The 144,179-nt window shown below is 38.5% G+C and overlaps 5 protein-coding genes, 11 pseudogenes and 3 gene segments (V, D, J or C); 8 read left to right on the forward strand and 11 right to left on the reverse strand.

Moving 5' to 3' along the window:
- Window positions 1-9,289: 9,289 nt before the first annotated feature.
- Window positions 9,290-11,075, reverse strand: LOC146686251 (Ig kappa-b4 chain C region pseudogene; annotated as a pseudogene).
- On the reverse strand, window positions 11,008-13,562 carry LOC146686252 (Ig kappa chain C region, B allele pseudogene; annotated as a pseudogene). The gene is made up of 3 exons (XR_014916663.1): window positions 13,505-13,562; window positions 12,982-13,086; window positions 11,008-11,572 (listed from the first exon to the last, which is right to left on the reverse strand). The product of XR_014916663.1 is annotated as an Ig kappa chain C region, B allele pseudogene (transcript).
- A 5,299-nt stretch (window positions 13,563-18,861) lies between these two features.
- Window positions 18,862-20,156, reverse strand: LOC146686253 (immunoglobulin lambda constant 2-like; the record flags this gene model as incomplete). The annotated part of the segment is given in 2 exon segments: window positions 18,862-19,385; window positions 20,036-20,156. Coding segments are annotated over 2 exon segments (441 nt in total), but the record flags the coding sequence as incomplete, so codon positions are not given.
- Window positions 20,157-23,277: 3,121 nt separating this feature from the next.
- LOC146686254 (Ig lambda-1 chain C region-like) lies at window positions 23,278-26,840 on the reverse strand. The segment is given in 2 exon segments: window positions 23,278-24,009; window positions 26,785-26,840. A coding segment is annotated over 1 exon segment (312 nt).
- A 5,818-nt stretch (window positions 26,841-32,658) lies between these two features.
- Window positions 32,659-33,989, reverse strand: LOC146686255 (Ig lambda-3 chain C region pseudogene; annotated as a pseudogene). Its single transcript, XR_014916664.1, has 2 exons — window positions 33,869-33,989; window positions 32,659-33,166 (listed from the first exon to the last, which is right to left on the reverse strand). The product of XR_014916664.1 is annotated as an Ig lambda-3 chain C region pseudogene (transcript).
- Window positions 33,990-34,546: 557 nt separating this feature from the next.
- LOC146686256 (Ig kappa chain V region BS-5 pseudogene) lies at window positions 34,547-35,028 on the forward strand (annotated as a pseudogene).
- A 6,229-nt stretch (window positions 35,029-41,257) lies between these two features.
- Window positions 41,258-43,007, reverse strand: LOC146686257 (Ig kappa chain C region, B allele pseudogene; annotated as a pseudogene). The gene is made up of 2 exons (XR_014916942.1): window positions 42,948-43,007; window positions 41,258-41,777 (listed from the first exon to the last, which is right to left on the reverse strand). The product of XR_014916942.1 is annotated as an Ig kappa chain C region, B allele pseudogene (transcript).
- A 1,473-nt stretch (window positions 43,008-44,480) lies between these two features.
- On the reverse strand, window positions 44,481-47,945 carry LOC146686258 (Ig kappa chain C region, B allele-like). The segment is given in 2 exon segments: window positions 44,481-45,015; window positions 47,910-47,945. A coding segment is annotated over 1 exon segment (312 nt).
- Window positions 47,946-59,269: 11,324 nt separating this feature from the next.
- LOC146686259 (immunoglobulin lambda constant 2 pseudogene) lies at window positions 59,270-60,616 on the reverse strand (annotated as a pseudogene). Its single transcript, XR_014916665.1, has 2 exons — window positions 60,493-60,616; window positions 59,270-59,852 (listed from the first exon to the last, which is right to left on the reverse strand). The product of XR_014916665.1 is annotated as an immunoglobulin lambda constant 2 pseudogene (transcript).
- Window positions 60,617-61,205: 589 nt separating this feature from the next.
- On the forward strand, window positions 61,206-61,684 carry LOC146686260 (immunoglobulin kappa variable 4-1 pseudogene; annotated as a pseudogene).
- Window positions 61,685-68,019: 6,335 nt separating this feature from the next.
- Window positions 68,020-69,787, reverse strand: LOC146686261 (immunoglobulin lambda constant 2 pseudogene; annotated as a pseudogene). The gene is made up of 2 exons (XR_014916666.1): window positions 69,667-69,787; window positions 68,020-69,025 (listed from the first exon to the last, which is right to left on the reverse strand). The product of XR_014916666.1 is annotated as an immunoglobulin lambda constant 2 pseudogene (transcript).
- Window positions 69,788-70,379: 592 nt separating this feature from the next.
- Window positions 70,380-70,906, forward strand: LOC146686262 (immunoglobulin kappa variable 1-12 pseudogene; annotated as a pseudogene).
- A 4,555-nt stretch (window positions 70,907-75,461) lies between these two features.
- LOC146686263 (immunoglobulin lambda constant 2 pseudogene) lies at window positions 75,462-76,744 on the reverse strand (annotated as a pseudogene). Its single transcript, XR_014916667.1, has 2 exons — window positions 76,612-76,744; window positions 75,462-75,974 (listed from the first exon to the last, which is right to left on the reverse strand). The product of XR_014916667.1 is annotated as an immunoglobulin lambda constant 2 pseudogene (transcript).
- A 3,144-nt stretch (window positions 76,745-79,888) lies between these two features.
- tspan37 (tetraspanin 37) lies at window positions 79,889-85,126 on the forward strand. Its single transcript, XM_085442474.1, has 7 exons — window positions 79,889-80,203; window positions 81,283-81,474; window positions 81,563-81,637; window positions 81,764-81,862; window positions 82,342-82,494; window positions 82,597-82,680; window positions 83,753-85,126. The coding sequence occupies exons 1-7, from the start codon at window positions 80,141-80,143 to the stop codon at window positions 83,828-83,830; spliced, it is 744 nt and encodes a 247-aa protein (XP_085298600.1). The 5' UTR covers window positions 79,889-80,140; the 3' UTR covers window positions 83,831-85,126.
- A 960-nt stretch (window positions 85,127-86,086) lies between these two features.
- Window positions 86,087-94,844, forward strand: elavl1a (ELAV like RNA binding protein 1a). Of its 6 annotated transcripts, none has more exons than XM_085442468.1 (7): window positions 86,087-86,223; window positions 88,141-88,200; window positions 89,707-89,899; window positions 90,353-90,456; window positions 91,040-91,202; window positions 91,359-91,584; window positions 91,740-94,844. In XM_085442468.1, the coding sequence occupies exons 2-7, from the start codon at window positions 88,165-88,167 to the stop codon at window positions 92,062-92,064; spliced, it is 1,047 nt and encodes a 348-aa protein (XP_085298594.1). In that variant the 5' UTR covers window positions 86,087-86,223; window positions 88,141-88,164; the 3' UTR covers window positions 92,065-94,844. The 6 variants fall into 6 exon arrangements, with proteins under 6 accessions (XP_085298594.1, XP_085298595.1, XP_085298596.1 ...); XM_085442469.1 differs by having other exon boundaries at window positions 91,040-91,193; XM_085442470.1 differs by having other exon boundaries at window positions 89,719-89,899.
- Window positions 94,845-97,170: 2,326 nt separating this feature from the next.
- slc1a8b (solute carrier family 1 member 8b) lies at window positions 97,171-106,536 on the reverse strand. 2 transcript variants are annotated; one of them, XM_085442466.1, is made up of 11 exons: window positions 106,372-106,536; window positions 105,007-105,086; window positions 104,462-104,677; window positions 101,600-101,642; window positions 101,264-101,477; window positions 100,242-100,341; window positions 99,098-99,331; window positions 98,751-98,945; window positions 98,501-98,635; window positions 98,277-98,406; window positions 97,171-97,413 (listed from the first exon to the last, which is right to left on the reverse strand). In XM_085442466.1, the coding sequence occupies exons 1-11, from the start codon at window positions 106,534-106,536 to the stop codon at window positions 97,267-97,269; spliced, it is 1,659 nt and encodes a 552-aa protein (XP_085298592.1). In that variant the 3' UTR covers window positions 97,171-97,266. The 2 variants fall into 2 exon arrangements, with proteins under 2 accessions (XP_085298592.1, XP_085298591.1); XM_085442465.1 differs by having other exon boundaries at window positions 101,264-101,525; window positions 101,582-101,642.
- A 2,971-nt stretch (window positions 106,537-109,507) lies between these two features.
- LOC146686267 (immunoglobulin lambda constant 6 pseudogene) lies at window positions 109,508-109,948 on the forward strand (annotated as a pseudogene).
- Window positions 109,949-123,174: 13,226 nt separating this feature from the next.
- LOC146686268 (receptor expression-enhancing protein 5) lies at window positions 123,175-131,392 on the forward strand. Of its 2 annotated transcripts, none has more exons than XM_085440604.1 (6): window positions 123,175-123,388; window positions 123,485-123,617; window positions 127,623-127,716; window positions 129,720-129,858; window positions 130,352-130,542; window positions 130,746-131,392. In XM_085440604.1, exons 2-6 carry the CDS (start codon window positions 123,503-123,505, stop codon window positions 130,750-130,752), a joined length of 546 nt encoding a protein of 181 aa, XP_085296730.1. In that variant the 5' UTR covers window positions 123,175-123,388; window positions 123,485-123,502; the 3' UTR covers window positions 130,753-131,392. The 2 variants fall into 2 exon arrangements, with proteins under 2 accessions (XP_085296730.1, XP_085296729.1); XM_085440603.1 differs by having other exon boundaries at window positions 130,352-130,520.
- A 2,450-nt stretch (window positions 131,393-133,842) lies between these two features.
- The window catches only part of diras1b (DIRAS family, GTP-binding RAS-like 1b), a 15,292-nt gene continuing 4,955 nt past the window's right edge, over window positions 133,843-144,179 (forward strand). Inside the window, exons 1-3 of the mRNA XM_085440602.1 lie at window positions 133,843-134,022; window positions 142,807-143,147; window positions 143,423-144,179. The exon at window positions 143,423-144,179 is cut by the window's right edge and continues 4,955 nt beyond it. Coding sequence (XP_085296728.1) covers window positions 142,839-143,147; window positions 143,423-143,710 — 597 coding nt within the window. The 5' untranslated portion in view covers window positions 133,843-134,022; window positions 142,807-142,838 and the 3' untranslated portion in view covers window positions 143,711-144,179. The remainder of the gene's footprint in view (window positions 134,023-142,806; window positions 143,148-143,422) is intronic.

The raw sequence follows: 144,179 nt of genomic DNA on the forward strand, positions 1-144,179 counted from the left end.
CCTGAACCTCCAGCTGACAAGTCTTGGGGCTGGACGGGCTCCTCGGGCCCCCCAGCGAAAACAGTCTCAGAACCAGTGGGCACTGGAGCCCCTGGCACACACAGGACAGAACCAGCAGGTGTGGGGACCTCTGGCAGGGACAGAACAGAACCAGCAGGCGCGGGGACCTCTGGCAGGGACAGAACAGAACCAGCAGGCGCAGTGGCCCCTGGCAAACACATAGCAGGCTGCAGCTGCCCAGAGCATTGACTCTGCTCAGGCAGTGACAGCCGGGTGCAGTCCTCAGCTGGGTTCCTAGCCTCCAGGGGTCCAGAGTGGGCTGAGGGCTGAAACTCAGCCTCTGGGGAGGCCCTGGAGTGTGTCACAGTCTCTGAACTGGCCAGCTTTTTAGGAATGATTACATTATCATTAGGTTTGTCTCTCTGCTTAGAACAAACAGATGAAACAGTTCCTTTCAGATTGATTTGACTGAGCTTGTTGTACCGGAGTAGCAAGTGACACAGGATGCAGGGCTAGTGGCTGCTGAACAGGAGGCTGAACTGAGGGTGACTGAAACAATGGTTGGGATGATGACGGTGGTGGAACTGGAGACTGAGCTGGAGGCCGGGCGGCTACCTGAGCTTGAGGCCGGGCGGCTACCTGAGCTTGAGGCCGGGCGGCTACCTGAGCTTGAGGTTGCAGTTCAAAAGAATAAACAGTCCTGGTATTATCAGAGCTGGTGTTAATTGTCTCTGGGATATATGCCACAGTTTTAGCAGACCCTGGGTTAGCTGACATGGGTTTAACAGGTTCAGAAGAAACAGAAGAACAACAGCCCTTTGCTTTCACTGAAGTCTTAAAAATGCCAACCTGGGAGAGATCAGTTACCACGAAGGTAGGTAAGCTTTGCGAATCAGCTCCCACTGACACACCCCGAACAACCCCAGAAGAAAAAGTCTCAAAGTTCAAATCGGAGCTGTTATCCTTTTTACTCACCACAGTCGGCCGCTCTGATATCCCAGGGTCCGACTGTGGCGAGGGGCGTCGACGGCTTGAGTGCCGTTTCCCATTTGAAGGCTGGACCGACGGGCCGGGCAGAACACTCTCCGTCGGGTCAGGGAGGGAAGCATGAGTTGCAGGGTGGGTGGTAGCAAGGGGGAGAAGATGAAGCTCGTTCAGAACAAAATTCTGTGTGAGCGGGTGAAGTGAGCTGAGCAACCAGGGGAGACCAGAAACTAAGCGCTGTAGCCGAACAGCTATGCCTTGGCGGAATTCTCTCGCCTCATGCTCCAGCCATAAGTTAATGAATTTGTCTACCGAGTAAATAATGTCCTCCCGGAGCTCCTCGGGCGGGTTGACTGCTGCTGGGTCCATAGTGGCCGGTTCGTACTGTCACGGCTGCCGAGGCGAGCCGTGTGGAGTTGGAAGAAGGACCCAAGATGCAGGCAGTGGATGAAATGCTAGTGAGGTTTATTAACAAAGGTGTAGTGGCAAACAAGCAGTGGGGCATGACAAATAACTGAAGACACCTAAACTGGGAGAACTAAAAATAACAGACCTGGGAGCATACGACAAAGGGATGAGACGCAGACAAGGAACAGGACACCGTAGGACACAGGGTAACGCAGACTGACACGAAGTAACACAGACAAACCAGCAACAGGCAGGAGAACTCACAGGGCTTAAATACACACACCAGTAATCAGGGGATGAGAGACAGGAGGGCAACACGGCTGGGAGGAATCAGAGCTGACGGGACAGGGGAAACGTAACTGAACACACTCACATCAGACAGAGACCTTCACAATAAAACAGGAAACTAACAGACAGAGAACCAGACAGGACATTGAACTTGACAGGCGGACTCATAAGTAGACACAATAACACCATGGACAGACAGAAGGAACACAGAGAAGTGGGAGCAGGCAGGCAAAGAACAGAAACCTAACAAATGGCAAAATCACAACAGAATACATACTCGGAATGAACAAAAGCATAAGGAAACACAAAACACTGAGTCCTCAGACTCAGGACCATGACAGAAAGCGAATAACACTGATTATCTCTTCTTCTTATCTTACCTCACAATTTGTTGTGTATGTGGCTGTATAGCCACAGACCAGTCAGGGTGCCCACCACTATAAGCGCCAACAATGGGCATCCGAATGTGGTCTGAGAAATCACATGTTCTTTTAAATAACATGTGTGTGCATTGCTTAACTGGAGAACACCAGGCACCAGGATGCACTATAGGAGGAAGTGTGATCTGTTTGGGAAACCTTGGGTCCTGGCATCCATGTGGATTCTACTTTGGCACTTACCACCTACCTGAGCATTGTTGCAGGCTTTTCGTAGAAATGATATTCCCTATTCGCTGTGGCCTCTTTCAGCAGGATAATGTGTTCTCCTGCAAAGCAAAAGTGGTTCAGAAATGGTTTGAGGAGCACAACAATGAGTTTGCAGTGTTGACTTTGTCTCCAAATTCTCCAGATTTCAATCCCATCAAAACATGTGTGAGATGCGCTGGACAAACAAGTCTGATCCATGGATGTCCCACCTTACAACTTACAGGAATTGAATGATACAGCAGGACACTTTCAGAGCTCGAATGGAGTCCATGTCTCAACTGTTCAGGGCTGTTTCACCAGCAAAAAATGGGACCAACCAATATCAGGCAAGTTTTTTTCCTGATTGATGTAGTCCTGCTGAAGACAATTCCAGGTCTATATTAAAGGGCAGGAAGAATAAGTCTGAGTTACAGCAGGATGATTATGTTAGTTTAAACGAATCAACACCCCCAAGAATCCTTGAGGGGGGCGGTGTGGCAGCAATTTTCCACACCAGCTTATTAACCAACCACAGACCAAGACAGAGTTTTAATTCAATTCAATTCAATTCAATTCAGTTCAATTTTATTTATATAGCACCAAATCACAACAAAAGTCGCCTCAAGGCGCTTCATAGATACAGAGAAAAACCCAACAATCATATGACCCCCTATGAGCAAGCACTTTGGCGACAGTGGGAAGGAAAAACTCCCTTTTAACAGGAAGAAACCTCCGGCAGAACCAGGCTCAGGGAGGGGCGGGGCCATCTGCTGCGACCGGTTGGGGTGAGAGAAGGAAAACAGGATAAAAGACATGCTGTGGAAGAGAGACAGAGATTAATAACAGATATGATTCAATGCAGAGAGGTCTATTAATACATAGTGAGTGAGAAAGGTGACTGGAAAGGAAAAACTCAATGCATCATGGGAATCCCCCAGCAGCCTACGTCTATTGCAGCATAACTAAGGGAGGATTCAAGGTCACCTGGTCCAGCCCTAACTATATGCTTTAGCAAAAAGGAAAGTTTTAAGCCTAATCTTAAAAGTAGAGATAGTGTCTGTCTCCCGAATCCAAACTGGAAGCTGGTTCCACAGAAGAGGGGCCTGATGATTTCAAAGCCTGATGCTTAAACATGTTCACCCGGGCTGGAAAACCCCCCAAAAACAGTCTTATTTGTTCACATCTATCATCCACCTGGGCCTTACACAGAGTTTCTGTCTGATTTCTCAGACTTTTTATCTGATTTAGTGCTCAGCTCAGATAAAATAATTATTGTCGGTGATTTTAACATCCATGTAGAAGCTAAAAATGACAGCCTCAACAAGACATTTAATCTGTCATTAGACTCAATTGGCTTCTCTCAAAATGTAAAAGAACCCACCCACCACTTTAATCACACTCTAGATCTAGTTTTAACATATGGCATAGAAACTGAACATTTAACAGTGTTTCCTGAAAACCTTATCTTTTCTAATCCTTTTCTAAGTACAATATTTGATTACACAGCAGTGGAGAGTAGACTTTATCCCAGTAGATGTCTTTCTGAAAGTGCTGTAACTAAATTTAAGGATATAATTCACTCACTGTTATCATCTTCAATGCCCTGTACCAACACTGAGCAGAGCAGCTATCTGAACACTGCTCCAACAGAGGTCGATCATCTTGTTAATAATTTTGCCTCCTCACTAAGTATGACACTGGTTACTGTAGCTCATGAGAAAAAGAGATCCTCAAATTAAAAGTACTTGACTCTATGGTATAACTCTCAAACACACACCTTAAAGCAGATAACTTGTAAACTGGAGACGAAATGGCGTATAACAAAGAAGATCATCATCATCAGGCTGACAAAAAGTCAGAGCGCTGTTGACTCAACCGTTCCTTTAACGTTAACTAGTAATGACTTCAAGAACTTCTTCACAAATAAAATTTGAACCATTAGAGAAAAAAATACTCATAATCGTCTCACAGATGTAACATTATCTACAGCTACTTTCAGTACCATTAATATTCATATAGAGTCTTTTTCTGCAGTTGGTCTTTCTGAGTTAACTTCAGTAACTGCTTCCTCAAACCATCAACGTGTCTTTTAGACCCCATTCCTACAAGACTGCGCAAAGAAGTCCTGCCATTAATTAATGCTTCAATCTTAAACATGATCAACCTGTCTCTAGTAATCGGCTATGTACCACAGGCCTTCAAGCTGGCAGTAGTTAAACACTTACTTAAAAAGCCTTCTCTTGACCCAGCCGTCTTTGCTAATTAGTCTTAGCTTTCTTTCATCTCAAAAATCCTTGAAAGAGTAGTTGTCAAACAGCTAACAGATCATCTGCAGAGGAATGACTTATTTGAAGAGTTTCAGTCATGTTTCAGAGCTCATCACAGCACAGAAACAGAATCTGCTTATAGCCTCCAGTGTTAGAGAGTAATGGAATACATGTACCGGCATCACATATTTAATACAAAATCTGAGTAAATGTATTTTGTTACAGTTACCATTTAAATAGGTGTCCCTCACGCCAACCGGTTGCGGCAGATGGCTATGGCGGGTTTTTTTGTGCCTCTGTTCTGAGCGCACATAAAGAAAACTTGCAAGTGCAAATGTTGCATTTTGAGGAGAAAATGATTTTGAGCGAAGAAAAGTTTAATTTGAGCGAACAAAATTCATTGTTGTGTGCAAGAAATGTATTTCAGTGTTTGCTATTATCCATATACACACATAATAACAGCCCCTCTCTTGCTCAGATCTCTGCTGTGTCCTCACAGACATCTGCAGACCTAAAAGCTAAACAACCTGAAACATGGAAACATAGCTGGAGAGACTCTGGGGAAGAGGAACAGGATGACCAACAGGCATGATACACAGAATGATACGCAGACACTCCCACGAAGAACAGAGGTAACCACGCACTAAATATACACACAAGGTAACAAGAAAATGGCAGACAGGAGGGAGACACAGCTGAACCTAATTAGACAAGACAACAGTGAAGCAAAACCCAAAACACTGAACACTGGACGTGCGTGTTTTAACCCTTGTATGGTGTTCGGGTCTGTGAGACCCGTGTTCAGTTTTTTTCAAAAGAAAAATTAAACAATTAATTATTTTTTCACGTGTAAATGTGTTGTGTCTTTCCACTCACTCCACTTGATTATAACTGATTTATTTATAACATTTTATATAAAAGAAAAACGAGAAGCACATTAATTCATAAATGTGATCTAACAAAGGTAAAGGGAAAAAATTAACCATGTTTGCTGTTCATATGTCTTGTAATTGGGATGAAGTAAACATCTGTTGAGTAATTTAACATAAAATTGTTTGATAGTGTTAATTTGGAAAGCCAAAACTCTAGCGGGTCCACCAGACCCATGAACACTGGCTGAGTAACAAAAATACGAACACCACACAAGGGTTAAAAGAGGTAAAAGAGGAAATACAAGACAGAAAGTCACAATTCCCAGAATAAAACTTAAAACAAAAACAGAAAACATTGGGTCGCAGTGTAACTGCTGAAGCTCTACTCTGAGCAGTGGTCAGGGTCAAGTGATGTTTCCAGTAACTCAGGTTATAATGTTTGGCTTTCTGAGTCAGGATGAGAGTTGTTTTATTTGTTTGTTTTTAATTCTGTTTGTGCTGTTCATGTTTCGCTGATTTAACCTGATACATTTTCTGTTTTTTCCTCAAGATTCACATCATTTTAGTCCTCATGTCATGGTCTGGAGTCTGCGACTCCATGTTTATGTTTAGTTTATTAGTGTTCTGTGGTTTTGGTTGCCTTGGGTGTTTGTACTCCTCTGTTTCATGGTTCATGTTCCTATGTTCTGTGTCCCCCAGTCTGTGTTACGTTGGTGGGTTATGTCATTGCGTGTATGTGTTTCCTGTTTTATTGTGAAGGTCTGCGTCTTATGTGAGTGTTTTCAGTTTGCCTCCCTAGTCTCGTCACGTAATCACTCCCAGCTGTGTTCCCCACCTGTGTGTAATCTCCCTGTGTTCTCTGAGTGTATTTAAGTTGTGTCTTCTGTCATGGTAGTTGCTGGTTCGTCTGTGTTGTTTCCCCTCGGTCTCCCTGCGTCTCTCCGTATGTATTTCCCCGGACCTCCCTGCATCCTCGTTTCTGGTTTGTCTTGTTAGTTTACCCAGTTTAGGTTTCCAGTTTCATGTTTTGCCACCATTGCTGTTTGTACTTACCCACCCCTGTAAATAAACACTCACCTGCAGCAGAGCTGCCGCCTTTTTGGTCCTTTCTACAATTCCACACGGCTTGCCCCGGCAAACCGTGACACCTCATTTCAAAGTTTTTTGCCAAAAGTTTTCTAACTCTGAAGAAAAGCCAAATGGCTGCTCTCTGGGACTCTAAGTGTTTTAAGCCAAGCCTGTCAGGCACTGTGACCATTAGTGCCACAGGGAGTTGCTGGACTTAGTTAGTACCTTTAGAAACCTGGACAGCCTCCCAAACTCAGGAACTCCATCTTGACTCCAAGGCAGTAGATCTGGTTCTCAGTACACTTTATCCATCAGTGATCTTCAGGCAGTAGATGCTGGAGATTATTACTGTCTGGGTTATCATGATAGTGAAGTGTTTACACAATGATTCATGGCTGTATAAAAAATTCCTTCACTTTAGCTGAAGGCTGCAGGTGTAGAGTTTTCAACTGCAATCAGAATAACTAGAATAACCACTTAAACACAACACAAGTGTACCCCCCCACCCATAACCTACAGACTTCATTTCAGCCACAGTGAAAGTTTTAAAAAGCTAAACGGGATAATAAGTGAACAATCAGCAATTTCCCATCAGCTCAAAAGTATTTTTCATTAAGGCCATTTCAACTTCAGTTTAATAAATAACCACTGATGAACACTGATCCTGCTGTTTGTTAGAAAAATTCCAAACATCCCTGATCTTTTGGTACTGCAAAAATTGAAAAATATCTAAACAGTGTGAAGCTCTATAAGTATTTCTATTGATTCTGATCCTGTAATGAACTACTGAGATGATGGTCACTGATAACAGTGTTGACAGATTATATCACTTTGCATCTAGCAATCCCCCCAACCCGCCACTCCCCCCAGCTCTCTCTTTCTCTCTCTCTCTCTCTCTCTCTCTCTCTCTCTCTCTCTCTCTCTCTCTCACACACACACACACACACACACACAAACAGGTATTTGTTTGTAGGTTCTGTTTTGAATGCTTGCTGCGCTTCACTGATCCTAAACCAGTTTAAGAAGAACCAGCGGGAAACATCTGTGCAGAGTCTCTGACAGTGAGATTTTTCATAATGATGATGATGTTACTGACTTCACTGCTGATCACAATCATGCTCAGACTTCAAGGTGATGAGTGATGTGGTTCTGTTATATTCTCTGTTATGTTGTACTTTACATCACACTGTCATTTTAACAAAGTAACATATTTTAATTTCCAGGATCAGATGCCAGTTCATCTGTGACTCAGTCTCCTGTGTTTAAAGCTGCTGCTTTGGGGGAGACGGTCTCTCTGAGCTGTACAGCCAGTAAAGGAGTTTACAATGATCTCAGCTGGTATCTACAGAAACCTGGACAGCCTCCCAAACTGCTGTTTTACAAAATCAGCAGCCGTGAATCTGGTACTCCGAGTCATTTCAGCAGCAGTGGATCTGAGCCTGAGTTCACTTTGACAATCAATGGAGTTCAGGCTGCAGATGCAGGAGATTACTACTGTATGGGACTGTATGACGGCCCAGTGTTCACACAGTGATACAGAGTCGTACAAAAACCTCCCTCAGTTACTATTTGCAGTGTTGCAGCTGTGAGCTTCTGATACAGACTCTGACATGCATCACTGGTTCACTGAGTTAACTTTCAGAGGTGGAAACTAAAATATGTATTCATTCCTGATCACATTATTAAGAGTATTTTAAATTAAGTAACACTGTTTAGAATTTGCAACATATTATCCTTATTTCACTAAATTTTGTATTAATTCTAATTTGCTGTGGATAATAAGGTGATATGAAAATCCTTTGTTTATACAGTACATTTTAAATCACAAAGTTATAGGGTGCTTCACATTTTAAATAAAATCAACTTATAAGAAATAAGTTTTCATATCACAGCATACATAAATACATATTTAAAACTAATTGGTGACAACAAAGGTCAAAATTAAACCGCCACATGATCGGGATAACGAAAACGAGCAAAAATTGCAGAAAAATGTATTTGGTTAATTTTATTAATTTGATTAGTAAAATTTTAATATTAATTCTACAGTTTGCCAGAAGGCCACAAAGGGAAGCAAGAGAAGATCTGGTGTTCTTTGATGATACTTTGAGTCAGATTTTTGCAGTATTAATTCCTTGAGAAAACAAGACTGGATGGGCTTGGAGGCTCAAAATTCAAGTCTTAATCAAAAAACTTGCACAGAAAATTTATCTAGTCATCAAAACCAAATATTGAACCCAGACCCTGTACACAGTTTTTAACTTAATCATCTACTTTGATTTGAACTTAACAATGATTGCATTCCATACATGAACATGTTGTTTGTATTTGTTTTTTCAGTTTCCTACCAGAGGGTTGGAATCAGGTGTTAAAGTTGGATTTGGGAGGTGGAAAGTTCAGCTGTAGCAGGGCAGCAGCGACTTTACATTTTGCAACATATAAGACCATATTACATTCATGATGGAAATTTTCCAACTCTTCACCAGTATAAAGCTGGATTTTAGCAATCGCCGACTTTGCAGACAGATAAGCTTTTAAAAGCTTCTCCCCAAGAACAAAATAAAAGTGATTTTTCTTAAGCTGTGATTTTATTTTGTGATATTTGCTTTTTTTACACCATGGTTTTAAAAGAACAACATGGACATATTAACTGACAAACTTATCATGCACATCAATAGAAAGTCAAACGTTTGCAGAAATATCGCAACAGCAGAAACATGTAGCTTCATCAAACTATAAAACACATCATATGCAGACAGGAAGTGTTGCTGAAGCTCTACTCTGAGCAGTGGTCAGGGTCCAGGGTTTGAGTGACGGGGCTCTGTCCACTCAGACTGGCCTCACAGCTCACTGAGCCCGCCTTCTTCCACTGGTCTGCAGAGAGGCTCAGGGTGCTGCTCCAGCTGTAGTGGCCGTCTGTCCCCAGGACCTCCAGGCTGCTTGACACACCTGAGGATGTGCTGGTGCCCCCCACCTTCCAGCCCAAATTCCAGTTTGAGGTGAAGCCCGTGGTGGCCAAACACACCACAGTGGCACTACTGTGTTTGTCTTCCTCTTTGGAGGGAGGGAGGACTGTGAGGGTGGGCCTCACCACACCCGCTGGAGGAGAAAAGGTTGAAGACAAGCAAAAAAAGAGATACAAATGTACAAACATCTGAATAAATATATATTTAGTGATTACTGATCAAACCTTTATTATTTCATAGTGTGTTACAGTTAATGACTTGACCTTGTGATCATTTTCTTATGTGTTGTTTAAATTAGAGACTGCACTTGTGACAGAACAATAAATATATTTTATTTCGGTTATGTAAGTAATGTAAGTACAAAACAAACTTGAGGTAGGCCTAAACTTATTTTCAGAATAATTAAATCTGAGACTTTGTTTCATTGTAAGATTATAACAGTGATGGCAATATAATTGTTTGTTGTTCAGCAGAACAGTGTCCAGTATGTTGGCTGTTATACTTTGTTGCATTTGAAAATAAAAGTTGGGCTGATTTTAACATCATTACAAAAAGTGTTGTTAATTATTTTTAATCATATTCAGGTTACCACAAATAGTTTTTTTCATTTAGTTGAAATTGAAATGTTTGTCAGTAGGTAAACAATTAGTATTGTACAGTCAGAAATATCAAGTTATTCTTAATACTGTAGACTTGCAATGAATAAGTTGTCCTAACATCTTAAATGTTAGGACAACCCCCCCCCCCCCCCCCCCCCCCCCCCGCCGCCGCCGTGAAATGACCTAACATGACAACGGCCAGAGTTCAGAGATGATCCTAGTGTTCTGGCTGCCAGGCTTCTTTCCACATTGCAATGTGTTTATTGAACCATTTCAAAACGCTCACTGGATCTGTTGCAGGTTATTGTTAAAATTTCCATAACAATATTTACCTCATAACATCACTGTACATAATGAGGTAATATAAAAGATACAATTATTTTGTAGAGTATTAATCACATTGTTATAATGAGAAATAAAACATTTGGAATAATTGGGTAGAAGTTGCTGATTTACATATTTGATTATGAGCACACTAACTAAGATACATTCTACACTCACATTTTGAGCTTTTATTTTCTAGATCTCTTCATGGTTTTAATTTCAAGTAAAACATTTATTTACTGAATCAAACTCAAGTTATTTATTTTTCTGCAAGAGTAAAATTTGGAGATATTGTCATCCTGCTAAAAGATATAAATACATGACCACAAGCTTCTTTCAGCTTTTCCATTAATTTCAAATGATGAACACATATTTGATTTGTCCCAGATGTTCAGGCCAGATGCAGCCCTGCCATTTTCATCTCCTCCCAGACTTGATTTTTCATGTGTTAGGCAAACAGGTTAATTTATAGTACACAACACTGAAATTATAGAACAATTATATTTAAAAATAAGACAGAATGCTTAGTAATATGGATCACTGCAAGCTTTATTGGAAAAAGAATGAATCATTAATATGGCAGTTATTAGACACAAGCACATCCAGCTGCTACACATGTCACTGTGTAAGTTACTGTTATCAAACAACTTCATCTGCAAACTTTCAAACTCATATTGATCAGAGCAATTCAATTCAAATCAATTCAATTTTATTTATATAGCGCCAAATCACAACAAAAGTCGCCTCAAGGCGCTTCATAGATACAGAGAAAAACCCAACAATCAGAGCAGCAGGGATGTATCTCCTGCTCCCCCACACTAAGCTCCTGTACTGGACTTCAGCAGCCCCTCTAGCCCTCACACCGGTTCTTGTGGAAGGACTTGGCCTGCCGGTGGTCATGATGGTTCACCCTGCAGGAGAACACCTCTGCGTTCATCCAGTTGTCTTGGCTCAGCATCAGGGTGCTGCTGCTACTGTAGCGACTACTCTTCTCTTCTTCTAAGCTGTTCAGGACCCCCTCTGTCACCTCTGTGCCATCTACTTCCCATCTCACTTCAGCTCCCTGAGGAGAGTAGCCGGTCAGCAGGCAGGCCAGAGTGACTGGGCCTCCAGAGAGCTTCTCAGAGGAGGGTTGGAGCAGAGAGACTGAGGGTCTGACCATGGGGCCAGCTGGAGGAAAGATCACAGACACACAACAATAGATTAACCTCTACTGTAGGACAGATAGCTGACACAAGACAGTTATGATCCATGACAGAGATTAACAGGCCTGTGGGTTAACTGTATGATGATATTGTGATAAAACAAGGTAGAGAACTAAGAAACTGGAGGATGTAACATTTTAAGAAAGTATAAATAATTAGTGACTGTGCTGCTGCATTTGTTTTCATGATGAGTGTACAGGAAAAGTTTGTCATCTGTTTGTTTCACTTCCTTTTCATCACATCAGACTAACGAACTGTAAACTCAACCGTTAAAGTGCATCTGTATGAAAACTAATTCATTTAGTCTACAGCATAAAATGTTATATCCAACATGGTGCCAAACATTTCAGTGCCATCATCATAAGTCATCAGATCATATTTTCAGCGACAGACAGCTGAGCATTACACAGTTATGATACATGACAGAGATTAACAGCATTGTGGATTAACTGTGTGCATGACACTGTGATCAGACTGAGGAAAGGAGGTTAATAAAAATGTGTTTTCACACTCAATTAAAATCTTTGTTAAAGTTACAATGATAGTAAATGTCTTGTTGTTACAGTTATATTCTTGATGGAAAACAAACAGAGCTGGATTTTGTCATCTGTTTGTTTCACTTCCTTTTTACTACATTAGACTGATAAGCTATTAACTCAGAGATGAAACTGTTAATCTGTAATCAAATAAAAGATATTTAAGGCAACAATATTTTTGATCCTGCTGACTGTTTGTATAAATAACTAAAAATCATTTTGCTATATTTTTAATCTCAGATTTTGTGAAAAATCATTTATTAACTAAAAAAAATATTTAAATTTTCAGTACTATATAAACATTTAGTCATGATACTGTATTATAGATTCACACTTTCTGATACCAAGTTTTCAATAACAGCTACTATGACTAAACACGATCGGGCGATCGTGGCTCGAGAGTTGGGAGCTCGCCTTGTAATCGGAAGGTTGCCGGTTCGAGCCCCGGCTTAGACAGTCTCGGTCGTTGTGTCCTTGGGCAAGACACTTCACCCGTTGCCTACTGGTGGTGGTCAGAGGGCCTGGTGGCGTCAGTGTCCGGCAGCCTCGCCTCTGTCAGTGCGCCCCAGGGTGGCTGTGGCTACAATGTAGCTGCCATCACCAGTGTGTGAATGTGTGCGTGAATGGGTGGATGACTGGATATGTAAAGCACTTTGGGGTCCTTAGGGACTAGTAAAGCGCTATATAAATACAGACCATTTACCATTTACCATATATACATCAAGTAAAACACCCAGAATAAAATTGAATACACAATGTTTAAATACACTCTGATGACATATTTCAAATAGTAATAGTGTAGTATTATGTAGTAATATGAGGGGATTTAGATACTTACAGTGAATGATGAGTTTGGTTCCTCCACCAAAAGTCCACCACAGTGATACAAACTCATTAAGTGGCCGTACAAAAACCTCCCACACTCTGATCAAGCCTCTAAACGCTGGAAATTAACTTTTTTCTTTATTAAAACGTGTGAATTAACTTCAAAATTTACAAAATTAAAAAGCATTTACTATCAAAGACATTTAACTTTTTCTTAAACAATTTATGATCATTTTTTATAATTTTTCTTCTGCTGGTTGATCCAAAAAAGTTAAATATATAGTTGCCAACAACTGTGGCAGATGTTAAAAAAACCGCTCTCATCTTTTCTGATCTATTTGTCGGTATTCTGTCAGAATCATAATTATTTCATAACAATTCATTTTGATATCAAAAGTATTTCTTCTCACATTGTTTTGTTGTGTGTTGAGAGCAGAGAAATGATTTCCATAGAGAGGAGGCTTTGCATCATCAGCTGATCCTCCAGAGAACTGAGAAGGTTTATAGTGCTGTGATTTCAACACTGCAGGACTCACATCTGTCAGTCAACACAGCAGAAAGCACAACCACCATGACTCTCATCACCATCCTCATCTGGACGCTGACCTGCTGCTGTTTTACAGGTTCATTCACTCAGCAACATTTCCAACATGATGTGCTGCTTTTTCTCTCATTGATTTCTGCTGATAAATGAATGATTTGTTTCTGTCTGCAGGATGCAGCGGTCAGGTGACTGTGACTCAACCTCCAGTAGTGACATCTGCTCCTGGAAACACTGTCACTCTGACCTGTAGGACCAGCCAAGCTGTTTACAGATGGGGTGATGGTCAGTGTATGTTCTGGTATCAACAGAAATCTGGACAGACTCCAAAGCTCCTAATAAAATATGTAAAAACGCTTCAGTCAGGAACACCAACTCGATTTAGTGGCAGTGGAAGCAGCTCTGACTTCTCTATGACCATCAGTGGAGTTCAGGCTGAAGATGCAGCAGTTTATTATTGTAAGAGTCAACATTACATAAACAGTGCTTGGGTGTTCACACAGTGATTTGTAGTCGTACAAAAACCTCCCTCAGTCAGACTGCAGAGACACTGAGCTGTTACAGCAGGAACTGACTGCAGCTGCTGAAGAGGAAGAAACTCTGAAAAAGACCAGTGAACACAGAGCTGACAGTAACCTCACCAAGCACTAAATCTCACACAGATAGATTTGTTTGGGGGTGTTTTTAGAAAAAGGAATAAAAAAAATCCACAAAGTTACTTTGTCATTGCATTTCCAACTGTATTTATATGAAGAGTTGTCAAATTATACAAACAGATCAGATGTTTCTTTATATTTATATTCCCATTAAGCTTCTTGATGATTATAAAACAAAATGATCCGAGTTTTTAAATACTGTATGATCCCACATCTATAATGATTTAAAAACAAACAAACAAAACAAAACAGAAAGAAGAGCAATTTCTTCAGCAGTCACACTATTGATTCTCCACAAAACGTTGGTTGAAACAATATGATTTCTACTGATTTATATCAAAGACCAAAAACATTATTAGCAATAATAATCACATGAATAAAAAAAACTGGTGGCTTCATTTACAGTGCATAAGGAAAGTATCTACAGTACTTTAATTGTTCTGTAATGTGTCACATTACAGCCTTATTCCAAAGCTGAATTAAGTCTTCGATGTTAAAATTCTACACAAAACACTCCATTATAACAAAATGACAAAATGTATACTTGCAATTCTTACTAATTTATTCTAAAAAAAGAAACGGCCTTTACCATGACACTCAAAATTTAGGTCAGGTGCATCACGTTTCAAAAGATAATCTGGTAGATGTTTCTACAACTTGGAGTGTGTGGAGGCAGATTTCTTTTCTCATGTATTAATCACATATTTAATCATATCACATTAGTTATAGTAATATCACTTTCTGACTTTACTGTAGTAAGAACACTCCTGTCACCAGTTTGCATGCATGTGGAATGTTAACACAGTGAGACCATTGTAATGGGAAATGTTAAACAGATAGTGGGACTCCTCCTTATCAGGGATGTAAATCTTTAGGTGACGGCCAAGCAGAAAACCAGGTCATAATTCTCTCTGTGAGGGAGGGGGTATAGCCCCCCCATGAGAGGGGCCAACATGAGTTTGTGGAATATTCTTTTCTGTGTCTCTGTATGTAAGATGTAAGGGCGGTGGCTACAATTCAGAGATGATCCTAGTGTTTCACTGGGATGCTCTCTCCAAATTGCAATGTGTTTATTAAACCCACTTCACATCAAGCTCACTGGGTGTGTTGCAGGTTGTTGTTAAATTTTCCATAACAAGTGTATCTGTGGTAAATTTAGTTGATTGGACATGATTTGGGTGTTGCAGCATAGGCTGTGAATACTTGTTATATATTTTTTTCAGTTTTAAACAAAAGCTTTTTTTCCTCCACATTGTCATTAAATACATAACGTAAACTGAACACACTAAGATAACAACAGACCTTCAAAGTAAAACAGGAAACACATGACAGTCACGCAAAAACAAAACACTGACAACACCGAAACGTAACACATCATAGCTAAAACAACTAAATTTGGAACCACCAGGACTCTTCGTACAGCAGGCTTCCTGACCAAGAACCTGATAGAGCTTTGTCAGAGGCTATGGAGAGAGAACCACCTTCTACGGCACTCCACCAATCAGGCAAGTACAGCAGAGCGGTCAGATGACTGGTGTGAAGGTTCATCTTCCAACAGGACAATGACCCTAAGAACACAGCCAAGATAACAGGAGCCAGAGCCATACTTGAACCTGACTGAATATGTCTGAAGGGATCTGAAAATGGTTGTGCACTGACAGTAGTGATCCAAATTGACTGAACTTGAGGGGAAGAATTTGAGAAACTTTAAAAAAATACTACATCATTACAGAAAAAAAGTAGTGAGCAAAGGCTGTGAATATTTATACATGTCATATTTGCCTTTTTTATTTCATTTTTTAATGCAATTTAATGCAGCCTTTTCTCTCTTCATCATTATGGGGTATTGCTTAGGATTTTAAGGTGAAAATGACAAAAATATGGAACTGAAGCACTGAATACTTTCCAGATGCACTCTGACTCTCCAAGTTGTTGTTGGCAACAGTATAGTAGTGTTGTACCCTGCACACTGGCTCATGTAGAGAGACGCGACTTCCTGTGTTCATTTTGGATGCCCCTGCAACTACCCTCACAGCATAGCTTTTTAATAAGTTTTATTAAAAGGGATTCACTCAAAGAAAGAGTTAGACCACTGTTTCAACCAAACCAAAAACAACCACAACCTAAAATATCCTGGGAAAAGAAAACAAGATACTTAACCAAGTTACAGGTTTACTTCTGCTGCCAGCACAGACCAGATACTCAGTAGGCGCTCAACACCCAAAGCTGGCCCACTCGCTGAGTCAGCAGTGCTTCACTGGCTTCTATAGTTCTGGGTAGCTGATTGCTGAATGAATACAGTAATGCACTGGTTCCTCAGGAGAAATGGGTGGCAGCTGAGCTCCTGGAAGAGACTGGGCACACCCACACAACACACAAACTGCTAGAGCTGTAACAAGGAGAAATGGGTAAAAAGCTGGACAGCCTTTCACTCGAGAGTAATAAAGTCCAACCACACGAAGATTTAAAGTACAGCGATATTAACAGGCTCACCAACAGCTTCATCCACCAGGCTGTGAGACTGCTGAACTCTCTTCCCTCCCGGCTCCCAGCCAGCAGAATCACCAGATTGGCAGAAGTATAGTAGACAGATTGGACTCTACCCCCCCCACACTCTCCAACAAGGAAACACTCTCTGAACCAAGAACTGAAACATTCCTGACTTGCATTGCAATTGCACACACCTGCTGCTATATATATATTTTTAGTATTCTTTTAGCACTATTTATATTATTATATTACTATTTATTATCTTATTGTTAGGGCTGTTTTTGTTTTTGTTGTGCATCTGCACCTTATTGTTGTCAATGCCTACGCATTTTTTTGGGACAGTGTGAAACGTAATTTCAATTCCTTTGTATGGCAAGTACATTTGAAGAAATTGACAAATAAAAGTATTCTATTCTATTCTATTCTATTCTATTCTATTAAGATAAAACCCATTATTCCAGCATTCTGTCTGAATTTATGTGTGACAAAGAGGAGAAAAAACATTTTTTCACATCAGGATTTTGGACAGTATTTTTTACCATGTTGCTGCTTATTTTACCATTAGGAAGAAGACAAAAGACAAAAGTGAAACTGTATCAAGGAGAAAAAACACAAAAATAATATGTCAGCTCAATCACATGAACATTCATAATACCTACCCTTTCTACTTTACAAGAACAGATGTGTGTTTGCCTCCTTAAATGTGTTTTGCATGATTTTTATGCCTCATTGCTTCTCAGAGTTTAAGTTCTTCTGTCACTGAGTGTCTGAACTGTTCATTCACTCACACTGAAAAGTACAGCAAAATGATGTTTTCTATATCTCAGATTGTGATGTTGGATTTTCTTTTTTTTTTTACTGGAGGAAAGAGGGGGAGAAAGAAAGAGGGAAAGAGAAACAGCTGAGAAGAGGGACGGGGGAGAAGGGCAAAAAACAAAAACCAACAGAATGGGCAGGGGAAAAAAAAAAAAAAAGGAAAAAAAAAATGCATATATCAATCACCTGGATCACCTGTTGAGAAAGAAAAAAGAAAACAAGCAGAAGAGAACAAGAGTAATAGAATAAACAACATCACAATGATATATGGGAATATGACAGTAAATACTAAATATTAAACATTATTGTGCAGCACATAAGATCAACAGAACACAGTGTGCTTTGAGGTAGGAGCCAAAAAGGGTGTAGTTTGTGGGTGTGATCACCCGTGTGTACACCTGTGAGCATGGACGCGCTTGTTTTTTGTTTTTTTTTAAAAGGTTCCTTCATGTAATGATCTGCTAGAGGGTGTGTGGGGGGGGGGGGGGGGGGGGGGGCACAGCCCCGTCCTCCAGGGCATGAAGCAGGTATGGAGGAGATCAAAACTCCAGACATCCAGAGGCCCCCAGAACACAAGAGACCAAGGAAGACTAACAGAGGGGCAGCCGCGCCACTGTCCCAGAAAGAGCTGAGGAGTGTCCCAGATGAGGGCTCACTCAGCAGCCGCGGAGCAGAAGCCAGGGGGAGTTGCAGTGACGCGCCCGTGAGCTCCGCCGGCAGCCAGCCGTGCCTGAGTGACCGAGCCCCAGGCCGAGAGGCCGGGGGCACCCCACCTCCGAAGTGGCCCGAGCGAGCCCCAGGCTCCAGGCCCCGATAAGCGGCCGCCAAGGAGTGAGCCGGTGTGTACCTGGACGCTCATCCCCAGACACAAAGAACCACCAACGCACCGATGTCTGAGGGAGTCCGCCACTGGCAGGGGAAGTGGTGGTGGGGGGAGATAGACCTCCAAACCTTGGAGGGCCATGTTGGATTTTCTGACTCAGGGCGTGAGACTTCAAATGTGAAAATTATATTGTTAGAACAATAAAATTGTCATGTTTTAACCTCATATAGCTCTATATTTCTTTTGCCAAAGCCGTTCTAGATGATGAAGAATTTTGTTTAAGACTGAGTTTAGTGTTTTCCCATGTGATCAGTCTGAACCTGCTCATTGTGTGCCACCACCTGTTTGTAGAACAACCAAGCTAGTTAACGAAGAGACTTAGCTTCCCTTTAAAAAAACACCTGCAGAAACAGCTGCTCCAGTTGGAGCCTCCTGGAGGCTGGGCTTTTTGTGAGTTTTTTCCAAAGACTGTGGTGCTTCTCCCTGTTTAAAAGACTGGTACGAGTTTGATAAAGCATTTATATTTGATAAAGTATTGTGAAAAGGACCAAAGAAAAGTGATTTTTCTTAAGCTGTGATTTTATTTTGTGATTTAGACTATTTTTACAGCACGTTTTTAAAGAACAACATGGATAATAATAGCTGCTCAAATTAGCATGCACATCAATAGAGAGTCAAATGTTTGCAGAGATATTGCAAGAACAGAAACATGTAGCTTCATCAAACTATAAAACACATCATATGCAGACAGGAAGTGTTGCTGAAGCTCTACTATGAGCAGTGGTCAGGGTCCAGGGTTTGAGTGACGGGACTCTGTCCACTCAGACTGGCCTCACAGCTCACTGAGCCCGCCTTCTTCCACTGGTCTGCGGAGAGGCTCAGGGTGCTGCTCCAGCTGTAGCGGCCGTCTGTCCCCAAGACCTCCAGGCTGGTTGAAACCCCTGAGGATGTGCTGGTGCTCCCCACCTTCCAGCCCACATTCCAGTTTGAGGGGAAACCCCCGGTGGCCAAACACACCACAGTGGCACTACTCTGTTTGTCTTCCTCTTTGGAGGGAGGGAGGACTGTGAGGGTGGGCCTCACCACACCCGCTGGAGGAGAAAAGGTTGAAGATAACCGAAAAATGAGATACAAAGGTGTAAACATGGGAATAAATATATTGTCAGTGATTATTTTTTTATGAGGTGTTACAGTTAATAACTTGACCCTGTGATCATTTTCTTGTTTAAAACTTTTTGTTCTTTTTTGACCGCAAAGCTCAAGCACTCATGAGAATACAGTTAAAACTTCACATCTGTTTCTTTCACTTCCTTTAAACTTAATTTAAAATTGATCAACCATGAACAAAAAAGATCTAAAGTATTTTTTTTTGCTAACAGAAGTTCACAAAACACCAGTCAATATTTGTTTTTATTTTAAAATTCATAAGTAAAAATACATTTTAAATCAAAGTGAGCTAAAACAAAGTGAGCTGAAACACATTTTAATATTGTAACCAGATAATATATAACGAAGCAAAAATTACCAAAAAGAACATTAAAAAATCTTTTTAAAAAAAATTCACTTCTTTCACAGACTGAATGAATGAATTTTGATTGAAGAGAAGTTTCTTCCAAAATTGTGACATCAATTTAATAATAATCACTGAATTTGAACACAATTCTGTTTAGTAGATTTATTTATTTTTAAAAAAGCTTAATAAATACCACATTTTTCAAAATTAGAAATTTCTGGTACTTACAGCCAACGATGAGTTTGGTTCCTCCACCAAAAGTCCACCACAGTGATACAAACTGATTAAGTGGCCGTACAAAAACCTCCTGCACTCTGAACAAACCTCTAACCACTGAAAATGAACCTTTTTGTCATGTAAAACATCACAGTACAACTGATTAAATACAGATGATTTAACTAAAGTGATTTAAAATTATTTAATGAATTTAAGTCATGATTATCTTAATTGTATTTTTAGTATTAAGAACTGAAAGATAAAACTTAACTTTCACATTACACATATGTATTTAAAAAACACACAGAAAACTGTTTTAACACAGCAACCAGAAAGGCTTCAAAAAATAATGTATTATGAGACTATGACAATATACTTAACAAATATACAGGTATACTGTATTTGTTAATAGCAGAATGAAAAAGTAAGCATACAAACCAGAGTGCCATTTTAATCCAGGTGTACAAAGTATGTAATAATGTTTCCAAATATATGGTATATATGTTCCTCTGTTCTATAAAATCGTTAATGTATTAGTTCAAACAATTTTTCTTTTGATTTTGTGTCACAAAGTTTCCTTCAGTATGTTGAGAGCAGAGAAATCATTTCCATAGAGAGGAGGCTTTGCATCATCAGCTGATCCTCCAGAGAACTGAGAAGGTTTATAGTCCTGTGACTTCAACACTGCAGGACTCACATCTGTCAGTCAACACAGCAGAAAGCACAACCACCATGACTCTCATCACCATCCTCATCTGGACGCTGACCTGCTGCTGTTTTACAGGTTCATTCACTCAGCAACATTTCAAACATGATGTGCTGCTTTTTCTCTCATTGATTTCTGCTGATAAATGAATGATTTGTTTTTGTCTGCAGGATGCAGCGGTCAGGTGACTGTGACTCAACCTCCAGTAGTGACATTTACTCCTGGATCCACTGTCACTCTGACCTGTAGGACCAACCCAGCAACATATTCCAACTGTGGTGATAGTCGTCAGTGTATGGCCTGGTATCAGCAGAAATCTGGACAGACACCAAAACTTCTAATAAAGCAAGTGAGCATAAGTCATTCAGGAACACCAACTCGATTTAGTGGCAGTGGAAGCAGTTCTGACTTCTCTATGACCATCAGTGGAGTTCAGGCTGAAGATGCAGCAGTTTATTATTGTCAGAGTTACCACTACATAAACAGTGCTAATGTGTTCACACAGTGATTTGTAGTCGTACAAAAACCTCCCTCAGTCAGACTGCAGAGACACTGAGCTGTTACAGCAGGAACTGAGTACAGCTGCTGAAGCTGAAGCGACACAGAACGCAAGGCTGAGGAGCGCAAAAAAAACAAAAACAAACCCCCCCAATAATATCATTAATCACTTCATACAGATTCATACGGAGTGTAAAGAACCTAAAGACATCAAATTATTTTATCTTCACATATAATCACCACAAATAAAACATTATGTAATATATAATATAATATAACATTTATTATATCAAATATCACCACGTACAATGGAGTGACATACATTTTTTCTTTTGCATTTCACACTATATTGTTGGATAGATTCGTTTCAAAATAGTTTTCAAAATAACAATCTTTTGGTGTACTGTGTATTTTTGTCAAAAAAATCAAATAAAGAAACAATAACAAATGTATTTCTTAAAAGAACACAAAAATCATTTTACTCATAATCTACTCAAATCTCATAACTTTCAAAGATTAATGCTCATGTTCTATCAGCTCAGAGATTTTAACACTAAGATGCCAAAAATTTAACAGAGTTTCAATGATACTGTTATATGATGATTTTATCACATTTGACCTCTGATCTCACTTTTACGTTTCACATCTGCCTTTCTATCCAACTTAACACCAAAAAGCATTATATCTTTACAAAAAGCTTTGTAAAGAGAAACAGAATGAAATTCAAATATACTCTGGTATGATCTTATTATAATAAGCTCGAGTTATTTATGTCCAATTAAGCCTTTTCCTTTTTTGTTTTCTTTAGGTCACGAGCAGTTGTCCAAGCATTTCACTGCATATCGTACTGTGTATGACTGTGTACGTGACAAATAAAATTTGAATTTGAATTTGAATTTGAATTTGATTTGATTTGATCAACATCAATGACACGACAGTGAACTGGTAAAACTGAGGAACTTAAATAAACAGACTGAATGATGATGATAATTGGACACAGGTGAGTACACGGCTGAACATAATGAAACAGGAAATGGAACATGTGGAAAAAACAGTGAACAAGAACCAAAAACGATGGGTCAATGATCCAGGAATCCTGGCAATACCTTTACGAAAAAAAGCTTTGTCAAGAGAAACAGAAGGAAATTCAAATATACTCTAGTATAAAAGAATTATAATAACCTGAAGTTATTTGAGTCCAATTATATACAAACAATTAACTTTGTATGCTTTGAATTTAAACAGTAATAAAAATAATCATCATAAATACTATACCCTTAATTGTAAATAGTCCCAAGTAAGTGAGCTGCCTTCTGCCTCTTGCCTTCTTCTTCTTATTTTTTGTGTTTGACACAAATTTTCCATCCTGATTAGGGTTAGGGTCTGTCTGTGAAGGTTCTCAGTCATCCAGGTCATCGTAGTCTTAGGAGCTTGGAAAAGGAGCTTGACAGTCAGTTCAGGCTGATGATGCAGGAGAATAATGTAGTATGGGAGTGCATGAAGACCCAGTGTTTACGCACAGATAATATATGTTATATAATAAAAAACTACTTTTACTAAGAACTGTAATCAAAATTAAAGATGTACATAGCCAGGGAACATTAAACAAGCAGAAAATGTTTGAAATATTAGAAAATGCTAAACTATAAAACTAAGTTTTCAGCAGAGTTTTAAAAAACACTCACAGAATCAGCCAAGCTCATTCAACTTTTAGGTGCTACAATCTGAAAAGTGTCAAAACAGAAACAGATCAGATGATGGTACAAAGTGGGTCCTATAACAAGGTCATAGCAGTACAAACAGGACACCATGGAACTGCAAGGCTTTACATAGGAGTAGAAGAATAATTGACGGACATCTCCAACATTAATTGAGTATTACATGTGATGCAGTTCTTTTATTTTGAAGTCAGTTAAAACAAAACAAAAAAAATCAACCAATCTTATTGTTAGAAATGAATCTCTTTAGAAGGAAATTGTGCTTTAAAATTAAACTTTTTATGCAAACTTTCATTAGAATTGAGTAAATTTGCCTGCTTACATATTTGATTCTGATTTCATAATGCCTCAGTGGTTTTTGTAAATATATTAAAACACGTGGGGTTATGTTCTCTAGTCCTTTGTGTCATTTTGTTGTAAACAGAATAATGAAATGTCTGAATACTGTCTTCCTTCTCACCATTGAAGAAAGACAAAAAAGTTTTATAATATTCTGGATAACTGCAAGCTTTATTGACACAAACATGAATCATTAATATGACAAGTACAATCACAACCAGCTGCTGAGCTGCACATGTCGCTCTTTAGCTTGTTGTTCTTGTCAACACTTTACATCAGTGTCGTTCTCTCACACACAAAGCTGTATTTCCTTCTACAAACAAAAACACATATAGATTACAGAGGCAGGTGTCTTTCTCCTGCTCCCCACACACCCGGCTCCTGTCCTGGGCTTCGGTAACTCCTCTAGCCTTCACACCAGCTCCTGCTCAGGGACTGGGACTGTGTGTGGCCATGATGGATGACCTTGCAGGAGTAAAGCTCTCCCTTCAACCAGCTTTTCTGGCTCAAGGTCAGGGTGCTGCTGCTGCTGTAGCGATCACTCTTCTTCTCCTCTGAGCTGGTCAGGACCCCTTCTGTCACCTCTCTGCCGTCCACCTCCCATCTCACCTCGGCTCCCTCTGGAGAGTAGCCGGTCAACAGGCAGGCCAGTGTGGTCGTGCACCCAGAGAGATCCTCAGGGGAGGGTTGAAGCAGAGAGACTGAGGGTCTGACCATGGGGCCAGCTGGAAGGGAGAGCAGGAACACACAAGGAGCAGATTAACTTCTGCTGTAGGACAGAGAGCTGAACATTACACAGTTATGATACATGACAGAGATTAACAGCATCGTGGAAGAAATGGAAAAATAACAATTACAAATAATGACAAAGTTGGAATTTTACATTTAAAGTTGGAATTTTCCCCTAGGTTACACATCTTTTTTTTCTAAACCTGCCATAAAAGTAATTATATTGTACAGCATCTAGTTCCTACATTTATTTTCTTAACTGAAAAAATGAACCGTCTGTACAGACTGCCATCTGTTTGTTTCACTTCAGTTTTACTACCTCAAAGTACTGAACCATAAACTCGCGATGGAACCGTTAAATTGCATCTAAATAAAACTCTTTTATTTTTAAGCCAAGAATGTAAAACCTTTTTATCCAGTTAACTAAATAAAATCAAAGCTTCCTCGTGCTATTTTCAGCCTCAGATTTTGTGAAAAAATATTTATTCACAGATAAATACAAAAAAAACTTAATTAAAATAGATTTATTCAAAATATAATTTTAATTTTCAGTACTATATAAACATTCAGTTATGATACTGTATTATATATTCACACTTTCTGATACCAAGTTTTCAATAACAGCTACTATGACTAAACCCAACCATGTACACATCATGTAAAACACCCAGAATATAATTTAACACACAATGTTTAAATACATTCTGATGACATATTCAAAATAGTAATAGTATAATCAGAGGCGGAGCCAGACATTTGAAACTCCCGGGGCTTATCCCTAAAGGGTAGTATGTATGTGGGATTTTTTTTTTTTGGGGGGGGGGGGTGTAGAAATGACTTAAAGATTAATAGGCTCTGTTTTGACTTTTGTTCAAAAAATAATGACTTCATATAGGGAAAAATATATATCACATGTGCAGGACACCTTAAGCTAGTTTTTTAATTAAGCAGCAAGGCAGAACAAAGTCGGGGCTGTATCAAGACACGAGGACTAAACCCCAATTCAACCAGACCCAGAACTGATCCGGAATTAAAACAGGACTACAAGAGTTCAAAATCAGGACTACTTAGGACTTAACCAAGACAAAACCAGAATCAGAACTAGATGATAGTAGCACTAAAAATCATCATAGACCTGCACTACACTTATTTTTTAATTCTACCAAAGTCCACTATTTAGATTGAGAAAAGTTTATATAATTAATTAACCTTGTTGTGCAAACAAGCCTGCATAACTTAATAAATGTAGAATTTGAAAAATAGCAAACCTAAAAAGAAACACTAGGTACTAGATACATGAGGACCTATGATACAGTGATACTTTTGGTAAGCAACCATTTGACTAACATGTGTGTCTCACCTGCTCTTGTTCCATCGCTGTTCTGTCCTCATTCTCCATCTCCCTCTCTGTTCCTCTCTCTCCCTCTTTGTGCTGACAATCATCAAATATACAGTGGAAACCAGATATTTACACACTCTTCAGATCAAAACACAAACACTTTTTTAATTGTAAACTCAAATCAGACTAAATGTTTATTTTTTTAGATTGATAAATATAAAAAACATATTTGTTAACTTTAAGAGTAAAGAGAGAAACTATCTGTATTTCTTAATTGCAAATGGCACCAAATTGTATTCAAAATTGATCCACATTTATGGAGCTCCACAGTTCTTTTCCTGGTGTTTTGGTTGATATCTCTTGATTTTCCCATTTCAAAGAAACAGGCTCAGTGTTTTGCCTTATATGCATCCACAGCTGTGCCACCAATTTACTCACATGGACTCTACTAACCTATCAGAAGCTTCTTCAGCTCAGAATGGAATCGTCTGGAGTTTCTTATTAATTAACAATAAACTTAGTGTATATGTACTCCTAAATTTAATGAAAGTGATAAAAAAATAGACAGCTCTGTCTCTCTTTATTCTGACATTTAACTAATTCAAAATATATTTCAATATTTATCTAAAACAAAAGTTTACTCTAAATTGATGTTGTACAGTAAAAATGTTTTATGTTTTCTCCCTAAAGTGTAAATATCTGGTTACAAATGTGAATATCCTGCTGTGTACTGAAATCCCTCTTGTTTTGCATAGAAATATACTGAACAACATACAAAGCATAATATATAAAATAACATTTACCTGAGTTTTTTCTTTGAAAGAACCCTCTAATGTCCATTCTTATATTTCAGTACATAACTGAAACCGATTTAGTCGGGGAGGGTAAGAACTGAAAATATGAAATAAACACACGTAAGCTAAGACTCTCTAAAAAAAAACAGCATTTGTTCGGCTTTTCATTTCGTCATTTGTTGATTCACTTGAAGAGCAAGTAACGTAATATTGGTCAAGTGATCAGTTTGATATCAATCTTTCGTGATGCACCGTCATATTTACATTATTTGTACAGTACGAATGATTTTCTTTGGTACCTGGTCAAACTTAAGCTCTCCTTAGTATGGCTGGCTCCGTTTCTCCAACAGCGCACTCACAGGCAGCAGCTGCCCCGCCCCCTCGCTCAGTCGCTTAGTGCCTGAGCTCGGATCATACCAACATCAGGGGGGATTCACGCACAGTCGTAAATTCCCACAGTGTGCACTATGTGCTTCGAATATTGTGTGTACTTTTTGTTTTATACAGTTGTCAGCCAGGCATCTAACTATGAAAAAATTACACCCCAAAAGACCCCGGTGCTTAAGCCCAGTAAGCCACCCCCACGCTCTGCCCCTGAGTATAATATTTTGTGTTAATGAGAAGATTTAGATACTTACAGTGAATGATGAGTTTGGTTCCTCCACCAAAAGTGTACCACAGTGATACAAACTCATTAAGCAGCCGTACAAAAACCTCCCACACTCTGATCAAGCCTCTAAACGCTGGAAATTAACTACTTTCCCCAGTGAACTTCACAGTTTAGAAAATATTTATCATAAAAGTGTTTGTGTTCAATTGACTTTCTTTAAAAAAAAAATAATTAAGGATTGTTTTAATATTTTTCTTGATTAAAAAAGTAAAATCTACGCTTTCCAACCAACCTGCCATTTTAATCCAGATGTTAAAAAGAATCGCTTTTCTGAAGTATCTTCCAGTGTTTTGTTAGGATCATAATCATGTCATAATAATTTATTGTTGCTTCTCACATTGCTTTGTTGCGTGTTGAGAGCAGAGAAATCATTTCCATAGAGAGGAGGCTTTGCATCATCAGCTGATCCTCCAGAGAACTGAGAAGGTTTATAGTTCTGTGACTTCAACACTGCAGGACTCACATCTGTCAGTCAACACAGCAGAAAGCACAACCACCATGACTCTCATCACCATCCTCATCTGGACGCTGACCTGCTGCTGTTTTACAGGTTCATTCACTCAGCAACATTTCAAACATGATGTGCTGCTTTTTCTCTCATTGATTTCTGCTGATAAATGAATGCTTTGTTTTTGTCTGCAGGATGCAGCGGTCAGGTGACTGTGACTCAACCTCCAGTACTGACATCTACTCCTGGATCCACTGTCACTCTGACCTGTAGGACCAACAGTGCTGTTGGAACCTGTAATAGTAAACCTTGTATGTTTTGGTATCAACAGAAATCTGGACAGACTACTAAGCTCCTAATAAAGCACGGCAGCATAATTCATTCAGGAACACCATCTCGATTTAGTGGCAGTGGAAGCAGCTCTGACTTCTCTATGACCATCACTGGAGTTCAGGCTGAAGATGCAGCAGTTTACTACTGTAAGAGTGTGCATAACGGGCCAGTGTTCACACAGTAATTTGTAGTTGTACAAAAACCTCCCTCAGTCACACTACAGAGACACTGAGCTGTTACAGCAGGAACTGACTGCAGCTGCTGAAGAGGAAGAAACTCTGACACAGACCACTGAACACAGAGCTGACAGTAACCTCAACAAGCACTAAATACAGATCCACATTTATACATTTATACAGAGCTGACAGTAACCCCACAGAGAATTACCAATCAATCAATTTATTTATAAGCACATTTAAAAACAACACAGGTTGACCAAAGTGCTGTACATAGTAAAAAAGGAAAAGGTAAAACAAACACATGCAAAGAACAAAACAAAAGCTCAGTCACAATTAAAAGCTAGTGAATAAAAATGTGTTTTTAGATGGGTTTTAAAGATGTCAAGAGTTAGAGAGATCCTAATTCGAAGAGGCAGACTGTTCCAAAGTTTAGGCGCAGTAATCGCAAAGGCCCGGTCTCCTCTGTGTTTTAGTCTGCTTCTAAAAATTGTCATGGTATGCGCCGGCAGACCATGGTAATTTTGGGAAAATAAGACCCAGGACCCAAATAAGACCCAAATGCAGGAGTGTGCGATAAATCTAGTGTGTTTATTTACAGTGAAGTAAATAGTACACAACAATACATCTCTATGCATTTCCAACTCCCATGCCGTGTCTTCTTCCCAGTGCTCGTGCTCCACACACACACACACACACACACACACACACACACACACACACACACACACACACACACACACACACACACACACACACACACACACACCACTACACAGGGAAACAAGGGACAGCAGTACAATAGACACACACCCCATCAAACATAAACAAGTCCATACAGTTGAGACAGTCCCTCGACCCAGGTCCTTCACAGGAACAGTCAGAAGTAACTTATCGGCAGACCTAAGAGTGCTGTTTGAAGTATTTCGGTTAAAAGATCAGAGAAGTATGATGGAGCTAATCCATTTAGAGACTTAAAAACAAGTAATAAAATCTTAAAATCAATTCTATAACATACTGGAAGCCAGTGTAAACGAGCCAAGACTGGGGAAATATGGTTGTGTTTATAAGTGCCTGTCAAGAATCTGGCACCAGTATTCTGAACAAGCTGAAGATGAGAGAGCAGAGCCTGGCTGATACCAAAATAAACACTAATACAGTAGTCAAGCCTGGATGAAATTAATCCATGACTCACTTTCTCAAAGTCAGCAGATAACAAAAGGTTTTTAATTTTAACAAGGGCCCCTGAGCTGGAAGAAGCTGGCTTTTACAACAGAATTTATTTGTTTCTCAAATGAAAAACTGGACATTTGAGTATTAATCCACATTAGTATAAACAGCTCTTACAGGTTACTCCAGCCTTCTAAAAGAAACAGACCCCCTGGGCTTTCTTTTTCAAACCACTACACTGAACCCAGTTATTCCAAGCACACTGATCAAGAGGTAGTAATGGGCTTATTCCCTCACCCCATCTAAGCTTTGTATTGCTTCCTGGGTAACACTCTTACAATCAGAGATTTAGTTAGACTGTGAGCCGATTCAGACACCCTGTACTGGGGTGCTGGTAGTGTTGTTCTTTCACACACAAAGTTTTTCTTCCCTTCTAAAAACTTTGAAATTCATATTGATCTGAGTGTGCTCATCTCACACTGAGGTCCTCACCTGGACTTTAGCATTCGCTGTACCCTGCACACTGTCTCCTGCAGAGGGACTGTCTGTGGTCATGATGGATGATTCTGCAGAGTCCACTTCTCCTTTCAACCAGCTCTACCAGCTTAGCCTCAGTGTGTTACTGCTGCTCTTCTCCTTCGAACTGGTCAGAATCGTCTCTGTCACATTTGTAAGATTTAAAGATTTAAAATTCATGAATATTTAAATTATTGTTTATGTTGCTGTAAGTCATTAAAAAACACTTAAGGATTTTAACTGATATATTCTCTGTTTTTCTTCCCTCAAGACTGAAATAATTTTATTTATCATTTCAGACTCCTTTGACAATAACTTTTTTTTTTTAAAACTCAAACCAATAAAGCAAAGTCTGTCAGTCTTGAAGGGACTCTCACCATCAGCTCTGCAGGGAGTTCAGATATTGATAATGATCTCAGTTGGTACCTTCAGGAACCTGGACACCCTCCAAAGCTCCAACCACAAAACTTTGTACATACTTGGCATTAAATTGCTTGTCAGGAACTCCATCTTGATTCAGTGGCAGTGGATCTATTTCTCAGTATGCTTCAACCATCAGTGATATTCAGGCTGAAAGAGCTGTTTAAAACCCCTTTTATAAATCCAAATAAGAATTTATCAGAAAAGATCAATGATCGTTTGGAATTGAGAGAATAATGATAAAATAAAATTTAAAAAAATTCTATAGAGAGATGAGGGATGATTTCACTTTCGCTTGTTATGCGTCACTGATCCTAGACCAGTTTAAAAAGAACCAGCAGGAAACGTCTGTACAGAGTCTCTGACAGTTATTCATGACAATGATGATAATGTTACTGACTCAACTGCTGATCACACTTATGCTCAGACTTCAAGGTGAGAAGTGATGTGGTTCTATTATTTTCTCTGTTACACTGTAATTTACATCACACTGTCATTTTAATAAAGCATATTTTAATTTCCAGGATCAGATGCCAGTCCATCTGTGACTCAGTCTCCTGTATTTAAGGCTGCTGCTTTGGGGCAGACGGTCTCTCTGAGTTGATGATGATCTCAGCTGGTATCTACAGAACCCTGGACAGCCTCCCAAACTGCTTTTTAACAAAATCAGCAGATGCGAATCTGGTACTCCAAGTCATTTCAGCAGCAGTGGATCTGAGCCTGAGTTCACTCTGACAATTGTTATGACCCGGCTCAAAAGCCGCAACATGAAAAAGGAGACGAATACCGGAGTGTGAGTGAGAAGAGGTTTTATCTTAAAATGGCATAGCAGGCTGGCTGAAATGGCTGGTGACACCAAGGCAAAGACCAGTGAGCATTCTGGAAAGCCTGCCTCAAGTATGCTCTTATTCACACCTGACTAGGTGTGGCCAATTAGCAACAACTGAACACACTAAGGAGATTACGGGCTGCAGAGGGGCGTAACACCTCCTGCCTCAGAAGGGTTCCTCTAGGACCCCTAAAGTTATTAAAAGCCCCTCTGGACCTTGATCCCTCAAACATAAGCTTTTCTTCTTTTTAATGGATTTACACAGAAAACTTAATGATTTTTCCAATAACTCTGTCATGTTGGGTTTTCTGAGATGCTGCAGATTATTACTCTCTGTGTTGGCATGATGGTGGAGTGTTCACACAGTAATTTAGACTAATGAGAATAACTGGTCCACTAAAGACAGTCAGAGTCATCAAGCAGAAACACAATGAATGAAAGAAATTAAATCAAATTAATGGATTTTAGATGCAGCATTAACTTGAGTTTAAATAATCTATTATTGTGTTTAAGTATATGATTATGGTTAATGTAGCCCAGTTGATATAATTTACATATTATTGAATTTAATTAAATGTTTTACTTTACATATTTTTAAGATTACCAGCAAAAACAGTCTAATGTAGAGTGTGATGATGTGAGTATTTTATTATTTAGATTTTTTCAGTGTTGATATATAAACTATAAAAATCTACAGACCACATACAATATAACTATGTAACTTATGTAAGTTTTTGTTCATGAATAAATTTAACAAACCCGCTAAAAGATGTTTTCCAAATATGCAATTGTTTTTCTAAAGTTGCAAAACTTGCACTTTATACAACAGAATGGAAGGGAAATGAAAAGTGACCTCACAGTTGTCAAGTATACTTGAAAAGTATACTTGACAACTGTGAGGTCAGAAAACTGATGCACTGATGAACATGAATAAGGCTCATAAGTATACTTATGAGCCTTATTCATGTTCATCAGTTTTCTTTTGTTAGCTGAATAAAAACCTTGTTTGTCTGCAAAGAGTTTTTAAATTACATCAATGTAACACATTGGTGAAGTGAAAGCAGTGATCTGTTTATTTATTTTGGTGTTAGGTTTCAGTAGACATCATCTATTTATATAAATATATTTAAATTATTTAAATTATTTTCATATTAATAAAAAAAAAGTTCTGATACTTGAGAGTAAATGTCTTGTTGATGCAGTTATATTCTTGATAGATTTGGGTACTTATAATGACTGAAGAGTTTGGTTCCTCCACAAAAAGTCCAGCACAGTGATCCAAAGTCATTAAGTGGCACAAACACCTCTGAACAAGCATCTAACCACTTTTTTTTTTCTAGTAAAGCAAACATTTTAAAACCTCTGTGTTGAAAAAACTGTTCACCACCAAATCATTTTCATTTCTTTTGAGATTGTTTCTGTAATATTTCTTAATTGGTTAAATTATAAAAATGGCTTTAAATCGCAATAAAAATGCATAATCATGGGTTAAAAATGAACACAAGAGAAATAAGAATGTCTCTTGAAATAACCCTGCTGTCTTACTCCTTTCAGCTTTGTGAAAGTCCAGGATCGTGGACTCTGTGGTCAAGCGCTGACAGTTGCTCTGTCTAAAGCAACAGTGGACTGTGCAAAGCAGCAAAATATAACACATCTGTCAGAAAGGTTGACATTTGAACAGCAGAGAAGTCAAGAATGAGTAGGTTTTTTGATTTCTTTTCAGGCATGACTGAGAAAAACAGTGACCAAATTGTTCAGAAATTGAAAGTTTGTGAGTGCTGAAGGATGCTTTCTCAGTGTGTGAGTGACAAGTTGTAACTCAGCTGCTCAGTAAATCACTGTTATAGTGTTGCCCTCTGGAACTCACATAGAGCATTCTGTGCATGGTTGGAAAATATAAAGTTGTAAATTCTCATAGATAAAGAATAAAAGGATAAAACAGTGATTTTTCACAAACTGGGGTTTTATTTTGTGGTGCAGACTTGCTTTTTATAGCATGGTTTGAAAACACAATATGAATAAACAGATGACATCTGCATGCACAATAGACAATAGAGAGTCATGAAAATTAGAACAAACGAAACCTGTAGCTTCTTCAAACACATCATATGCAAACAGGAAGTGTTGCTGAAGTTCTACTCTAAGCAGTGGTCAGGGTCCAGGGTTTGAGTGACAGGGCACTGTCCACTCAGACTGGCCTCACAGCTCACTGAGCCCGCCTTCCTCCACTGGTCTGCAGAGAGGCTCAGGGTGCTGCTCCAGCTGTAGCGGCCGTCTGTCCCCAAGATCTCCAGGCTGGTTGAAACCCCCGAAGATGTGCTGGTGCCCCCCACCTTCCAGCCCAGCTTCCAGTTTGAGGGGAAACCCCCGGTGGCCAAACACACCACAGTGGCACTACTCTGTTTGTCTTCCTCTTTGGATGGAGGGAGGACAGTGAGCGTGGGCCTCACCACACCCACTGGAGGAGAGAGTGGGGAGAAGAGCAACCAAAGACATGAGAATGAAAGCAGGAAAGAAATACCTACATGGTTTTTAATCATTGTTGATTGCTCAATATTATTATTTCTGTAATGTTTTACAGTCAATAACTCATCTATGTGATAATTTTTAATGTTACACTCACAGAGTTGAAACACTCATGTACAGTTTAAACTTTGTCATCTGCTTCTTTCACTTCCTTTAAACTACAAGTACAATCAATCATCCATGAAGTCAAAGCTGGTCTGTGTTTACTGACACTTTTTATTTTGGGGGGATTCCATAAATTAATGTCTGAAAAAAGTTATTTTCAAAATAGAAACAATAAAGAAATAGATGAACATATTTGACAATTACAGCTTGAAAATAACCAAACCTGAAATATTTTAACTGGAAAATACTAAAAAGATATTAATTAACTTTTCAGAGAACCCTAAAATGAAAAGGGAGCAAAATATTTTTTGTTTTTTGTGTTTTTTTAACATAAATTCTGATATTTGTAAATCTGAATGAGTTCTGATCTTTGGGAAGTTATTTCGCAGACTGTGAGATCAACTTTGTTTCACAAATGATGAAAATGATCAACAACAATTACCAAACTTGATCAAATATCTTTTAAAAATTTTATAAAATGTTTTGTAAATCCTAGTAGTTGTGAAAAGTAAATATTTCTGGTACTTACAGTCAACGATGAGTTTGGTTCCTCCACCAAAAGTCCTCCACAGTGATACAAACTCATTAAGTGGCCGTACAAAAACCTCCTGTACTCTGATCAAGCATCTAACAACTGAAAATGAACCTTTTTTTCATGTAAAACATCACAGTACACCTGATTAAATGCAGAAGACGATTTGACTAAAGTGACTTAAAAGTATTTAATGAATTTAAGTCATGATTATCATAATTGTATTTTTAGTATTAAGAACTGAAAGATAAAACACATGTGCACAAAACTGTTTAAAACAGCAAAGAGAAACACTTCAAGAAATATGAATTCCAAAACTATGACAAAATAATAAAGACAGTTTTACAGTTATATTGTATTCGTTAATACCAACATCAGAAGTAAGTATACAAACCAGACTCCCATTTTAATCCAGGTGTTAAAAATGCGTAAATATGTTTCCAATATATTTTCTCTATTCCATAAAATCATTAATGGTATTAATTCAATCAATTTTCTTCTGATTCTGTGCCCACATTGCCTTCAGTGTGTTGAGAGCAGAGAAATGATTTCCATAGAGAGGAGGCTTTGCATCATCAGCTGATCCTCCAGAGAACTGAGAAGGTTTATAGTCCTGTGACTTCAACACTGCAGGACTCACATCTGTCAGTCAACACAGCAGAAAGCACAACCACCATGACTCTCATCACCATCCTCATCTGGACGCTGACCTGCTGCTGTTTTACAGGTTCATTCACTCAGCAACATTTCAAACATGATGTGCTGCTTTTTCTCTCATTGATTTCTGCTGATAAATGAATGATTTGTTTTTGTCTGCAGGATGCAGCGGTCAGGTGACTGTGACTCAACCTCCAGTAGTGACATTTACTCCTGGATCCACTGTCACTCTGACCTGTAGGACCAACCCAGCAACATATTCCAACTGTGGTGATAGTCGTCAGTGTATGGCCTGGTATCAGCAGAAATCTGGACAGACACCAAAACTTCTAATAAAGCAAGTGAGCATAAGTCATTCAGGAACACCAACTCGATTTAGTGGCAGTGGAAGCAGTTCTGACTTCTCTATGACCATCAGTGGAGTTCAGGCTGAAGATGCAGCAGTTTACTACTGTCAGAGTTACCACTACATAAACAGTGCTGATGTGTTCACACAGTGATTTGTAGTCGTACAAAAACCTCCCTCAGTCAGACTGCAGAGACACTGAGCTGTTGAAGCAGGGACTGACTGCAGCTGCTGAAAAAGGAGAGACTGCTGACACAGACCACTGAACACGCAGCTGATAGTAACCTAACCAACACTCCCAAAGTCGATTCTGTATGTATCCGTATGCGTTGGTTTACAGTACACATCAGCTTCTAAATGTCTCCCATTACTTATGGAAATCTTACACTCTAAGAAGGCCAACCTGTCATTTTTGATATCCTCCCTTGTAAACTTGATGTATTGGTCCAACGAGTTAATGTGATCCGTGAATTCTGGTGCGTCCTGCGATTTGATTTTCACCCAGGTGTCATCCTGTGATATAAGGTCCGATCAATAGCATTGCCTTGTTCTAACTGCTTCAGACAATCTATCACCCTCTTCCTGTAACCACATCCTGGGTCTCGTTTCAGGGACTCATTGGTATTTTGTCCTTTTTCTGGAACAAAATACAGCATTGTTATACATTGTGTTTGAAAATGTAATTTGTCTCAGTTGACAATATTAACTCAGTGACCACTTTTTCATTTTGACTCTACAAAAGGGGGAGGGGGGGGGGGGGGGTTACAACCTTATCTCCTCTTACGGTGTCACCTAAAGATTGCTTTAGATGAGAACTAAAGGTTTCACCACCAGTTAAATTAGCCAGAGCCCAGACTTGAACCTGATTGAATATCTCTGAAGGGATCTGAAAATAGTCTATAGCACACAGGAGTATTAGGTTATTATGTACATGTTGTTAAGTTGTCTTCTGGCAACCAATGACTTGAAACAAATGAGCATGCTTTGTTTGCACTGTGCAACAGCACGACAAAACATTACCTGTCCTTTATTAACTGCACAAGAAGTGGTGGTCATTAGCCGCTAGCTATTTGGGTAAAGCTGTCATGGGACTTTAGCTCTTTCCACTGTTTTAGGGAACTAAATATTTCTTTTTAAAGTAAGTTACAGGACTTTGACCTTCCTGGAGGGCTTTTATTTTGTTAAAATCTATCTAATATGCATATCCACATAATTGTGGATTATTATAATTATGATATTCACAAAAAACACACTGTATTGTAAAGAAAATACATTAAGAAACAAATTAGATTAGATTTTTATTTCAAATATGGCAAAAACTGCAACAAAAGGAGCCATGTGAGGCTGCTAAAGGCAACAGCTGGATGAAAAAGAGTACAGGCAACAATAACACATGTACCAGTTGTTACATTGCAGAGGTATTCAAATATAAACACAATAATAAACACAATTGCAATGATTTGGTTCTACATTTTTCTATCATTAAATTATTATGGATTAGGTGCAAAAGCTGTTAATTGCAGATACTTAAATAATAGATTAAGCAACAGCAAATTGTGCCTTGTTTTCAGATGGAGAGCAAGTGGAGAGTGATAGATCAGATGAAGATGAGGTGGAAGGAGGAAGAGAGGCAAAGAGTGATTCACAGGCAGAGCCTAGTTTATTTCCCACTCTTTTTTCAATCCGTTGCCATGTGGTTCCAAGCGCTGTCACCAATCTTTACATTTTATTATCATCTCATAACACTTGTTTTATCAGCTACCATCTCTCCTATGGACTTTTTTATGTCTGCAGTCTCAAATCAACACAGCCCTTCCCACCAGCACTATCAGCAGCAGGAGCAGCAGCAACCCATCAACAGCAACATTGTACCCCATCAAGTAAAACATAGGCTATGTTTGCTTTGCATTGTCCCCACCTGATGACAGTGATATAGTATGATGCAATTCCATGTTAGATGCTTGATAAATGTGTGTTTTCTCAGCCTGGTCCCTTTTAACTTTAAGCACCCGCCCCTTTAAATATCTCTGCACATACTCCTTATAAAGGTTGGGGAAACCTGCAGTCAGCCTACATAGAAGTAGTCACTGGTATGGGTGACGAAACGTTGCTCCCACTGTAAATGCTACGCCCAGATGAACAGAATGAACTTTTGGGATTTCCTTAACTGGATGATTGAGCATACATGAAGACATCTATGACTCCAAGTTTACAGCAGTGTTGTACCCTGCACACTGGCTCTTGTAGATAGACTGGGACTGCCTAAGGTCATGAGAGATGACCCTGTAACTACTCTCCCAGCATAGCCTCCGGGTGCTGCTGCTTTAGTAGTACCGTATGTCTTCTTCTCTTAAGACTTAAGTGATCAAGAGGAACCCCTCTATCACATCAACTGGCCCACAACCCCTGCTAGTGTTTAGAGCAGAGAAACAGAGTAAACTGAGAAAATCAAAGTTTTCTTTAAAAAGATACTAACTCAAAGAAAGGGCTAGACCACTGTTTGAACTGAAAACCAAAAAACAACCACAACCTGCAATTTGCTGCCAGCAAATACCAGATACTCACTGGGAGCTCAACACATCTCTCCATTAATACAGGCAGACTACACCACTAACACTCATCACCCAAGGCTAGCCCATTCACTGAGTCAGTGGCACTTCACTGCCTTTATACTTCTGGTGGCTGATTGCTAAATGAATGCAGTTGCGCACAGGCTCCTCAGGAGAAATGGGTAGCAGCTGAGCTCCTGGAAGAGACTGGGCACACCCACACAACCTTTCACTAGAGTAATAAAATCCAACCACACAAAGAGTTAAAGTGCAGTGGTATTAAGATATTGGCTATTTTGCTGTAAAGTGGAAGTGGAAGAAAAAAAATTAAGATATAAAAAGAGAAGTCCTTTTTAAAATAAGTCCATGATATTTTGATAAATATGAGTGTCAACCTAGCATGTGAAGAAAAAATTCAGGCAATGGGTCAAATGCCACTAAGTACAGTCTAAGTTTAACTCGGGAATTTATATTCCTTTGTGAAACCCATTATTCCAGCATTCAATCTAAATCTATATGTGACAAAGAGGAGAATTTTTTTTCTCAAGGCTTTGGACAGTATGCTTTGCCATGTTGCTGCTTGTTTTGCCATTAGGAAGAAAACGAAAGTGAAATTCTGCCATGAAGAAAAAACACTTTTCCAAAAGAATATATCAGCTCAATCACGTAATTATCAATAATATCTACTTTTCTGAATTACAAGAACAGATGTGTGGTTGCCGCCTAAATGTGTTTTGCATGATTTTTATGCCTCACTGCTTCTCAGAGTTTAAGTTCTTCTGTCACTGTTCTGAACTGTTCATTCACTCACACTGAAAACTGCATTAAGTCGATGTTTTCAATAACTCTGATTGTGATGTTGGGTTTCTGACTCATTTTTTTATTCTGTTATGCTGTCAGAGTTTTTCTGATTTAAAATGACGTATTTTGGGATGTTTTTTTCTTAAGATTGAAATCAATTTAATTTTCATTTGCCAGTCATTTGCCAGCAATGTTCTTACTCAAACTGATAAACTAAATCTGTCAGTCTTGGAGGGACTGTGACCATCACTGCACAAGGAGTTCAAATATTAGTGCTATTCTAAGCTGATACCTTCAGAAACCTGGACAGCCTCCCAAACTTCTAATATACTAGACGATACATTTCTACTCAGGAACTCTGTTTCAGTTTAGAGGCTGTAGATCTGGTTCTCAATAGACTTTATCCATCAGCGATGCTGGAGACTATTACTGTCTGATAGTGGAGAGTTCACACTGTGATTTACAGTTCAGTCTGGCTGAAGGCTGCAGGTGCAGAGCTTTCAACTGACATGAGAATATAGGTATTTGTTTGCAGGTTGTGTTTTGAATGCTTGCTGCGCTTCACTGATCCTAAAAATGTTTAAGAAGAACCAGTGAGGCACGTCTGTGCAGAGTGAGATTTATCATAATGATGATGATGTTACTGACTTCACTGCTCATCACAATTGTGCTCAGACTTCAAGGTGATGAGTGATGTGGTTCTGTTATATTCTCTGTTATGTTGTACTTTACATCACACTGTCATTTTAACAAAGTAACATATTTTAATTTCCAGGATCAGATGCCAGTTCATCTGTGACTCAGTCTCCTGTGTTTAAAGCTGCTGCTTTGGGGGAGACGGTCTCTCTGAGCTGTACAGCCAGTAAAGGAGTTGACAATGATCTCAGCTGGTATCTACAGAAACCTGGACAGCCTCCCAAACTGCTGTTTTACAAAATCAGCAGCCGTGAATCTGATACTCCGAGTCATTTCAGCAGCAGTGGATCTGAGCCTGAGTTCACTCTCACAATCAATGGAGTTCAGGCTGCAGATGCAGGAGATTACTACTGTATGGGAGTGTATTCTGCAGCATTCACACAGTGATTCAGAGTCGTACAAAAACCTCCCTCAGTTACTATTTGCAGTGTTGCAGCTGTGAGCTTCTGATACAGACTCTGACATGCATCACTGGTTCACTGAGTCCACTTTCAGAGGTGGAAACTAAAATATTTACGCATTCCTGATCACATTATTGAGAAGATTTTAAATGAAGTAACACTGTTTAGAATCTGTAACATATAATGCTTGTCTCACAACATTTCATGAAAAGGCTTTAAATTTGATTAATAAAATGTTAATGTTAATTCTACAGTTCGCCAAAAAGCCACAAAGGGAGGCAAGAGAACATGTGGTGTTCTTTGATAATACTTTGAGTCAGATTTTTGCAGTATTAATTACTTGAGAAAACAAGACTGGATGGACTTGGAGGTTCAAAGTTCAAGTCTTAGTCAAAACCAAATATTGAACCCAGACCCTGTACACAGTTTTTAACTTAAATAAAAATCACATACTTTGATTTGAATCAAACAATGATTGCATTTCATGCATGAAAATGTTGTTTTATCAGTTTCCTACCACAGGGTTGTAATCTGGTGTTAAAGTTGTATTTGGGAGGTGGGAAGTTCAGCTGTAGTGGGGCAGCAGAGACTCAGCTACATTTTGCAATTTATAAGACCATGTTACATTCATAATGGCAGTTTTCCAACTCCTCACCAGTATAAAGCTGGGTATAATGAAGATGACTCTGCCCAGAGGAGGAGGACACCATAGCACTGTGGAAAAAAAAATATAAACAGAGTTCAGGCTCCAGATGGCGGAGATTACTACTGTATGGGAGTGTATTCTGACCCAGCATGCACACACCGATATCAAGTCATGGAAGCTAAAGCATATCTTTTCTTCTTTTCAGTTATTAAGAATACTTAAAATGAAGTGGTTCTATTTAGGGTCTGTATCATTTGATATTGTGATGGCAGATTTCTTTTCTCCTGTATTAATCAAAAATATTTTAGATCATATCACTTTAGTATAGCAAGATCACTCCTGTCACCAGTATGCATGCATATGGAATGTTTTCATATGTGGGCCCCAGGTTTTATTGCACCTTCACAGAGGGTCCATCGTAGACTTGAAGATCTCCAGACGTCCTGGTCTTAAGGAGGTGACGGCTAAGTAGAAAACAAGGTCATAATTCTCCATGTGAGGGAGGGGGTTTAAGGATGGGGCTGATGGTATAGCCCCCCTGTGAGATGAGCTAACATGTAAGAGTTTGTGGAATGTCTTTGTCTGTCTCTGTGTATAAAGGTGCAAGGACGACGGCCAGAATTCAGAGATGATCCTAGTGCTCTGGCTGCGATGCTTCTCTCCACATTGCAATGTGTTTATTGAACCATTTCAAAATGCTCACTGGGTGTGTTGCAGGTTATTGTTAAAATTTCCATAACAATATTTACCTCATAACATCACTGTACATAATGAGGTAATATAAAAGATACAATTATTTTGTAGAGTATATTGAATTAATCACATTGTTATAATGAGAAATAAAACATTTGGAATAATTGGATAGAAGTTGCTGATTTACATATTTGATTATGAGCACACTAAGATACATTCTACACTCACATTTTGAGCTTTTATTTTCTAGATCTCTTCATGGTTTTAATTTCAAGTAAAACATTTATTTACTGAATCAAACTCAAGTTATTTATTTTTCCGCAAGAGTAAAATTTGGAGATACTGTCACCCTGCTAAAAGATATAAATACATGACCACAAGCTTCTTTCAGCTTTTCCATTAATTTCAAAAGATGAACACATATTTGATTTGTCCCAGATGTTCAGGCCAGATGCAGCCCTGCCATTTTCATCTCCTCCCAGACTTGATTTTTCATGTGTTAGGCAAACAGGTTAATTTATAGTACACAACACTGACATTATAGAACAATTATATTTAAAAATAAGACAGAATGCTTAATAATATGGATCACTGCAAGCTTTATTGGCAAAAGTATGAATCATTAATATGGCAGTTATTAGACACAAGCACATCCAGCTGCTACACATGTCACTGTGTAAGTTACTGTTATCAAATAATTTCATCTGCAAACTTTCAAACTCATATTGATCAGAGCAGCAGGGATGTATCTCCTGCTCCCCCACACTAAGCTCCTGTCCTGGACTTCAGCAGCCACTCTAGCCCTCACACCGGTTCTTGCGGAAGGACTTAGACTGCCAGTAGTCATGATGGTTCACCCTGCAGGAGAACACCTCTGCGTTCATCCAGTTCTCTTGGCTCAGCATCAGGGTGCTGCTGCTGCTGTAGTGACTACTCTTCTCTTCTTCTAAGCTGTTCAGGACCCCCTCTGTCACCTCTGTGCCATCTACTTCCCATCTCACTTCAGCTCCCTCTGGAGAGTAGCCGGTCAGCAGGCAGGCCAGTGTGACTGGGCCTCCAGAGAGCTTCTCAGAGGAGGGTTGAAGCAGAGAGACTGAGGGTCTGACCATGGGGCCAGCTGGAGGAAAGATCACAGACACACAACGATAGATTAACCTCTACTGTAGGACAGATAGCTGACACAAGACAGTTATGATCCATGACAGAGATTAACAGGCCTGTGGATTAACTGTATGATGATATTGTGATATAATAGAGGAGAGAAACTTAGAAATTGGAGGATAAAAGGTTTTTAAAAAGTATAAATAATTAGTGAATGTGTTGCTGTATTTGTTATCATGATGATAAAATTGAAATGTGTACAGGAAACGTTAAAGTTTGTCATCTGTTTGTTTCACTTCCTTTTCATCACATCAGACTAACGAACTGTAAACTCAACCGTTAAAGTGCATCTGTATGAAAACTAATTCATTTAGTCAACAGCATAAAATGTTATATCCAACATGGTGCCAAACATTTCAGTGGAAGTCATCATATCATATTTTCACTAACAGCTTTACACAGTTATGATACATGACAGAGATTAACAGCACTGTGGATTAACTGTGCGCATGATACTGTGATCAGAGGAGAGGAGGTAATAAATAGGAGAACCTAACACTTTAATTAAATTGTGTTTTCACACTCAATTAAAATCTTTGTAAACGTTACAATAATTTAGAATAAATGTCTTGTTGTTACAGTTATATTCTTGATGGAAAACAAACAGAGCTGGACTTTGTCATCTGTTTGTTTCACTTCCTTTTTACTACATCAGACCAATAAACTATAAACTCAGCGATGAAATCATTAATCTGCAAATAATCAAATGATCTTTAAGACATGAACGATATTATGCTGCTGTTTGTATAAATAAATAAAATCAAAGATTCCTTTTGCTATATTTTCAGTCTCAGATTTTGTGAAAGAAATATTTATTCACAGATAAATACAAAAAAACCTTTACTTAAAGCAGATTAACTCAATACATTTCAATTTTCAGTACTATATAAACACGATATATAAACATGATATACTGTATACTGATATGATAATACTGTATTATATATTTAAACTCTTCTGATACCAAGTTTTCAGTATCAGCCACTATGACCAAACCCAATCACATCATGTAAAACACCCAGAATAAAATTTTGTTTAAAACATTCTGATGACATATTACACTTATAATATAAGTAATATGTAATAGTATAATATTTTGTAGTAATGAGGAGATTTAGATACTTACAGTGAATGATGAGTTTGGTTCCTCCACCAAAAGTCCACCACAGTGATACAAACTCATTAAGTGGCCGTACAAAAACCTCCCACACTCTGATCAAACATCTAACCCTTGAAAATCTGCTCTTTTTCCCCAGTAAACTTCAAAGTTTACAAGCAAAAGCATTTGCCATCAAATACATGTAACTATATATATATTTAAAAAAAAATTATGATCATTTTCATCATTTTTCCTCTGCTGGTTGATCCAAGAAAGTAAAATATATACTTACCAACAAATGTAGCATTTTAAACCAGATGTTAAAAAAACTGCTCTCATCTTTCCTGAACTATTTGTCTGTATTCTGTTAGAATCATAATTATGTCATAATAATTCATTTAGATACCAAAAGTATTCCTTCTCGCATTGTTTTGTTGTATGTTGAGAGCAGAGAAATCGTTTCCACAGAGAGGAGGCTTTGCATCATCAGCTGATCCTCCCATGAGAAAACAGAAAAAAAAGCTAGTTGCTTTCATGGGAAAAAAATTGTTTTGTTTTTTTTTCCCAAAAAAAGCTGAATGAGAAAAGGATCAACTTACACGTTATATGTACCTGTTCTGTTTCACAAAAACAGATGTGTGTTTGCCTATATTTCAAATCACTTCCATGTCTCTCTCATATAATGTCTCTGGTGCAATGCAGGACCGAACCTAGCGGTGACCAATGTTCCCTCTAATTTTTCATGTGTCTGAGCGAACACACAAACTCCCTGAGCGATCCCGTGGACCACTGTGAGCAACAGCAGATGTGTGCACTGTGGTCAAGCCTGTCAGGCACTGTGACCATCAGCACCACAGGGAGTTGCTGGACTTAGTACCTTTAGAAACCTGGACAGCCTCCCAAACTCAGGAACTCCATCTTGACTCCAAGGCAGTAGATCTGGTTCTCAGTACACTTTATCCATCAGTGATCTTCAGGCAGTAGATGCTGGAGATTATTACTGTCTGGGTTACAATGGTAGTGAAGTGTTTACACAATGATTCATGGCTGCATAAAAAATTTCTTCACTTTGGCTGAAGGCTGCAGGTGTAGAGTTTTCAACTGCAATCAGAATAACTAGAATAACCACTTAAACACAACACAAGTGTACAAGTGATTTACATATTTGATTATGAGCACACTAACTAAGATACATTCTACACTCACATTTTGAGCTTTTATTTTCTAGATCTCTTCATGGTTTTAATTTCAAGTGAAACATTTATTTACTGAATCAAACTCAAGTTATTTATTTTTCCGCAAGAGTAAAATTTGGAGATACTGTCACCCTGCTAAAAGATATAAATACATGACCACAAGCTTCTTTCAGCTTTTCCATTAATTTCAAATGATGAACACATATTTGATTTGTCCCAGATGTTCAGGCCAGATGCAGCCCTGCCATTTTCATCTCCTCCCAGACTTGATTTTTCATGTGTTAGGCAAACAGGTTAATTTATAGTACACAACACTGAAATTATAGAACAATTATATTTAAAAATAAGACAGAATGCTTAATAATATGGATCACTGCAAGCTTTATTGGCAAAAGTATGAATCATTAATATGGCAGTTATTAGGCACACTCACATCCAGCTGCTACACATGTCACTGTGTAAGTTACTGTTATCAAATAACTTCATCTGCAAACTTTCAAACTCATATTGATCAGAGCAGCAGGGATGTATCTCCTGCTCCCCCACACTAAGCTCCTGTCCTGGACTTCAGCAGCCCCTCTAGCCCTCACACCGGTTCTTGCGGAAGGACTTGGACTGCCAGTAGTCATGATGGTTCACCCTGCAGGAGAACACCTCTGCGTTCATCCAGTTCTCTTGGCTCAGCATCAGGGTGCTGCTGCTGCTGTAGCGACTACTCTTCTCTTCTTCTAAGCTGTTCAGGACCCCCTCTGTCACCTCTGTGCCATCTACTTCCCATCTCACTTCAGCTCCCTCTGGAGAGTAGCCGGTCAGCAGGCAGGCCAGTGTGACTGGGCCTCCAGAGAGCTTCTCAGAGGAGGGTTGAAGCAGAGAGACTGAGGGTCTGACCATGGGGCCAGCTGGAGGAAAGATCACAGACACACAACGATAGATTAACCTCTACTGCAGGACAGATAGCTGACACGAGACAGTTATGATCCATGACAGAGATTAACAGGCCTGTGGATTAACTGTATGATGATATTGTGATATAACAGAGGAGAGAAACTTAGAAATTGGAGGATAAAAGGTTTTAAAAAAGTATAAATAATTAGTGGATGTACCGCTGTATTTGTTTTCATGATGATAAAATTGAAATTTGTACAGGAAACGTTAAAGTTTGTCATCTGTTTGTTTCACTTCCTTTTCATCACATCAGACTAACGAACTGTAAACTCAACCGTTAAAGTGCATCTGTATGAAAACTAATTCATTTAGTCAACCGCATAAAATGTTATATCCAACATGGTGCCAAACATTTCAGTGGAAGTCATCATATCATATTTTCACTAACAGCTTTACACAGTTATGATACATGACAGAGATTAACAGCACTGTGGATTAACTGTGCGCATGATACTGTGATCAGAGGAGAGGAGGTAATAAATAGGAGAACCTAACACTTTAATTAAATTGTGTTTTCACACTCAATTAAAATCTTTGTAAACGTTACAATAATTTAGAGTAAATGTCTTGTTGTTACAGTTATATTCTTGATGGAAAACAAACAGAGCTGGTCTTTGTCATCTGTTTGTTTCACTTCCTTTTTACTATATCAGACCAATAAACTATAAACTCAGCGATGAAATCATTAATCTGCAAATAATCAAATGATCTTTAAGACATGAACGATATTATGCTGCTAACTGTTTATATAAATAAATAAAATCAAAGATTCCTTTTGCTATATTTTCAGTCTCAGATTTTGTGAAAGAAATATTTATTCACAGATAAATACAAAAAAACCTTTACTTAAAGCAGATTAACTCAATACATTTCAATTTTCAGTACTATATAAACACGATATATAAACATGATATACTGTATACTGATATGATAATACTGTATTATATATTTAAACTCTTCTGATACCAAGTTTTCAGTATCAGCCACTATGACCAAACCCAATCACATCATGTAAAACACCCAGAATAAAATTTTGTTTAAAACATTCTGATGACATATTACACTTATAATATAAGTAATATGTAATAGTATAATATTTTGTAGTAATGAGGAGATTTAGATACTTACAGTGAATGATGAGTTTGGTTCCTCCACCAAAAGTGTACCACAGTGATACAAACTCATTAAGTGGCTGTACAAAAACCTCCCACACTCTGATCAAACATCTAACCCTTGAAAATCTGCTCTTTTCCCCCAGTAAACTTCAAATTTTACAAGGCAAAAGCATTTGCCATCAAATACATGTAACTATATATATATTTTAAAAAAAATTATGATCATTTTCATCATTTTTCCTCTGCTGGTTGATCCAAGAAAGTAAAATATATACTTACCAACAAATGTGGCATTTTAAACCAGATGTTAAAAAAACTGCTCTCATCTTTCCTAAACTATTTGTCTGTATTCTGTTAGAATCATAATTATGTCATAATAATTCATTTAGATACCAAACGTATTCCTTCTCGAATTGTTTTGTTGTATGTTGAGAGCAGAGAAATCATTTCCACAGAGAGGAGGTTTTGCATCATCAGCTGATCCTCCCACGAGAAAACAGAAAAAAAAGCTAGTTGCTTTCATGGAAAAAAAATTGTTTTGTTTTTTTTCCCCAAAAAAAGCTGAATGAGAAAACAAACAGAAAACAGAACTTTTTTTTTTTTTCATAAAGCTCTGACTTGTATTATGAGTCTGTGGTCTGGGAGAGAGTCCTGTAACTCTCTGTCTGCAAAATACAGTATATAATGACCAATGCTGGGCAATTAATTATATAGTTACTACTTCAAAAAAGTAACAGAGTTTTGCAAACAACAAGATTTTTGCAGCTTTTTACCTACAAATGCAGCCAAGACGTTTTTTTAAATAAACATTTCAAACTATTTACAGAACAATCAGCTGTTCTGCATCAAATTTGATGCCACACAAATTGTTTGTGCCACTCCAAAAAATAATTTCTGTCCACTATGAGATAAAGGAGAACAACAGCCTGATACCTGCAGGCCTGACAACAGGAGGTGTATCCCTCCTGTAATACCTGTAACATTCAGCAGTCACCTCATTGTTCTAACACACAACAAAACTATTGACTGCACTACACACTAACTACACAAGATTTGCGCTAAATGTCGCAAATCTCTCACATCTCAAAACACCGCCGTCACTCCTAAAACTTCCCTCTTCCTAAACAGCTAAATGCCATTTTGCCATATCATTTTTTGATTGGGCGACATGGTACATTTTTCCACCAAGAGGAAAGGCTGGGGTTTTTTTGGTCTTGTTTTTGCTCACAGGCGGAGAGTACTTTTGAGGCTTTCCTTATAAAAGGCCGTTTTTACCGTTTCTTCCTGCAGTAAATATAAACAACGATAGTATTCAGGAAGAAAACCAAACATTGCATATATTTAATTTAAAATTCCTTGTGCTATATTTTCAGTCTCAGATTTTGTGAAAAAAATATTTATTCACAGATAATAACATCTGTCGCCTTGAGGCAACTTTTGTTGTGATTTGGCGCTATATAAATAAAATTGAATTGAATTGAATTAGATAAATACAAAAACATTAAATAAAATTGATCAAATCAAAGCATTATCTACATTTTCAGTACTATATAAACATTCAGTCATGATACTGTATTATACATTTAAACTCTACCGATACCAAGTTTTCAAACCCAATCAAATACACACATTATTTAAAACACCCAGAATAAAATCTTGTTTATATTCTCAGGACATATTTCAAATAGTAATAGTATAATATTTTGTAGTAATGAGGAGATTTAGATACTTACAGTGAATGATGAGTTTGGTTCCTCCACCAAAAGTCCACCACAGTGATACAAACTCATTAAGTGGCCGTACAAAAACCTCCCACACTCTGATCAAGCCTCTAACCACTGAAAATGATCTTTTTTCTCCCCGGTAAACTTCACAGTTTAGAAAATATTTGGCATAAAAGTGTTTGTGTTCAAATTGCTTTTTAAAAAAATAATTTATGATCATTTTCATAATTTTTATTGATCTAAAAAGTAAAATATACACTTACCAACCAATCTGCCATTTTAATCTAGATGTTGAAAGTTTTGATGTATTTTCCAGTATTTTGTTAGGATCAAAATCATCTCATAATAATTCATTTAGATATCAAAAAGTATTGCTTCTCACATTGCTTTGTTGTTTGTTGAGAGCAGAGAAAACATTTCCATAGAGAGGAGGCTTTGCATCATCAGCTGATCCTCCAGAGAACTGAGAAGGTTTATAGTCCTGTGACTTCAACACTGCAGGACTCACATCTGTCAGTCAACACAGCAGAAAGCACAACCACCATGACTCTCATCACCATCCTCATCTGGACGCTGGCCTGTGTCAGAAGTCAGGATTATTTAGAAGTCAGCCAAAACCTAATATAACTCAATGTTTTTGCTATTTCAGTGACCACTGATATATCTGAGGGAACATTTCAGTTATTAGTATTTGTATGTACAAGACTAGTGTTGGGCAAGTTACTTTGAAAAAGTTATTAATTTTGGTACTAATTACTTCTTCAAAAAAGTAACTGAGTTAGTAACTGAGTTACAAGATTCTAAAAGTAATTAATTACTAGGAAAAGTAACTATTGTGTTACTTATAAAAAAAATGTTTAACCCTCTGGGTTCCAGGGTATAACTGGCCGTTTTTGACTACTTTTAATTTTACCTCCACATTTCACCTCTAAAAACTATTTACTTTGCCTTGTTTAGTATCATTCTTTTCAGCACAACCTCACGTGTCTGAATTTACAGTTATGTTTTCATTGACGTACTGTATTAGCACAACTAATCTAAAATCAGACAAAAAACATAAACTCTGAGTAGAAAAGTTGTATTTTTTACTGTAACAACCACAAACACACTAAATGTCACAAATCTCTCACATCTCAAAACTCGCTCACGCTGTCTCTTTTTTTCTGCTCTCTTTCTTTCTCTCTCTCTCTATCTCACCACCACTCCTAAAATTTCCCCCTCTTCCTAAACAAGCAAATGTCATGTTGCCATATCATTTTTTGATTGCTCGACATTGTACATTTTTCCACCAACATGAAAGTGGTGTTTTTTGTTTTGTTTTTTTTGTTTTTTGGTCATAAGCAGAGAGTGCTTGCTAGCGCTGCCCTTGGAGATTAAACGTGACGAAAGTATTTAGGAAAAAACACCGCGAATATATTGTTATCGTGACGCTGGTTTTACAGGGCACTGATATATAGTACCTTGTTGCTTTGTCATCTTGAAGTGGTCATGTGATTGGTTTAGATCTGAGCCTTCAGGCTGATGATGCAGGAGATTACTGCTGTATGGAGTGTATGACAACCCTTTATCATGCGCATATTGATAGAGAGCCATACAAAAACCTCCCTTAGTTACTGTCAGTGCTGCAGCTGTGACATGGATGCCTGGTTCACTGAGTCTTCTTGAATCTTTTCTCTCCCCCTTTCCTTTTGCTATTTCTCCAGTTTCTTCTCTCATCTTTTGCCAATCTTTTGCTTTACCCTGTGTCTGGTCTAATATCCACAAGACAATGATATGATTAAACAATACAAAGTAAATAAGTAAAACAAAAACATTAACAAAATGAGCCTACGGCGAGTCTATGGTGGCCCACTTGGGGCAGCAAATATGATTAGCACAACAAAGCATTCAGACCATAATTCTGCTGGACAGGTTAAGAAAATTCCCTGTGTAAATTTATTGGCTTCTTTGTACATGTGGCTGCTGAGTTCTGCAGACACAGGCTATTGAAATTATGCACAAATGCTTGAGTGATATTGCGTGAGCAATTTTTAAGGAATGGCCTACCAAAATTACTACCATAGTGCATTAATGATTCAGTCAGAAGGTTAAAAAGAAAGCGAAAAAAGAACTGCATGCCTCGCTTGCCTCAGAGTTCATGATTCAACAATAAGAAGGAGACTGGCATCCATGGGAGAGTTCCTAGGCAAAAGGCCGCCAAAAAGAATTCAACAGCTCATCTTTACCAAAAAAACACTTTTATGATACCCTTTTAAAACTGTTGGGAAAATATTCTGTTGACTGATGAGACAATAGTTGAACTTCTGCTCTCTGTTAAAAAAGTTCTAACCTCTGATCCTATAAGTCTTACTCAGTAGGTAGTGCAGAGGTCAGGATGTGGATGAGGGGATTCGCCCCAGTGTCTTTCCTGTTTGCTCTGATATGAAGAAACCTGAGTATCTTTGAAGGTCAAATCTTAACACCATCGTCACACCTGTTATGGCAGCTCCCCTCTAGATCGTGGCACTTCTTGTTTCTGGGAGCCTGGACAGCAGGCTCCAAGGAAGGATTTTTTTAATAAGGCTAGGGAAACCAGCAAGAGCAATTTTCACTAATAAAGAATAAAGCTCAGACATTTATCTTTACTGTTTCATTAAAGGTTAAAAAGCAAATGTCATAAACTTAGACTTTAAGTGCAGGAAATTTTATTACAGCGATTTAGCAGGAGAAACATAAAATCAAAATCATGTATTAATGATCACAAAACAATAATCGCTTAAACAATTAAACAGTAACTTAAATTACACTTATCTAACTAATCTACTCTGAACTAATGGTCAGTTTGTTTTTATCTTTGGTGAAGAGGGTTGGAGAAATGATGAGCAAAAATGAGTTGATGACAATCACCCAGCAGGAAAGCAGCTAGGCATCCAGTGGAAATGTGATGTACATCAAGATTATTCTGAGCTGGTCAGCAGGCAGGCCAGTGTGACTGGGCTTCCAAAGAGCTTCTCAGAGGAGGGTTGAAGCAGAGAGACTGAGGGTCTGACCATGGGGCCAGCTGGAGGGAAGATCACAGACACAAAAGATGTAGATGGTTTCAGTCATTATGCAAATATACTGTGTATAAGATTGGGGAAACCTGCTGAGACGGAAGAAGTCACTTGAATGAGTGACGAAACGTTTCTCCTACTGAAAACGCTACGTCCAGATGAACAGAATCGACCTTTGGAGAAGAAGTAGATTAACTTCTACTGTAGGCAGATAGCTGACACGACATAGTTATGATACATGACAGAGATTAACAGGCCTGTGGATTAACTGTATGATGATATTTTGATAAAACAGAGCACAGAAACCGAGAAATCGGTGGATATTAGGCTTTAACAAAGAATAAATAATTGGTGAATGTGCTGCTGTATTTGTTTTCTTGATGATATAATTGAAATGTGTACAGGAAATGTTAAAGTTTGTCATCTGTTTGTTTCACTTCCTTTTCATCACATCAGACTAACGAACTGCATCTGTATGAAAACTAATTCATTTAGTCAACAGCATAAAATGTTATATCCAACATGGTGCCAAACATTTCAGTGAAACTGGATTAACTCAAAAAATTATTTAAATTTTCAGTACTGTATAACCATTCAGTCATGATACTGTATTATATATTCACACTTTCTAATACCAAGTTTTCAATAACAGCTACTACTAAACCCAATCATATATACATGATGTAAAACACCCAGAATAAAATTCCTTCTCACATTGTTTTGTTGTGTGTTGAGAGCAGAGAAATGATTTCCATAGAGAGGAGGCTTTGCATCATCAGCTGATCCTCCAGAGAACTGAGAAGGTTTATAGTCCTGTGACTTCAACACTGCAGGACTCACATCTGTCAGTCAACACAGCAGAAAGCACAACCACCATGACTCTCATCACCATCCTCATCTGGACGCTGACCTGCTGCTGTTTTACAGGTTCATTCACTCAGCAACATTTCCAACATGATGTGCTGCTTTTTCTCTCATTGATTTCTGCTGATAAATGAATGATTTGTTTTTGTCTGCAGGATGCAGCGGTCAGGTGACTGTGACTCAACCTCCAGTAGTGACATTTACTCCTGGAAACACTGTCACTCTGACCTGTAGGACCAACCGAGCTGTTTACAGATTTAATGATGGTGATGATGCTATGTACTGGTATCAGCAGAAATCTGGACAGGCTCCAAAGCTCCTAATAAAATATGCAAAAACGCTTCAGTCAGGAACACCAACTCGATTTAGTGGCAGTGGAAGCAGCTCTGACTTCTTTATGACCATCAGTGGAGTTCATGCTGAAGATGCAGCAGTTTACTACTGTCAGAGTTACCATGAAATAAACAGTGCTGATGTGTTCACACAGTGATTTGTATTCGTACAAAAACCTCCCTCAGTCAGACTGCAGAGACACTGAGCTGTTACAGCAGGAACTGACTGCAGCTGTTGAAGAGGAAGAAACTCTGACACAGACCACTGAACACAGTAACCTCACCAAGCACTAAATACTCATCAACACTTCTTTGGGGGAATTTTGAAATAAGGATTTATTTTTAAACATCTGGTTCCACCGATTCACACTTTTCTTGTTTCTTTTTTACATTCCCCTAATAGTCACATTGCATTAAGACTTTGTTGTTTGTTTGTTTGTTTGTTTATATTTTTTAACCCTCCTGCCATCCTTTAAAAAACTCACACCCATCACCCTAGGGACCATTCTCAGCCACGCCATAAAAAGACCATATATCCATATTTTATTCCACTTTAAATTAGCCAACCTTGTAAAACTACTTCTCCCTGAAATATTCATGTAAAGTTTTAATTATATTTTCGTTGTTTTAACCCTTCAAATCCCAGTGTTATTACATGAGCGCCCTGTGTTATAAGCCCCAAAAACCAAAAAACGAAACTAAATATTTCCACAAAAAACCAGTTGAAGTAATATGTGATTGTCATTATAAGTAGGCCTTTAGATGGACCAAAGATTGGCACCAACATACATTTTGACCTGCCATTATTTTTTTTGCATTTTTTTTGCAATTTAAAAATTAAAACTTCAAGGCCCTGAGTCTTCATTGACATCCAAGAAAAGAAGAAAAAATAAAATCATATGATGATAATTTGGGGTTGAAAAATAGCGTTTATAATGGAAGTCAATGGGCAGAAAATGGTCCCCATGGTGATGGGTGTGGGGATTTCTGCTGCTCAGCCATTTTAGGCTGATTTAAGGAATTCACACTGGAATATTAACATTGACAGGTAAAAACTATCCTGTGGCAAGTTTGGTTATATTCCACTGAACACAGTGGAAATGGCAGCCATTTAACACATAGCAGTGGCACAAAAAGGTCCCAAGAAGGCAGGAAGGTTAAGCTTTATATTCGAAATATCGTCCCATGAAGGCCATGAAAATCATTAAAGCTTGATCGAAGCTTTAACTTGTTGTTGTCTGCACTTTTTAGCAGTGATCTCTCTCACACGAAGTTTTCTTCAAAAATCATATTGATCATATTGTTCGTTTTACTTTTCCCACTTTGAGTTCATTCCCAGCCTCTCTGATCTTTGCATTACCACAGATCTACTTTCAACCAATTCTCTTGGCTTTGCGTCAGAGTGCTGCTGTATCAGTAGTTCTGTCAGTACAAAACCTGAAGTACCAAAAGGACAAGCTGTGGTTATCGCAATAAGCTCATGTTGACTATCGTGGGTGTCAGTCTGTCATATGTAAGGAATCATGATCTCGTCATCAGCAGATCTTGATGAGATTAGACTTAATAACCTTTCCTGCACTGAACACCAGGTTCCTTCTTTGGTTTTTTTGGGTTACATCAGGTGGATAAAACATGTGCATGTGACAAAAAGAAAAAAGACGTTTAATAGATCATAACAAGTTTAGGTAGTATGTTTTGCCAGCACACCAAAGCCATGTTCCTGTTTTTTTTTCTAAAAAATTTAAATTTTCAGCAGATGAAAACACTGTAATGTCACATTTTTCTTTTCCATATATATATATATTTTTTTTTCATTTAGTGTGACTGCATTTGCAGCCATCACACACACAGGCAGACATTATTTACTTGCTATGCAAAAGGACTGTAAGAAGTTCTGTATTCTGTATACACCAATCAGGCATATCATTATAACCAATGACAGGGGAAGTGATTGATTGATTGATTGATTGATTGATTGATTGATTGATTGATATACCTTTATTAGTCCCACAAGGGGAAATTTCATAAGGCTGCCGAACTATTGCACGCAATGGCGGCGCCATCTTACCCTCCGACCATACATACATTACACAAAACATCACATGGGGAAGACAGGTCAGAGAGGTGTAACAATGGAAAATGCACCACATGAGGAAAGATAAGGAGAAAAAAATAACTCCCCCCAGACTGAGCTCCAACAGGGAGATCAGTTTGAGAACAGAAAAAAAACACCTCTGCACATAGCACATGAAAAAACTCTTAATACACCAAAGAAACACATGACAAGCAACAGGGGTGGGTAAAGGGTGAGAGACAGCCGGACAGTACATCCGGGCCTGCATGCGCTGGTGTCTTTGATCCACCGTCAGCATCGGAAGGGAATAAGCGTCGAAGGCGTTTGGAAAGGGAGGGGGGATGAGTGTGTGCATATCAGTGTATATGTATGTGTGTGCGTGTCCAGAGTTCAGCTGAGACAGTGTCCTTCGCCCTGGTAGGCTAAGTAAACAGTCTTCCAGCCAACCCAGGTGGCCTTGCATGGAATGGGAAGAAACAGACTAAAAACAGTCGTTATCAGGGTGTTGTTCAGCTCCAGCCTTGAGACCGCAGCTGGCGCCAAAGGGGTATCCGCATAAGTGATGGTGGTTTTTACTTTAGTGCGAACAGCTCATATTAATTTCAAAGCAGTTCTACAGTCCAACACTGGTCTCTCAATCTCCCGTTGGAGAGCCGCGAGTGAATAACACTGATTATTTCTCCTTATCTTATCTCACAGTTTGTTGTGTGTGTGGCTGCATAGTCACAGACCAGTCAGGGTGCCCACCACTAAAAGCGCCAACAATGGGCAAGCGAATGTTGTCTGATTAATCACATGTTCTTTTAAATAACATGTGTGTGCATTGCTTAACTGAAGAACACCAGGTACCAGGATGCACTGTAGGAGGAAGTGTGATCTGTTTGGGAAACCTTGGGTCCTGCCATCCATGTGGATTCTACTTTGGCACTTATCCCCTACCGAAGCGTTGTTGCAGGCTTTTCGTAGAAATTATATTAATTCGCTGTGGCCTCTTTCAGCAGGATAATGTGTTCTCCTGCCAAGCAAAAGTGGTTCAGAAATGGTTTGAGGAGCACAACAATGAGTTTGCAGTGTTGACTTTGTCTCCAAATCTCACAGATTTCAATCCCATCGAAACATGTGTGAGATGTGCTGCACAAACAATTCTGATCCATGGATGCCCCAACTTACAGGAATTGAATGATACAGCAGGACACTTTCAGAGATCTAATGGAGTCCATGTTTCAACTGTTCAGGGCTGTTTTAGCAGCTAAAATGAGACCAACAAATAGCAGATAGGTTTTTTGCCTGATTGATGTAGTCGGTGATTTTAACATCCATGTAGAAGCTAAAAATGACAAACTCAACAAGGCATTTAATCTGTCATTAGACTCAATTGGCTTCTCTCAAAATGTAAAAGAACCCACCCACCACTTTAATCACACTCTAGATCTTGTTTTAACATGTGGCATAGAAACTGAACATTTAACAGTGTTTCCTGAAAACCTTATCTGGTCTAATCCTGTTCTAAGTACAATAATTGATTACACAGCAGTGGAGAGTAGACTTCATCACAGTAGATGTCTTTCTGAAAGTGCTGTAACTAAATTTAAGAATATAATTCATTCACTGTTATCATCTTCAATGCCCTGTACCAACATAGAGCAGGGCAGCTACCTGAACACTGCTCCAACAGAGGTCGATCATCTTGTTAATAATTTTGCCTCCTCACTAAGTATGACTCTGGTTACTGTAGCTCATGTGAAAAAGAGATCCTCAAATCAAAAGTACTTGACTCTGTGGTATAACTCTCAAACACGCACCTTAAAGCAGATAACTTATAAGCTGGAGACGAAATGGCGTAAAACAAAGTTAGAAGATCATCTTTTTGCTTTAGTTTGCTGCATTATAAGAAAGCCCTCTGTAAAGCTAGAACATCTTTCTATTCATCACTGATTAAAGAAAATAAGAACAACCCAAGGTTTCTCTTCAGCACTGTAGCCAGGCTGACAAAAAATCAGAGCGCTGTTGACTCAACCGTTCCTTTAATGTTAACTAGTAATGACTTCATGAACTTCTTCACAAATAAAATTTGAACCATTAGAGAGAGAAAATACTCATAATCGTCTCACAGATGTAACATTATCTACAGCAACTTTCAGTGCCATTAATATTCATATAGAGTCTTTTTCTCCAGTTGGTCTTTCTGAGTTAACTTCAGTAACTGCTTCCTCAAACCATCAACGTGTCTTTTAGACCCCATTCCTACAAGACTGCGCAAAGAAGTCCTGCCATTAATTAATGCTTCAATCTTAAACATGATCAACCTGTCTCTAGTAATCGGCTATGTGCCACAGGCCTTCAATCTGGCAGTAGTTAAACAGTTACTTAAAAAGCCTTCTCTTGACCCAGCAGTCTTAGCTAATTAGTCTTAGCTTTCTTTCATGTCAAACATTCTTGAAAGAGTAGTTGTCAAACAGCTAACAGATCATCTGCAGAGGAATGGCTTATTTGAAGAGTTTCAGTCATGTTTCAGAGCTCATCACAGCACAGAAACAGAATCTGCTTATAACCTCCAGTGTTGGGGAGTAACGGAATACATGTACCGGCAACGAAGAACAGAGATAACCACGCACTAAATATACACACAAGGTAACAAGAAAATGGCAGACAGGAGGGAGACACAGCTGACCCTAATTAGACAAGACAACAGTGATGCAAAACCCAAAACACTGAACACTGGACGTGGGTGTTTTAAAAGAGGTAAAAGAGGAAATACAAGACAGAAAGCCACAATTCCCAGAATAAAACTTAAAACAAAAACAGAAAACACTGGGTCGCAGTGTAACTGCTGAAGCTCTACTCTGAGCAGTGGTCAGGGTCAAGTGATGTTTCCAGTAACTCAGGTTATAATGTTTGGCTTTCTGAGTCAAGGTGAGAGTTGTTTTATTTGTTTGTTTTTAATTCTGTTTGTGCTGCTCATGTTTCTCTGATTTAACCTGATACATTTTCTGTTGTTTTTTCCTCAAGATTCACATCATTTTAGTCCTCATTTCAAAGTCATTTGCCAAAAGTTTTCTAACTCTGTTAAGCCAAGCCTGTAAGGGACTGTGACCGTCAGCACCACAGGGAGTTGCTGGACTTAGTACCTTTAGAAACCTGGACAGCCTCCCAAACTCAGGAACTCCATCTTGACTCCAAGGCAGTAGATCTGGTTCTCAGTACACTTTATCCACCAGTGATCTTCAGGCAGTAGATGCTGCAGATTATTACTGTGGGTTACCATGGTAGTGAAGTGTTTACACAATGATTCATGGCTGCATAAAAAATTTCTTCACTTTGGCTGAAGGCTGCAGGTGTAGAGTTTTTTAACTGCAATGAGAATAACTAGTCTCTCTCTCTCTCTCTCTCTCTCTCTCTCTCTCACACACACACACACACACACACACACACACACACACACACACACACACACACACACACACACACACACAGGTATTTGTTTGTAGGTTCTGCTTTGAATGCTTGCTGCGCTTCACTGATCCTAAACCAGTTTAAGAAGAACCAGCGGGAAACATCTGTGCAGAGTCTCTGACAGTGAGATTTATCATAATGATGATGATGTTACTGACTTCACTGCTCATCACAATCATGCTCAGACTTCAAGGTGATGAGTGATGTGGTTCTGTTATATTCTCTGTTATGTTGTACTTTACATCACACTGTCATTTTAACAAAGTAACATATTTTAATTTCCAGGATCAGATGCCAGTTCATCTGTGACTCAGTCTCCTGTGTTTAAAGCTGCTGCTTTGGGGGAGACGGTCTCTCTGAGCTGTACAGCCAGTAAAGGAGTTGATGATGATCTCAGCTGGTATCTACAGAAACCTGGACAGCCTCCCAAACTGCTGTTTTACAAAATCAGCAGCCGTGAATCTGGTACTCCGAGTCATTTCAGCAGCAGTGGATCTGAGCCTGAGTTCACTTTGACAATCAATGGAGTTCAGGCTGCAGATGCAGGAGATTACTACTGTATGGGTGAATATAGAGGCCCAGAGTTCACACAGTGATACAGAGTCGTACAAAAACCTCCCTCAGTTACTATTTGCAGTGTTGCAGCTGTGAGCTTCTGATACAGACTCTGACATGCATCATTGGTTCACTGAGTCCACTTTCAGAGGTGGAAACTAAAATATGTATTCATTCCTGATCACATCATTAAGAAGATTTTAAATTAAGTAACACTGTTTAGAATCTGCAACATATTATGCTTATCTCACTACATTTTGTATTACTTCTAATTTGCTGTGGATAATAAGGTAATATGAAAATAATTTTGTTCATACAATACATTTTAAATCACAAAGTTATAGGGTGCTTCACATTTTAAATAAAATCAAATTATAAGAAATACTTTTTTATATCACAGCATACATAAATACATATTTAAAACTAATTGGTGACAACAAAGGTCAAAATTAAACCGCCACATGATCGGGATAACGAAAACTAGCAAAAATTGCAGAAAAATGTATTTAGTTAATTTTATTAATTTGATTAGTAAAATTTTTATATTAATTCTACAGTTTGCCAGAAGGCCACGAAGGGAAGCAAGAGAACATGTGTTGTTCTTTGATGATACTTTGAGTCAGATTTTTGCAGTATTAATTCCTTGAGAAAACCAGACTGGATGGGCTTGGAGGCTCAAAATTCAAGTCTTAGTCAAAAAACTTGCACAGAAAATTCATCTAGTCATCAAAACCAAATATTGAACCCAGACCCTGTACACAGTTTTTAACTTAATCAGCTACTTTGATTTGAACTTAACAATGATTGCATTCCATACATGAAAATGTTGTTTGTATTTGTTTTTTCAGTTTCCTACCACAGGGTTGGAATCAGGTGTTAAAGTTGGATTTGGGAGGTGGAAAGTTCAGCTGTAGCAGGGCAGCAGTGACTTTACATTTTGCAACATATAAGACCATATTACATTCGTGATGGAAAATTTTCCAACTCTTCACCAGTATAAAACTGGATTTTAGTTGGTATCTTTATCTTTTGTTTCAAAGGTCAATGATGATCGCTGACTTTGCACACAAATAAGCCTTTAAAAGCTTCTCCCCAAGAACAAAACAAAAGTGATTTTTCTTAAGCTGTGATTTTATTTTGTGATTTTTACTTTTATTACACCCTTTTTTTAAAGTCGACATGGATAATATTAGCTGATAAACTTAGCATGCACATCATTAGAAAGTCAAATGTTTGCAGAAATATCGCAACAGCAGAAACATGTAGCTTCATCAAAATATAAAACACATCATATGCAGACAGGAAGTGTTGCTGAAGCTCTACTATGAGCAGTGGTCAGGGTCCAGGGTCCAGGTGACGGGACTCTGTCCACTCAGACTGGCCTCACAGCTCACTGAGCCCGCCTTCTTCCACTGGTCTGCGGAGAGGCTCAGGGTGCTGCTCCAGCTGTAGCGGCCGTCTGTCCCCAAGACCTCCAGGCTGGTTGAAACCCCTGAGGATGTGCTGGTGCTCCCCACCTTCCAGCCCAAATTCCAGTTTGAGGGGAAGCCCCCGGTGGCCAAACACACCACAGTGGCACTACTCTGTTTGTCTTCCTCTTTGGATGGAGGGAGGACAGTGAGGGTGGGCCTCACCACACCCGCTGGAGGAGAAAAGGTTGAAGACAACCGAAAAAAGAGATACAAATGTACAAACATAGGAATAAATATATATTTAGTGATTATTGATCAAACCTTTATTATTTCATGATGTTTTACAGTTAATAACTTGACCCTGTGATAATTTTCTTATTTGAAACTGACAAAGCTAAAGCACTCATGAGAATACAGTTAAAACTTCACATCTGTTTCTTTCACTTCCTTTAAACTTCATTTAAAATTGATCAACCATGAACACAAAATTGATCTAAATATACTGAGTTAATTTCTTTTTTCTAATATAAGTCGACAAAACATAATTCAATATTTGTTTTTATTTTATAATTCCTGAGTAAAAATACATTTTAAATCAAAGTCAGCTAAAACGTCACTATCACAGATTTTATTATTGTAACCGGATAATATTTAAAGTGAAATGAACCCAAAAAACCATCAAAATTTGTTTTCTGTAAGTTCAGTTCCTTAAAAGACTGAATGAATATTGATTAAAGAAAAGTTTCTTCCAAAATGTTGCCATGACATTAATAATAATCACTGAATTTAATCGAAGTTCTGTTTAATAGATTGATTTAAATGCTTAATAAATACTATGTTTATCAAAAATTACGAATTTCTGGTACTTACAGCCAACGATGAGTTTGGTTCCTCCACCAAAAGTCCACCACAGTGATACAAACTCATTAAGTGGCCGTACAAAAACCTCCTGCACTCTGAACAAACCTCTAACCACTGAAAATGAACCTTTTTTTCAAGTAAAACATCACAGTACACCTGATTAAATGCAGAAGATGATTTGACTAAAGTGACTAAAAATTATTTAATGAATTTAAATCATAATTGTCATTACTGTATTTTGAGTATTAAGAACTGAACGACAAAACGGAATTTTCACATTACACATATAAATTTTTTAAAACACACAAAACACTGTTTAAAACAGCAACCAGAAATGCCTCAAAAAAGCATGAATTGTGAAACTATGACAATATACTTAAGAACGTTATACAGGTATATTGTATTTATGATATCAAAATCAAAAATGAGCATACAGACCAGAGTGCCATTTTAATCCAGGTGTTAAAAATACGTAAATATGTTTCCAAATATGTTTTTCTCTATGGCATAAAATTATTAATGGTATTAATTCAATCAATTATTCTTCTGACTTTGTGCCTACGTTGCCTTCAGTGTGTTGAGAGCAGAGAAATGATTTCCATAGAGAGGAGGCTTTGCATCATCAGCTGATCCTCCAGAGAACTGAGAAGGTTTATAGTCCTGTGACTTCAACACTGCAGGACTCACATCTGTCAGTCAACACAGCAGAAAGCACAACCACCATGACTCTCATCACCATCCTCATCTGGACGCTGACCTGCTGCTGTTTTACAGGTTCATTCACTCAGCAACATTTCCAACATGATGTGCTGCTTTTTCTCTCATTGATTTCTGCTGATAAATGAATGATTTGTTTCTGTCTGCAGGATGCAGCGGTCAGGTGACTGTGACTCAACCTCCAGTAGTGACATCTACTCCTGGATCCACTGTCACTCTGACCTGTAGGACCAGCCAAGATGTTTACAGAGATTCTGATGATGATGATTATGTATTCTGGTATCAGCAGAAGTCTGAACAGACTCCAAAGCTCTTAATAAAATGGGCAAAAACACTTGAGTCAGGAACACCATCTCGATTTAGTGGCAGTGGAAGCAGCTCTGACTTCTCTATGACCATCAGTGGAGTTCAGGCTGAAGATGCAGCAGTTTACTACTGTCAGAGTTACCATGAAATAAACAGTGCTGATGTGTTCACACAGTGATTTGTACTCGTACAAAAACCTCCCTCAGTCAGACTGCAGAGACACTGAGCTGTTACAGCAAGAACTGACTGCAGCTAAGAAGAGGAAGAAACTCTGACACAGACCAGTGAACACAGTAACTTCACCAAGCACTAAATACTCATCAACACTTCTTCGGGGGAATTTTGAAATAAGGATTTTTTTTAAACATCTGGTTCCACCGATTCACACTTTTCTTGTTTCTTTTTTACATTCCCCTAATAGTCACATTGCATTAAGACTTTGTTGTTTGTTTGTTTGTTTGTTTGTTTATATTTTTTAAGCTTTATATTCCCAATATCGTCCCATGAAAATCATTAAAGCTTGATCGAAGCTTTAACTTGTTGTTGTCTGCACTTTTTAGCAGTGATCTCTCTCACACAAAGTTTTCTTCAAAAATCATATTGATCATATTGTTCGTTTCACTTTTCCCACTGCGAGTTCATGCCCAGCTTCTCTGATCTTTGCATTACCACAGATCTACTTTCAACCAATTCTCTTGGCTAAGCCTTGGAGTGCTGCTGTATCAGTAGTTCTGTCAGTACAAAACCTAAAGTACCAAAAGGACAACCTGTGGTTATCGCAATAAGCTCATGTTGACTATCGTGGGTGTGAGTCTGTCATATATAAGGAATCATGATCTCATCATCAGATCATGATGAGATTGGACTTAATAACCTTTCCTGCACTGGACATCAGGTTCCTTCTTTGGTTTTTTTGGGTTACATCAGGTGGATAAAACATGTGCATGTGACAAAAAAAAAAAAAGACGTTTAATAGATCATAACAAGTTTAGGTAGTATGTTTTGCCAGCACACCAAAGCCATGTTCCTGTTTTTTTTTCTAAAAAATTTTGATTTTCAGCAGATGAAAACACTGTAATGTCACTTTTTTCTTTTCCATATATATATATATTTTTTTCATTTAGTGTGACTGCATTTGCAGCCATCACACACACAGGCAGACATTATTTACTTGCTATGCAAAAGGACTGTAAGAAGTTTTATATTCTGTATACACCGATCAGGCATATCATTATAACCAATGACAGGGGAAGTGATTGATTGATTGATTGATTGATTGATTGATTGATATACCTTTATTAATCCCACAAGGGGAAATTTCACAAGGCTGCCGAACTATTGCACGCAATGGCGGCGCCATCTTACCCTCAGACCATACATACATTACACAAAACATCACATGGGGAAGACAGGTCAGAGAGGTATAACAATGGAAAATGCACCACATGAGGAAAGATAAGGAGAAAAAAATAACTCCCCCCAGACTGAGCTCCAACAGGGAGATCAGTTTGAGAACAGAAAAAAACACCTCTGCACATAGCACATGAAAAAACTCTTAATACACCAAAGAAACAAGACAAGCAACAGGGGTGGGTAAAGGGTGAGAGACAGCCAAATTAGACAGTACATCCGGGCCTGCGTGCGCTGGTCTCTTTGATCCACCGTCAGCATCGGAAGGGAATAAGCGTCGAAGGCGTTTGGAAAGGGAGGGGGGATGAGTGTGTGCATATCAGTGTATATGTATGTGTGTGCGTGTCCAGAGTTCAGCTGAGACAGTGTCCTTCGCCCTGGTAGGCTAAGTAAACAGTCTTCCAGCCAACCCAGGTGGCCTTGCATGGAATGGGAAGAAACAGACTAAAAACAGTCGTTATCAGGGTGTTGTTGTTCAGCTCCAGCCTTGAGACTGCAGCTGGCGCCAAAGGGGTATCCGCATAAGTGATGGTGGTTTTTACTTTAGTGCGAACAGCTCATATTAATTTCAAAGCAGTTCTACAGTCCAACACTGGTCTCTCAATCTCCCGTTGGAGAGCCGCGAGTGAATAACACTGATTATTTCTCCTTATCTTATCTCACAGTTTGTTGTGTGTGTGGCTGCATAGTCACAGACCAGTCAGGGTGCCCACCACTAAAAGCGCCAACAATGGGCATGCGAATGTTGTCTGATTAATCACATGTTCTTTTAAATAACATGTGTGTGCATTGCTTAACTGAAGAACACCAGGTACCAGGATGCACTGTAGGAGGAAGTGTGATCTGTTTGGGAAACCTTGGGTCCTGCCATCCATGTGGATTCTACTTTGGCACTTACCTCCTACCGAAGCGTTGTTGCAGGCTTTTCGTAGAAATTATATTTATTCGCTGTGGCCTCTTTCAGCAGGATAATGTGTTCTCCTGCCAAGCAAAAGTGGTTCAGAAATGGTTTGAGGAGCACAACAATGAGTTTGCAGTGTTGACTTTGTCTCCAAATCCCACAGATTTCAATCCCATCGAAACATGTGTGAGATGCGCTGCACAAACAATTCTGATCCATGGATGCCCCACCTTACAACTTACAGGAATTGAATGATACAGCAGGAAACTTTCAGAGATCTAATGGAGTCCATGTTTCAACTGTTCAGGGCTGTTTTAGCAGCTAAAATGAGACCAACAAATAGCAGATAGGTTTTTTTCCTGATTGATGTAGTCCTGCTGAAGACAATTCCAGGTCTCTATTAAAGGGCAGGAAGAATAAGTCTGAGTTACAGCAGGATGATTATGTTAGTTTAAATGAATCAACACCTCCAAGAAACCTCGAAGGCGGAGGTGTGCCAGCAATTTATCACACCAGCTTATTAACCAACCACAGACCAAGACAGAGTTTTAATTCATTTCAAAGCCTGATGCTTAAACATGTTTTATTTATTGAATTTTATTGTTTTATTTATATTTTGATATTGCTAGGGATGATGCAATGATCGGGGACCATTCTTCATTTCGTTGTTCTCGTGACAATGACAATAAAGTTTCTGATTCTGATTCTGATTCTGATTCACCCGGGCTGGAAAACCCCCCAAAAACAGTCTTATTTGTTCACATCTATCATCCACCTGGGCCTTACACAGAGTTTCTGTCTGATTTCTCAGACTTTTTATCTGATTTAGTGCTCAGCTCAGATAAAATAATTATTGTCGGTGATTTTAACATCCATGTAGAAGCTAAAAATGACAAACTCAACAAGGCATTTAATCTGTCATTAGACTCAATTGGCTTCTCTCAAAATGTAAAAGAACCCACCCACCACTTTAATCACACTCTAGATCTTGTTTTAACATGTGGCATAGAAACTGAACATTTAACAGTGTTTCCTGAAAACCTTATCTGGTCTAATCCTGTTCTAAGTACAATAATTGATTACACAGCAGTGGAGAGTAGACTTCATCACAGTAGATGTCTTTCTGAAAGTGCTGTAACTAAATTTAAGAATATAATTCACTCACTGTTATCATCTTCAATGCCCTGTACCAACATAGAGCAGGGCAGCTATCTGAACACTGCTCCAACAGAGGTCGATCATCTTGTTAATAATTTTGCCTCCTCACTAAGAATGACTCTGGTTACTGTAGCTCATGTGAAAAAGAAATCCTCAAATCAAAAGTACTTGACTCTGTGGTATAACTCTCAAACACGCACCTTAAAGCAGATAACTTATAAGCTGGAGACGAAATGGTGTAAAACAAAGTTAGAAGATCATCTTTTAGCTTTAGTTTGCTGCATTATAAGAAAGCCCTCTGTAAAGCTAGAACATCTTTCTATTCATCACTGATTAAAGAAAATAAGAACAACCCAAGGTTTCTCTTCAGCACTGTAGCCAGGCTGACAAAAAATCAGAGCACTGTTGACTCAACCGTTCCTTTAATGTTAACTAGTAATGACTTCATGAACTTCTTCACAAATAAAATTTGAACCATTAGAGAGAAAAAATACTCATAATCGTCTCACAGATGTAACATTATCTACAGCAACTTTCAGTGCCATTAATATTCATATAGAGTCTTTTTCTCCAGTTGGTCTTTCTGAGTTAACTTCAGTAACTGCTTCCTCAAACCATCAACGTGTCTTTTAGACCCCATTCCTACAAGACTGCGCAAAGAAGTCCTGCCATTAATTAATGCTTCAATCTTAAACATGATCAACCTGTCTCTAGTAATCGGCTATGTACCACAGGCCTTCAAGCTGGCAGTAGTTAAACACTTACTTAAAAAGCCTTCTCTTGACCCAGCAGTCTTTGCTAATTAGTCTTAGCTTTCTTTCATGTCAAACATTCTTGAAAGAGTAGTTGTCAAACAGCTAACAGATCATCTGCAGAGGAATGGCTTATTTGAAGAGTTTCAGTCATGTTTCAGAGCTCATCACAGCACAGAAACAGAATCTGCTTATAGCCTCCAGTGTTGGGGAGTAATGCAATACATGTACCGGCAACGAAGAACAGAGGTAACCACGCACTAAATATACACACAAGGTAACAAGAAAATGGCAGACAGGAGGGAGACACAGCTGAACCTAATTAGACAAGACAACAGTGATGCAAAACCCAAAACACTGAACACTGGACGTGGGTGTTTTAAAAGAGGTAAAAGAGGAAATACAAGACAGAAAGCCACAATTCCCAGAATAAAACTTAAAACAAAAACAGAAAACACTGGGTCGCAGTGTAACTGCTGAAGCTCTACTCTGAGCAGTGGTCAGGGTCAAGTGATGTTTCCAGTAACTCAGGTTATAATGTTTGGCTTTCTGAGTCAAGGTGAGAGTTTTTTTATTTGTTTGTTTTTAATTCTGTTTGTGCTGCTCATGTTTCTCTGATTTAACCGGATACATTTTCTGTTGTTTTTTCCTCAAGATTCACATCATTTTAGTCCTCATTTCAAAGTCATTTGCCAAAAGTTTTCTAACTCTGTTAAGCCAAGCCTGTAAGGGACTGTGACCATCAGCACCACAGGGAGTTGCTGGACTTGGTACCTTTAGAAACCTGGACAGCCTCCCAAACTCAGGAACTCCATCTTGACTCCAAGGCAGTAGGTCTGGTTCTCAGTACACTTTATCCACCAGTGATCTTCAGGCAGTAGATGCTGCAGATTATTACTGTGGGTTACCATGGTAGTGAAGTGTTTACACAATGACTCATGGCTGCATAAAAAATTTCTTCACTTTGGCTGAAGGCTGCGGGTGTAGAGTTTTCAACTGCAATGAGAATAACTAGTCTCTCTCTCTCTCTCTCTCTCTCTCTCTCTCTCACACACACACACACACACACGCACGCACACGCACGCACGCACGCACGCACACACACACACACACACACACACAGGTATTTGTTTGTAGGTTCTGTTTTGAATGCTTGCTACGCTTCACTGATCCTAAACCAGTTTAAGAAGAACCAGCGGGAAACATCTGTGCAGAGTCTCTGACAGTGAGATTTTTCATAATGATGATGATGTTACTGACTTCACTGCTGATCACAATCATGCTCAGACTTCAAGGTGATGAGTGATGTGGTTCTGTTATATTCTCTGTTATGTTGTACTTTACATCACACTGTCATTTTAACAAAGTAACATATTTTAATTTCCAGGATCAGATGCCAGTTCATCTGTGACTCAGTCTCCTGTGTTTAAAGCTGCTGCTTTGGGGGAGACAGTCTCTCTGAGCTGTACAGCCAGTAAAGGAGTTGATGATGATCTCAGCTGGTATCTACAGAAACCTGGACAGCCTCCCAAACTGCTGTTTTACAAAATCAGCAGCCGTGAATCTGATACTCCGAGTCATTTCAGCAGCAGTGGATCTGAGCCTGAGTTCACTTTGACAATCAATGGAGTTCAGGCTGCAGATGCAGGAGATTACTACTGTATGGGAGCATATACAGGCCCAGAGTTCACACAGTGATACAGAGTCGTACAAAAACCTCCCTCAGTTACTATTTGCAGTGTTGCAGCTGTGAGCTTCTGATACAGACTCTGACATGCATCACTGGTTCACTGAGTCCACTTTCAGAGGTGGAAACTAAAATATTTATTCATTCCTGATCACATCATTAAGAAGATTTTAAATTAAGTAACACTGTTTAGAATCTGCAACATATTATCCTTATTCCACTACATTTTGTATTAATTCTAATTTTCTGTGGATAATAAGGTAATATGAAAATAATTTTGTTCATACAGTACATTTTAAATCACAAAGTTATAGGGTGCTTCACATTTTAAATAAAATCAAATTATAAGAAATACTTTTTTATATCACAGCACACATAAATACAGATTTAAAACTAATTGGTGACAACAAAGGTCAAAATTAAACCGCCACATGATCAGGATAACTAAAACTAGCAAAAATTGCAGAAAAATGTATTTGGTTAATTTTATTAATTTGATTAGTAAAATTTTAATATTAATTCTACAGTTTGCCAGAAGGCCACAAAGGGAAGCAAGAGAACATGTGTTGTTCTTTGATGATACTTTGAGTCAGATTTTTGCAGTATTAATTCCTTGAGAAAACCAGACTGGATGGGCTTAGAGGCTCAAAATCCAAGTCTTAGTCAAAAAACTTGCACAGAAAATTTATCTAGTCATCAAAACCAAATATTGAACCCAGACCCTGTACACAGTTTTTAACTTAATCAGCTACTTTGATTTGAACTTAACAATGATTGCATTCCATACATGAACATGTTGTTTGTATTTGTTTTTTCAGTTTCCTACCACAGGGTTGGAATCAGGTGTTAAAGTTGGATTTGGGAGGTGGAAAGTTCAGCTGTAGCAGGGCAGCAGCGACTTTACATTTTGCAACATATAAGACCATATTACATTCGTGATGGAAAATTTTCCAACTCTTCACCAGTATAAAACTGGATTTTAGTTGGTATCTTTATCTTTTGTTTCAAAGGTCAACAGCAATCGCTGACTTTGCACACAAATAAGCCTTTAAAAGCTTCTCCCCAAGAACAAAACAAAAGTGATTTTTCTTAAGCTGTGATTTTATTTTGTGATTTTTACTTTTATTACACCCTTTTTTAAAGTCGACATGGATAATATTAGCTGATAAACTTAGCATGCACATCATTAGAAAGTCAAATGTTTGCAGAAATATCGCAACAGCAGAAACATGTAGCTTCATCAAAATATAAAACACATCATATGCAGACAGGAAGTGTTGCTGAAGCTCTACTCTGCGCACTGGTCAGGGTCCAGGGTTTGAGTGACGGGACTCTGTCCACTCAGACTGGCCTCACAGCTCACTGAGCCCGCCTTCTTCCACTGGTCTGCGGAGAGGCTCAGGGTGCTGCTCCAGCTGTAGCGGCCGTCTGTCCCCAAGACCTCCAGGCTGGTTGAAACCCCTGAGGATGTGCTGGTGCTCCCCACCTTCCAGCCCAAATTCCAGTTTGAGGGGAAGCCCCCGGTGGCCAAACACACCACAGTGGCACTACTCTGTTTGTCTTCCTCTTTGGATGGAGGGAGGACTGTGAGGGTGGGCCTCACCACACCCGCTGGAGGAGAAAAGGTTGAAGACAACCGAAAAAAGAGATACAAATATACAAACATCTGAATAAATACATATTTAGTGATTATTGATCAAACCTTTATTATTTCATGATGTTTTACAGTTAATAACTTGACCCTGTGATAATTTTCTTATTTGAAACTGACAAAGCTAAAGCACTCATGAGAATACAGTTAAAACTTCACATCTGTTTCTTTCACTTCCTTTAAACTTCATTTAAAATTGATCAACCATGAACACAAAATTGATCTAAATATACTGAGTTAATTTCTTTTTTCTAATATAAGTCGACAAAACATAATTCAATATTTGTTTTTATTTTGTAATTCATGAGTAAAAATACATTTTAAATCAAAGTCAGCTAAAACGTCACTATCACAGATTTTATTATTGTAACCGGATAATATTTAAAGTGAAATGAACCCAAAAAAACCATCAAAATTTGTTTTCTGTAAGTTCAGTTCCTTAAAAGACCGAATGAATATTGATTTTAGAAAAGTTTATTCCAAACTGTTGCCATGACATTAATAATAATCACTGAATTTAATCAAAGTTCTGTTTAATAGATTGATTTAAATGCTTAATAAATACTATGTTTATCAAAAATTACGAATTTCTGGTACTTACAGCCAACGATGAGTTTGGTTCCTCCACCAAAAGTGTTCCACAGTGATACAAACTGATTAAGTGGCTGTACAAAAACCTCCTGCACTCTGAACAAACCTCTAACCACTGAAAATGAACCTTTTTTTCAAGTAAAACATCACAGTACACCTGATTAAATGCAGAAGACGATTTGACTAAAGTGACTTAAAATTATTTAATGAATTTAAATCATAATTGTCATTACTGTATTTTGAGTATTAAGAACTGAACGACAAAACGGAATTTTCACATTACACATATAAATTTTTTAAAACACACAAAACACTGTTTAAAACAGCAACGAGAAATGCCTCAAAAAAGCATGAATTGTGAAACTATGACAATATACTTAAGAACGTTATACAGGTATATTGTATTTATGATATCAAAATCAAAAATAAGCATACAGACCAGAGTGCCATTTTAATCCAGGTGTTAAAAATACATAAATATGTTTCCAAATATGTTTTTCTCTATGGCATAAAATTATTAATGGTATTAATTCAATCAATTATTCTTCTGACTTTGTGCCTACGTTGCCCTCAGTGTGTTGAGAGCAGAGAAATGATTTCCATAGAGAGGAGGCTTTGCATCATCAGCTGATCCTCCAGAGAACTGAGAAGGTTTATAGTCCTGTGACTTCAACACTGCAGGACTCACATCTGTCAGTCAACACAGCAGAAAGCACAACCACCATGACTCTCATCACCATCCTCATCTGGACGCTGACCTGCTGCTGTTTTACAGGTTCATTCACTCAGCAACATTTCAAACATGATGTGCTGCTTTTTCTCTCATTGATTTCTGCTGATAAATGAATGATTTGTTTTTGTCTGCAGGATGCAGCGGTCAGGTGACTGTGACTCAACCTCCAGTAGTGACATTTACTCCTGGATCCACTGTCACTCTGACCTGTAGGACCAACCGAGCTGTTTACAGATGGTCTGATGGTGATGAGGGTATGGCCTGGTATCAACAGAAGTCTGGACAGACTCCAAAGCTCCTGATAAGATATGCGAAAAAGCTTCAGTCAGGAACACCATCTCGATTTAGTGGCAGTGGAAGCAGCTCTGACTTCTCTATGACCATCAGTGGAGTTCAGACTGAAGATGCAGCAGTTTACTACTGTCAGAGTTTACATGAAATAAACAGTGCTGATGTGTTCACACAGTGTTTTGTAGTCGTACAAAAACCTCCCTCAGTCAGACTGCAGAGACACTGAGCTGTTACAGCAGAAAATGACTGCAGCTGCTGAAGAGGAAGAAACTCTGACACAGACCAGTGAACACAGAGCTGACAGTAACCTCACCAAGCACTAAATACTCATCTACACTTCTTTTGGGGAATTCTGAAATATTCACTCCCTTTTATCATTTTCAATGCCCTTTACCAACATAGAGCAGAGCAGCTATCTGAACACTGCTCCAACAGAGGTCGATCAAATTCAAATTCAAATCAAATTCAAAAATTCAAATTTTATTTGTCACGTACACAGTCATACACAGTACGATATGTAGTGAAATGCTTGGACAACTGCTCGTGACCTAAAGAAAACAAAAAAAGGAAAAGGCTATGAATAAGATAGGAAATAAATATGAAAAATTAAAAAGGGTAAATTTAACTAGGAAGGAATAGAATATAAATTAAGGTTAAAAATGAAATAACTGTACAACACAAATTAGAATGAAGGGTAAATTTAACTGGGAAGAATAAGATAAAGATAAATATATAAATTAAAGTTGAAAATAAAATAACTGTACAACAAAATACACAATACACAATATAGAACTATATAAGAATGTATGAAGAAATCTAAATATAAATAAATATATACACAATAACAGCAGCTGTACAAGTATTAACCGGAAATGAAGAATATAGTGACCAGTGTTGTGCAAAACCAAAGTCCAGAAAGTCCAGTGTGTGTGTAAGAACCATATGTGTGGGTCAGTACTGTGTGGTGGTGTGATTGAGAGACCGTATCGCCTGCGGGAAGAAGCTCCTCCTCAGTCTCTCTGTGTTGGTCTTCAGGGAGCGGAATCGCTTTCCTGACCTCAACAGAGAGAACAGTCTGTTGTTGGGATGGCTGAGGTCCTTCACGATCTTCCACGATCATCTTGTTAATAATTTTGCCTCCTCACTAAGTATGACTCTGGTTACTGTAGCTCATGAGAAAAAGAGATCCTCAAATCAAAAGTACTTGACTCTGTGGTATAACTCTCAAACACGCACCTTAAAGCAGATAACTTATAAGCTGGAAACAAAATGGTGTAAAACAAAGTTAGAAGATCATCTTTTAGCTTTAGTTTGCTGCATTATAAGAAAGCCCTCTGTAAAGCTAGAACATCTTTCTATTCATCACTGATTAAAGAAAATAAGAACAACCCAAGGTTTCTCTTCAGCACTGTAGCCAGGCTGACAAAAAATCAGAGCTCTTTTGACTCAACCGTTCCTTTAATGTTAACTAGTAATGACTTCATGAACTTCTTCACAAATAAAATTTGAACCATTAGAGAAAAAATACTCATAATCGTCTCACAGATGTAACATTATCTACAGCAACTTTCAGTGCCATTAATATTCATATAGAGTCTTTTTCTCCAGTTGGTCTTTCTGAGTTAACTTCAGTAACTGCTTCCTCAAACCATCAACGTGTCTTTTAGACCCCATTCCTACAAGACTGCGCAAAGAAGTCCTGCCATTAATTAATGCTTCAATCTTAAACATGATCAACCTGTCTCTAGTAATCGGCTATGTACCACAGGCCTTCAAGCTGGCAGTAGTTAAACACTTACTTAAAAAGCCTTCTCTTGACCCAGCAATCTTTGCTAATTAGTCTTAGCTTTCTTTCATGTCAAACATTCTTGAAAGAGTAGTTGTCAAACAGCTAACAGATCATCTGCAGAGGAATGGCTTATTTGAAGAGTTTCAGTCATGTTTCAGAGCTCATCACAGCACAGAAACAGAATCTGCTTATAGCCTCCAGTGTTGGGGAGTAATGCAATACATGTACCAGCGTCACGTATTTAATACAAAATATGAGTAAATGTATGTTGTTACAGTTACCATTTAAATGGGTGTCCCTCACGCCAACCGGTTGCGGCAGATGGCTTTGGTGTTATTTTTGTGCCTCTATTCTGTGCGAACCTAAAGAAAATTTGCAAGATCAAATGTTGCATTTTGAGGAGAAAATTATTTTGAGTGAAAAAAGTTTAATTTCAGCAAACAAGATTCATTGTTGCTCAGTTGTTGGCTTTTGCTCTTGCTCAGATCTCTGCTCTGTGTGCTCACAGACATCTGCAGACCTGCTCTCACACATAATAACAGCCCTTCTGAGCGAGAGGGGCTGTTATTGTGTGTGTATGGATAATAGCAAAACTGAAATACATTTCTTGCGTGTAGCAATGAATTTTGTCTGCTCAAATTAAACAAATACACTGACACAGAGATGCACTCACCCCCCTCCCAAAGCCTCCCAACGACTCCCAGTGCTTACTCCAAACCAAAGTAGGCAGGCTAATATGTCCAGCGCCAGAACACTGGCAGCAAGACCAAACTGCTGTCCACATGGGTTAACTCTTGCCCAGCCCCCCACTCCTTTGCAAGTCATGTGAATTTATGTTGAAAACAATTTCCCTAGGGACAAATTAATTATTAATAATCAATCAATCAATCAATCAATCAATCAAAACTCCCTCAGCATGTCTGTTATTAAAACAAGTTTACTGATTGAAACAGTTGCACTTTTTTATTTACGTACATAAACTAATAAACTATAATGCATTCTAATGATTTACTAATGAAAAAATACTCTATGAACTATACAATGCTGATAGAAACTATAACGTGGAATATATCATTTTCTGTATTTTAAAAATGTATTGTTGTGATAGAAATATGAGGTTTGATGGAGCATTTGTATTTAATAAAGTTTTGTGAAATTTCCACAAAGTTGTTTTTCTTAAGCTGTGATTTTACTTTGTGATTTCAACTTTTTTTACAGCATTGTTTTAAAGCACAACATGGATAATATTTGCTGATAAAATTGCACATCAATAATGAGTCAAACATTTACAGGATTATTGCAACAAATGAAACATGTAACTTCATCAAACTATAAAACACATCAGATGCCAACAGGAAGTGTTGGTGAAGCTCTACTCTAAGCAGTGGTCAGGGTCCAGTGATGTTTCCAGTAACTCTGATTGTAATGTTTGACTTTCTGAGTCAGGGTGAGAGACTTTTTACTTGTTTGTTTTTAATTCGGTTTGTGCTGCTCATGTTTCTCTGATTTAACCTGATACATTTTCTGTTGTTTTTTCCTCAAGATTCAAATCATTTTAGTTCTCATTTCAAAGTTTTTTGCCAATAGTTTTCTGACTCTGTTAAGCCAAGTCTGTCAGGCACTGTGACCATTAGTGCCACAAGGAGTTGCTGGACTTAGTTACTACCTTCAGAAACCTGGACAGCCTCCCAAACGGCTGTTTCTCAAAATCAGCAGAGGCCAGTCTGATACTCCGAGTCATTTCAGCAGCAGTGGATCTGAGCCTGAGTTCACTTTGACAATCAATGGAGTTCAGGCTGCAGATGCAGGAGATTACTACTGTATGGGAGCATATAGAGGCCCAGAGTTCACACAGTGATACAGAGTCTTACAAAAGCCTCCCTCAGTTACTATTTGCAGTGTTGCAGCTGTGAGCTTCTGATACAGACTCTGACATGCATCACTGGTTCACTGAGTTCACTTTCAGAGGTGGAAACTAAAATATTCCTGATCACATTATTAAGAAGATTTTAAATTAAGTAACACTGTTTAGAATCTGCAACATATTATGCTTATCTCACTACATTTTGTATTACTTCTAATTTGCTGTGGATAATAAGGTAATATGAAAATAATTTTGTTCATACAGTACATTTTAAATCACAAAGTTATAAGGTGTTTCACATTTTAAATAAAATCAACTTATAAGAAATAAGCTTTTATATCACAGCACACATAAATACATATTTAAAAGTAACTGATGACAACAAAGGTCAAAATGAAATAACCAAATGATCAGGATAACTAAAACGAGCAGAAAATGCAGAGAAATGTAGTTGCTACAGCCTCAAACGACTGACTGCAATAACATGCTGTTAGCAGTGGTGCTGCACAAACATCAGCCTGGCCATGAAGGGCTTTAAATTTGATTAATAAAATTTTAATATTGATTCTACAGTTTGCCAGAAGGCCACACAGGGAGGCAAGAGAACATGTGTTGTTCTTTGATGATACTTTGAGTCAGATTTTTGCAGTATTAATTCCTTGAGAAAACCAGACTGGATGGGCTTGGAGGCTCAAAATTCAAGTCTTAGTCAAAAAACTTGCACAGAAAATATGTCTAGTAATCAGAACCCAATACTGAACCCAGACCCTGTACACAGTTTTTAACTTAAATAAAATTAATCTACTTTGATTTGAACTAAACAATGATTGTGCTTCATGCATGAAAATGTTTTATCAGTTTCCTACCACAGGGTTGGAATTAGGTGTTAAAGTTTTATTTGGGAGGTGGGAAGTTCAGCTGTAGTGGGGCAGCAGAGACTCAGCTACATTTTGCAATAAGACAAAGTTCCATTCACCATGATGGCTATTTTCCAACTCCTCACCGTATAAAGCTGGATTTTGGTTGGTATCTTTATTTTTTGTTTCAAAGGTCAATGACGATCGCTGACTTTGCACACAAATAAGCTTTTAAAAGCTTCTCCCCAAGAGCAAAACAAAAGTGGTTTTTCTTATGCTGTGATTTTATTTTGTGATTTTTACTTTTCTTTACACAATGGTTTTAAAAAACAACATGGACATACTTAGCATGCACATCAATAGAAAGTCAAATGTTTGCAGAAATATTGCCACAGCAGAAACATGTAGCTTCATCAAACTATAAAACACATCATATGCAGACAGGAAGTGTTGCTGAAGCTCTACTCTGAGCAGTGGTCAGGGTCCAGGGTTTGAGTGACGGGGCTCTGTCCACTCAGACTGGCCTCACAGCTCACTGAGCCCGCCTTCTTCCACTGGTCTGCGGAGAGGCTCAGGGTGCTGCTCCAGCTGTAGCGGCCGTCTGTCCCCAAGACTTCCAGGCTGGTTGACACCCCTGAGGATGTGCTGGTGCTCCCCACCTTCCAGCCCAAATTCCAGTTTGAGGGGAAGCCCCCGGTGGCCAAACACACCACAGTGGCACTACTCTGTTTGTCTTCGTCTTTAGATGGAGGAAGGACTGTGAGGGTGGGCCTCACCACACCCGCTGGAGGAGAAAAAGTTGAAGAGAACCAAAAAAAAGAGATACAAATGTACAAACATCTGAATAAATATATATTTAGTGATTACTGATCAAACCTTTATTATTTCATAGTGTGTTACAGTTAATAACTTGACTTGTGATCATTTTCTTATTTGAAACTGACAAAGCTAAAGCACTCATGAGAATACAGTTAAAACTTCACATCTGTTTCTTTCACTTCCTTTAAACTTCATTTGAAATTGATCAACCATGAACAAAAACTTGATCTAAATATACTGAGAAAATTATTTTTGATTCTAACAGAACTCCACAAAACATAATTCAATATTTGTTTTTATTTTAAAATTCAGTGGTAAAAATACATTTCAAATCAAAGTGAAGTAAAACGTCACTATCACTGCTTTTAATATCTTAACAAGAGAATATTGAAAGAAGCAAAAATAACTAAAAGAACATTACAATTTGTTGTTTTGTGTTATGTAAAAGACTAAATGAATATTAATTTAAGAAAAGTTCATTTCAAAATTGTGACATCAACTTAATAATAATCACTGAATTTGTTCAAAGTTCTGTTTTGTAGGTTAAAAATATGCTTAATAAATACCACATTTTTCAAAAATGACAAATTTCTGGTACTTACAGCCAACGATGAGTTTGGTTCCTCCACCAAAAGTCCACCACAGTGATACAAACTCATTAAGTGGCCGTACAAAAACCTCCTGCACTCTGAACAAACCTCTAACCACTGAAAATGAACCTTTTAATATAAAACATCACAGTACACCTGATTAAATGCATAAGATGATTTAACTTAAGTGACTTAAACTAATTTAATGAATTTAAATCTTAATTATCATAATTGTATCTTTAGTATTAAGAACTGAAAGACAAAACTTAATTTTCACATAAACCTAAACATACTTTTAAAACACACACAAACAAACAAAAAACTGTTTAAAACAGCAAACAGAAAAACTTTTAAAAAATCATGAATTATGAGGCTATACTGAAGACAGTTTTACAGTTATATTGTATTTGTTGATACCAAAATCAAAAGGTAAGAATACAAACCAGAGTGCCATTTTAATCCAGGTGTTAAAAATGCATAAATATGTTTCCAATATATTTTCTCTATTCCATAAAATCATTAATGGTATTAATTCAATCAATTTTCTTTTGATTTTGTTCCCCACATTGCCCTCAGTGTGTTGAGAGCAGAGAAATCATTTCCATAGAGAGGAAGCTTTGCATCATCAGCTGATCCTCCAGAACTGAGAAGGTTTATAGTCCTGTGACTTCAACACTGCAGGACTCACATCTGTCAGTCAACACAGCAGAAAGCACAACCACCATGACTCTCATCACCATCCTCATCTGGACGCTGACCTGCTGCTGTTTTACAGGTTCATTCACTCAGCAACATTTCAAACATGATGTGCTGCTTTTTCTCTCATTGATTTCTGCTGATAAATGAATGATTTGTTTTTGTCTGCAGGATGCAGCGGTCAGGTGACTGTGACTCAACCTCCAGTAGTGACATTTACTCCTGGATCCACTGTCACTCTGACCTGTAGGACCAACCCAAAAGTTTATACTTGGACAGATGGAGATAGTAAAGTAGCTTGGTATCAGCAGAAATCTGGAGCAGCTCCAAAGTTGGTCATTTACTTGGGTACAACACCCACAAGTGAATTTTCTTCTCGATTCTCTGGCCGAGGAGATGGAGTGGACGCAGCAATGACCATCAGTGGAGTTCAGGCTGAAGATGCAGCAGTTTACTACTGTCAGAGTTTCCATGAAATAAACAGTGCTTATGTGTTCACACAGTGATTTGTAGTCGTACAAAAACCTTCCTCAGTCAGACTGCAGAGACACTGAGCTGTTACAGCAGGAACTGACTGCAGCTGCTGAAGAGGAAGAAACTCTGACACAGACCACTGAACACACAGCTGATGAGCACTTAAAGACTTAAGCAAGCAATAATAATCAGAAAAATCATTATTTACTGTATTTCTAAGGTTTAATTTATTTAAAGATATTTTAAAGAATCTAAAGACACCACATAATTCATTTATGTTCCCATTTAATTACCACAAAACAAAACAGGTCTTACTCGAGTACACATTTCAGTTATTAAAACTGAAAATGAAAACATTCTACTTTTCCCTGCTATCAAATATCACCAGATACAAAAGATATGGCAATCTAAATGTCACCTTATTTTTTTTCACTGACTGGTTTAGGATTCCCAATAAAATAAGAAAAAGGGGAAAAGAAAAAGAAAACTCCACAGCCTCAAACAGAGGCCTCGGGCATTTCTTTTTAATGTCTGTGAAAGATTTATAAGCAACACAATTATAACCATCAAAATTAGACTTAATGAGTCTGATAAATCTTTTCTGTGAGATTTCTAAAAATAAAAAAAAAATACCAATAACAAATTAATTTTCTATGTTAGGAAATACAGTAAAAATCCGTGTAATAATTTGGATGATCTAATAATATTTGATCCGTTTCAAAGCATAATGTTAGTGCTTTCAATTAAAAATTATTTCTTATGAAGATGCAACAAAAACTCAAGTATCACTGATCTTATGTAGGGTGTGAACAGTCTGATGTTATACGAGTTTTCTGTGATTTTGGTTTTTAACAGGTTCATCAGGTCACTAATGTAACAAAGCTGAATAATTATTTCACTTTGCATTTCACACACAAATTTTCTCTCCTCGTGCAAACACGATATTGGTTTGACTGTATGGGTTTTGTTTTGAATGATTGCCAGTTTTACCAGTTTAAGAAAAGTTCATCTTTAATCATCAGTGATATACAGGCTGTAGATACTGGAGAGTGTTTTGCTGACTCTAACCTCACTAAGTACAAATTACAGATTTAGGTTGATTGATTGTATTACATGAATTTTGTCTGAATTTTGAAATAGGGATTTTAAAAATTCTTACACCAAGTTCTGTTCTGTTCACATTTCCTGACAAAGGTGGCTGTTTAAATATAATAATGATAATAGTAATAGTAATAATAATATTAAAGGTCATGTTACGTTTACAATGTAACATGACCTGTAAGATTGCTGATCATGCTAAAAGTATGTCCAACATGTTCCAGCAGTTCCACCATGACTCCCATCACCATCCTCATTCACACTCTGACTTACAACTGTTTAATAGATCAGAAATACTTTAAACACAGAAAATAATTTCATCACCAAAAACCCAGATTAGCGCTCATATAAATTCATAAATTTGCAGGCACTATGTTAGTCTTGCAGATATAAGCATATTTTTGGCGTTAAATAAAGACATAGTGCATTATCATTCATCACAATGTTCAGTCAAAATTTAATTTTACAAATTTGAGGCAAAAATGTAAGTGCATAAAATGAAATTGTATGCAGATACAAGTGCATCTATTTTCTTTTCCAATCCAGGGTGGTGTTGACAGAAAACACAATATTGCTTTTACTTTTTAAACTCGAGGAAATGTTTGCAGAATATGCCTGCATTTGTAGCTGTAAAAAATACTTTTACAATTTTTACTAGTTGTTTGAGTTAGACCTACTCACCAATCACTGATCGTGCACTGTGGCACAATCAAAAATTAACTCTCACTTTGTCGTAATTTCGCTTAAATTCACAAGAGGGCAGTGTTGACGTAAGATAGGATTGCAAAGGGAAGGTAGGGGTCTGCTCGAAAAAGTAACGTTTTCCATTTGCGACACAGGTGAGTGCAGATATACGGAGGTGAAATACACCAAGCGTTACAAAAGCAAATGCACAGCGTGTGAGGTCTTGTGCAGGATTTCTTACTTGGAGTGTGTGATTGAACTGGTGATTCCACCAGAAGTTAAACAACCACAAAATATTTGCTGGAGGCTTAGTGGAGCTTCTATTACGTTTTTACAATAAAGAGGTTTCCGCGTTCTTACGGGAAGTTGATCTTTGGTCAGTGCGGAAGGGAAGTTTAACTAGTCTACGTTCTAACTAAGGTGCTTCCAGGCGCACGTCGTTTTATCAGATAGATTGTCCTTACTTTGCATAGACCCACAGAGGCTTCGCGATTCATTTATCATTATGTCATCTTTGCTTTAACGCATCCGCACCTGGCGTCGATTATTGCGCGCTCTCTTCTCTCGGCTTATATAGGCTACTCTGAAAATGAGTGATCCGAGAACAAACTGTTTAAAAACAGCACTTCAGTTGACTTCTCAACTAATGTTGGTAGGTGAGACTTTTTCAGCCTTGCTACAGTTTTTACTGTATTATCTTGTATTCTCCTTCCAATCATATTACCAAAATTAACTTTATTAGAGTGATTAATAGGGTTTTTACTTTTGCCAAGTGTTGATTCTTTCTTCTGTTTAAAATAGTAAATACAGTATTTTAAAAAAAAAGCTACTGATATAAAAGATGTTGTTTGCGATTTTACATGTAAACCTTAGTGCCGAGTCACATGTCACGCGACAGAGAAGGTCATGTGAGAAACAGGAACTACAGAAAAATCAGAGTAAGGGAGAGTGGAAGGTTTATTATTATATTTCTTTTTATAATCATGCCTGTTAAAAAACGTATTTGTACATTTTAACAGTCCATGTTTACTTCCCTTTATTTTATTTTATTTTATTGTTACACAGTGCAAACCTATGATTAGTTCTGTGGTAACTGTATGAGTTTTTTAACAAAGTTAGTAACATAAAAAACAAGCTACACACCTGAGAACAGTAGAAAGAACCAATGCTCTCCTCGTTCTTCAAATAATTCATTTTAAGCCATTCATATTTGAATTTTCCTCTGAATTTCCTGGACAAAAGAATAAGGAACATGTATAACTGCTGTGAGTTATTTTTTAAATTTGATCATACCTCTGTGATTTTCTTGAAACAGTGTTGAATTAAATTAACGCACAGTTATAACAGCTAGGGTAAGCCAACAGCAATGCATCAGTGGGTGGAAGGTTGCCAGCTGAATTCCAAGAACTATGATGTGAGGCATGTAGCCCAACTGGTGTAGTAACACTTCTGTAGCTGCTAGGTTAGAAAGCTTCCAGGTGAAAATAGGTTTGAACAAAGTATCTTGTAAAAGAAAGAGTTATTCTCTTTGGACACGTTGTTGTGTGTACGATGAAACCAGAAGAGTTGGCAGATATTGAGCTTAGCAAAGATGGCTTGGCAAAACAGGAGACCTCTTACTAAGTTATTGTCATAAAGAAAAGATGTGTGGTTATCTGTGGTGATAACCCATGAAGCTGTATATAGCATGTGTAAATATAACTTTTATAATTTCTTATTCTAATTTATCAGGCAGTGGGGATACTGGTGTGGCTGAATGGAGTTTACCTGCTGATAAAGTATGGAGAGAATAGCCGCTTTTTTTCAGAGTCCTACATGACCCTGACAGTTTTGGTCATAGTCACTAGTGCTGCGTTGCTATTGGTCACCGGATGCCTCGGCTCCTGGGTGAGCCTCAAGGATTCCATCTGTCTACAGGGACTGGTGAGGCTGTCAGTCTGTTTGTGACTGTGATTATCTCTATGTGTATGTAGTGTTTGGAGTTTACATAAAAAAGTGTTTTCTTCTCCAGTTTGTTTACCTCCTAGTTGTGGTCTTTTGTGTGAAAAGTACGGCTTCAGCACTGGCTTATTTCCACTCAGTGACGGTATGTAAGATTACTTAAAAATTAATAAGCATTGGACAATTGTGCTTTCATGATAAAAGAAGATTATTCTTGGGATAAAGAGGCATATGTGTTTTTGCTCCTTGTCTCTTCCAACTTTTTCTTTAGCTGGATACAGAGATGGCTCCCTTCAGTGGAGTGTTTGAGAACTACACCGGCAGCAGCGAGGACTCCAATTCTCGATCTGTGGATGCTATGCAAGAGGAGGTTTGTACTTTAATATGTCAAATGGACATGACTATGAATCCCTACAAAAGCTTTTTTTTGTTGTTGTTGTTGTTGTAAAACTTGTGTAGCTTGTGCAGCAGTAATACTAAAACAACAGCTATATCTTCTAAATAGATGATGTTTTAAAAATCAAAATATATAATCTTTCCTTAATGGAAATTTTCACTCAAGAGGATATTTAGGTATTGACTGAAAGCGTCCCATAAGATGCCTATAAAGTGCTATAATTTTCAGCCCTGATCTGCTTTACCTCATCCAGAAAAATCAGGCTTAAAGTAAGTTGTCCATAATACATGGACAAATGTATTATGGTCAGATATAATACATGATATATTAAGAAATTCTAATAAAAAACAAATCCTGTTCATACTCATGTCAATCAAATATAATATATGTACATTTTGACAGTTTCCACTGTCTTTTACTAACTTGTGGTGATTTTTTTTGGTCTCCGTTAGCTCAAATGTTGTGGTGTGAAGAACTACACGGACTGGCTGGAAACCACCTGGTTTAATAAAAGTGGAGGGCTCAGGTTTCCTTACAGTTGCTGCAACGTTACTTTCCCCACTTGTAATGGCACTGTTTACCAGCCATGGCAAATTTACACACAGGTAGACATGTGCATCCTGATAAATTCATCAAGCTTCTTCATGAAGGTTTGATTAGACCCATATGATTCTCTGATTTTCTTGTTCATTGACTCAATCTTTCAGGGCTGCCAAGAGGAGCTGTCGAAGGTCATACAGTTTGCGCTGAAAATGGACATGTGGAGCTCCCTATTAGTTTATGTGGTGGAGGTTTGAAAGACTTTAAACATTTCTGAACTGCATATTGTGTATACATTGCATATAAAATGCACACCTGAAAGAAAAATGAAACACTGGGAGACTGTTATCATGAGAGCAAGCTTTAATCTTATCTTTAATTTTAGTTTGGCCAAATATTTAGCACAATATCTAATATGTAAATTCAATTTTATTTATACAGCGCCAAATCACAACAACAGTCACCTCAAGGTGGTTTATATTGTAAGGGAGACACTATAATAATACATACAGAGAAAAACCGAACAATCATATGACCCCCTATGAGCAAGTACTTTGGCGACAGTGGGAAGGAAAGACTCCCTTTTAACAGGAAGAAACCTCCAGCAGGCCAGGCTCAGGGAAGGGTGGCCATCTTTCTTCCACATGCCTTGGAAGAGAAAAAGAGATTAATAACCAGTATGATGTCAGAAAATAGACAAATGCACAACAAAATTTCCAAAGCCTGGACTGACATATTGAATTGACCTATTTTGTCAAACAAAAAAATCTAAAATCCAACTCAATTAGTAGCAACCTTTTAACATTAAGGACTGTTTACAAAGATGTGCTGCCAGCTGGATGCCGAGTAAAGCTCAACAACTTTCAGGTCCTAAGCTTGTGACATTGGAAATAACATTTCACTGCGCACCATTATCACTGCCTGTGTGGAAGTCCATTTGACATATAGTGTTATTTATTCCATTGGCAAAATAAAAATGTTGTTTAAAGCAGTCGTTAAAAACATGAACAATAATTTGATAGTTTTTTATTAAAATCTTTAAAATGTGTCACATTTTAATGAATATTTAAACTTTTCACACTCCATTTTCTCTACATCACACATGTTAACTAAGGTGGTTAACAACATAAAAGCTCATCTGTTACAATGATGAATCCACCTAAACATCTTCTGCATCATGCAATTTATCAATGGTTTTACTTCATTTAGTGGTGTTAGATTGAGCTTTTAATCATAAATTCTTACACATGTTTAACACAGGCTGCAGAAGGTGATTATTTGCCAATAACCAAAATCCTGCTCTTTTTCTTTCTTCTCCTGCAGATTGGGTTGTTTGTGATGGTGAAACAGCTCATGAGAACAAATAGATCTACGAGGTACCAAGTACTGGAGAAAAACTAAAGATGCTCTAATGGATGGAAGATCACTACACTTTGAATAGATATAGTTCAAATGTCAAAACTATTGAGTCATTTGCCGGTACACTATGAAACATGTAAAACTGGAGAAAGTCGTTTTGTGTAATACATGTACAGATGTCTATTGTTATCACTGGATTGTCTGTCACCAAAAGACTGACAGTTTTTTGCAATAAACATTAGAATCAGAATACTTTAATAATCCCTAAAGAACTTATGTAATTATGTAAACATACTGCAGAACTGGCCTGTGTGGACTTCTGGCCTGACAAAATGTAGGCAAAGATGGGGCAAAGGGCTTAGAGATATATCCTAAATTAGGTTTGATCAATATGAGTTACTGTCAGACTTTTTTTGGCCTACAGAGGGCTGGCACATTTCTGCTATAGCTCTCTCAAGCAATATTTGTGTTGAGTGTGTGTGGTTGAATTGTGGTAAGTTTGTATCTTGATTGTCAGTGCATTACTGTATGTGGAGAATTCCATCACTGCCTGTGTAATAATGTTTTGTTATTAGACTGAAAGTGGTGCATACAGAATTACTTTATAAAAGAAATATAAATGAAGTGGAAACTAATTGTATACTTTACATTGCATTTAGCAATTTAAGCTTCTCTGCACTGATATTCACATGTGATCCCTATCCCTATGGTCACTAAATTGTGACATGGACTTTTAAGATATAATAATATTTTTCAACAAGTCAACCAACAAACTATTTTTCGTTTTCCTTAAGACCCAGAGAAATATTCACCCTTTGCCAAAACCTGGGGTTTGTCCATTTGATGTAGATGAAAAATAAACCTAATGATGCCATTGTTGGAAAGCCAAATTATTGTTATTTTATTTTCTATTTTATATAGACGTGCCTTTAACAATAATGCCCTCTGATCAAAGAAGCTTGGTTATCCCTTATTTATCAAGTGCCTCATCATGTGAGCCAAGGTGTGAAAAAAGGTGTGGATCATTACCACCAGATGTTTCGGCTGAACCACTGTGAGATCCTATCATGTGATCTATTGAGGTCACCTGACACAGGAATGTAATGTCATGTATTTTTTTTTTAATACTGTATAGATTTTCCTTACTAATTTACTTTTTGCTGCAAATGATTAGCTATTTCAAACTCCACTAAGTAAAAAAGGGCAACTTTTCTGAAAAGTTTTTATGTTGGATTTGCATGCTGGGAATTTAGTTACTTGTACTTCTTAATCCTATACTCCCAGTCATTTGTCTGAAATGTCCGAACCTGTCAAAATAAACAATTTGGTTTTCCAGTATAGTAAGCCAGGTGAGAGTCATTTTAAATTATGTTAAGCAAGCAAAGAAAAATGCTCAAAATGCTCAAAAAAAGAAGGGGAGGAGAGGGCAGTGTGAGTGTAGTGCTAGGACTTTGGATGTGAGCAGCGCTGGAAATTAGCACAAAACATGAAGTTCTGATGGATGAGTAGCTTGTGTTTTTGTACTCATACTGTAATAGTTTGTGTGTGTGTGTGTGTGTGTGTGTGTGTGTGTGTGTGTGTGTGTGTGTGTGTGTGTGTGTGTGTGAGAGAGAGAGGGAGAGAGAGAGAGAGAATATGAGATGCTGTGTTTTAGGGCCCAAGAAAATATCTGCCTGTGGCAATTTTTCATTACGGCTTGGGGTCAGTTTTTGTGGGAAGGTTATAAGGTTTATAAGCCAATAAGACTCCCTGATGTCAAGTATTTATTTTAAAGGGTTAAAAACGGAAAAAAAAATACACGTTACCTCCTTACAAAGATGTTTTAATGATAATATTATTAATAAAAATATAATAAATAATAAAAAACATAGATAAATATAATTACAAAATTGGAAGGATTGATGTTTATTATCATTGTTGATGTTGTTGTTGTTATAATTATTGCTGAATTTAGAATTAAGTCGAAATTTCGAGATAAATCGTGAAATATTATTTTGAGATTAAATCTCAAATAGTATAGGAAAAAAATCTAAATTATTTTAGTTTATTTTCAAAATAGTAATATAATATTTCGTTTTTCGCATACTCCTCGGTAATCTCTTCATCTCTAGAGTATTTGTGTTTTTATGTGTTGCAGCATGCCTTTCATGGGGTCCGGAGTTTATTCAAATTAATCATATCTACAGAGGAAATATTTTTAGCTTTGATCGAACTAGCCATACTGGATGCGGATCCCACCGTCGTCTCCTGCAGAGGCGTGCCGATTTAACAGCTCGTCTTTCAGATCCGTGAGGGGGCGTGGCTGTTTCCGTCACTTAGCTTCGTTCTGGGTTCCTTCGTTACGTGAGGCCGACTTGGAGGGAAGTGGACGTTGCCAAGAAGAAAAGAAATAGGCGAAGGGAGCAGAAACAGCAAAAAGCACCACTTAAAAGCTGGTAAGAGCTTTCATGGTAACAAATGCTTCCACGGAGTCGTCTAGCCTTTGCTTCGATATTTCGACGTGCAAAGGTTTGTCAAAGGCAAATGACTGCCATGCCACTTTCGCGGCCTGTATAGCTGTTGGCTAGCGTTAGCCTCTGTGGCCTGTTAGCAGGCCGCTGGGGTTTCGGCACAGGGACAGAAAAGCATTCATGTGACGCTCTCAAAAATGGGGCAGCGGTGCTTTGTGTTAGCTATCCGGCGTCGGTGTCACTTTACTTTTCACATTGCGACCTATTACGGACCCTTATAACATTTAAGTTAGAATAAGAAATTTACCTTCTGTTTGCTAATCCCGATGTACACATTTGTCATCGTAATCATTGTAAGCACAGAACAGCGTGGAGTATGCAGCTCACTAGTTTGCTAATGCTATAAAATTTTGCTAGCCGGGCCCGTGCACGTTTCCGATTTAGATTTTGAGCTCGCGAGTCGATGTGTTGTTCACCCGTGTGTTTAAAACAAAAGTGCAGTATTAAAGCGGAGTCACTGTAGAAATTAATCTAAGATTTCTCAATAGTGCTTTTTTTTATTTTATTTTAGCCGCGTTAAATAGTGAGCACAGTAGCTCGCAGTTCCCTTGTTCTTGGAAGCTGTTCATTCAAATATTGCACATTCAAATTCTGATCTAACGCTGCTGCTACATCAGCTCCGCTCCATATCCGACTGGATAATATGGAAAAAAAAATACTAGTGCGCTAGCCCAGTTTTTCATCAGGATTACTTGTGTTCATTGAAAAGATGTAAGAGCGTCTTTAATTGAAACTTTCCATGCTTTAACAGTTAATATTCAGCAACTGCTCTAAAACGATTTATCTTGCACGGCAGTTCGGCTTGTCTGGACTCTTTAAGTTGTTATGTGGTGAATAGTTGGGTTTTTTTGGGGGGGGTTTTTTGTATTCCCTTACCCCTGTCTTTGCAGAGTCAACAAACCATTTCTGTTCTCACAATAGTTTGGTTTTATTTGGAGGTTATGTTAGGAAAATAAAATTTGATCCAAAAGTTATCTATCCGTTTCCTATAAAAGATGTGTTTCACAGGAGATAAGAGTGGGATTGGCTGGTGACCTCCATGTATGCCCATTTTGTGAGACCCAATGTTTAATCAATCAGAATCAGAATACTTTATTGATCCCTGGGGGAAATTATTTTTTGTTACAGTGCTCCATTTTAAACCAACATTAAGACAAGACAGACAATACACTAACTAAGAATAACTTTACTGCTAAACTATATCTATCATATAGATAGATAGATATGAGAGAGAGAGAGATGCATTTAATGTAAAATTAATTGCACTTTTTATGGTCTCTTTACACAATGTGCATACCAGTCCAGTTTGTGACTTCATTCATAGGCGCCCCATGTGAGAAACAAAGTAAACAGGAGAGCATTTAAGCTGGGAGAGCTGCCTCCTTTAAAGCATTATAGACAATCTGGTAGCATGATTTTTCAAGGAATTTGTAGAGCTTTAATGTCCAATACAAGGTTCTGTATTATAAGATGTGCTGCATCTTAATGTCATCTTGATCAGATTGTAGGTTTAAGATAAGATAACCTTTATTAGTCCCACACGTGGGAAATTTGTTTTGTCACAGCAGGAAGTGGACAGTGCAAAAGTTATGAGGCAAAAATTAGAATACAATAAGAATAAATACAGTACACAACTGTACAGAATAGAATAAAATACTATATACAGTAGAATAAAATAAAATAAATATACAATAAGATAAAAATAGAATACAAATACTATATACAACTGAGTAAAAATACAACGATGACAGAAAGGATTATTGCACTTAGTATTATTATTGCATGTTATTTGCTTGTTGAGTTGCCCTGACGTTGTTTGATATTTGTTTTTTCTCCGCGTAGCTTCAGGAGCAGTGAAGTGTCTTCATGGCAGTTCGTCGAGGACACATTAAGTATATGAAAGTGAGTACGAATGCCAGCTTTCATTTCAGTGAGTACTGTAGTATCTGACCATATTGTTTGGCAGTATGGTCAGTGTACAACATATTAATGGCATCAATTACAACTTAAAGCAAGTTGGCTGTTATATAGTAACAGCGTAACAAGTTTGTAAAAGATAATAAAAATCCAAAAGGCACACTGCAATTCAAGCAAATAATCAAAAGTTATCAGCCAGACACACAAACAATATTATGTAGCTGAAATATTGACTCTTGGCCCAATCGCATTTCAGTCTTCAACTAGTGTATTCTGTAGTGCGGGCTGTGAAAACAACAATTGAATTGGTATTTAAAAAAAATAATTTTAAGACATTTTCTAGTCATCTAAAATAATGTTAGTCCTATCAAATGTGTCATAAGACCACATTGCAGATAATTCGTGTTAGACATAATCATGAGGATTAACGTTAGGTACCAGCTTTGTTATGTTTTTAAAATGTGCATATTCATGTTAGCTTAGTGTAAATCACTGCTTTGACATAGGTAAAGTTTACATCCATTCACATCTTTGTCTAATATATTTGGGATTATGACTTAATTGTATTCCAGTATTTACTATCCTTTCTAGACACTTACAAGCAGTATGAATGATCTTGGCCTTTTTGACCAGAAAGTCCCAGGATTAATGAAGTTAAGGGAACTAAAGTGTGAATTCAAAGTCTCTTTTGCACCTAACAATTGGTGTCTCTACTGTACTTGACAGACTGGGATATAAAGTGAATCACACACAGGAAAGTTGAAAAGTTGTTTGGTAGGTATTTGGCATTTGCTTTCTATTACAGTTTCGGCTTCCGATGATTACAGAAACAAACAAGAAAAATCACATTTCTTTTCATACTCTCTTGTGGGAACCTGGTCTGCTGTGTGCTGTCACTCAGCCTGTGGCTGCCATGCAGATCACCTGAGACAAGTTTGCTTTAGGCAAACAGGGACCACTATTTCTCTTTAGGTGACAGGCTTTATGGTCAAAAATTGCCACGTTATAAGAGTCATGGACTTTGAATGATAGATAATTAAACTTCAAATAAATCTTCTGAAAAAGACACATGTTTTAAGTCCGGTAGATGGATAAGTGATGGATAACTAAGATTACCGTGTTGACTACAATAATCAGATTTTACTTGGCGTGACCTCCTTTTCTTATTAACCGTATAGTTGAAAAGGAGGCATCTGGATCTTGTACAGGAGCTTTTTGTTCATTTGGTGCAAACCTTTTTTTTTTTTTTTTCTTTAATTCTAGTAACTATCAAAACTGTCCAGTATGCCCACTATTATTACTAATTTTTACTGCATCATTTTGTTTAATAAATAGTTCAAAATCTAAAGGTTACTACAGGTCACGTACTTGCAGTTAACGGCCTGGGGTAAACTTCCAAATGACCGTCTTCTGTAAGTAATTAAATCGGTTTCAGCAGCAGTTCTGTTCTACCCAACGTGCTTACCTTGTTTTGTGTTTTCGGCCCACCTGGCTGACTTGCAGGAGGTGTATGACATGTCGAACGGTTATGAAGACCACATGGGAGGGGATGAGGGGAAGGATGCCAAGACCAACCTGATCGTGAACTACCTCCCTCAGAACATGACGCAGGATGAGCTGCGGAGCCTCTTCAGCAGCATTGGGGAGGTGGAGTCTGCCAAGCTAATAAGAGACAAAGTTGCAGGTATGCAAAGTTTTGAAGCAATAAATCATGTCAGATCAGATCCAAACAAGATCTTGGATTAAATAGAAAAGGATTCCTGTTAGACTTGGCCAAAAATACATGCTGTGGCATTGCCAGACCATGTCGAGGTGGAGATTTGTCTTATAATAATTTTATTTATTTGGACGCTGTTTATTAATGGCCTGTTTTCTGCCCTCAGTGATTCTGTAACTTTTATTTGAGAGATCTCCCAAATTTATTTCCTGCCCACGCTGGGAAGTAGTTTCCTGAACATTTTTGATTATCATAGCCTTGTTTTATTGATTCCAACCAGCCCAGCCCTGTTTAATTGTTTATTCTAGCATGCAATGTTTGAGATTTGTTTTTATTTTTAATATTTATTTGTTTGCAGATTTTTTTGAACTATAAAACGTTTTTTTGTTTTATTTTATTGTTTTCCTTTTTTTTCTCTAGGCCACAGTTTAGGGTACGGATTTGTTAACTATCTTAACCCTAGTGATGCAGAAAGAGCTATCAGTACACTGAATGGACTAAGGCTACAGTCCAAAACTATCAAGGTAACGTGCAATAAGGTGTTCTACAATTCTCAAAGCAAAGATGTTATGTCATTTAACTTTGCTGTGGCTCTTGTGCTGTCCGCTATCTAGCTAGTACATGTCAGCCCGAGGAAAGAAATACTGCTTTTAACGCTCACTTACTGCCCTATCTTATAAGTCTCTGGTGTTTGACTTTAATTCAACTTATTTTATTTGACACATTCTGTCACAGTAAGTGTATTAAATGTATTTAATTTTCAAAATGATCAATTTGATTTCTTTTTTTATCACTGTAATGTTCTGTTGCTTCTGATCCTCCCCCTCACCCATTTTTGTTTTATTTATTTTTTTACTCAGACCAAAAACTTGATGTCTAAAACAACCAGATTATTTTGTAGTTTTTTAATCCAAAATGTTGCTTTCTGATGGACAGACACAGCAGTGTTCAGCTGAATAAAAAGATGTATAAATATGACCAAACCACTGCTATATTAATCTCTGTTCAATCAAACTACTGTTTAGATGTTTTACTTTGGCAATTCTTTTTCAATTTCTGCATGCATATCAGAGTTTTAATCAGGCGTTTGTTGCTTCCTGTCGCCAGGTGTCATATGCACGGCCCAGCTCGGACACAATAAAGGATGCTAACCTGTACATCAGCGGACTTCCCAAGAACATGACCCAGAAGGACGTGGAGGACATGTTCTCACGTTACGGGCATATCATAAATTCCCGGGTACTTGTTGATCAAGGTACAGGTACGCAAGGTGAATGGCTTCCTTGCTTTTTTTTTCCAAAAATTTTGTTGAAATTAAATAAACAGTTTGTTTTTACAAAGTGATATCAGTTACTGCTAAGTAGCTAAATGCAGTTCATGCGGCTTGTATCGGAGTAGGTGGTTACAGCTGCTCTCTCAAACCTAGGTTCATCCCGTGGAGTGGCTTTTATCCGTTTTGACAAGCGTGCAGAAGCGGAGGAGGCTGTCAAAAACCTAAATGGTCAAAAGCCACCAGGAGCCTCGGAGCCAATCACAGTAAAATTTGCAGCCAACCCAAACCAGGTGAAGAACACACAGCTCCTCTCTCAGCTCTACCACAACCAATCCCGACGCTTTGGAGGACCCTTACACCACCAGGCACAGCGGTTTAGGTGAGGGAAGAGCTACATACATATAAACTGAATGGTGCTGATGCTTGAAATGCTACCATTTTTATATTTCATTGATTATCTAAGAAAAAAAAACAATAATCAGTCACGTTATCATTCTTAGTAACAGCAAGTATGCTAAATACTCTCACTTTCAGGTTTTCTCCCATGGGTGTCGATCACATGAGCAGCATGGGAGGCGTCAGTGTCCCTGGAAACTCCACCTCTGGCTGGTGCATCTTTATATACAACCTAGGCCAGGACGCAGACGAGAGCATCCTGTGGCAGATGTTCGGTCCCTTTGGTGCCGTGACGAATGTCAAGGTCATCCGAGATTTCAACACCAACAAGTGCAAAGGCTTCGGCTTCGTTACCATGACAAACTACGAGGAGGCCGCCATGGCCATCGCCAGCCTGAATGGCTACCGGCTTGGAGACAAGATACTGCAAGTGTCCTTTAAGACCAGCAAGGGCCACAAGTAGAATAAGCCGGACAATCAGGTGTAGAAGAAAGCGGGAAGTAACCCATGTCAGGCTTTTATTGCAGAAAGCTTAAGTTTTCAATGTTAGACACACCAGTTTCAGTTTCATCATATTCAGAGTTAAGTGACATGTTCACTCTTCTGCACCTTTGTAATTGTCTCAAAAGTGTCTAAGGTTTTCTTTTCTTTTCTCCATTGTTGTTTGTTTGGGGTTCAAGGACACTCAATTTTAATTTGGAGTGGATGGAGAGGCTAAAATCCCAAATTACCACCAACATTTTTTTGTGAAACTTATCTCAAAAACTAAAATCCTGTCTATATGTGTTGCATGTAAAGCTGTAGGAACTGCATAAAGGAGGCAAACCAATGATTCTTAGCAGTGCACTAAAAACAAACAAATCAGAACATTGTAAAAGATCCCAAGTGTGAACTTTTCAATGAATGATTTGGTGTAAAGATAGGGTTAAAGACTGCCCTCCCCCTTTTAATGAGACAGTTTTACTGCGGAAGAGCAGTGCTCTGTCCTGGCTCCTCATCACAAGTAGAAATAGATGCCTTAAACGATCATACAGTGGACATCCAGTAGACCTTTTAACTACTCACTACTACAAGTCAGTCTAAGAGCATAGCACTTTTAGCCAGCCAGCTTTAGGTTGCTCTGTATATCAGTCTTTTTGATGGTAATCTATTACTTCTGTATACCTTCCAGGCAGGTTTAAGAGTTCTTAAAAGAAACAGTGAGCCCTAGAAGGGAAATGTTTGTTTTGTTATCCATATGTAAAGTGTCTTTAATTATAAGTTGTTTGATGCGAGTTGCAAATGAACCCCAGTCAGTGAGTCACAAATTAAAATGGACCAAAGGCAGGGAGAGATACTGATAACCTCGCAAGAGTTTTTCTAAGCAGATGTTCAAGATAAATATTTTGGAGCCCAATTGATACTGGATTCTCATTGGCCAATGTTTGGTTTGTTTTTTTTTTTTGTTCACCATAATCTGCAGATACTTAAAACCTCTGTGATTAAGCTGAGATTTACAGGTATCAGCTGAGCTCTAGTTATTAATTTTTTTCTTTTGTTCTTTTGATGAGGTACTAATTATTTACACATAATACTGATTCTTACTGAGAGCAATGCCACTAGCTGTTTGCTGATCTGTTGATTTTTGTTTTGTTTTTTTCCTTTTCCTTTTGAGTTTATTTTCTTTTGATTATATTTCTTTGTAGATTCATACAGTTTTGTTACCGTATTAAGTTACAAACTTGTTTTAACGAGTGCTTATCTCGAATGGCCTTTGTTATGGATTTCAGTTTAGATTTAATTTTCTTCCTTTCTTTTGTTTTGCTTGTTTCCCTTTGAACATAAACCATTAAATTTTGTTTTGTTTTGCTGCAAGTTTTGTTTGGTTTGTTTGTTTGATTTTTTTTATTTTATTTACCCTTTTAGAATTGTTTTTCAGTTTTGTTTTATTTCCCTCGGTAGCAAATTTAGAGCGCTCCTAACACTTATCAAGCAAAAGTTTCTTCACTGGAAGCTTTTACACTTTTGAGATGTTAACAACTTATGGACCAATGTAGGTTGAGAGGATTTGATGCTACTTAAACAAAACCGATATTTTAAGGCAAGTAAGCATCTGTTAGATGTTTTCCACAATGATTTTTGAAACATGACACAAGTTTAACTGCAGAAGAACAGCAAACTGAATCAGTCTGTTGGCACTGCTGATAGTTTTGCTGCCTGTAGTTAATCCGATTTCAGTATCATCAATAGACATCTGGCTGTATGAAGCTGCTTTTAATATCTGGCTGTTAGTTTTGTATTCACACTAAATTGTCCACTTGTCAGTGTAGGTATCTAATGAAACTAGTGATTGTACACAAGCTAGTTTCCATATTTTAACTAGAAGTGTCAAAGATTTAGGCTTTTAAAACCAAACGCACTGCTTTGATCTTTAATGGAGATTACTTTTTACCACATGGCTTTGTTCACCTATTAGTAAAAGACTCACCCAGTTAGAAAAGAACTATGTCCACCTTTGTGTATGTTTCTTTAAAAATGCCGTTAGCATCGGTGCTGCAGTTGTTCTGATTCAAGCTCAGCAGGAGTTAAAAAGCATAACACTTGGAGATGTATTTCTAAGAATATACTTGGCTACAAAACTTGTTCAAAATTTTTCAGATTCTGTTTTAAAACTGTTTTTCTCCCTCCCCAGCAATAATTCAGCTGACACTTGAGAATATAGTTAAAATTGTCTGGCCCATCATAAAGGAATGCTCACATTGTGAGCTTGAAACTTTGGTCTTATTGTGCATCTTGATTTAGTATCTCCATGTTGTTATTATTGTGTCAGGATCCTTAACTTTGTGCAATATTTCATGACTTGCTCAGTGCAGGTAATAGACATTTGTTATAGTCATCGACTGTCATTTTGGGTTTTTTTTAAAAATATATAAAATTTTCTATTGACGTTACTGTGTAGTTATGTTGGCAGTCTAGTTTGGTTTGCATGAAAGGTGCAAGTGCGTTTAAGGGGCAGTGAAAATAAACTGCATTCCGCCTTAATTTATAAGAGGAAATAGTGTATTTTACATCAGAGGAGGCGCATTTATTTATTTGACAGTGTTTGTGGTCATACTTGATACTTATTGCAGTGTTTTTAATGGATTGTTTTGTTTTCTTGGTTTTGAACACTTTTGACACTAAGCTGAAGTCCGTTAAATGTCTTCTAACATTTCAATAAAAACATGGTGGCTTTAAAAAAAAATTAAAGGAAAATTAAATGTGTATTTAGAAGCTTGTTGTGGATTTGATCTACGTGATTCTCTTGAAAAAAGATGAGTAGATGTGCACTTGCACTTTTATGTACATGTTACTGAAGTTAGTGTTGCTGTGATATGACAGTATTGTTGCACATTCTTGGAAATCTGGAGATGTGATTTAATAGTAGACTTGACATGTAGATCGGAGTTGGAACCTTCTGCAACCAGATGGTGGGGACAGTGAGCAGAGTCTATCCTGAAGCTTATTTTTTCTGCAGCTCTTTGTCTCAGTTTTCCTTCAACTTTAAAATTAAAGCCAAAAATTGAGTTTTCTAAAGTAGAATATGAATATACAATTTCAGACACCTACACATATTTAAAACAAAAAAAAACAAACAAAAAAAACCCAGCTTCTTCAAAATGGCTTGGAAAGGAAAGAGAAAATTGAAACCAGTCTGGCTATTCTGTTTTTAGTGACTTTGGAATGCTAAAAACTCTTTTATTCAGATATAAATAGCTAAGTTGTAGCAAATTGTCATTTCAAGCAGGACCCTTTTTCTGTTTTGAGACTCGCATCCTTTTCAGAAGAACTCGCACTTGTGAGCGATGATGTTTGAAAGCTTGAAGTGAAAACTTTTCTTGGCAGTGAAATGTGGTACAGGATGACCAGCATACAAGACAGTGCATGGGCTCATCCTGAACAACAACCAGCTAGAAGAATGCCAGAAATGGTGGTTTTATTTTACGTTTTTACTCCCCAGGCCTTGGTTTGGATGGATATGGTCCATTTTGAATTCGAATTACCAAAACGTAAAGCATTGTCTTTGTCTTTTTGTTATTTAAATAATAAAAATTAAACCAAAATGCTGAAATGGTGTTTGTGGAAAATTGAAAGCGCATCCTTACTGCTTCCACAGGAACTAAGACGGTAAGCAGCTCTGTACAAAGTTTTGACAAATTGCTGGTCTTGGGGTATTCATGTTGCCACAGAGGAAAGACCTCAGCAATGATCTTACAATGATCTTAGAAGCAATTGTTGCTGCCCATCAATGTGGGGATGTCTGTCAAAATCCAACTGTTAATGTGTTTAGAGTGTGGGATTAATCCCTGGCCTTTGATTATACTTTTTTATTTTTAAGACCTAAGTTGTGCTCCTGAGCCACTAATTTTTGCTGCCCTGTACCAGTAATTTTTTCAAGTGACTGCATCTTTGTACATAAATCAGTGCACTGTTGGATCATTCAATGCTAATTACCCCAGAGGGAGCTTTCAGTCACAAAACTAACAATTGGCCTTTTTGTAGACAACAGAGGTTTTCTAGAAACTTACTAAATCTTGCCCTAAATATCATGACAGCTTTGATCAATTATTTTGTGCTTGTCAACTTTCTTGCATGAAATATTCTATAAAATCCAACTAAATTTCAAGCTAAGTGTACAGAATTTATTTATTTGTCTTAGGAAAAAGGGGAAAAAAGGAAAGTTGAGCACATAAATTCATACATAACAATTATTTTAAGTCATTGCTACTTAAGGTGGTTATGCAAGCTGTTGAATCACTGGGTGCACTTAGTTTTTCACACACTGCTTCTGCATTTTGGTTTAATTTTTGTTTAATAACACTGTAATATGCCATGTTGTTGTTCATCAGAGGTTGTATTCAAAGAATTTTAAGATCTCCTGAAGGACCAGATTATGTAAAAACCTTATAACTGACAGATGCTATACTTTCTTTTTACCTTGCCAAGTATAATCCAGCATGTATCATGAGCACTGCATATACTTAAGCTCAATAGTCTCTGAGGTTAATTATTAAAATAAAAACTTTCACAGCACTGGTATGTAGCAGGTTTTTATTAGAAATGAACACAAAATTAAAAGCAGTGGTATAAAAACACAGATTATGCTATAATTTTCATTTGCTAGGGATATGTTGGTATATTTCTTAATTTTGCTTTAATATTTATGCATAAACACCTTGTCTAACAGAGAGAAAGCCCCTGTTCTGTTGCTCTTTGTCTATTAGCTCCTTATAACATTCAAGTCTTTCAAGGTCTCAGCATTATTGTCAAAAATGAGGCAACGTTAAGGCATTTCAAAACCTAGACTTAAGTTAAAACTGCAGTCATGTTTCATTATGACGGGTCTACTGTGGATTTTAATTGTCCCCCTGGAACTGATAAACACTGATCTCCATCCAATGCATGTCATCGTGACGTATGTTCCTGTCTGCAAGTGCATTCAGACAATGTGGCATTCAAGATTTAATAAAATGCATCTCCTCACATCTCTCTACATGCAAAGCTGAATAGAGACATGCTGTTTTGTACATTGTATCAAGTAGTACAGGTTTCTGCATGGCACAGGCTTTGAGTGAACTTTTAGAGCCTCCGTTAGTGCCTTTGTAGGTGCATCTACGTGCTGTAGAAGGCATCGTGTAAAAGTGTCTCAGACTTGACAGAGGTTGTAGCAGGGCACGGGTTTCTCCAGCACGTTGTCTCCATCCACTTCAAACACATAATCGCAGCGATGTGTGATCAGCGGAGCATCAGACAGTGCCACGCTCTGATTGCCAAAGGAGATTACTGTGTCTCTCTGTAGGGAAGATGACAGCGGTAGGTCTACAGTTAGTTCAAAGGTAGGAGGTGTTGGGGAGGACTGATGTGTTTTCATTTCCCATTGCCAAGTTTGACATTATATTTGATTTGTAGTTCAAAATAATTACAGCATGTACCTTACCTAGGTACTTATGGACCAAGGTTTCTCTACTGAAGGGCAGGTGGTTTAGCACCAGCCGCTTCTCCAGCTCTTTAAAGCTCACTTTCTCTTAATTGGCTGCCCCTCATAAACAAAGGGATGAACAGCAGGTGGGTGGGCCTTCTGTCCTCAGCAGAACTGCTTATATACCAGAGCTTCTAAGACCTTATCATGTGGCCGGCCTCTCCAATTGTCTAACGGGGTCTCCTAACTGTTCCAGGCTCTGATTTTAAAACCAGAGGTGATCATTGTTTATTCCGTCCAAACTGAACCAGATTTCTCAGTCAATCAGATCAGCTGACTCTGTTATTTCTTTCAAACGATTGCTGAAAACTCGATTTTTTTGTTTGCTTAATCTTTCCCCCTTCATTGTTGGCCATAGTTTGCAACTATTTGCATGTATGTGTGTATGTTGGAATGAATGTATGTCAGTATGGCTGATTATGTGTCTGTATGTATGTTTAAACATGTACACGTATCATCAATATGTGGCTTTATTTAAACTGCACTTTGTAACTCTGTGTTTTTAAAAGTGCTATACAAATTGTTGTTGTTATTATTTAAGGATAAATACCTGCAAACTGAGGTTGCAGACTCTTGTTTCTAGTTCATTAACTATATACAGGATTGGATTTTGGGAGAATTTTTGAAATCTTTCATTTATGTGAACTTTGATATATACTAACAGAAACGGTCCTTACCCGTTCTTTATTGGCTACAGCAGCAGAAGCAGCGGTTGCTGATTTATCAAAGTCCTTCTTGCATATATGAGCCATAATCCCAGCAGCTAAGGCATCACCCAGAACATTGATCATTGTCCTGAATCGATCACTGATGAAATGAGAGGGGAAAAGTTCATCACAAATTGACCAATTTAGCTAAATACTAAGACTTACTTAAAGATAATAACTTTTGTGGGACTTACAGCACCCAGTCAATGGCTACAATCAAGGAGATGTCAGCAGGTGGTAAACCCACAGAGGTCAGGACAATCACCATTGTAACCAAACCCGCTTGAGGTATCCCAGCTGCTCCAATGCTGGCTGCGGTTGCTGTTATACTGATGAGACAGAGGAAAAGATGTTAGGGAAACAGAAAAAAAAAAAAAAAGGGAAACAGATTTTCAACACAAGGAACTTCTCAGGGGAGCATCTGTTCTCAGTATTTATTCTCACCTGATAGTGACCAGCTGGCCAAAGTCCAAGTCATACTCGTTGACTTGAGCTATGAAGATGGCTGCCACTGCTTCATACAGGGCTGTTCCATCCATGTTGATAGTGGCTCCCACTGGAAGCACAAATCGAGCAATTTGCCGGTCAACTCCACAGTTCTCCAGGAGACACTTCATAGTGATTGGCAGCGTGGCTGAGCTGCAACGAAAGAAATCAGAGGATATAAAAGGATGTCAGGTTAGTCAGCAGACTTCAATCTGAACCAAGGACTGGTAAAATGTCCTAGTTAGAAATGTAGAAAGATCTACATTGGTGGGATATAACACATAAAAATGTCTGTTTTCTCTTACCTTGAAGATGTAGCTAGTGCAATGACAAGAGCCTGCAGCAGCCCTCTGATGAAGGTGAATGGATTTTTGCGGGTAAAGAAGAAATAAAAGAGAGGCAGCAGGATGAGGCCATGCACGAAGAGACCACACAGGACAGTGATGAAGTACATGCCCAGCTTCTCCCCCAGATGGGCTGGGTCGTGCATGTCCAGGATCTTTCCTGCCACCAGGAACACAATGCCGAAGGGAAAATACCTTCAAAGAAGAGAAGATAGAACATGAATTACATTCATTTTCTTACCACGTTGACTCCTGAAAATATATGAAAGTTTTTTTGTTTCTTTCTGAGTGTGTGTCCCTACAGGAAAGGATTTCCATCCTGACCTTAACCCCAAACAACTCCACTGGGATTATTTGAGACATCAACTGTGATCCAGCATCAGTTTGCTGACCTCACTAATGCTCTTCTGTCTGAATGGGAGTAAATCCCATGTTGTATGCTGCCAGGCATCAGAAGAGTGCCAGCTGTTATAGCAGCAGGCTGAAGCTCATAGACGTGACTTTACATGTTCAAAATCACATATTGTACACATGGATACAATCAGTCTTTGAAGCTCCAAGTTTTTTTCTGACGTACATGCATGGTGCCTGTGAGTTGCCTGATGTATTTACCTATGAGTTTGTAGCACTAATTTTATATAGAATGGTAAATGGTAAATGGCCTGTATTTGTATAGCGCTTTTCTAGTCCCTAAGGACCCCAAAGCACTTTACACATCCAGTCATCCACCCATTCACACACACATTCACACACTGGTGATGGCAAGCTACATCGTAGCCACAGCCACCCTGGGGCGCACTGACAGAGGCGAGGCTGCCGGACACTGGCGCCACCGGGCCCTCATAGAAAGAGTCCTCTTTGCTCCATTCATATAACTGTATTTCAAGTGTCAACTCATGTCCAATGAGAAGCTTTGAGGTCACTTTAGATACACCACTGAGTTTTCCTCGAATCGCCATGAGATCTATTTTTGGATCTAATCTGGCTCTGCTGTGTGAACTTTGTGTAGTCTGTCTTTTATTGGATGCATGTGCGTGATACAGTAGCGTGTATCTGTGTGTGTGACAGAAAAAGAAACAGGGAGACAGAGAGAGTGCAGCCTTACCACATAGCAGCATTGATGATCTTCATGACACACTCGTTGATGCACTGGCACACATTGACGAGTGGTGTGCCACGTTCCCCCATTTTCCCCAGCAGCAGACCTGAGAACAGATAACACAGTCGCACAGTTGTTTGTTAATAGTTGTGGTGCAACCTTCTTATCCCGATAAAGAAAAAAAGACTTTACAAAATTTAACTAACTGCATAGTAGTTAGTTGGTTAGTCATATAAATAAGCTATAAGGCAGAGCAGCTCTTGCTTTGCTGACATTGCTAATAAATCTCAAATTTTTAGCTCCTTTTAGTGAGTCTCCATGATCTGTGAGAGTACAATATTTCAATTAGAAAATACTGTACTTTTGAATTCCACTTCAGGTATTCAATATTATGATCAGAACTTCAGTACTTTTCAGACAAAGTTGTAAAAAACATAAATACCACAATGCATTGCTGCAAATTAAAACTAGTCTACAAAATCTTTTGCTTGTGCCACATTGCAAAATAAAGAATTTTTTTTAAACCACACCTTCTTGTGCCCTTTCAGATGTTCAGATCCAATATTATGCACTTAGTGGATATAATTTACTTGTTCAACACATCCTTTTTTATTTCTTTTTTACTGTTGTATTAAACTTCCCATAACTTATTTTCCTTTATAGAGAGAACTATACAACTCAACTGTGTAAAGTAATTTTACTTTCTCTGCATATATGACATCGGCCAATGCATCATCACATTTACTTTTGAAACTTTAAGCACATTATGCTGATAATAGAGACATTGCTTCTGATATCAAAAGTCATTAGTTTATCACTTTTGAAATGGAGACATGTGGAGAGATGGCATGAGACAGCCTGCCAGTGCAAAAGTTGTTATGTCCTGTAATATAACCAATGCAATAATGTATCTATGCATTTGCATGGTCAGCATGTAACTTATTTATGAGCTTGAATAGGCTGGCTTATTTTAAAATCCCATGGTTATTGTTATATAAAACATTAAAGTTGAATGGTGATTGTCTTACCCATTGTAGCTGAGAAGATGACAATCCCCAATACATTCATGCCTTTGCTTGTACTTGGGACAATCTTATACTTGATGTCAGGTGCAGGGGTGATCTCCAGGAAGACTGGATGACCCAGGCGAGGGTTGTGGTAATCGGGCATGACGTATACATAGTTGGCCTGAGACACTTTTGCGTCATTGTTCTGTACAATGGGTACCAAATCTGTCCGGTACTGGCACGAAATGAAAGAACAACCATATAGATCTTTTACTACGGGCATCTTGAAATTTGAATATTTGAAATTTGAATAATATTGCGCAGTTCTCAATCAGTAACTCCATGTTGTCGACTCACCTGCTGAAAAGTTGCTTCAATCAGGTTTGATGGGATCATGTTCCTGCAATGTACAATAAAAAGAAAGAAGCCATATGATCACATGTGTAGGATGATATACAGTTCAACTGATGGCAGCTAGATCATTTACTTGTGTGTGACAGATTCTGAAATGATGGTCAGCACTTATTGTTGACCTTAACCTCTGGGGGGTCCTAGAAAAATGCATACACTATTGGGCTTAGAGCCACAAATCGACCACGCCATGAAAAGTGCCATAAAATATCTATATATTAATATTTTTTTCCACTTTAAATTAGCCAATCTTTTAGACCTACTTCTCCTTGAAATATTCATATCAAGTTTTAATTACATTTTGCGGATTTTAACCCTTTATATCCCGGTTTCGTCACATGGCCGCACTGTTTTTTTAGCCCCAAAAAACAAAGAAATCAAATATTTCCCAAAAGATACAATTCCAAGGCCCGGACTCCCGAGTACCACCAACATTCGGAAGATGGCCCATTATTTGGTTGTAATGACCGTGGAATGGGAAATAGCGTTTATAATGGGTTTCAATGGGGCACAAATCGACCACTAGGACCAATAGTGTAAGTTTATCTGTAGCTCAGCCACTGAAGCTAATTTAAGGGAGTCAGACTGGAATTTTGAAATATATGTAACCAGACTTTTTTTTTGGAAAAGTTGGCTATATTCCGTTCAACACAGTGCAAATGGCGTGTATACGAACAATGAAAAATGGCACAAATCGACCCAAGACCACCCAGAGGTTAAAAACAATAATGGGTTGTGTTAGACACCAAATAAGCACGGATGAGAAGTGCTTGGATTGCTCGGGTAAAAGAAAAAAGCTTGCCGCAGGTGATTTTCTATAATTCTTTTACAACTGGCCTCATTTATGCATCTACTGGTAAATAGCATGAAAAGCTAGATACTAAATGTGTGTGGTGAGACAGCTTTTTTGAGTTTTTAAATATTTTAATCTTATGTTTGAAGAAAGTATGTACTGTTTGTGATGGTTTTGAGGGTGAAAAACATATTAAAAACAAATTGTTAGTATTTTTTCAGTATAACTATTGGGATGCACAAATACAGTTTTTCACAGTAGAAATCTTCAGAAGCTTAAAATGTAAAAATATGCAATGGGTATGTAAATAATTAGGCTCAAATCATCAATTAAAAAGTGTCATGGTGTTCAGTTATTGAACATTTAGACTTTGTTATAATAACATCAATGATTAACCAGCAATTATACTGTAAACCTTATAAATAAAACACAGTCTCACTTTTGTTTACAGTAGGAAGTTCTTGTAGATGGTGAATCTAACTGCTAGTACTAAAAATGAAATTGCATATTTTGCATCATTTTGTAAAATAGATCAACTTTAAAATGAGCCAGTAGAATATAAAAAGCACCTCGAGTGGCTTGAACAGTACTGCCATTTCTCAATTCTCTTGCTTCTGGAGTATGTTAACTTTTGATACTTCCATTTATTCTTACAATAATAAGTTTTACATAGCGGATATTTATTTGGCCCACTACTTGTACTCATATGTCATCATATACCGTAAATGTCTCCAGTGGCCGAACTCATTAAAGTAAAATAGTTTCCTAGATTTAATGAGTTTTTATAAGAATAGTGAGAAAAACACAGGTTACGTTTTCACACAGTATAACAGCACAGAGAGTTTCACATGTTAAGGTTGATGGAAGCTGAACAGGTAGAGCCAGCATCATCAGACTGTTTTTATTCAACCTGCGTCAGTAACACTGGCACCAAACACATAAGACGACTGAAATGCGCACCTCACCACAGCTCTCCAGTTTAATCTCATTTAAGAATAAGCGGATCTTTGACATGAATGGCCCTTCAATAAGCCTGAGCCTGTACAGGAGTACAGGTTCAATCTAACAAAGTGACTCTGCAGTAGGATCTTCTGAGAAAGTGTCAGCTTAAAGAGTCACAATTAACTCTTTCCCTTTTCTTAGTCAAGCTGCTGCAAGGGTAGTGACATTGCAACAATGCTACAAGGATTTTAAAGGATGATGTTAAAGCTTATCATTTAAATTCTGTGTTAAAAATCCCTCCACTGTTGCCAGAAACAGTTTAATATCAAATGTAAATTAATGTTTTGATGAATACAGATTTCTGCAAAGCTCTCGTGTCTTTCTGGAAATCTAACCTATCTGAGGAGATTTTGTGATTGACCAAACCTGAATGAGGGTTTTTCTGCATATTAATAAAGTACTGCTTGTGAGAAATATGATTTTCCAAATAATACCAAATTAAGTCGTTTTCTACTTATTTGTGTATTTATTTATTTTAGTTTGAGATTAATTAAGGAATATGAAACAGATATAAGAGAGATCACTTTACCGGGAGCTCTAAGAGCTGATCTTGTGAAATGCTCTATTAAAACACACACACACACACACACATATATATATATATATATATATATATATATATATATATATATATATATATATATACATAAAAGAGAGAAAGCTTGCTGAAAAAGTAATTATATACAGAGTTTGCATCTCTGTTAATGTTCACTGCAACAATATACAATTTAGATTCAGATTGCTGCTGAGTAATTTGCCATTTTTTATTTTTATTTATTTTTATTTATTTATTTTGCCAAGCACATCCTGCTGACACAACTGCTAGCTTTCATCCAGCAGCATCAGCATTTTAAAATGTCCTGATTCAGTGAAAAATCTTATAATTCGTTAGATAATCTCTGGTGCCATTGTAGAGATGATATGTTTGAACGCCAGATATGGCATGGTTTGCTATGAATAGTAGTGTGAATAGATGAAAGACTGAAATCTTTTGTTTCTGTGTGAATGTTAACCTGATGAGGTCCAGCAGAGCATCAGCGGAGGTCATAACAGGCCCTGAATGTGAATGGTGACTGTCTTTTTCAGAGCCGGTCCCTGGGTGAACGATGATAACCAGCACGATACCAACGATGACAGCAATGAAGGTCGTCCACAGGTAATAAGTGATGGTCAGGACTCCCAGACGACCGCTTGCCTTGGTGTCCATGGCTGACAGGCCAGACATAAGACTGGATAGGAAAGTAGAAGAGGTGTGATTATGGATGTTGGCTTTACGAAAGACTGGAACTGAAGTAGATTTGAATTAGTTGTTTGTTTTTCTAAGGCTGCAGATTTTCAATAGATGTAGTGACATTTAACTGGTGGTGTTCAAACTGAAGTGGAGCAATAGGAAATATGACATCCAACACATGTCCCAGACCAAATTCAAAGCCAGCATCTCAGCTCTTGAATGACTGTACCATTAATCTTTGTGACCAGGACATTCCACACCTCTAAATTCTGTAAAAATATTTCCTTCAAATATATATTTGATTTAAAAATTAAAGCTATCGTTTACCTGGAGGTGATAAGTGGGAGAATCAACATCTTCAACATCCTCATCAGCAGTTCTCCAGGGAATGAGAAGTAGATCTTGGCCTGTTAAAGACAGGAACAGTTAAGCTTTGGACTTGGTTTTTTTTTTTGTTTTTGTTTTTTTTTTGGGGGGGGGGGCTGCAATGAGCTCAATACAGTTAAAAAAAATCATTATTTACAAGAAGTATGTACAGAATATGTCACCTGTTGTAGTGTAGTGTAGTCAGGTTAGGGGTAGACACTGGACAGGTTGCTACCTCATTAGATGGTCAACACACAGAAAAAAGGAAACCACACACTATCGTATCCAGACTTAACCCAATCTTAGAATCACCAATAAATTACATTTAGGTTTTAAAATTAATTTAGTTAATCTAACGTGGATGGCTTTGGACTGTGGGAGGAGGTCAGAGTAACTCTCTGAGCAGAGAGAACATCCAAACTCTGCTCTTGCATAAGTCACATGTAGTAATTTTGATTAATATTAAATTCTTAATAATAAAGAAAGTTAGTATTATGCTTGTGTTTCACAGATTCTTTCACTGATCATTGGATGGAAATAAAAATGTACTTTTAGAGCATTCCTGCTACTAGACAAGATTACATTGAGGATCCACACTGGACACATAAGCTTCTCAGTTTAAGAGCGTCTTACATCACAGTGACTTCATGGTTGTAGTCTGTAACCTTGAATGAGACATTGCTACACATGGAAATAAAATCATAAATACAGGCTGGAAAAAAACAAAACATTGAGAGAAATTCAGTATGGAATGACAGACTAATTCATTCATTTTCAACTACTCCTGGGAAACAAACTAAACTTATTGAATCTGGAAATTGTGTTTATTGTTTATTTTATATTATGAGGCTCAAATAATGGACAAGTTATTTCTTTATACCACTGTATTTGAAAGGAAACAGATTAATTTTTCTTTCTTTTGGTGAATCAAACCAATAACATTTCATAAACTCCATAAAACTGATTGAATCCTGGGTTATTTCACATACACAAAGTTGCATATAATCCAGTATTGATATTTAAAATTTTTACAGTTGTTCAGTTGTTTATGCTTATCTTCTCCTCTTACCTCTGAACTGATTGTCTGTGTCTGTGTTCTTTCTCATTATTGCATAACGGACCTTATCTACAGCCTCAGTGCAGACATGTCAACATGTCAGGAGTACTCATTGCCTATTCCTTTTATCCTAACTGGAGTTATCCTAACTAATTTGTACATATTCTGGACAACATTCAAATGTAACGAATGTCTGTTAGAGCCTAAGTGAGTCACTTTGTCTTAGTTTGATTTTCTCTCTATTCATACATTCATCCATTAATTCATACCTGTGTGGAGAGGTTGAATGACCGGAGTATAAATCCAAGCACACAGCCGGTCACTACCGCAAAGACCGAGAGTGTCAGCAGACCATTCCTCTTGCAGTAGTCCTTCACGTACGCCCTGACTTTCAGAGACACTATATTTTCTAATAACTTCTGCAGACATTCCATCCTGATTCAGGCTCAGTCTGTATCCCAGCAAATCCCCCCCACCCCCGTCGCTGGCAGCAGATATCCGAATCTCTTGATGAGTGAGAATTGTCGGTATGTATCTCTCGAGATCCACGGCAGAGGAGAGCAGGTGTACCTGAAGAAATGTGGGTCCTGTTTAACTCTGAGGAGCTCATCCAGTCTGAAGGAGGAAACGTTGGCTGACTTGTTCCTGGTAAAGCAGTGTCTAAAAGGATTATCCCTATCCCATGCGAACAAAGTCTCCTTTAGAGACACTCAGGCTTATTAAAGAGGCTAAAGGTAAGCTCATTATGAGTTATGAGGTCTGGACATACACTGGGTAGCTTTAATGTCATGATTTGTCACTTAAACTAGTAAATAATACCATCTTGGTACAAAAAGAAGCTCAAATTAGTTTGTAGTTGAAGGCATGAACTTTAACCCTGCAGGCTGTGAAGGAAAAGATGACCACTCTCACACTAGCATGGTTTACACACTACAATCTACACTGTTATTCAAGCAGAATTAAATTTATAGCTAGTGACACCAGATTGATCATATAAAGAATTTAAAGGAAAAATATAAAGTATTGTCTTATGCAGCGGGAAACTAGTGATCAATACAGCTGAGTACTCTGAGCTACCAGCTGTCTGTTGTAGTGTGCTGTTTGCATGCTGTTTTAATGCTTTTTGTTGATGTCTGCTAATCCTTTTAGTCCACACTGACCTGGAAAGAGATCCAAATTTGACACTGAGCATTCTAACAATGTCTTCCTACATTACCTTTAACCAGTCCAATAGCATTTAATCCTTGGACAATGCACGCAGTAAGATTAGTGGATGGAACAAACAGCAAACAAATACTTACTACTTATCTATTTATCTCTGCTTTTAAATCTTAATCCTCCAGCCAAAAGCCCCAAATTACTTTCAAATGCATCATACACTAACATTAACAAACAATAACTATTATTCTTATTAAAAATATAATTTTATTTAAATATTTACAGAACCATCAGTGCTAAAACCTCAGCGTGGGTGTAAAACCTCTTATAAGTGAAGCGAATAGCAAACCACCCCTAGTGTTTGTGTATGAATTTGTTGCTTTGTTAGCTGTCACCACTGTATCATCTAGAAACAATTTTATTTTATATATATATATATTTATATATATTTCAGATGATCAGAATCAAATATTTAATTTAATGTATCTTTAAATAAGAAATGTATACTTAGTGAGGTTACTGCCAGCTCTGTGTTCAGGGGTCTGTGTCAGAGTTTCTTCCTCTTCAGCAGCTGCAGTCTCTGCAGTCTGACTGAGGGAGGTTTTTGTACAGCTACAAATCACTGTGTGAACACATCAGCACTGTTTATTACATGGATACTCTTACAGTAGTAAACTGCTGCATCTTCAGCCTGAACTCCACTGATGGTCATAGAGAAGTCAGAGCTGCTTCCACTGCCACTAAATCGAGTTGGTGTTTCTGAATGTCTTATGCTCACATGTCGAATTAGGAGCTTTGTGGTCTGTCCAGATTTCTGTTGATACCAGTACATACACAGACCATCACGACAGCTAGCAACAGCTTGGCTGGTCCTACAGGTCAGAGTGACAGTGGATCCAGGAGTAGATGTCAGTACTGGAGGTTGAGTCACAGTCACCTGACCGCTGCATCCTGCAGACAGAAACAAATCATTCATTTATCAGCAGAAATCAATGAGAGAAAAAGCAGCACATCATGGTTGAAATGTTGCTGAGTGAATGAACCTGTAAAACAGCAGCAGGTCAGCGTCCAGATGAGGATGGTGATGAGAGTCATGGTGGTTGTGCTTTCTGCTGTGTTGACTGACAGATGTGAGTCCTGCAGTGTTGAAGTCACAGGACTATAAACCTTCTCAGTTCTCTGGAGGATCAGCTGATGATGCAAAGCCTCCTCTCTATGGAAATGATTTCTCTGCTCTCAACACACTGAAGGCAACGTGAAACAACTGAAGAAAATATTTACATTGGGATTGCAACTAAGGTGTCCATGGCTGCAATTGATACGTTTTATTTTGAGTGTGATTAGTATGAAATCTAAAGTATAGAAAATTGTGATTTTTTTTTTACTTTACTTTAAATTTGCTTTGTTAGTAGTCAGTATTGAGAAGCATTTTGTTAGATGCTCTGTTACAAAGACAGTAATTGTTTCTATTTCCAGTTTGTAGATTGTCAAGATATTATCTTTATTTGTAGGAAAATTATTTTGTTCTTTTTAAAGCATTTTAGATTAAAACTAGCATAAATGTAGCCGTTTAGATTAAGTATTGGGGTAGCAGACATTTTCTAAGTGCTTAGATACTTGTTCTGAGTGCAGGCGGTTTTTGTGTGGCCACTTAGTGAGTTTGTATCACTGTGGTACACTTTTGGCAGAGGAACCAAACTCATCGTTAACTGTAAGTACCAAAAACTTTTACTTTGCAAAACATGTAGTATTAATAATACTACATATACTAATAATAATACTAATTAATGAACTTTAGATTTTTGTATGTTGCTAATAATTAAGGTTAAATTGAAAAAATGCTGATGTCACAAAATGAGAAAAAAACGTATTCTTTCCAAGCTGCAGTTAAATTCATTGAATCAATGAACAATTATCTATTTTCATCATACTTTATATTTTTTAAAAATATTTAGAAAAGTCAAAATAAACTAATAAATTAAAAATGTAACACTGCAGAAGAGCAGCTGTAATATTTTAGCTCATTATTTCAATATCTGCTTATTTTTAGATTTAAAATGTGATCCGTAGTTTTGCCAAATTAAAAAAGTGATTTTTTTAGAGTAACTGCAGATCATCTTGGTGTTCATGGCTCATTAACTTTAAATGTAGTTTTAAAGGAAGTGAAAGAAACAGATGACAAAGATTTGACTGTTCACATGAGTGTTTCAGCTTGGTTCATTTATATGTGGGAACATTATCACAGAGATGAGTTATTCACTTTGAAGTATTATTCAATAGATATAGGAATAGATTACCATATAACTGCCTTTCAAAGTTTCTTCACCTTTTTGACTCTCTCCTCTCTCTGCGCTGTCTCCTCCAGTGGGTGTGTTGAGGCCCACCCTGACTGTCCTCCCTCCTTCTAAAGAGGAGGAGAAGAAAAGCAGTGCCACTCTGGTGTGTCTGGCCACTGGAGGGTTCCCCTCAGGTTGGAAGCTGGGCTGGAAGGTGGGGGGCCGTAGCCCATCTTCAGGGCTGTCAAACAGCCTGGAGGTCTTGGGGACAGATGGTCGTTACAGCTGGAGCAGCACCCTGAGCGCCTCTGCAGACCAGTGGAGGAAGGCGGGCTCAGTTAGCTGTGAGGCCAGTCTGAGTGGACAGAGCCCCATCACTCAAACCCTGGACCCTGACCACTGCTCAGAGTAGAGCTTCAGCAACACTTCCTGTCTACAAATGATGTTTTCGAATCTACAGATCTCTGTTCCAGTGTGTCTGTAAAACTATGTTTGATCTTTCGAGAAATGTTCATATTCATGTTCTGCTTCTTGCCCACTATAATAAGCAGTGTTGGTCAAGTTACTTGAAAAAAGTAATCAGTAACTAATTACTGATTACCTCCCCAAAAAAGTAATCCCGTTACTTTACTGATTACTTATTTTCAAAAGTAATTAATTACTTAGTTACTTTTTAAAAACACGATTTACAACCTGAAGAGGTGATAAAGCGATAGATCTTTCAGCCCAATTCTACTTTTTCTGCATAATCCATCATACAAAATGTAATCAAATGGAAAAGTCTCTTTTTAAAACTTGTTTTATCAGTTTTAATCTTTTAACTTTATGCATCAAGCAAAAATTTAATTATATGCAACATTCTCTGACTGGAAGAAATTTGTTTTAAACCTATTTAAACCTATTTTCTGCACATTCCAGCACATAAAATAAAATATTTTTTTGTGTTTACACTCAGTCTTTCAAATAGATGCAAGTAAAACACAGCAGAAAATAAATAAAGTCAAATACTCAGCGGTCATTTTGCTCTATTTTCACCTGTAAAGCAGGACTGCGGTAGGCGGAGGTTTACCCTGGTGCAGGTGTGCCGCAGCGGTCAGTGGAAGAATCCGCGAGTTTCTCTGAGTTTCCCATTACGTGCTTGCTTGGAAGTTTAGGGGTTTTTTTCGCTGTAAAAAGAAGTTTTCTTCCCACACACAACAGACACTAATGTTTTTGTCACTTTTTATGGAATCAAACTCAAAGTAAGGTCAGTACTTCCACGCTTTAAACGCTGCACGCTCATACTCTCTCCTGCATTCCATATATGATCCATTGTTGATCTGCACACAGCTGTTGTCACGAACGTCGCACTTGCTTACTCACTGTCATGAGACATTCTCGCAAAAAATCACGGTTGCAGTAACGCAGCGTTCCTACGGGAAAGTAACGGTAATCTAATTACGGTTTTTGCAATAGTAATCCCTTACTTTACTTGCTACTTGAAAAAAGTAATCGGATTATAGTAACGCGTTACTTGTAACGCGTTACTGCCCATCTCTGATAATAAGGAATGTAACTTACAGCATGAAATAAAAGTACAATAAAACACTGTGTTTGTATTTAGTTAGTTTTGCAATAGAGCTTTTATGTTTAATTATTAAACCTTATGCTGCATTGTGAATCTCATACTTTTGCGCAACAGAGTTAAAGATAAAGATTAACATGTTCATTATATTATACTTACAATAGCGGTAGGGGAAAATTATGGGGATGTAATATTTTTTTCTATCAATGCATCCATCGCAGCAGCCATGTTTTAGAAAAGATAAATGGTAAATGGTAAATGGCCTGTATTTGTATAGCGCTTTTCTAGTCCCTAAGGACCCCAAAGCGCTTTACACAACCTGTCATCCACCCATTCACACACACATTCACACACTGGTGATGGCAAGCTACAATGTAGCCACAGCCACCCTGGGGCGCACTGACAGAGGCGAGGCTGCCGGACACTGGCGCCACCGGGCCCTCTGACCACCACCAGTAGGCAACGGGTGAAGTGTCTTGCCCAAGGACACAACGACCGAGACTGTCCAAGCCGGGGCTTGATTAAATGATATACATTTTTATGTTAAAACTTCTTATTATAAACTTTTATTTTGTGTATGTGTTTGATGACTCTATTGTTGTGTTCAGTGGACCGGTTATTCTCATCACAGTCTCTTCACTGCACTCTGCACCTGCAGCCTTCACTCAGACTGAAGGAGGTTTTTGTGCAGCTCTAAATCACTGTGCGCATACTCCACCAGTATGCACACCCATACAGTAATCTCCAGCATCTTCAGCCTGAAACCCACTGATGGTTAAAGTGTACTGAGAACCAGATCTACTGCCACTGAATCGAGACGGAGTTCCTGAGGAGCGAGTTGATGCTTGATATATAAGAAGTTTGGGAGGCTGTCCAGGTTTCTGAAGGTACCAACTGAGATCAGCACCAATATCTGAACTTCCTGTGGCGCTGATGGTCACAGTCCCACCAAGACTGACAGGTTTGGATTTATCAGCCTGAGTAAGAAATTTATTGGCCAAGGAATCTGAAATGATAAACAAAATTAAATCTGATTAAAAAAAAACCTTGATAATCACCAGCGAAGATTACGATAAAACTAAAACATTTAAATGAAAAAGTTAATAAATGTTTAGAAATTCTCACCTTGCATTAGAAAACCCAACACGAGAGTCAGAGTTGCTATCAACATCATCTTGATGCAGTTTTCAGTGTGAGTGCATGAAAACAGTTCAGACTCTCATTGAAAGGATTCAATTCAATTCAATTTTATTTATATAGCGCCAAATCACAACAAAAGTCGCCTCAAGGCACTTCATAGATACAGAGAAAAGCCCAACAATCATATGACCCCCTATGAGCAAGCACTTTGGCGACAGTGGGAAGGAAAAACTCCCTTTTAACAGGAAGAAACCTCCGGCAGAACCAGGCTCAGGGAGGGGCGGCCATCTGCTGCGACCGGTTGGGGTGAGAGAAGGAAGACAGGATAAAGACATGCTGTGGAAGAGAGACAGAGGTTAATAACAGATATGATTCAATGCAGAGAGGTCTATTAATACATAGTGAGTGAGAAAGGTGACTGGAAAGGAAAAACTCAATGCATCATGGGAATCCCCCGGCAGCCTACATCTATTGCAGCATAACAAAGGGAGGATTCAGGGTCACCTGGTCCAGCCCTAACTATATGCTTTAGAAAAAAGGAAAGTTTTAAGCCTAATCTTAAAAGTAGAGATAGTGTCTGTCTCCCGAATCCAAACTGGAAGCTGGTTCCACAGAAGAGGGGCCTGAAAACTGAATCCTCTCCCTCCCATTCTACTTTTAAATACTCTAGGAACAACAAGTAGGCCTGCAGAGCGAGAGCGGAGCGCTCTAATAGGGTGATATGGTACTACAAGGTCATTAAGATAAGATGGGGCCTGATTATTTAAGACCTTGTATGTGAGGAGCAGGATTTTGAATTCAATTCTGGATTTAACAGGAAGCCAATGAAGGGAAGCCAAAACAGGAGAAATATGCTCTCTCTTTCTAGTCCCTGTCAGGACTCTTGCTGCAGCATTTTGGATTAGCTGAAGGCTTTTCAGTGAGTTTTTTGGACATCCTGATAATAATGAATTACAGTAGTCCAGCCTGGAAGTAATAAATGCATGAACTAGTTTTTCAGCGTCACTCTGAGACAGGATATTTCTAATTTTAGAGATGTTGCGCAAATGGAAGAAAGCAGTCTTACATATTTGTTTAATATGTGCGTTGAAGGACATGTCCTGGTCAAAAATGACTCCAAGGTTCCTCACCGCGTTACTGGAGGCCAAGGTAATGCCATCCAGAGTAAGAATCTGATTAGATACCATATTTCTAAGATTTTCAGGGCCGAGTACAATAACCTCAGTTTTATCTGAATTAAGAAGCAGAAAGTTAGCGGCCATCCAGGTCTTTATGTCTTTAAGACATTCCTGCAGTTTAACTAATTGGTGTGTGTTATCTGGCTTCATGGACAGATAGAGCTGGGTGTCATCTGCATAGCAGTGAAAATGTATGCTATGTCTTCTAATGATACTGCCTAAGGGAAGCATGTATAATGTAAACAGAATTGGTCCTAGCACTGAACCCTGTGGAACTCCATAATTAACCTCAGTGTGTGAAGAGGACTCTCCATTTACATGCACGAATTGGAGTCTATTAGATAGATATGATACAAACCACTGCAGCGCAGTACTTGTAATACCTACAGCATGTTCTAATCGCTCTAATAGGATATTATGATCAACAGTATCGAACGCTGCACTGAGGTCTAGCAGGACAAGCACAGAGATGAGTCCACTGTCAGAGGCCATAAGAAGATCATTTGTAACCTTCACTAAAGCTGTTTCTGTGCTGTGCTGAGCTCTGAAACCTGACTGAAACTCTTCAAATAAACCATTCCTCTGCAGATGATCTGTTAGCTGTTTGACAACTACTCTTTCAAGGATTTTTGATATGAAAGGAAGGTTGGAGATTGGCCTATAATTAGCTAAGACTGCTGGGTCTAGAGATGGCTTTTTGAGTAAAGGTTTAACTACAGCCAGCTTGAAGGCCTGTGGTACATAGCCGATTATTAGAGATAGGTTGATCATATTTAAGATCGAAGAATTAATTAATGGCAGGACTTCTTTGAGCAGTTTTGTAGGAATGGGGTCTAAAAGACACGTTGATGGTTTGGAGGAAGTAATTATTGAAGTTAACTCAGAAAGATCAATTGGAGAAAAAGAGTCTAACTTAATATCAATGGTACTAAGAGTAACTGTAGATAATATTACATCTGTGGGATGATTATTGGTAATTTTTTCTCTAATGATAAAAATTTTATTTGTGAAGAAGTTCATGAAGTCATTACTAGTTAACGTTAAAGGGATGGTTGGCTCAAAAGAGCTCTGACTTTTTGTCAGCCTGGCTACAGTGCTGAAGAGAAACCTAGGGTTGTTCTTATTTTCTTCAATCAGTGATGAATAGTAAGATGTTCTGGCTTTGCGGAGGGCTTTCTTATAAAGCAGCAAACTATTTCTCCAGGCTAAATGATGATCCTCTAGATTTGTGACACGCCATTTCCTCTCCAGATTACGAGTCATCTGCTTTAGGGTACGTGTTTCAGAATTATACCACGGAGTCAGGTACTTCTGATTTGAGGCCTTAGTTTTCACAGGAGCTACAGTATCCAGAGTCGTACGTAGTGAGGAGGTGAAATTATTAACAAGATAATCGACCTCTGTTGGGGTAGCGTTCAGATAGCTGCTTTGCTCTGTGTTGGTACAGGGCATTGGAGATGATAACAGTGGGTGGATTATATTCTTAAACTTAGTTACAGTGCTTTCAGAAAGACATCTACTTTGATAAAGTCTACTCTTCACCGCTGTGTAATCAATTATTGTAAAAGTAAATGTTATCAGGAAATGATCAGACAGGAGAGGGTTTTCAGGAAACACTGTTAAATGTTCAGGTTCGATGCCATATGTTAAAACAAGATCTAGAGTGTGATTAAAGTGGTGGGTGGGTTCTTTTACATTTTGAGAGAAACCAATTGAGTCTAATAACAGATTAAATGCCATGTTGAGGCTGTCATTTTTAGCATCTACATGGATGTTAAAATCACCCACAATAATTATTTTATCTGAGCTCAGAACTAAATTAGATATAAAGTCTGAGAAATCAGACAGAAACTCTGTGTAAGGCCCAGGTGGACGATAGATGATAACAAGTAAGACTGGTTTCTGAGTTTCACAGCTGGGGTGGACAATGCTAAGCATCAGGCTTTCAAATGAATTAAAAGTCTGTCTTGGTCTTTCATTAATTAATAGGCTGGTGTGAAAAATTGCTGCCACACCGCCCCCTCGGCCTGTGCTTCGAGATTTCTGGTAGTTAGAATGGCTCGGGGGTGTTGATTCATTTAAACTAACATAATCATCCTGCTGCAACCAGGTTTCTGTAAGGTAGAGTAAATCAATTTGTTGATCAATTATTAAGTCATGTACTAACAGAGACTTGGAGGAGAGAGACCTAATATTTAATAATCCACATTTCACTGTTTTACTCTTTGGTTCAGATGTGGATACTGTATTGTTCTTTCTTTGTAATTGTTTATGTTTAAGTTGTTTGTTGCTGGTTTTTAGTTTGTTTTTTGTCTTTTTGGAAGCTGACACAGTCTCTATGGAGATGGGTTTTTGGGGGGGTAGCAGGAGGAGAGAAGCTGCAGAGAAGCGTGTAAGACTGCAACTCTGCTTCCTGGTCCCAACTCTGGATAGTCATATTTTGGGGGGTTTAATAAATTTGTCCATATTTCTAGAAATGAGAGCTGCTCCATCCAAAGTGGGATGGATGCCGTCTCTCCTAACAAGACCAGGTTTCCTCCAGAAGGTTTGCCAATTATCTATGAAGCCCACATCGTTTCTGGGACACCACTCAGACCAGAGGTGTGGACTCGAGTCACATGACTTGGACTCGAGTCAGACTCGAGTCATTAATTTTATGACTTTAGACTTGACTTGAAATAATGTTCTAAGACTTGTGACTTGACTTGGACTTTTACACCAATGACTTGGGACTTGAATTGGACTTGAACCGGTTTACTTGAAAAGACTTGATATTTTACCCCAAATATAAAATTTAACATGCATATTATATAGAGATTGAAAATGTGACGTCATTCACGGGTAGAACCGCAAAGGATTCTGGGAACTCGTGGCAAGCGGTACTAGCGCACGCAGGCTTTCAATTGAAACCAGTCACACAGCGATAAAAAGAAACACAAAAATGTCAAGAAGCTGTTGTGTTATTAACTGCAATAGCCGGTCACATGACAGCCACGGGAAGCCGACGGGTAAAGAGATCGGTTGTTATCGGATTACGTCGTTGAAGAGAAATTGTTCGAGCCATGTTTCCGAAGTAACAAAGATGCAACTGGATTGCAGCCATTCAAAGACCAATTATAACGTCCCAGAACCCTCCAGCTCACAGGTTAGTCTGCTCCAAGCATTTACACAAAGGTCAGTCTGCTGTTGTAGTTAATGCGTCATTTTTCTTAACATAATTGGTGATATAGGTTACAAGCAAGTCTGGCGCTGAACAGAAATTGTCGCGCTATGCTCCTTTGTTTATTGTGCATAAATAGTGAATTGTCCTGACAGAATATTGTGTTTCGCTTCTGTTATTATGGTACATTGACAAAAACATATACTTTTATTCACAGGGTAAAACAGTTGTTTTGTATCACTAATTGCCCAGTACGATTACAGCATACAGTATTATTGTCACTGCTACATTTCTGTGATGCTACCAGAAATTATTTCCACTGCTAATTAACTACCGTTGAGCTCAAAGGTCCTATTAATAAACGGTTAACGAATGTGTATTTATGACGACGATTTGTGAGACTGGTAAACTTATGATACGTATGATGGTCTTTACTTTCTACACGGTGCATTTCAAGGTCCTGTACCCATCCGTCGGTAAACTGTACCTGGGCTTGTTGCAGTGACCGGAAGTTACTAAACTTCATGAGTGTATGCACTCACTCCAAGAAGCGTATAATTATAAATATGCATATAAATATGCTACGATGAGATAGCTGACTTCATCTAACTAGCAAATGTTTTCCAGGCTACGTTGGTGATGCAGTTTTTTTTTTAATTATATTTTTTTTTAAATATCATTTATTTATGTATGATATTTTTGTCATGCGATTTTAAAGCCGGTCCTACAAGCGCATCCAAGAATAACATGCAGCTTATCTCAGAACTGTTGGTGAAAATTATTCTTGGAGCTAGGTTTAATTGAGCTGCATTTTAAAGAGGTGCAATTTCACAATTTGTGTATATTTTCTAAGTTCACTATTTTGTCATGTGTTGAGAAAAACACAGATTTAAAAATTACATGGTCTAATATTTACATTTAGCATATAACTGCAACATGCTTTTTTTCGTTTTTTTTTTAAAGACTCGAAAGGACTTGAAATTCAAAATTTCAGACTTGTGACTTTACTTGGACTTTTACACCAGTGACTTGAGACTCGACTCTGACTTGCCTGACATTACTTGAGACTTGACTTGAGACTTGAGGATAAAGACTTGAGACTTACTTGAGACTTGCAAAACAATGACTTGGTCCCACCTCTGACTCAGACAGCCAGCAATTTAAGGAGAACATGCGGCTAAACATGTCACTCCTGGTCTGATTGGGGAGGGGACCAGAGAAAACTACAGAGTCCGACATTGTTTTGGCAAAGTTGCACACCGATTCAATATTGATTTTAGTGACCTCCGATTGGCGTAACCGGGTGTCATTACTGCCGACGTGAATTATGATTTTACTGAATTTACGTTTACCCTTAGCCAGCAGTTTTAAATTTCCTTCAATGTCGCCTGCTCTGGCCCCTGGAAGACAATTGACTATGGTTGCCGGTGTCTCTAGCTTCACATGTCTGAGAACAGAATCGCCAATTACCAGAGTTTGACCCCCGGCGGGTGTGTCGCCGAGTGGGGAAAAACGGTTAGACACATGAACGGGTTGGTGGTGTACCTGGGGCTTCTGTTTAGGACTATGCTTCCTCCTCACCGTGACCCAGCCTCCCTGATTCCCCAGCTGCTTGGGACCTGCCGGGGAACAGCTAGCGGGGCCTACGCTATTTTCGGCTGCACCAGCTACAGGGGCCTGGCTAGCTGCGGGTGAATGAAGGGTGCGAAGCCGAGTCTCCAATTCAGTAATCCTGGCCTCCAGCGCTGCAAATATGCTACATTTGTTACAGATATCATTACTGCTAAAGGAGGCCGAGGAGTAACTAAACATCTGACACAATGAGCAAGAAAGTGCAGGAGGGACAGGTGAAGTAGCCATGGTGCTAATGAGTCGGCTACGAGCTAAGCTAGGCTAGCGAGACAGTACAGAGACAGTGAGTGAATACTTTGGCTATAAATTAGGTAGTGAGTACACAGAAAGTGTGCTTCGGATGAAGCACGTGAAGATTATACTATGAAAGAAGAATGTATTTAAAAGTTGTTAATTAAATCGCTAAGCAAATAAGCTACTCAGAAACACCACTGTGTTTGAGCAGGAACAGGAAGTGATACTCTACCACAGAGCGAGCGAACACCAAGAGTCAGCAAATACAGGAGAACTTAAACTCCAAAGATCAGTGATGCATAAAATCATGCAAAATGCATTTGGGCACATCTGTCCCCGTGAAACTGAGAGAGGGGGGTGTAAGATAACTCTGCATATCCCTGTGGACTGAATATGCAGAAATGTGACTTCCCACTTCCATGCCTGTGGCTTTCTTATCTTTGCAAGATTACCCAAGGAAGCCAAGGAAGGTCTTTTCAACCATAGATAGTCGCAGACTACCCTCTGCTGACAATCCAAATTCACAACAACTCTTGGTAAATGTCCATGATCATGTGTATCAGTTAATCTTGGTGCTTCATCCGTGACGTTAGAAACACTGCAGAGACCAAGATTGTATCGCAACAACAGTGTTCCAAGCTTTAAATGTTCATGTATGAGTTTTCAGTGGCTCCTAGATTACCATTAGTCATTAATATCATGTCAAAATCCCAGTATTACATCTCATTCTATAAACCAAATTTAATGAGTCAAGAAACTGGTTGGTAAAACTTTTCTGCAAAACTCTGAACATCTTCTCTTGCAGCCAAACACATTTTTTGTAGTTTTCCCATTGTGATGTATAATGATAACCACTGAAGGCAGAATTTCAACACAGCTTATCAATCATTATTGATAACCATTATTTCTTGAACAAACATCTCTAAAATTGTTGCATTTTGTTGCTACTGATGTGATGAAACTAATGTGAGTGAGTTCAGAGTAAAGGCAAATCTGAGCTGAAGGTGGATCCAGAAATAGATGGAAACCATTTGAAAGAAATGATGAAGATGAAGACGGAGACGGAGACAAAGATCAGGAACAGCAATTTCAAATGAAATTTTTGTAACCATGTTGGACTATATTTTTGCACATGCAATGAAAACCCATATGAACAGAATTCAAAAAAGCACTGGCCATTTTATTAAGTACACTGGATGCCACAGCATAACACAAATCTCTCAAGACACAATGATGGCAGCTACTCACTGTATTTAGGCACGTAGTCATGTTCAAGATGATCTGCTGAACTTCAAACTGAGCAGCAGTTAAATCAGGTGATTTAAGTGACTTTGAATTTGACACAGTTGTTTGTGCCAGCTGTTTGTTCTGTTTCCCACAAAGAAATTTCTAGGGTTTACAGACAATCATCTTATGATCTGAAAAAGAGAAAATGGCCAAGGAAGGCAGTATCAATGTGTTTGTTTTCTTTATTTGCATGTTTTTTTGGGAGTTTTTTGATACCAGAGTTCAAAGGAGAATAGGATAGGAAAGCAACAATAATTCAAATAATCATTCATTACAACTAAGTAATGCGGAAGCGATCCTTCAAACCTTGAACCAGATAGACTGCAGCAGTGGAAGGCCACACAGGATGCATCTCCTGTCAGGTAAGAACAGGAAACAAACTATAATTCACCAAAACTAAACAAAATAGGATTGGAAAATGTTTGCTGGTATAATAAGTCTCGATTTCTCCTGTGATATTCGGATAGTTTGGTCAGAATTTGACATACACACATGAAAGCACAGTTCCACACTGGCTTGTATCAACAGTTCAACCAGTGCCAGTGATGTACAATAATGATACGAGTGATATTTTCTTGGCATATGTTGGTCCCCACATCTTTATTATTTTTGTACTTTGGTTGTTTGCTGTAAGGTTTTGTCTACTCAGATTGCTGTGACTCACCTTGTAAACACACAGAAATCCATGGGTGAGGTGGTTTTTGTTACACAAATGTAAAGCTGCGAGGCTGCAGGCAGTGGCTACTTCCACTGTTACAATAATTATTTTCTTTTATAAAAAACACGACTGGTTTTTATTATATAAAAGTTTCAAACGCTTTTTAAAAGTTTTCTTTCACTTCAACAGCTTATTGCAGGTTTTTAATATATCTTGGTTGCCAACATTGAAATCACAAGATTTCAATGTTGCATAAACACCCTTTTTCCTAAGAATCAAGACCTGCCTAGACAAGTACACTCTACATACAACTTTTATTGTCATAAGCTACTGGAATCAAGAGTCAACACTGAGATATTAAAGTTGTTCTCAATCACTTTGGTGTAATTCTCACATCAGGAGCATCACTCTTACTGTTCTTAATGCATTTTTAAAAACCGTTAAGGCATTTTAACTGACTCATCCTTGCAAAAGGCTAGTACATCACTTCATCTCTGTGATTACTGAATAAAAACCTTGAAATGACACAATTATGCAACTATATGCATCAGAAAACACACAAAAAAAATATACAAACTGAGAACATAGCACCAATTACTGTGTAGTCCAGTAAAGTCATGCTAGCAAGATTCAGCAACCACTTTATTAGGTACAACAGAGTACTTCGAGCTGAGAGGGAAACAGTGACCACTTGTTATAAACAAGGTATGCAAAAGAGCATCTCTGAACTAAAAACACATCAGACCTTGATGCAGATGGGCTACAGCGTCAGATGACCACACTGGGTGTCACTCCTCTCAGCTAAGAACTTTAAACTGAGGCTACATTTTTCACAGAAATTGCGCAGTAGGAGACTGGGCGGGGGGCTGTATTCAAATGACCTCCCCAATCACCAGATCTCAGTCCAGAAGAGCACCTTTGCCACGTGGTCAAAGTTTGAATGAAAACGTGAGCGCAACTGTGTGATGTTATCATGCCAATATGAAGAAAAATCTCTAAGGAATGTTTCCAGCACCTTTTTGAATCTAATTCACAAAGAATTAAGGCAATGCTGAAGGCAAAAAGCGGTCCAGCCCAGCATTACCAAGATGTACCTAATAAATTGTTTGAAGAGTGCACATCTATGTAATATATGCTTATGTGTAATTAACATTCCTTTAATGTGCACTGGTGACACAAGAGTATGTGTTTCTTTTTGTTTCAATAAAACCTCTTCTGAGAAAATGTGTTTGTATTTGCTTTCAGTTGAAGGGCAACTTCACTGCTACCACTGACAGTGACTGGCCTTACTCTTTCTTACATTGCAAGAACTTTTTATACATACAGCTTTTTAGTATATTCTGGTTAGCAACAGAGAGACGTTTTCTGATAGAAATGTAAACACCTCATGCAGATTTCCCAGGTTTTTCTTAAAAATTCTTACCTGCCTGGACAAGTGTACTGTCCAAACAACAGTTAAAGTCATAGGCCGCTACGATCGAGAATTAGTACGTTTATTAGCAGTGTTGGGGAGTAACGGAATACATGTATCGCCGTTACGTATTTAAAATACAAAATATGAGTAACTGTACTCCGTTACAGTTACCGTTTAAAAAGGTGGTATTTAGAATACAGTTACTTTGTTGAAATAAATGGATTACACAGCGGTATTTTTCCTGTTTCATGTTGTGGCGGGTCAGGACTGTTTGGGTTTTGTTTGACAGCTGTGATGTTCTGTTGTTCCAGGAGGCAGCGTTACGGTTACCATGGTTACAGGGTGACGCTTGCCCTCTCTGCGACTGTGTGTTTCCTGGGTGAGAGAGGCCTTTTTGTTGTTGTTGTTGTTGTTGTTGTTGTTGTGCTAAGCTAATAGGCAGAATGCTACAGGCATAGCCCTAAAGAATGTGGGCAGTGTAGTCCGTGCTGCAGGGAGAATGGACTGCCATACCCGTTATGTGTCTGTGAGAAAAAGGAGAGTGGAAAAGTAGAGCTGTCATTGAGCAGAAACGGGAGCTGGAACCATGTAAATATAATAATAACCACTGCAGCCAAAAAGAGTGCCTGACGAGCCCAGTTGTAAGTAAGCTATTAAGACTCGACTGTACACCGTGTTTGTGTTTTCCTCCGAAACAATAAGTTCCGTTGGAGCAGCCTTTCAACGCCTCTCTCTGTCTCTCGCTAGCAAAGTTGACCCAGACAACAAGGTAAAGCTAGTTTTCAGCTATGAGCCGGACACAAACCTGACATATTAGCCAGAGGTCCCTTTACTACGGTTCGGAGCCGCGGACCTTAAGTAATAGTAATAAATCACACAGCAATAGTACAGTCATGTAGTTGTAAAAAGCATGATAATATATTAAGTAATCCAAAGTATTCAGAATACGTTTCTCTCATTGAGTAACGTAACGGAATACGTTACAAAATACATTTTGGGGCATGTATTTTGTAATCTGTAGTGGAATACATTTTAAAAGTAACCTTCCCAACACTGTTTATTAGTGTGCATAGATACACACTGATAAAACTTAGTAAACAGTCAAGCCTTGTAAGTCAAATATTAAATTCATCCGGTGTAACTGCAGAAGTGGATGTGTGGGGAAATTAAAGCATTTTAAGGATGATAGCGGCTCAACAGACTTCTTTTTTTTATTAGTAAAATTAACATTTAAACAAAATGCACCATATATTACACATTCAGAGAATAAACATTCCTTACATATTAGCAACTTTCATACATAGGAAAAAGAAAATATAAAGATGGGGTCACATAATTTAACAGATTATTAACTCACTAACGGCCCAACAGACTAGCAATGTTTCCTGGACCTCCAAATGACTGAGCTTCTTCAAACGTGGGCAGCACAAACCGTTTATTTCATCAACTGTAGCGGCCAGCTTTTGTCAGTCGAGCTTTGTGATTGGTCAGACACATCCAGGCTCCTCCCCTCTGCCACCACAGCCCGGTGGAGTCATCGGACACCCTCACAGCGGCAAGTTTTTGGGCAAGTTATCAAGCAAAGGTTAGTAAGTAAACCGCCCGTTTTCTTGTAAACTCCTCGAATTTGGGGTCATGTAACATTTGTTTTGTCTTCTGTACGGTTTTGTTTCGGTCGCAGGCTCGGGAAGGCCCGAAAATGAGTCACTTTAAGGAGCGCTTCGTGACTCTGCTCCATGAGAAGAACTTTGTGACTGATCAGTTGGCAACACTGGAGCAAAAAACGGGAGTGAAGAGAGAGTATATCGCCTTGGGTATGTTAACAGCTCACGAGAATAAACGAACAGCTAGCTACACAAATGTACTTTAAAACACTGGAGGTGTTTATTAACTTTTGCTTAGGAGTTACCCCTCTCCTCCAATACTTGGCACAATATTCGTGTTAAACAAGTATGCCAACGTTAGCTTTTTAGCTGGTAAGCTGTCACTCAAACGGAAACTGGCACACAGTTGTGGTTGCAGTGTTCGTGAGTAGTAGATGTTTCATATCCTCCCTCTCTCTGTTAGCTTGCTCATTTTATTTCTCTCTCATGCAAGAATACCAAAGTTCATCCAGCTCAGGCCCTAATGCTTCACTACTGCGTTTGACCTGGTTTAAAAGTACAAACACACACACACCTATATGTACACACACAAATCTATTTCGAAGCGTTGCTGCTGAATGAACTGCTTCTAATATTTGAGATCCACCACCAGCTGATCTCAGGGGTATTTTTATCATGTCCTGAAATATCCAGGGTCAGAAATGGAGGGAGATTCTAGGGTGACTGGTTATACAGCTGCAAACAGATCCACTCCTTTATTGCAAACAGCGCCCCATACTCCTTAGCAGTTTTGTTTTGACACTACTTTGTAGTCAGTTTGCACAGTTAAAGTCAATAAATGTCAGACACCTCAGGCAAGGTTGTGCTTAGGATGCCACTCAGCTACAGGAAACACCAGGGTGACCTACATTCAAACTCACTGTCTTTACTCTCAATTGATCAAAAACGGTTGTCTGTTCATGGCAGAACAATGGCATGCCTTCAGGATAACCAATTTCAAGGTCGCAAAGGATGAGAATCTTTAGTACTGTATGTGAAGTGCGTTGTTTGAATACTACATACTAAAACCTGAATACAGGCAAAGATAAGAAGTTCTAACAAACAGTACTCCAACATAAGTAAAAATACAAAGATGACTTTAAAAAAGTACATTTGGTGACTAATGTTGATAATTGAAGGTTTAAAAATCTCTATCACCAATATTTCATCAGCAGATTTATTTTTATGTAACAAATACTACATATTTTGGGAAGGATCCTTCAAAAGAACTATGGCTTTTATATATGTGTATACACAAAACAAAACATGTCATACTTTTTCATTAATGTAAAAAAAAAAAAAAAATTAGACGCAACATTTCAGATCTATACACACGTGTAGCATAGAAAAGCCAAACATTGCAATCAAATGAGATATTAAGCACAAGCTTTTTTTGTAGACTTTTTTGGGTTTTACTGGAAGTGGTTAAGCATTAAACACGTGGCAGTAAGCCTTAGTAAGAACCATGTTGGGCATGCCTGCTGTTGTTGTATGGGCTTATATTTTCATATATATATATATACATATATGTGTGTGTGTGTGCAAAAAGCCAGTAGTATAAGTAAGGCGATTTTGTACTCAACTTGATGTTGAACACCGTCTATCTCAAGTACTTCAGAATGATTCCAGTTACACAGTTGCTCTCAAAAGATTGATAAAACAACCGCTTGCACAGACAGTTGCTGTCAGTCAGTCTTTCTGTTTTAGATCTACATGCAAGTACATCCATGTTTTGTTTTGTTTTCCCACACCCTCCAGCAGACTGAATTGCAAAACAAATACTCTGGACTGTATGTAAACACTTCTACCTGTCTCTACCCTATAATTAATTAATAGAACCGTACAGAGCAGCCAAATTATACCATGCACTGTCCTGTTTGCAGAAATATCTGCTTAGCATCTGGCCAATTTGTAAGTGCCGTTATAATGCTTACTTGATATTACGTCCACATTTTGGGGTAAAAATGTGTTGTACACTGAAAAACACTTGAGTACAATAAATTCTTTTCTGATTGCTCACTTTAATGTACTGGACTTCACTTTGATCTGAGCTAGTTCAAGAACCAAGCTTTGCAACTGTGTGCTGTTTAGCTGAGAGACATCTCAAGTTCATGCTGACTCCTGCAACACTCTGAAGTGTGAATACTAATGTGCTGACTGGAGTAGAGATGCCTCAAGTCAGCTGTGTGCAGCCAGTTGACTGGGTGTTAGTAGTTGTGCATAAACGTCACATTTTTAAAGTCAACTTCCACCCCTCACCCACTGTACTCATAACAATGGGTCTTTGTCATCATTTGAAATTAAGTCAAACTGGATTTTTAGCTGACCTTCAAAAATTATGTAAAAAAGACTTTTGAGTCATTCATCACAAGATCACACATCTATGTAATGACTTCTGTGCACATTTTCAGTTGTTCCACAACAAAGATGTTAATGAATATAGATACACAATCATGGTCTAAGAGAAATCCATGAGTTTCTTTGTCCTATTATTTACTGCTATAATAAAAATCAAACAGTTGTGGTTTCATTATTTATCCAGTTTCTTAACTACTACATTTCAGGGTTATGAAGTAATGACTCTATGTAAGCTGTCAAAATCTAGTGGGGAAAAAAAGCATTTTCTTTATTGATGGCACATTGGTTTGAAAATTACCATATGCTGTTAGTGCTTTGTGCTGCAGCTGGTGTGTTTATTTACACTGGCCATTGTCTGTAACCTAGCCTGGGGTCTTCGCTGTCAACCGGTTCTTCCAGTTTGGTCTTCATTAGGGAGAGAGAGAGAGACAGGGCGTGAGCTGGATAGGCTGGGATCAGCACAGATATTTGTATATGAGCTGTGACAAACAAATGAGATGTAAAGAGCAGGCAATGGTTACAACAGGATCATATGCTTTTAGTGCTTTTGATAATGTATGACCTTTTATATTAGCTGAATTTAAATGAACAGTTGAGTTTTGCATAAATTTTAATAGTATATTGAAGTACTGACATCTACAGTACCTTGGAGATTACACAATATTTGTTTTTGTTCTGTTTTACATCAACTCGCAACGGAGTCACCTTAGTTACATTTTATACTGACTCTCTGTGTGTTAATCAACTCTGCATTGCTGGAAACTCCACCTGCCTCTGAAAGCTACCACCCGTTCATCCCCGCAGAGATCCGTAGCAGGGATATAGTATTATTAATGTATTTAGTAAGCAGTAACTGGGCTACAAGCAGTGTCCCAATATTCCTCGTTTGTTTTCTTGACAATTTTGTGGTAGCAAATATTTTTATGATTAAAAATATTGCAAGTGCACATATAAATATGTTACAGGGATGAGAGGTGACCCCACTTGGCTTGTTTTTTCAGGTTTACATGAATAGAGTTCCTACGAAATTTTGATAAGATGTTATTTAAAACTCAGTGTTAAAAAAGCTGAAGAAATATTATTGGGAAAATCTTGAGTATGTGACAGAAATTGGTAGGTAAACCTTTGCATGCTAAACTGTAGTGTGTATCTGCTGTTTGTTAATTGAATTCAAAGTTACCAGTTGGCAGTTCTGTAGTATTTCTGGTTTTTCAGTTACATGTTTATTATCTTTATTCATGGCTATATCATGCCTTAATGCTGTGTTCTAGACCATATTATATTATCCATATACCGTATTTACTTTTTAGCATGGCAGAGAGTAATTTCGTGCCAGTCAATAAATAAGGAACTTGAGTCATTTCCACTCAAAGTCAGTCTGTTTCCTTAGACACAAAGTATACACACTGAATTGGGAAGTCATGTTTTTAAGATAGTGATTGAATTGTAGTTTCACATACTACACACTATCATAAACATATTATTTTAAGTTGCATAAAACCTGTGGTGTTGTGGAGTCTATCATGCCTGAGGTGTGTAGGCTTGAAGTTTATACTTTCATGTGGCTTAATGAGCTTTGAAATGTATTTTAAAAAAATCCACTCTTGTTTTGGCTGCATTAATATCAGTGTTTGGTGTGTGTTCAGTGCTCCTCCTGATCCTGGTACTGTGTTTTCCTCATATCCTGCTGTGAGACACACAGTAATGTAGCTTGACATTAGAAGTGTTTGTAAAGTAACTGGATAACCTCACACTCCCCTCCCTGTCGCGCCGTCTGCTCTCAGCTCACTGCCGCCTCTCGTGTTTCTCTCTCTGCAGGATTCCTGAGTTTTGTTGCGATATATCTTCTGTTTGGATATGGAGCCTCACTACTCTGCAACCTGATTGGATTTGTCTATCCAGCATATTTCTCGTATGTATGACATCTGTTCAAAAAAAATGTCCACTCTAATATATGAACACTTCTTTTAGAATCCAAAGTTCAATGTCAGCCCAACCCAAGACTGCTATTACTAATACTAATTATGGCTTTTTCAAGGTAGTCAGTCTGATAATACCAGTTTATATCTGTGTTACTGATGTGTTTTAGTGGCATGCTGCATTGTTAATCATTAAATATCCTTGATAAGACTAGTGCTTTACCTGCCGTTACATGAAAAAAAGAACATGACAAAAGTCTATTTTGCCTCTTGTATTTAACAGACTTTTAGAGATTGCTGACCATTTCCTATTCTTTCAGTGTTATTATGAAAAGTGTTACACCCCAGCCCAGGGAAAACTGGCGTGCAACATAAGAAAAAGAAAAATAAGGAGAAATGCCCCCACACTCCCTGCTCTCAAGGAAAAATGGCTTCTCACGCCTACTAAGCTGCTGCAGTGAGAAAAAGTATCGACAACTATTTACATCTATATACGACAACTATTTACAACACGGGGGAGATCGCGACCTTGACAAACTGAAACACAGGGCTTAAATTTTTATTTAGAAAAGCATTTGATTAATTTCTTCTTATGCTGTTTTTATAGTTTTATTGTTTTACATTGTTTTATTTACTGTTATATTGTTTTTATATTCCCATTTTCTGTGTCGTAAAGCACTTTGTGATTTTTATCTGTGAAAAGCGCTATATAAATAAATTTTACTTACTTACTTTTTACTTAAATACATAGAGGGAGCAATCAGGGAATGGACAACAGGAGGGAAACACAGCTGGGGCAAATCAGAACTGACGAGACAAGGAAGCGTAAACTGAACACACTGAGATAAGACAGACCTTCAAAGTAAAACAGGAAACACATAACAGTCACGCCTACAACAAAACACTGACAACATCGAATCGTAACATTTCCCCCCACCCAAAAATCAAACATTTAAACCCCAAATGAAATGTTTGATTCATGACCAGCGCATAAGGCACCGGTTGCTGTTCTGCAGGCGACGCTGATGGCTGGGTTAGATTAAATCAGTGTAAACATGCATTGCTTGCATGCTTGTGTCTATGTTGAAGCATGTATGGGGCATTGTAATTTCTTTACTTCTTACTGGCTGTAAAATTAGGTTTTTCTATCTGATTTTCTTTCCTACAGGATTGTTTCTTTGTGTAACTGAAGCTCAATAAGACAATAATGCGGGAAAAGAAAAAGCTTTACTAAAAAAGGCTACATTGGAAAATAGGTTTGTCTAACTTTGCTAAAGAATTTATTTTTACATAGAAGAATTTTGGTGTGGGATGATACGGTGGGCAGTAACTCATTCAGTGTACATATTGGCATAAATTCTGATATTCATACTGTTGACCAACTTTCAGCTCACCAACTCACATCATGCATGTCCCCATGAGACCACCTGTACTACAGCCACAAATGTTTGTAGAAACTAACAGAGCTGCATGTAAGAACGTAAATGTCTGATGGAGTTCACTCACATGTGCTGTACCAATGTACCTGCACATGTGATGTGACAATAAAAGTGATTTGATTTGATTTGATTTGAGTTAAACAGTCTTTATCAGCTCTCTAATACAAAGTGATGTGCAGTGATTTGCACTGATGGGAGAGAAGCACAGATAATAGTTGAATTTGTGGTTTTCAAGTGGTCATCGTATGTACCTTCTGCTTCTGGCAGCATTCTGGACTAAATGAAGCTGCTTCCAGTAGTGAATTCATCTCCAGCTCTGTGTTTGGGAAAGGGCAACTTGAGACAGTGTCTCTAAATGTTTTGGGGTTTTTTCCCCTATAGTTCATGTAGCTTTGCAGAATATTGACCCTCTCCTTTCGTGAATTTCTTGTTGTACAGTGCTGCTAATTGTCACATTCGCATAATATCATCTTATCAGGTTTAGAGTTTAGACTTTTAATGTTAATGTACCATGGATGTCATGACCTCATCAGTCTCTTGTTCTCCTCTCCATTCAGTATTAAGGCCATCGAGAGCAATATTAAGGAGGATGACACACAGTGGCTCACCTACTGGGTTGTTTACGGACTCTTCAGCGTTGTTGAGTTCTTCTCTGACATCTTCCTCTTCTGGTTCCCCTTTTACTATGCTGGCAAGGTAGGCTGACACTTTAATATGGTTTTTGTGGTTATATTGGACATTATCACTGTATGCAGCTGACACTGGCCCAAGTCTGCTCACACTGTCATGCCATAGATAGTCATACTGTCTTGAATTACATAAGGGCAGATGGCTTTTCTTTTACAGTAGCCAACACCACCCTCTTGTGGATATTTTGTGTAACTGCTAAATAAAGACTGCACTATGCAGAAATGCTTTTACCAAAAAAAATAATAACAATAATAATATGACATCATGGAAACAAAAAGCCACCATACTGATGAAACACTGTGGTCTTATTGTTATGACGATTTTGGCTCACCTTCATTAAAACACTATGTTTATATTGAAAACCTTAATCCCAGTATACATTTGTTGATTGAACTTCAATCAACAAATGTATAACCCTTCATTATCATTTCATTATATTATATTCATAAAATGTATAGCTCTCCCTTTTATTATAACAGAAAATTTGCTCTTTTTACAGTGTTTGTTCCTCATATGGTGTATGGCTCCAGTAACGTGGAACGGCTCCGAAATCCTGTACAAGCGCGTGATCAGACCATTTTTTCTGAAACACCAGGCCACCATGGAGAGTATGGTCAGCGATCTGAGTGCCAAGGCTAAGAACATAACTGAGACCGTCACAAAGGAGGGTGAGCCCTTCACAGTGTACATGCAAGTACAGCCACGTTTATACTCTGCATGTATCGCAGCAACACATTAATACACCAGACAAACTTGTGCATGACCACACAGTTTCACACTGTCAGAATATATCCTCATATACAGCAGTCTTATATTTTTCATGTATTTTCTATAAAATATTATTGGTTTTTTTTTTTCTGTTCTGTTTTGTCCTTCCCTGTATTTTTCATCAGCTGTTAACCGGGCCCTCAACCACGAAAAGGACCAGTAAGAAACATGGGAAAGCTGAGTGACAGGAAATATGTGATTTCACTATTGGATTGTCCTACTCCTCCTTCTATGACACTCTGGTGACTGGTTTCCATCCTCTCTTCACATCATGGAAGTGTCACACTTCTAAAATAAATAAAGCCGTTTTTACTTCTACATCAGTTTACTCCTGTTGGTACTGCTAAGGCAATCGGTGAAACTGTGACCTGTTTTGTGAGCTTTTCTTTTTGTTTGTTTTAGTGTGACAAAATATGTTAACATAAAAGAAAAATACAGTTTTATACCTTCAAGTACTCTGTGGGCATGTCGGCAGTGTTGTCTAACTGAGCCACTAGTGACAGAAAACCAAGGTTGAATAACAGTATAGTTATAAAAGCAGGTTACCCTAAGATGTGTTCTTTTTTTTCTCTCTTTTTTTTTAAAATTCACAATCAAAACTGGAACACTTGGGTCATTGATGTCTTCTTGCTTTTACAAGCTTTATTTTTGTTTGTGCAAAGCAGAATTTAAAGCTTGTTATGAAGGTTCTCAGTCTTTAACTTGACTTCTATGTTTTTTGATGTCTTAATTTATCACCTTGTAATGATGAAGCAATAAAACTGGACCCCTGCGTCTGTCTTTACTATCTGTTTCTTTGAGAATCCCTTTTCCAATCACTTCACATAGTGCCAAATGGGATTTTATTTGTTCTGGATTGCAACATTCACGCAACAGTGAATTTTATTTTATTTATTTTTTTTAGCAGAGGTAGTGAATCGAGGAAATTGTGCCACTGGATCTGTACCCGGTGAGGATTTTGGTCTTTACAGCAGTATATATCTTTTTTTAATATAGAATTTTATCTGCAGTAATTTTAAAACTGGCGTATACCTACCTAAGATTTACACATGTTTACCAGTTTCTCATTTGTGTATAATAACTTATAGTGTAATTTCAGATCAGAGGTCACATAAAATGTTATTTAATGTTTTTATTTTAGGGTTTGTTGCAGGGAAAATACCACTGTCACAGTCTTTTTATTACTTGATCTTTTGACCTGTCCCCTGTAGTACATTTACCAGCTTTCAGATAGCCAAACCACCCATGCAATAATTTGTGTTTTCCTTTTTATTCACGCTTGAGGAGCTCTGAATGGGAGTTCCTTTGTGATTGTGCGCTGGATATAATTCTTTGGAAATGGTGGATGGAGCCAGTGCGGTGGCCACACTCCACCTCAGGGAGAAAGGAAGGAACCCATCTGGAAATGGCTCCTGTGAAGATGTGCCTGTTGGGTGTTTTGTTGTTGTGTAGTCCCTCAGCCGATGGGTTATTGATTTAACAGAAATGGGACCCAGACACCGGTTATTGCACTTTGTTGCTGTGTGGTTTGAGAAAAGGCTTTTTATTGAGTGTGAGGGCTGTAATGGCTTAGGACAGTGGAAGAAGAGCTAAACGGAAGGAGACAAAGCATGTGTTGTACATTCACGAATCTTTCTCAACCACCTTTGTGTTTTTGCAAAAAAATCATAAATGTGAATTATTTGTCACGTAGCTCCACTAGAAGGTTAAAGCTTTCGCTTACTGCTATACTAACTTACTCCTGTTTGCATTGCTGCATACAGGTAGAAAGTACTAATGAAAATGTGCCATAAATGTCAACATCTTCACACACTTGTAGGCAGGTCTGATTGTTTTGAAGTCTTGTTTTAGTTTTTTGGTTTGGTCTTGTCTTCTGTTTAAACCACCTCCTCCTCCTCCCTGGTGTTTTCCTCATTATCTCCTCTCCCCAATCGATGCTGCTTGAAAGAACCACGCACGTATGGATCTGCTTCTCCCCGCTCTCCCAAAGCATCTGTAGTTCCCCTTCTTACCGACAGAGGGGGACAAAGACAAGACCTTGCAGATGGAGTTGGTGAGTCATACAGCGAGACCGTCACGTACAGACACCACAGCTCAAAACAAGGCTTGGTCTGACTTGGCCTTGGACCTATATTACCGTGAAGTAGATGCTTATTCACACTTAGCTGTGATGTTACCTGACACTGTCAAGCGGATATTGACATGGGTTGATGATTTAGTTAGACTTACTGTTATATCGATGCGTGTTTGTCATCACGTCATTCATTTTTCCATTCTCCACGCTCTGGTTAGCTTTGTATTATACACACCAGTCTACTGCATTCATACGTTCACGGCGCTCTCCACGGTGCTGAAACACAAAGGGGTCTCTGTCCGTGGTGCTGAAACGGCATCGAACGCAGGATTTTCTTTTTCATTAAAATCTTTCTGTGTCACTTTAAATATATTTGATTCCATTACAGCTAGCTCTATAACATCACTGACTTAATATGCCAGCTTCACATACCTTTGCTCTAAGTGATACAGGACTGATTTGGATGTAATCTTTGCATAGCTTATGTTAAATGTTAGCTTATGTTAAGGATTCTTTGTGTCGATGCCAGCCGAATATTAAATGAAAACCCTGGCCTAATAAATCCAACGAGTCTGACATTTTTCATCTTGCAATTTCCATCTCAGGACTTCAGCAGTCTGCAGTTTTTCATTTATGCGGCCCCAAGTCAACGGGAAATGCCACAAGTCTGCCATGGCCCTGGGGATGTCTGAAGGCTACAATATATTTGTCTCTGGCTGAGACGTTTTGAAAGAAATGGGGCCCTTGTTGGTTTATATTTTTGACCATAAATTGCATTTCACCCATTAACTTAAATATGATTTGTTGCTTAGTGGTCACCAATGAGTCTATTGGTGACCACTCCAGCTATTAAAAATATATTATATGCATTGATCCATATGTATCTCTATGCAGTGATATATTCTTTATTCATATATTTCAGTGCAATTTCTTTCCATTTTGGGGGGCAGGTGGTTGATTACATTTAATCAGATTCCCACACATCCAGCCTTCACAGAATATTTTTAAGAGGAAGACGTTTTAAAATAACTTATTTTGCTGGCATCCAACCACTAGGAAGTGTATGAACCGAAAGAAAATCAAGTGTGGATAGAAAAGGGAGAGAGCATAGCACCTCCCACGTCCTATGTGCGAGAAAGAGAGAGGGAGAGACTGACAGAGAAAGAAATAGAGAGAGGGAGAGAGAGAGTCTGCTGTGGTGGTGTTGGGAATCGGACGACATGAGCTCTACATGAAACGAGTAAAATGCTCTAAGACGCTTTCGGCGTTTGTCTTTCATCCTTCCGAACCAAGGACGAGCCAGAAGCGGAGCCGTTCTTCACGATCAGGTATCGAAATGCTCCTCAGCCTCCACATCTTACATAGAGATCAGATGTTGGTATTCAGTGGCGTAACCGCGGTCCTTCTGGCTGGCTGGCTGTTATGCGCACACGATTCCTGCTGCTCACGGCCAACCCGGGACAGCAAATCTCACTTTCTGCATCCATCTCGCCGCTGTTGTATCACAAGTTACATTTCTGCTCGCTAACCTCGGTCGTGTCAGTTGCCCACTACTGCCTGTATCCTCGTACAGCCATATTGGCAGTAAGCAGGAGAGGGAGATGGAGAGGGAGGGCAAATATATGAAGGTATTGGGGTTGTCATATTGCTTTGAGGAGTAAGGGAGGTGAGAGGGAGAGGGTTGGGAGGAGGGGGCTCGCTGCGACTGCGAAATGATGGCAGCACTGCGAGATGGCGATCCTCCGGTATTTATGAATGAACCACGCAGAGTAGGGTGGTCTGTAATGGCGTTGCGCACAAATCTGCGGAACCACGGCAAGCCCTCTCCCGCCACCGCTTCCTGACTACAATCGAGGCGGAGAATGCACGTCAACATTAATGCACATACACTAATGACGCCAGCGTGACGAATAAAGCTCGATTTCTGTGGCAAATGCTACAGTTAATCCTCCATCTGCATTTGTGCTCCCCCCTGGATCTGTGATCTTAGTTGTGGGTTTCAAGACTGGAAAGGAGATCCACCGTGAAATGTAAAGGAGCTGTGAATCATTTAGGTCCCCCGTGCGCCGGCGCGTGTGTGCGTGCTCGCACGCATATATGTGAACTTCCTGTATGAGTTTAACACTGCCAGTCATGATTGTATGTGTGTGTGTGTGAGAGAGAGATGGAGAGGAGAGCAGAGATGTATGGCAGTAAATCCTGTGAGTAAGCTTTAAAGTGTGTGGTTGAGAGTAGTTAGAGATGCAGACTGCATTAAAGCATTGGAGGAAAAGTGGACATGTAGGGGGAGTGTCCTGCCTGTCTGCCTGCCTGTCTGTCTCTCTTGAATGGCCACGGTTCAGTTGCATAAGAACATGTCTCTCTGCTGAAACAGGACAAAGAAGTGATTCAGTGGTAACAAGCAAAACCAAAGCGAGTTTATGAAGGTGATGATGTTTGAGATGAGTATGGGAGTGGATACTCAGTGGTGATGATGATGATGATAAAGGACCAGTAAAAACACAAGTCTAATGTGAAAAAAAATCCATAAAAACCTAAAAGATCCAGAAACAACTGGATGACAGGAAGGTTGTTAGCTGATAAAATCTGAGTAAAGAAAGTTTATTCAGAAAAAAAACCCCTCTCTACTACTATTGTGTAATGTTTCATCCATGGACTGGAGCCTGTGTGTGGTTGCTGTGTGCTGGATGACTGCCATTTGTCAGTGAATGAAACAGTGAGAATTTGAACTAGTTTTTCAGAAAGCATATGTATGCTCAGTGAACAGTTTACAGCTAATTAAAAGATCAATTATGAATCATTTTAGGCATCTTTTTCATCACATTTGAACCCTTCTGTGGTGCCTTAAATTTACCATTTTATGAAATGGTCATTACATGAAACTAGAAAAAATCTATAAAATATAACATTTGAAGCTTCATTGAGAAATCAGCAAGCGCCATATTATGAAAGAAAACGTGGCAGCAGAGGCTTTATCTTCACCTGCTCATTTATAGTCTGTCTGTTGCTTTGACAGCACAAGTCTGGTCAAATGCACCATCCCCGCTGAGTACCTCTGAACTATATATGGCATAGTATCTTCTTTAATATTGGAAAAGATCAATGCTAAAGCATTTTAGCTCTTCTGAAAGCATAAGCTCAGCTAAAAGATTTATATTGTCTTACTTATTAATATCATTAAGCAGAACTGCCTGAGTCTTGTGAATAACTAATCATGGCCCAGAATAGCTGCCATGGTCATTTAAGCACACTGCAACCTGTAGTATAACCAATATTTTGATTACACTTTTTTCTCACATATCAGCCTTTCAATGCCATCCATCTTCAACGCTCCTAAAAAGACATATATTTTTCTACAATTTGAGGTTTTAGATGAGGAAAAGTTAAAGGTCAGTTTCTTATAATCTCAACTGCGTCATGTCAGCATCACAAGCAGTCTGGACTGGAAAGCCTGTGTTGTTTCCTCCTTTAACCATCTGCGTTGTTATCAAACCTGGATCAGCTACTTATAAAAAAGAGAAAGAAAAGGGGGAAAAAACTATGTTCGGTTGATCTTGCCAGTAGAAACCATGGAGCCAATCCAAAACTACCAACCCTGTCACCATCTGTCACTGCAGGCAGGATTCTGCAGCACACTCCACCGGTCTGCAGTTAGTGCTTCAGTCAGGTCAGGGCCTTTACTGTGTCTAAAAATAGTCTTTCTTGAAAAAAATAAACCTGTGCACATTATGGCAGCTTTGAAAACGAGCTTAAGTGTTTTGTCACAGAGTCAGAATCTCAGTTTCTTTATTTTTTCCTCGGCTGAATTGCTGTGCGATTAGCCAGGTGCCTGTGTGTCTCCCAGATTGCCAGGCTGATGTATTAACAGGGTTTTACAAAGAGGCCAGACGGAGCAATCCATGGGTTCCCCCGGTCACACTAATACTCAGCGCAAGTAAACACTCAAAGACTAATTACACAGAAATGTGTGTAAAAGTGCTGCATAGCAACAGCATGATTAAGATTACAAATGCTGGTTACAGCTCAGGAATGAATCACCCTGAGAGGGAAACATTTTCCTCTTAAATTCTTTTTAAAAGTGCACATTTAGATATATTAAGGAGAAAGTGCAGGTAGAGGGGTGTTTATGTTAATCACAACCATTACCAAATCAGTCATAGTAGTATGGCAGCTTAAATGAATGCTTATCATCTCTCAAAATGCAAAGCTCTTTGGCTTATGTGTGAGGCTATCGCCATAAAACTGCTATGTGCAATAATCCAGACATTGTAAGTGTATATGTGTTTTCTTAAAACTTCTGAAAAAATGTTTTTCATTATTTGTATTTTAAATGTTTCTGTGAAATCTAGGGTTATTTTAATGACTTCTTCTAATGATATTCTGACTTTGGATAGTTAAAGTAGTCATGTTGGTCGGTAATAAAGCATCTGAGCATTTTTATTTCCTTTCCTACTCACTCAGAACAGGTCTGTACAGTGCACCCCACCTTGATGAACTTATGCCAAGGTGAGAAATTTGGGTGCTCTGATGAGTCCTTTTTGAACTACACACAGGCAGACCTTTACAGTTTTGTGGCTGAGCTGATGTTCCCGTGGCTCTATGTTAGTGTCAGTTCACACTGAATCAAACAGATGCTCCGGGGATATCAGAGGGCCTCAGGGTACGTGTAGTCTTATACAGAGACTGCTGGTAACTTAAGTCCTGGGAATTGGGTCAATGCAGAGCTGGCCACAAGCACAGAGGAGGTTAAGCTCAATGATTAGCTACTAAGCCAAGACCACAGGGCGTTCAATCTCTTGGACAGTGTAGCACACACGCTCCATGCACGAACGGTGCCGTCTGCCCAGTCACAGTATAGACTGACAGGGGTGATACCTGTAGTCATACATAAATCATTTACATTGAGTCTAAACTGAACTTTATCAATTACCATCTGTATCATTTGTGATACATGAGTTTTTGTGAGTTTTTTTCCCCCCTGAAAAATATGCATAAATTGCACAATAATTTTATAAGCAATAAATTACACAAAGTGCCAAATGTAAGGACATCAACACAAATTAAAATCCACATATATGTCAGACAGTTCAATAACTGTTCAATAACTTGGTTTTGTTTTGGGGGGGGGGTCAGACAGAAATTTTTGGCAATTATTTCATGGTTCAGGCATTACGGGGTTAAAACAAATTTTCACTTGGACAGTAAAAGTTTTTTACAACCACATACTTTCATACGGGGAACTACTTACTTGCTTTCCTGACAAGAACTAGATAGGAACATTAATGCCAAACTTAGAAGTGTCCATTGAATATAAAACTGGAGCCAGGAGGCAGTTCATTTAAAACAAAGCCTACAAGCAGAGCAAACTGCAAGCCTGGCTTTTGCCGGAGGTCACAAAATTTACTATGTTTGTGTAAATTGCACAAAAACTACGTAAGCCTTTTTTTCTTGGCTTGGCCGAATAACTCTCCAAACTTAGATGGAGTCAGGCTAACTGTCTTCTCTCATTTTCAGTCTTTGTGCTGAGCAAACTGGCTTCTGGCTGTAGCTTACCCTGAGAAAGGTATTGTTATTTTCATCTAACTCTCAACAGCTAATATCAGAATTCTCCAACCTAGTCTCCTAACTTCAAAAATGCACCGTCATCTAACTAAAGTGGCCTTTTTTCATCCAACAGAATCAGAAGAATCAGTGTTTGGATTCACTGGAAGGACAGTAGCTGTATCAGGGGATAATAATCCAGAAAGTAAATAGAGAAAACTGCATATTCTTAATTCTGTGCAAAGCACCACACATAATATTTTAACTTCTATGGATGCCCTGTCTGTGCGTCATCATACTCCGACAGACGCACACACGGACAGTAAAGGTGACAAAAATATGCAGCTTCGTCAGTCTCTTTTTAGGAAACTTATGGAGATGAGTTTTCACATTCAAGAGCTGTAAATGAAATCCAACAGAGACTCTAAGATAAACACATTCTGCAGGCTTTCCATGTGTGTGTTTTAGCAGGTGTGAGTGTGGCGAAGCAGAAGCGGCAACGGCATGCCTGAATGTGTGAGACTGAATCAAAATTTATAAATCGAACCTCTACTGTCTGCTCAAACCTAATGAAAACACCCGTGTCTAAAAATTGCCTCGCCAAGAGCACAGATTACATCCCGTGGCAAAACGCACACATACATACACACTTTTGAAAAGACCTGAGCTGATGTGTGCACCGAGAACAGGGAATCTTCTGCTTCACTGCACAGAGGCAGACACACATGACGCACACACGCATTCATACAGCAACTGACAGGCTGAGAGCTTAAGAAACTTTGTGTAGGTTTCACTGTGGCCAGAAAAAGACAAAATATTTCAGGCTGATAATCTGTTGATCCTGTAAAACACTCATTGCCAAATAGCGGTGTATTCTCAGCATTCCACTATGCACAGCCTGATTAAAATCCTTTCTCTACAAGATACCATGGGACCGCTTTGTGGGTGTCTATTTAATCACGCTCTTGATCTGTTGAATGGCATTGTGTTTGATGTTGGTTAATGCGCTTCCTTTGTGCCGCTGCATAAGTGGCTCTCTTGAGGGAAATTATGTGCATATTTTTGTTAAAGGTGACATTTCCTTGCTCGCTCTGTGAAATAAACGAGTGGAGAAGGCTGCGTTGCAGCTATTTTCTGGCGGAGAAGAGCAGAGGCCTCCTTGGTCTGTGCCAAATGCTATCTGCTAATGGAGTTTGGCTGCACTGATGCAGATGCATTTATAGTATACCATTAATTCATTAAAGAACTGCAGTCCTCTCATTTCAAATAAAACCAGAGAAGAGGATGGGGGAAAGGAGAGAGACTACTTGCGTTTGGGAAGAGTGTCATAAATCTCAAAAGCCTGGTATCAAGGACAAATGGTGAAGGAGCGGAAGTACAGTATGTGTGCCACTGTGAGGTTGCACCTGTGTGTGTAGTTATAGTTGCTGACAGAGGGAGGGAGAGAGATAATTATAGCTCAGGTGAAAAGTGGGGGAGGTTTTGATGAGCAGGATCTTTGTCACAGAGCTAAAATCCACATCCAAAGAAACCAAACAGACACCAACCGCGGCAGGACAACAGACTGACGGGGCCCACAGAGACTGGGCCCCATCGATTACAACCGGAGCGGCTTTAGTTTATTGATCAAACACCATGGAGACCTGGGGAGTGACAGATCAGCAAGAGGAAGTTTAGGTAGCAGCTCAAAGAAAGGCTAAAGTTGCGGATAAGTAAAGAGAATATTTAAGAGTTTATCAGAGCATGCATGTATCAGATGCACTGATATATCAGCTTCAAATCAAAGACATCATACCAGTCTGTGTGGCTTTGTCTAGATAGGTGGCTGAGTGTGGATCTTTGTGGATTTTTGTGATGGTGTTTGCTGCAGTATTTCATTAAAACTAGATCTGGTTTATTACCAGAAACTAGTAACTTGGGTCCTATTTTTGCAGCAGTCACCATATTTTCTCCCTGTAATTATAATACTATACTCTTCACGTTGCTGAGCTCTAGAAACACTGCTGCACTAACCAAACTGTATACTTTGATTATCATTCCACAGTTTGCAGATGACTCCTTGGTTCTGTATTTAAATGGCATTTCCGACGCACTGTGAGATTAGCTCTATGTAACGTGTTTGTGTTAAACCGTTGGCTTGTTTCTGGGGTGTTTTCTGTTTCGGGCCTCTTGGAGGCAGCAAAACAAAATGAAAACAAAGCAAAGTCAAATGCAAGTCAAATATTTACACTGTTTTTGTTTTGGTCTCTACCAGCTCCAGAGGGAAATATCAGATTCCCCCAGGAGCTAAATGCTCCACTGTGTTCACCAGATAGGTGCGAACATTGTCAGTCTGCCATTTGGTGCCTGCTGCCACCACATACTGCACAGATTAGAGCAGGAAGCCAGACTGTACTGCAACACTCATGCCAGTTTTACATAATGAGTTAAAAGATAGATGAAGATGCCAAAATGCTTTGCAGATCTGAGATGGACTGCAGAGTTGTGTGTTGTATAAACAGCCATTTTAACCACCAGTAGGAGAAATATAAACTGTAGCAGCTTTAAAGACGGCAGCATTGTCTCAAGAATTAACTGTAATAAACAATTAATCCTCTCTAGATGCCAAATTACATCCAAGAAGGCCAAAATAAATTCACTTAGAAATTGGCTTTTTAAACTATGTTGAGGCATCATTCCTGCTTAGGTGTGTGTCTGTAATTAAGCAGGTTAAGCAAAAATCACTGTGCAGCTTTGACAGCTACATGGCAATTTTTAAAGTGTTACCTTTTTTTCATCGCTGACTGCCTCATTAAAGCTAAGAGTAAGGCACTGTAGATGACTATTGTTTCTGGCAATTTTACAGCAGCGCCTTGTAGTTATGTTGCACTTAAGAGTTGTAAAGGTTAACATGACCCTCACTGCACATGTTTTCATTACCGCAGCCACGGTCTGAAAGAGAAATACGACAGACTTGAAGTCCCAAGAGGTTAAACTTCAGTCATGCATCCCTCTATCTAAAAAATGCAGTTTCAAGTTTATCACCCTTCTGAAATATCAAGAGAGCCATTAGGGAAGATTTTCTGCTTCTTCCAGACCCGAGTAAAACAGTAGCCACAGGCTCACCTGAAAATTAAACTGTGGTGGTGTTCTCAGCAAGCTATGAAGCAGTCTTATACATCACACATGCTTACAGCTGAGAGACGGTCTATAAAATTCAAGAGGCACTCCCCAAATCCTCATTTATTTCAAACTCGTGGACTGATATTATCTAGAACCCAGCAAAGCAATTACAGGCACCCTGCCATCAATAGTGGGTTCCTGCAGTGCAAGCATGACAGAAATCCACTTATTCCATATGGTATTGATGTCGATTTACTGTTTTCATTATGACTGCAGCTTAGAGAGCAGCATGATCACAGCTGATAGAATATCTTATTACGGAACATTAAAGCACGTTTAGCACCAAAGCGGATAAATAATGCAACAGATACGATGTGCAATCATGTGCAGACAGCGCAAGCTCTCACAAAGATAGCAGTAGATTCTGTGCGAGGACATTGTTTAGATGCATATGCATGAGCTGCAGCAGGTAATGTTAGGAGTGATTAATTGTAGAGTCTTTCACAGCGCTGTGCTGCTGCTGTCTACAAACTGGGCTTTTTCAGTTAGTTGTGTTCATTTGCATGTTATCTTTATTACCTGATATATATAATCTGATATCACACAGTGTGGATTTAGCATTTTTAGTTTGATGACCGAGGATGAAATCTGCTGTGAATTATGCAATGCAACACTTTCTTTAAAGCCCTGAGCTTTGTGTTGTTTTGTAAAGCAAACACTAAACCTGGACTCTTTTCAAATTTTTAATACCAATAAAACAACCTAACAAGCACTGGCCACTTGCAGCAGCAAAGCTGCAAATGTAACACTGACAGGTGTAACGCTGAAGCCAGTTTGGCGTGAATCAGTATGCCTTTGTGATGTGTTTAGCCAACTGGTGAATTCAAATCCAATAGTCCATCTATTTTCTCAAATAGATTTCTGTGTTTACCCTTCACACACAACTGGTTTTCATCTTTTTACTTTTAATTCAATTCACTTGTATTTGTACAGCACCAAATCACAACAACAGTTGCCTCGAGCTGCTTAATTTGTAAGGTAGGTAGACCCTACGATGGCTTTAGTTGCTCTGACTCACTCTGTTTGGATCCATATTAGTGGTAGGCACAGTGATCGGTGTTAGCCATGCGCAGTGTTTTGTTCTTTGAGGCTTCTATGTTGGCTTGATGATTAATTAGAAAATGCGGGATTGTTTTTGGGGCTGAAACTGAAGAACCGTGACTATGCGAAGGGTATTGATTAGGGAAATGTCTGCATGAGGTGAAACACTTGGATCATTACCAAACTCATCTTTTCTAATTTGTATTCTGGCTCATAGTCAGACCACGAAAGATGGAGTGTTTTAAAACCCACTGGCCTGAGGTTAAGTTCTGCCAGCATATACTCCTCTTGTTCTGCTTCATTAAACAAAAGCTCCAGATTTTCTCTTAGAATCTTATCTTCTCATGTTCCCTTTCCTAATCTCATAGGTGTAAGACTATCTTAAACCCGAGGGGACAGAATGCCAGAACAGAGCAACGACTATCGTGTGGTGGTGTTCGGTGCTGGGGGAGTGGGGAAGAGCTCCCTGGTTCTGCGCTTTGTGAAAGGCACATTCAGGGACACCTACATCCCCACGGTGGAGGACACCTATCGCCAGGTGATCAGCTGTGACAAGAGCGTGTGCACCCTCCAGATCACAGACACAACAGGCAGTCACCAGTTCCCTGCCATGCAGCGCCTTTCCATCTCTAAAGGCCACGCCTTCATCCTGGTCTACTCGATCACAAGCAGACAGTCCCTGGAGGAGCTCAAACCCATTTACCAACAGGTGAGGAGTGTTTGTGTGTCTTTGGATGGCTGAGCTTGTTTAATCGCGCTGGGCTTTTATACTGAAACGTTTTTCTGCATTGTACTAAATATAAAGAGCAAAAGTAATGATGCTGTCTGGGGTAATCTGTATTGCATTAGTTCCTCAACTTTGTCACTGGTGATGTCTAAACCACAAATGCTTTCATTTGTAATGATGTATTCTCTTTGGGTGCTAAAACTACAAGCAAAATTCCCAGAAAATAACAAATCAAATCCATTTGCTTGCCTTTGCAGGTCCTGGCTATAAAGGGCAATGTTGAGGCTATCCCAATCATGCTTGTGGGAAATAAAAGTGATGAGACCCAGCGAGAGGTGGAAACCAAGGACGGAGAGGCCCAGGCCAACCAGTGGAAGTGCGCCTTCATGGAGACATCAGCTAAGACCAACCACAACGTAACCGAGCTCTTTCAAGAGCTGCTAAACCTGGACAAGAAGAGGAACATGAGCCTCAACATCGACGGCAAGCGCTCTGGGAAGCAATCCCGTGCCGAGAGACTGAAGGGCAAATGCAGCGTGATGTAAAATCCAAGAGAGGAAAGGAAAGGGAGGTGGAGGTGGAGGTGAGAGAGGGAGATGAAATACGGAGAAGTAAAGAAGGAGGACGCCAGACACCAAACGCATCATACAGAGCAACAAGGTTTTTGACGGCAGCGGGGTTCTCATCATCGACACGCTCCTCACAAACACAACTTACATACAGGAAACGTTTCAGTTCGGAGCATAAATCCATGCACATCCTTAACGGGGAAACAGGTGAGTGGGATTGAGATGACAAGTAGTGCGTGACACAGATGAATACAGAAATGGCAGGGGTGTGGACTTTGTATCCTCCAAGTGTCACAAAAACCTGGATGGAGCACTCTTCGAGAACTTGGGTGAGAGTACTGACCACGAAGACCAGAAGTCCATAAAAACGCAAGAGGTTTCTGATCAGTGCAAAATCTTAGATATCTTCTCTCACTTCTGCACCTCCCTGCTCAGCTCACACTTC

Source organism: Copadichromis virginalis, linkage group LG19, assembly GCF_057382275.1.
Source record: "Copadichromis virginalis isolate Kocher_CV1m ecotype Utaka linkage group LG19, C_Virginalis_male_GT1.1, whole genome shotgun sequence".
Taxonomy (NCBI): Eukaryota; Metazoa; Chordata; class Actinopteri; order Cichliformes; family Cichlidae; genus Copadichromis; species Copadichromis virginalis.

What these genes read in the sequence shown, in the direction of transcription:
- tspan37 (XM_085442474.1), top strand. Translation starts at nt 80,141, where the DNA reads ATGAGTGATCCGAGAACAAACTGTTTAAAAACAGCACTTCAGTTGACT. An exon ending in TGGATGCTATGCAAGAGGAG is followed by an intron (nt 81,863 to 82,341) that starts GTTTGTACTTTA and finishes GGTCTCCGTTAG; the next exon opens with CTCAAATGTTGTGGTGTGAA. An exon ending in CATGGCAAATTTACACACAG is followed by an intron (nt 82,495 to 82,596) that starts GTAGACATGTGC and finishes TCAATCTTTCAG; the next exon opens with GGCTGCCAAGAGGAGCTGTC.
- slc1a8b (XM_085442465.1), bottom strand. Translation starts at nt 106,536, where the DNA reads ATGGAATGTCTGCAGAAGTTATTAGAAAATATAGTGTCTCTGAAAGTC. An exon ending in ATCATCAATGCTGCTATGTG is followed by an intron (nt 99,332 to 100,241) that starts GTAAGGCTGCAC and finishes TCTTCTTTGAAG; the next exon opens with GTATTTTCCCTTCGGCATTG. An exon ending in GCACTAGCTACATCTTCAAG is followed by an intron (nt 98,946 to 99,097) that starts GTAAGAGAAAAC and finishes CTTTCGTTGCAG; the next exon opens with CTCAGCCACGCTGCCAATCA.
- elavl1a (XM_085442468.1), top strand. Translation starts at nt 88,165, where the DNA reads ATGGCAGTTCGTCGAGGACACATTAAGTATATGAAA. An exon ending in GACACATTAAGTATATGAAA is followed by an intron (nt 88,201 to 89,706) that starts GTGAGTACGAAT and finishes TCGGCCCACCTG; the next exon opens with GCTGACTTGCAGGAGGTGTA. An exon ending in TACAGTCCAAAACTATCAAG is followed by an intron (nt 90,457 to 91,039) that starts GTAACGTGCAAT and finishes TCCTGTCGCCAG; the next exon opens with GTGTCATATGCACGGCCCAG.
- LOC146686268 (XM_085440603.1), top strand. Translation starts at nt 123,503, where the DNA reads ATGAGTCACTTTAAGGAGCGCTTCGTGACTCTGCTCCATGAGAAGAAC. An exon ending in GTCTATCCAGCATATTTCTC is followed by an intron (nt 127,717 to 129,719) that starts GTATGTATGACA and finishes CTCTCCATTCAG; the next exon opens with TATTAAGGCCATCGAGAGCA. An exon ending in TGAGACCGTCACAAAGGAGG is followed by an intron (nt 130,521 to 130,745) that starts GTGAGCCCTTCA and finishes ATTTTTCATCAG; the next exon opens with CTGTTAACCGGGCCCTCAAC.